This window comes from Lutjanus erythropterus, chromosome 12, assembly GCF_056507025.1.
Source record: "Lutjanus erythropterus isolate fLutEry1 chromosome 12, fLutEry1.hap2, whole genome shotgun sequence".
Taxonomy (NCBI): domain Eukaryota; kingdom Metazoa; phylum Chordata; class Actinopteri; order Lutjaniformes; family Lutjanidae; genus Lutjanus; species Lutjanus erythropterus.
The window spans coordinates 1,964,615-2,108,793 of NC_139328.1; the positions used below are offsets into that span (position 1 = coordinate 1,964,615).

At 39.4% G+C, this 144,179-nt stretch overlaps 7 protein-coding genes and 1 long non-coding RNA gene across 10 annotated transcripts; 4 read left to right on the plus strand and 4 right to left on the minus strand.

Moving 5' to 3' along the window:
- Positions 1-7,644: 7,644 nt before the first annotated feature.
- Positions 7,645-17,143, plus strand: ift57 (intraflagellar transport 57 homolog (Chlamydomonas)). The gene is made up of 11 exons (XM_084732118.1): positions 7,645-8,188; positions 8,802-8,976; positions 9,495-9,613; positions 10,303-10,393; positions 12,227-12,295; positions 12,456-12,578; positions 14,881-14,952; positions 15,944-16,075; positions 16,237-16,299; positions 16,532-16,598; positions 16,690-17,143. Exons 1-11 carry the CDS (start codon positions 8,034-8,036, stop codon positions 16,869-16,871), a joined length of 1,248 nt encoding a protein of 415 aa, XP_084588244.1. The 5' UTR covers positions 7,645-8,033; the 3' UTR covers positions 16,872-17,143.
- Positions 17,144-17,950: 807 nt separating this feature from the next.
- Positions 17,951-21,138, plus strand: LOC146317286 (tripartite motif-containing protein 16-like). Its single transcript, XM_084732117.1, has one exon. It carries the CDS (start codon positions 17,992-17,994, stop codon positions 19,660-19,662), a length of 1,671 nt encoding a protein of 556 aa, XP_084588243.1. The 5' UTR covers positions 17,951-17,991; the 3' UTR covers positions 19,663-21,138.
- A 1,213-nt stretch (positions 21,139-22,351) lies between these two features.
- Positions 22,352-27,289, minus strand: LOC146317287 (uncharacterized). The gene is made up of 3 exons (XR_014771640.1): positions 27,157-27,289; positions 25,180-25,273; positions 22,352-23,250 (listed from the first exon to the last, which is right to left on the minus strand). It is a non-coding gene; the product is annotated as an uncharacterized LOC146317287 (long non-coding RNA).
- On the plus strand, positions 27,284-36,024 carry tmem71 (transmembrane protein 71). The gene is made up of 10 exons (XM_084732120.1): positions 27,284-27,418; positions 29,502-29,563; positions 30,916-30,958; positions 31,253-31,462; positions 32,825-33,111; positions 33,386-33,580; positions 33,870-33,936; positions 34,225-34,286; positions 34,749-34,798; positions 34,889-36,024. Exons 2-10 carry the CDS (start codon positions 29,533-29,535, stop codon positions 34,910-34,912), a joined length of 969 nt encoding a protein of 322 aa, XP_084588246.1. The 5' UTR covers positions 27,284-27,418; positions 29,502-29,532; the 3' UTR covers positions 34,913-36,024.
- A 7,751-nt stretch (positions 36,025-43,775) lies between these two features.
- LOC146317289 (uncharacterized) lies at positions 43,776-47,662 on the minus strand. 3 transcript variants are annotated; one of them, XM_084733173.1, is made up of 5 exons: positions 47,305-47,661; positions 46,865-47,199; positions 45,766-45,860; positions 45,595-45,682; positions 43,776-44,970 (listed from the first exon to the last, which is right to left on the minus strand). In XM_084733173.1, exons 2-5 carry the CDS (start codon positions 47,181-47,183, stop codon positions 44,060-44,062), a joined length of 1,413 nt encoding a protein of 470 aa, XP_084589299.1. In that variant the 5' UTR covers positions 47,184-47,199; positions 47,305-47,661; the 3' UTR covers positions 43,776-44,059. The 3 variants fall into 3 exon arrangements, with proteins under 3 accessions (XP_084589299.1, XP_084589300.1, XP_084589298.1); XM_084733174.1 differs by having other exon boundaries at positions 43,776-44,967; positions 46,865-47,662; XM_084733172.1 differs by having other exon boundaries at positions 46,865-47,660.
- Positions 47,663-50,366: 2,704 nt separating this feature from the next.
- LOC146317290 (uncharacterized) lies at positions 50,367-60,042 on the minus strand. Its single transcript, XM_084733175.1, has 3 exons — positions 59,428-60,042; positions 57,036-57,096; positions 50,367-52,862 (listed from the first exon to the last, which is right to left on the minus strand). The coding sequence occupies exons 1-3, from the start codon at positions 59,764-59,766 to the stop codon at positions 51,931-51,933; spliced, it is 1,332 nt and encodes a 443-aa protein (XP_084589301.1). The 5' UTR covers positions 59,767-60,042; the 3' UTR covers positions 50,367-51,930.
- A 3,745-nt stretch (positions 60,043-63,787) lies between these two features.
- On the minus strand, positions 63,788-70,702 carry LOC146317291 (uncharacterized). The gene is made up of 4 exons (XM_084733176.1): positions 70,197-70,702; positions 68,337-68,449; positions 67,774-67,900; positions 63,788-65,052 (listed from the first exon to the last, which is right to left on the minus strand). The coding sequence occupies exons 1-4, from the start codon at positions 70,468-70,470 to the stop codon at positions 64,241-64,243; spliced, it is 1,326 nt and encodes a 441-aa protein (XP_084589302.1). The 5' UTR covers positions 70,471-70,702; the 3' UTR covers positions 63,788-64,240.
- Positions 70,547-116,835, plus strand: dnaaf11 (dynein axonemal assembly factor 11). The gene is made up of 13 exons (XM_084733171.1): positions 70,547-70,640; positions 72,951-73,035; positions 74,106-74,273; positions 74,662-74,739; positions 75,436-75,608; positions 76,963-77,183; positions 77,372-77,557; positions 90,648-90,725; positions 93,352-93,417; positions 93,780-93,849; positions 99,083-99,178; positions 101,626-101,717; positions 116,618-116,835. Exons 2-13 carry the CDS (start codon positions 73,026-73,028, stop codon positions 116,811-116,813), a joined length of 1,434 nt encoding a protein of 477 aa, XP_084589297.1. The 5' UTR covers positions 70,547-70,640; positions 72,951-73,025; the 3' UTR covers positions 116,814-116,835.
- Positions 116,836-144,179: the final 27,344 nt, after the last annotated feature.

The following is a 144,179-nucleotide window of genomic DNA, read 5'->3' on the forward strand; positions in this document are numbered from 1 at the left end:
TGTCTGTTTGTCTGACCTGTCAGGTTTGTTTCCAGGCTGTCTCACTGACATACTCACCAACTTTGAGATCTCAAAATTAGGGAGGATTTGATACCAAAAAAATAGAGTTTGAGAGACTTTGTTTTCCTGCATTTCTGGTGACTTTTAAAGAATGAAATTAACAAAATAATAAGTACACTGCAACAGCATTATTTATAAATATTCATCGGTTTTCTTTCTTTCACTTATTATTTGCCCTGCCCCTAAAAGAAAACTGAGGCAGCAGTTTTTACAAAATGCATGACCCTTTCTGTTGAAACTTTCATTTAGAAACAGGAATGTGTCTTAGTAAGTCTGGTTTGATGTTGTCGTATCATTGTCTGGGTGGAAACAGTTGACTTTTAGAGCTGTACAGGGCTCAGAAACAGGTTTTGATGATGGAAACAGGAAAAAAAAAGATGTGAAAACTGGTCAGAAATCAGGAGAAATGCAGGGGAATTGTGATCCCAGGAGGAAACAGGGAGAGGGAAAAGAAAAATGAGGCTCTACTTGGAAAATCTGGAGGGTTGGTAAGTATGTTGGCTGCTCATGTTTTTTTCTTTTTAGTTGAGTCACCTTGTTCACAGAGCTGAGATATTAAAGCTAGAATATGCAGGATTGGTCAGTTCATGTTTTGCACCATTTAGAGATAAGTCTCATTTCCTGGTCATCCAATACCGATGCTTTGGGTTGAGGTTGATTATGTTTCATCCAAGCTTCCAACATGTTCTCATCCCGATGATTTGTCACTGACAGTGAAGCACAAGGTCCCCTTCAGAAGCTGCAGCTGACGTGACCAGAGAGCCTTTTAAATGTGATTAACGTTATGAAACTGTTGCAGCTGGGTTTAAGCACAAAAACTACTTGGTTAGTTTTAGATAAGACCATGTTTGTGGTTTCAATAACTACATTACCTTACATGCATCATGTGATGTCACTGAATATTCATATTGGCAAAAATTGGCTTTGGCCTTTCTTTAACCTTGCAATTTTGTCCAACCAACGCAAGTTTCCTGCTAATTTGACCAGTCATTTTCATAATTTTGTGCTGTTTTGAGTTCGAGCTCTAAATACCGTGGAAGAAATATTTTATTAGAATTTATAATGCAATTTTAATGCAAAAACTCCTAAAAACATTGCAACATGCATCACATTTGTTTATAGGAAAGCTGCTGAACATGTGTCTAATATCTGTGTGTTGTGGTTTCCTGCTCAGAAACATCACAGCACAACATCTCCAGACCTGTAAACTGTACCAGTGTAGAAATCTTGCCAATGTAGTGTGTGCGTGTGTGTGTGTGTGTGTGTGTGTGTGTGTGTGTGTGTGTGTGTGTGTGTGTGTGTGTGTGTGTGTGTGTGAATGGAGCTCTCAGTGTGTGGGATCTAATCACTTCGCCTGCCAGTCAGTTTTCGGGGAACATAATGACTCATCAAGCTGTGAAAAAGAGATTTTTTTCTTTCCAAATTGACAAATCCAGCGTTTGAAAGGAGTGACACCTTCTGTTAGGGAGATGAGCGCCGACACGACGACAGATAGACAAAGTGGAATACTGATGAATCTGTGAGCCAGACTCACATCTGGGCCGCCACAACTGTAACAGAGGTAATGTTTGACCTTAACTGACCTCAGCCATCAGGCAGAACTGCACTGTGATCAGGACTAGTTCACCAAAATCATGAACGTCTCCCTGAAACAGCTAACAGCTACACATATTTATGTGTTAACTGTCCTATCAGTTCACACTTCCTGGACTAGGAGTTCCCAGTAACAAGGCCAGACCAGGAGCAGGCACAGCTGCCTCTGAACCGTCGTCACAAGATCTCGTTTTAAGCTATTTTGACTTATTTTGACTTCTGGAAAAATTTGTTTGATGTATAATTAGATTTTTTTTAGTTTGGCCCGTGTCCTGCCTGTTAACACCGGAGAGGCAGGAGTTATGACCTGTACTGCAGCCCGCCACCAGGGGGCAATCAAGATGGTCTCCAGACAGACCACACTCATCTTGATCTCAACTACACTCCTGTAAAGTTTTGTGACTGCATCCTGCACAGTTGTGACACATCAAGGAAGTTTGTCCACACAGTGTCTCTGGTAATAAACTTGATCCTTGGTGAAAAAGCTGCCTGCTGCTGCTGGAAACACTGAGACTGAAGCAGACAAGAAATTTGCTGCTAAACCAAAACTTGAAACTACAAGAGGCGAAAAAAAAAGCCCAGTAGAGCTGTAGAGTTGGTGACCAGAGCCACCTTTCACTTTACACATTAATCATTAAATTCATTCTTAAAGGGACAGTTCACGCCAAAATCAGAAATACATATTTCCCCTGGCCTGTAGTGCTACTTATCCATCGAGTCTAAAGGGACAAAGTGACACTCAGCTTGTGGCGCTCAGAACATCAAAAACACTGAAAAATTCATGACCAGTGTCTCTTACAGAAATCACGACCCAGCGACTGAAGATAATCCACAGACCTTGTTGTGGGCAGTTTCATGGAAAAGAGAGAAAGTAGTTCTGGAAGATTCTCCTGCAAAAAGAAAGTACTTCCTAAATGATTTCTGTTTTATTTTATTTTATTTTATTTACTTGTAGTGCTTTGAGCTCCAGGGCACTAGTGTTATCTAGTTCAATTATTTTGCAGAGAAGGCAAAAATCTCTACCGCTTATATCTCTAAAACTTGGCAACTCTCACCAAAACAGTACAGAATGATAAACAGCACCACAGGCCAGAGGAAAAGTATGTATTTATGACTCCAGGGTGAACTGTTCATTTAATATAGAAATATTTATAGTGGAGTGTTAAATGTAGGTCGGTAAAAGTACACCACAAAGTAAACGCCAAAGAGATAAAAGAAACTTTTAGGTCTTTGTTATTTTTTTTTATTGTCAAATGTATGTATAATATGATAGGTCCAGATATATCCTCCTCATTACTTTGACAACCATATCAACCCCCACATGGTCATTTAACGCTGCAGAACAGTAAAAACGTCACCTATCACCTCTTTTAGAAAATATCCAGTGAAATAATGACTCTCAGATAATAGTTATTTTGAGCAAAAAGGCATAAATAGGATTTCTGAATGACGCCCAGCGGGCTGATAAGCTTCCTGCTGGCCCTGAGGCGAGGCCTCCCGGCAGCCGGCACTCATTACCGCCTCGCTCAGGTTAAGCCGTGGATCCACCTCTGCCTCTCATCCCAATTACCTCTCCATCGAACACTGGCAAGCCAAGAAAAGGAGGCCAGGCCACAGGCTGACACGCTGTCTGGCTGCAGCGAGCCTGTAATCACACCAGAGCAGAGACGAAGCCAGGTTTCCTTTCTCCACAGGTTGTGTAAAGACTCGCTCAGGTCTGAGTTTGATTTGTAGAAGTCTGCAGGAGATTCATTAACAGCTGCTGCAGCACACGTCCTGTGTGGCGGCTGACAATTAGGCGAGACTTTTCATCTTAACAATGAAGCAAATGGCTCGCTGTGACGTGGAAGGCATGAGCCAATGTGTACGTTTTATTGTACATTTATCTTGGTCAAATTATCTCAGTGAAAACTTAATCTATCTTTGATTTTTTGATTTTTAAATTTGTAGGAAGTTGGATTTTTATTCCTCCACACTGGCGACACCCATGGCCGGCTGTCAAATACAGTATTTTAATAGCACTTTGACCGAATTTCCTCAAAATCAGTAAATTTGTTCATTTTGTCTCAAGGATGACCTGATAAAATTTTGGGGTCAAATGTCACTGTGATCACACAAAACATGTTTGTTGCCAAAATGCACCAATTCATACTGTTGCACGGTGAGGTGCAGGGAAGCATGATGAGACAAGAGGAGGACAAAAACATGACGCTGGCAGGGAGTTTTGCTGCAAAATTCAATAAAGAAAATAAAGAAGTTGTGTGAGTGAATCTGTCCACCTTGCTTAACAAAAACAAAGGCTTAGCAAATACAAAAGGGAGTTGAGGCTTCCTCACACATACATTGATTACGTCACAATTACACAATGTAAACATCATTAAAATGCAAATATCGCAAAAAAGGCAAATGTATGCCTCTAAAAACACTAAAATGACCATAGTAAGACAGACACAATTAAAGTATTTTAAAGTAAAAAGCAGAAAGTCCCTCGAGGATTTCATGAGCTGCTTTTGGGATTGTTGTGGCCTAAAATGCCTGATTTCACTGCAGCTTTTTTTAAAGAAATGCATGTTTTTTTTGCAATGAAATTTCAGGAGCAAATGAAAATCGCAAAAGATAGTTGTGATTTTTTTGTATGATTTATTAAAATCAAAAGCAACTTCAGAGAGAACAAAACCACACTCAAAAAGACACAGAATTACAAAAACTCTAACAAAATATGTTTTATTTGTAAATGAAGAGGTGCTCCTGGGGAGTTTCCACAAAGAATCAAAATCCTTTTGGAGCTCAAACTCAGTCAAAACAGGAAACACAAAATGAGAAAATATAAAAGTGCACAGCACACTGATGAACAGTGAACAATGACAAATGGAAAAAATATATAAATGCAAAAAAGAGTGAATTATAAAACACTGAGTCGGTTCATTGAGACGTCTGATGCTATGATTGGTAGAACTTGCGGGAAGCAACAACGATTTGTCAAATTTGCTGAATTGCAAGGCCGTGCAGAATTACCTGAGATTAGTTGAATTTGCGTGAAACGGTTGCAATCGCAGCGTTGCAACTTCCTTCATTAGTTGCAGCTCTAATGCAGCCAAAATGTTAATGAACACCACGATCCTCCCACACATCACGTTCTGCATGACAAGTTTATGACATGTCACACTAACCTGACAGAATCCCTGCACAACAAAGAAAACCCTGAACGAGGAACCACAGGGACATGATCACGGCAATATTTTCAAAAAGTGCAGCTTACTGAGCAAGAAAAATGATATGGTTCCTCCACCACGCTGTGCATACATCACATTTAAAACATACCAGAGCAACAACTGGAGACCGTTTTAATCTTAGAAGAAGAAAAAGTTCCTGCCAGTCTGTTTTTTCTGTCAGAGCCTCCCAGGACTGGATGAACTTACTAGAAACCTTGCCAACCATCACTCGTTCTCGAGCCCAGTTTGTTAGAAATCAGACCTGTGAACACTAAACCAGTGAGGTGCTCCCATGTGTTTTATTTTGTTTGTCATTATTAAGTGTAAGAGCTGCTGCTGCTGCTTATCATCAGCACTGTGTTGGCATGCTGTTTGTTGATTTGTTGATGGTTGTCTTGTCTTTCTAACAGACTACCTCATGTTAAATACCTGTTTTTGTGTCTCAGGTAGTGTGTCTTCTCAGATTTGCCAGATGATTCGTCTGTGAAGTCCCACCTTTGTTTGTACCTGCATATTTTTTGCTGCTTTCATCGTTGAGTTGCCAATGCTTTTATTCTCGATGTCTGAGTTTTCAGCTTTTGCCTTTCTCCTTCAGATATGTTGTTAATCTGTGCTGTCCCTGCCAAAAAAAGTAATAAACTAAACTAAATTACAGGGTATGAAAGGTTCTATATAGAACTATTTATTCTTGGTGTAGAGGTGAAACGTCCTGGACGTCTCTCACAGAGATGAAACTGATGTCCATTTTGACCCATCTGACTCTGAGGAGGATGGCAAACAAACAAACATGTCCTCTAAATGTCTGAATATTCCTTTAATATGTCTGACTCACGCCATGTTGTTTCCATGATTGCAGCCTTCAGTTCAGCTGAGTGGATGCTGTCGGTGCAGCAGCTCTGCGGCTCGCTGAGCGTCATCAGCGATGCAGCAGGCAGTCAGCAGGCCTGTCAGTCAAAACACAGTCACCAGGGAGCTCCACCTGTGTGCTCACAGACAGGCAGGGAGCAGCATGCAGATTAAACAAACACCCCCTCCCTTCACTGCCTGCTGCACCACGGGGGGGGTGGAGATATGAATTATTCACTAATACACACACACACACACACACATACACACACACACACACACACACACACACACACACACACACACACACACACACACACACACACACACACAGTGTGAGTCAGTGGTGGAAGAAGTATTCAGATCCTTGAATTTGAGTATGAAGAGTACAGAGGTGCAAAAATATTCACACACATTCTTTACTCAAGTAGAAGTATAGATACTAGAAGTATAGCCTCTGAAATGTACTCAAAGTATAAAAGTAAAAAGTCGTCCAAAGTCAATTATTATAGTCAAAGTTTCATATTCATAAGTATTTTATGTTTTGTTACATAGTTTTTTGTCTTGTTATATCTTTTTCATTTTTTACGTCTTTTTCTTCTTCTTACATGGTTTTTAGTTTTGTTACATTTGCATGTTCTTTTCATCTTGTTACATAATTCTTTTACTGGTTATTTTTTGTCTTGTTATACTGTTTTGTGCCTTGTTACATAATTTTTCAACTTGTTTCTTCTTTTTCATCTTGCTACATCTGAAACATATCTCTACTCTACAAAACAAAAAATTGCCTGTGAAGCATTATTATACATGGAGGATGAGTCAAGATATACTGATGCTGCACGACAATGTATTCTGTGAAGTTCTGTAATTTTGTAAACTGTATTTTATTAATATCAACTATAACTCGATTGACGAATATATATTATTGTATCTTTTGTCAAGTGTCTGCTTTGCTCTTTTTCATTCTGGCCTCTGACACTTTATAGTCAAAATGTTCATATATTAAATGGAAAGCAAGAACAGGCTGAAAGAAAATCTGTACTCCAGTACAAATACAGTTACATTACTGAAATATTATTAAATTACAACTTAAACTACTGGTGTTAAAAAACTATGTAAGTAAAAGTACAAATATTAAACTACTCTAACTACTTACTGTTTAACCGTTGATGGAGGTTAAGATTATTGATAGCGGGCATTCAAATGGAAGGGCTTTCTGTTTCTCCAAATCTTCACTTTAATCTTCGGTCTAATGCATACTTAAGAGTAAAATTACAGACTTGACAAAATACTCATCTAAGCCTCTTATTAGCCTTTTATTCAGCCTTAACAAGCCTCTTATTGGTCTTTTCCCTCCCTGAATCACTTCATGTCTCTTTGTGTAGGCCCTTATCAAACTCACTCAAGTGATTGGATTGCACTGCAGGTGCTGGCTTCTTTTTACTGAGCCTGGAAAATCCAGCTTTTCACACTGTGCATCTGCAGCATGCTGAACAATTTATTAAGCTTTCCTCATTTTTATCGAGTTAAATTTTTAACTGGAACACATTTCTTTTCCAGAGCTTCTAGTTTTAGTTGATTCAGTCATTTAAAAATGTATCTTTATTTATTCATTTAGGTTTTTAATTTATTTATTCATAATGTTTTAAGTGGCTTTTATTGTTTTTACCTTTTATTGTTTTACTTTTTATGTAAGTTTCTTGTTGTGTCTAAGAGTTTTTATTTTATCTTTTACTAGTGTGAATGAATAAGAAAAAAAGACTTTAAAAAAGGACTTAATTACCAGTAATTTCAGTAGTTATTATTATTGGTTACTTCCACCCTTGATGGCTCCAGAAATAATGACACTTTTGATAGCCACCTCTTTGAAAATTTAATTTTGTTCATGAGCTTTTATTTTGAAGGCTTCGGCAGCAAAGCAACCGCAGAAAAGCTTTTATTTCCGAAGGGCACAACAGGAAGTTCTGACGCTGAGAGTTTAGCCAACGGTGCTAACAGCTAGTCGAGTTACAGGATTTAACTACTGCAAACTCAGCAGTCATGTTCCATTTTTGTTTTATTTCCCATAGACGTCATTTAAACTGATAAAAACTCAGCCTCGATTCAGACGAGTCTGAATCGAAATGCGTTTTCGCCCTCAGCTAACGTTAGCCACCTAGCCAGCTAGCGTTAGCGCCCGGTTGCCTGACAACAGAGAGGAAGCCAAACAAACCTCGGCTCACAGCTAACGGGCTAGTCGGCTAAAGGGGTCCATGAACTGGTTTTGTCTCGTATTGTTTTAAACACTGAGCTGTGTAAGTGGCAGCTGGTGGACGACAAGTAATGGCGGATGACGGGAGACGAGGAGATGAAGATGAGCGCGGTCCCGGAGCAGCTCATCAGGTGTTTGTGGTGATGGAGAGTCTGCTGGACAAGCTGAAGATGTTAAACTATGAGGAGGAAGTTCTCTCCAAACACAACATGAAAAACCTGTCCAGGTGAGAATGAACTTCTCATTACCAACTAAATAACACTAGCTAGCTGTAGCTTTGACTCTCACTTGTGTATAATTGATATTTTTTATATAAATATGATGTTATTAATTAAACCAGATCCCTTTGAATTGAACTAGAAATGATAACTAGCACTTGTTATCAAAATTCAGGGGTAAAAATAAAAATGGCTTAATCATAATTGTGATTATGTTACGAATGCTATGGACATATTTGGATTCCCTAAACATCGTTGTCTATATGTTTAAAATGTTTTTTTTTCAATAAAGTGTGAAATGAAATGAAATGAAATACATTTGGTCAATTCACTAGGAGTATTATTATTTTTTAAAAAAGATGGTTAAACTTTAAAACACAAAACTGTGTTCCTTTTTACGGAATGTAATAGATAAATAAGATAATTAAATACTATTATTTTAAGATTATTTGACACCACAGAAATTAGTCTTAGAAAGAAGAGAAAGAAAGAAGTGAAACTACCACCCAACTACTGCATATCGTAGTTAACTCCATCCTAACACTGATAATGACCACTTGATGTAGAATTTTAGGTGTAGAAGAAAAAGAATCTGATCTCCCCTCTGTTTTCCCGGAGCAGACATTACTTTGTCTCCAGTCCATATCTGGCTGTCAACCCTGGCGAGCAGTTCTACATGTTCACCATCATCGCAGCGTGGCTCATCAACATGGCGGGGAGGCCGTTCACAGAGCCCCAGGAGCACGACGAACCCAACGCCACCGTGTCCAATATCTTGGCCGAGCTCCGGGCTTTCGTGAGTGACCCCCTCAGAGTGTCTGCAGTTAAAATCTCAATATTTACAATCAAGTTTTTGAGATGCTGGATTCTGATTTGGAGTTAAAACAATACAGGAAAAAAACAACTTAAGGAAGAAAACATGTAACTTTATTGATCATGTGTCAAACAGACAAAAAAAAAAATCAATGCAGCCACACAGACTCTTTCTAACAGCTTACACTTGATTTTCATTTTCCACTTGCAGCATTGAGTGTCTGCTTCATGTAACTCTGAATAAAAAAGTTCTTGAAAAGTTCAGAGGTCTCACATTTATCCTTGATGAAACCTGCAGACACTCTGTAACTCGACAGATGAATAGCGAATAAAACAGATGAATGAAATATGTAACAATGAATAAAATATTTCAGTGCTTTTGATCCTCACTTCAGACTCAGTCGACTCAGACTCCTCATTGTTATCTGCTGTTGCACAGTGAGAACTGTAGAGATTTGAGAGTTTAGGGGACTTAATTTGACTTCTTGCTGTGTCTGTCAGGGTGTTAAGGTGGACTTCCCGCCCTCCAAATTGAAATCAGGTTCAGGCGAACACGTCTGCTTCGTGTTGGACCGACTGGCTGCAGAGGCTCTAAAGAGGAGGGGCTTCTCCTTCAGAAGGTAATCAGTCATTTCTCCTCTCTGAAACAAATCTAATCTTTTCTGTCTTACTCTTTAGGTCTCATTAATTTTATATTTTGTGCTTCTGCCTCTGCTTCTTTCTTTTGATCACCTGCTGGGTTCCTTCTCAGGTCTGTAAAGTTTGAATATGGACAGTTTAGGGATTTCATGATACCAGATAATAGAACAGAAAGTACTTTTACACATGTCAACTGTTTACTATTTTTCATATCGACAAGTTGAAGCAGAGCTGTTTCTGTTCAGAACTGTTTTACATGAGAAGTTGTTGTGATTAGTGATATATTTGTCCCCTCCTTTTTCTTCTTCTTCACTGTCTTTGCAGGTGCACTGCAGCACATCTGCATTACCACCAGCTGTAGATCAGTGGAATAGTGTGACACTATTGCTAGAACCGTGTATCACTTCATCCACACCTCAGGCATGACATAAACAAAACAGAGACCCGCTTATACGAAAACAGTTCCATAAAGCTACGAGTGGTTTAAAACACTACAGGGAGTCTTAAATCTACAGGGTCACATAGTGAAGACAGCAGGGGCGTGCAGAGCATACATCATACTGAACAGTGAATTTTCTTGCACTGTTAATCTGCTCCTCTTTTCTCTAGGTGAAATTGATGGTGCCCATGTCTTTTTTGACTTCATGTGCTTTTTCTGTCTTTTTTCCAGACCAAACTACCCAACAGAAACCACAGAAGAAGAGTCTGTGATAGAGGACGATGCAGAGCTCACACTCAGCAAAGTAGAGGAGGAGATGATCGTACGTGTCCCAGTTTTATTTAACTAAATGTTAATTTGTTACTTCCAAGTGTTTAAATGTTTAAATCCACTTGAATTAGCCTATTTTATTATTAGTAATGAAGCTTTTAACATAATGACCTGTGTTACTTTTATGCTGCTCTTACATTGAAATTTTTGACCTGTCAGATTCTGTTAATCTACAGGAACAACTTAGGAAAAAATGATTTCTTGTCACCAGGTTCAGAAGAACCTGTCAAAATGCAACCTGTAAAATACTTTATAATAGGTACAAGCTGTAAAAGAAAGCCAATATGAAGGAGCGGATGACAAACTTTGGTAACAACTATTAAGTTATGTGACCAGCTTTGCATAATGGTTGAATTTACAGATCAGAGTCACAGAAGTAACTCTTGTTAAGGTTACTCTGTTGTTTACCATGTGAGAAAAAATATGTTGGATTAAGAGAATTGCTGCTTTGAAATAAAACATCACAAAGCTGCTCTTAATGTCATAAACTACAGAAACTCAAAGGTACATAAATTACAAACAAGCACTTGCACTTAATCTGAAGGCCTCCCCACCTTTCTGTCTGTCCTCCAGGAGTTTCCCATTTAATCAGTTTTTTAATCAGTTTAACTTACAGAGGGACAGAGCGATTGTTCTTACACAAGTGGACCCTGCACCTCCTTCCAGGGTTCACTGGCTCATGACCGAGTTCAACACATAAGAAAGGTCAGATTAAATCCCAGCCAGGGAACCAGAGGAGTGTTTGAGCTCATGTTTCATTTGCTCTGGCAGATCCGTCTGCCATCCCTGTTCAGAGAGATTTCCAACCATCCGTCCTGTTTATTTACTATTGGGCTGCTTTGATACGATGACCGACAGAGGAGTGTCACCGGTCCAAATGTGTAAAGTCACATGTCAGTGATGTCACATGTGTGAAAAGCAACACACCAGGCAGTGATCAAATATGAATCATGATTCTGTTTCTGATTGTCTTATTTCTCACCTCAGATGTTTCTAGAAACACAGTTTGTGTTTTGCACAGGTTTGTCACCAGGCTGCCATTTTTTTTTCCTGTGTGAAACCGGACCGATTGCTGCCCCAACTTGCATGTGTCACTCAGCGCTATGTCGCACCTTTTTGTTGCTCTGATTGGCTTTTTTTTTAGCAAAAAGCAAAATTATATGGAAATGAATAACAGTTATTTTTTTAACATTTTAAATTTCATTTATCATTGTTAGTCTGTGAAATAGTTCAGCTCACTGTGACCAAATTTTAAAACACAATTTTTTGGAGTTCCTAAAACTCAAAGATTCAAGTTTATCTAAAGAAGAAAAGTAAAAATCTCAACTAAAGATTATAGGTCAGCAAAACTTGTCAAAGTTTATTTCAAAGCATAAGAGTTTGTGTTGGGCACAAAAATCAAAAATCTCGATGATGATATATTGGCTGATATTCTTTATTTATATAGGGTTGGTAGTGACATTAAGGCGTGAAACAGTAAAATTTCACTGGTATTTTTAATAATTATAAATCTCTATTTAAAAAAACACAAAGAACGACTTGAATGATGAAACACTGATACTGTTACAGGCTGATACAGCTGTGCCAGGCCGATATCGTGCCAATATATCTGTTTGGCTCTATAACAGAGATCCAGACTATGTCATGTTTGTGAATTAGTCTGACGACGCCAGGCTGATACGATCCTGGTGACCTGTCTTCTGTCAGACAAAATATTTGGTCCTTAAATTTGACACTGAAAACTCCTGAGGAAATGAAACACTGATGGATTCTTGTACAGACACAAGAGTGAAAGAACTTTGAACTTTTGCGTGTGTGTTCTCAGGAGGAGCCTGACGATGAGGAGGAGAACGTGATGGACCTGGAAGCTCTGAAGTTACGAACCACTCACACTGTGAGTTCACCTGGAAACATGATGCGTTTAAAGACTCAAACTACTTGATGAATTTTACCCATTTTTAACTCACTGACTGATCCAACCTAAACAAGGACTTTGAACCCCTTCAAGTGTGTGAATTAGATTTTTTAATGATGTGTTGTCGGTTGTCTGACAGGAAGCAGAACCGTCCTCCAAACCAGATGAGATTCTGGAGTCGACAGTTGATGCAGCGGAGTGGAACCTGGAGGTGGAGCGAGTCCTGCCACAACTCAAAGTCACCATCAGGACAGACAACAAGGTACACACTCACCTGACCCCGCCTTTATCTGAAAGGTTGGAGCTAATAGAGCAACAGTTTTAGTCAGTTTGTGGCTAATAAGATCCTGATAGGTGGACACTTTTCCCTGGCTTTCCTCATCCTCACGACTGTAAATTTGTCTAAATGTTTGTTTTGCAGCCCAAAAAGCCTATTTCAGATTACTGGCTGGCCTCAGTTGGCTTCTATTCTAATGTCATTTATAAGAAGGTGAGAAGACAGAAGGAGAGACAGGATGTGATCATCGACTCAAGTCAAAATGAACAAACTGTTAGCAGGTTATCAGGAGCTAAATCTGAGCTTCATTTATGTGTTTTCATGGTGTCAAAGTCAACACTTTGAACTTGTACTTTTTTGCATAAACCACCTGAGGTTTCAAACTTAAATGTACAGTTCACCCCAAAATCAAACATGCATATTTTTCTTCTGGCCTCTAGTGTTATTTATTCTGTCTAGACGGCCGCAGACACATCAGCCTGATCTCCAACGTAATGCAACTCAAAGAGCCAAAGAAATACATTTTAAAAAATTAAAACCAGTGTCTCTTTCCAGAAATCATGACCCGGATAATCCACAGACTTTGTCATACTTTGTAGTTTCATGTAGGAACTAGCTTCTTTCTGTTAGACAAACAAAGTAGTTCCATTAGATTGTATTGCAGTAGGAAAGTAGTTCCAAGAAGAAACTGCTGACAACAAGGTCTGTGGATCATCTTTGGGTAAAATTGCTTCAGATGTGTTTTTTCGGCTCTTTGAGCACCACAGAACTAGTGCCATTTACTTCACCTCACACTGAAACAGTACAGACCAGCAGGAAAATATGTCTTTTTGATTTTGGGGTGAACTGTCCCTTTAAGTGTGTCTCTTCTGCAAAATAAGCTGATGGGTTTATTTAGGAGCGTTAATAAAGCCTCTTCGGTTATCTCCTTGCCTAAGGGTTACTATCATAATTCAGCACATTTGTACTCCGTTACCATGGTTACACTTCATTCGCATCTTCATTCTTTACTTGACGACATTATTGTCGGTCAGCTAGCTTCTCCAAAATGGACAACAACGAGAAAACAATAAGAAGAATGTTGTCTTGACGAAAATGCTGCTGACAAATGAGCTCTAAATAAAGTAATGAGGAAATATTATTGTGAGAGCAGGACAGGATGAAAACTGCTGAGTTTCAATAAAACCTTTAGTATAGCTGCATTAATATACATTAATGTTTGGTTAGATAGCTATAATTGCTGCTGCTAATGTCACATCTATAACAGTTTCTCATAGCTCATGGGTTTTCCTTACCCTGAAAAATATATTTTTCTATCTCCTCCTCTTCTTTAATTACCAGAAATTCAGCCATTGTCTGATGTTCCACAAATTATTTCACTTTTATGGGGAAAAAAAGTCACTCAGGACCTTTTAATAACACATAAGGGAATGGAAACATTTAGAGATCAAAGGATTTTCCCTCACAGCATCATAAAGAAATCTTTACAGTGATTTTATACAACTGTTTTTTTCCTAAGGGATCCTTAGATAAAGTTTAACGTCAGCCTTAGCCGGGCACTGGTCCCGACTGTTAACTGGACGTCACTCTGACTGTCTGTGAGTCAGATATCTGCTTGTTTCTGATCATGTCTGTGTTTGTTTCCTGTGAATCGAGTATCAAACCATTTTGAACAGTCTGCTGTATTAACTGTAGCTTCACTTTCAAAGGTGAGAACAAAGCAAAGCACTCTGGGCCGTCGCTCCGCATTTACATTCGGCACCGAGGGAGTTTGTTCGATGGAAAAAAGTCAATTTTAATTTAAAGTCTGAGCAGGTGTGAGGCGGATGAACTGCTTTTCTGAGTGGAAGTGAAGCTGCAGCTAACTGAGGGGGAAAACTGAGACTCTTGTGAGGATAAAAAGCAGCAGGCAGGTGTATCTGTGCTGATTTTACACTTTCATGTCTCAGTGGTCCCTGAAGGCAACAGTCTGAAGTCTTGTCTGTTTTATCACAAAGCAGAATGTGTTAATAAAATGTTTTATAAATCAGCTCAGGTTATGAAAACATTTCTTCTAACTGCTGTATTACTGTAGATTATTCTCATTACTGTAATAAAGATAAATATTATGTATCTGTTAATTTTACCAATGAAAGAATAACAAACAAATAAATGTAATCAAGATTTAAAGGACAGCCTTCGAGGACGTGTTGACACACTGACATAGTTGCTGTGGTTTCCCAGCATGCTCTCTGTTGCTGCTGTTTCGGTTGCGTTTGACTGATCTCTGGTCTGTGTCGGTCTGCAGGACTGGAGGATCCACGTGGACCAGATGCATCAACACAGAGACGGGATCAAATCCTCGCTCAAAGAAGCCAAGGTGCGTTCACTGACCCCATTCAGTAATAACAACAGTGGTGACAGTTTAAGTGATGTCTGTCTGTGTGCGTGTGGCTCCACCTGCTGTTTCTTATTTTCTTTTTGAAGACACTGAGCTGTGAACCTGATTTGTCCCTATTTTGGTGCCTGAAAATGAAATGGTCTCGTTTGTTTTTGCCACCGACAGGCTCAGGTTGTTATTCTACATGTCTGACAAAATAATGGAAACACAAATGTGAAGATTTGCTGCTTTTCCTTTGGATGATTTTAATGTAAAGATGCAGAAAAATATCTGCACGTCATCAGTGTTGGCCGATAAATGCTTTAAAATGGGGGTGGGGTTTGGAAAATATGGACACATTGGATATCTGCAAAAATCTAATATTGTGCAACCCTCTTTTTAATGTTTTTATAGTGATGCTGAGGTTTGGACTGCTGGTTCAACAAAGCAAACATTGTGAAGGTGTCACTTTGGTCTCTGGCATTTCTCACTGTTTACATAATGTTTACAAACCAAATAACCAATGACTAATGGAGAAAATAATCAGCAGGTTGAACCATAATGAAAATAATCATCAGTTCTTTGTAGTTCTATATGAAAAAGTTCAAAGTTAGCTCCACCTCAACAACTACAACAGTAAAGTATTTTTACAGAGCGGTATCAGTACTTTTACTTCACTAAAGAATCTGAATGCTTCCTCCAGCATGACTGATTTGTTGTTGAATTGAGTGTTATATAAGTTCTTTTTTATATCACACTGGGCCTCCTGTCAATCATCTGACACCCACAGAAAAAAAAAAGTCTTTAGTCTCTTGCAGGATATAATCCCTCAGAGAAGGACACTTCTGTCATCTGAGTACAGTAGAAATGAACACATGGAAAGAAGTTCATGGACTGAAACTGACAGCAGGAAACACACTGAGAACGTCCTTAATAATATGAGTTCTGTGTCTTCACGATGTCCTGGCATGTCCTCTTCCTGTCTTTGCAGAGCTACCTGGACAAACTGCAGGAGGACATCGGTAAGACTCTTGAGAAGGTGAGCAGCAGAGAGAAATACATCAACAACCAGCTGGAGCATCTGATCCAGGAGTACCGCAGCGCTCAGGCCAAACTCAGTGAGGTAAAGTACAGAAACAAACTGGACTGGAGGTTTCAGCAATGAGTGCAAACACAGGAAAAGTTTGAATAAATGTTGTTCTGTCCTGTTTAATGTCTAGATTTCAAACTGTAGTATTTAAGGAACAAACGGAAACCTTTTAACAAACCTGTGTTCTCCATCAGGCAAAGGAGCGCTACCAGCAGGCCAGTGGAGGAGTGACTGGGAAGACCAGAGTCCTGGCAGAGGTCAGTGAACACATCGTGTGTTTTCAGATGCTCCATTTGCCACTTTGTGAGAAAAAAAAGATTAAGGAATTAAGGCAGAAAAAATGCTGTTTAAGAATCAGATTCATGAGCAGCAGAATGTGTCTTTAGGCAAATTTAAGAGCAGAATAACTTGCTGAATTTCTCAGATGCAGTGACGCACTGAATTATAAATAGACAGTCTGTGACATTTTCATTGTTTTCTGTGTTTCAGATCAGTGAGGAGCTGGAGAAGGTGAAGCAGGAGATGGAGGAGAAAGGCAGCAGCATGTCTGATGGAGGTGAATCTCTGTCGAACTTGGTTTGAAGTTTGTTTGAATGAACCGTCTGTATTTGACACTGACCGTCTGTCTGTCTGTGTTCGTCCTTCAGCTCCGGTGGTGAAGATCAAGCAGAGTTTGACCAAGCTGAAGCAGGAGATCGTTCAGATGGACGTGAGGATCGGCGTCGTCGAGCACACGCTGCTGCAGGCCAAACTCAAAGAGAAGTCCAACATGACGCGCGACATGCACGCCACAAACATCCCCGAAGCCGCCGCCGGGCCTTTTGTTTAGGTTAGGTTGACCTCCATGATGGGCTCCTAAGCTTCTCCTGCATTTCTCGCTCGAACTGACAGTGGAAAAACTTCCCTGAATTTTATTTGAAAACAGGGAAAATAAACTCTGTTTATACTTAAAGAACCTTCTGTTTGTATTTTCACTCATAAAAACATTTCCAGATGTCCTGAATACCACTTATTTATTTTTTGCTAAAAATTTTTATAATAGTATCTGATATCATTTTCTGTATATATGAACATGAAATAAATTTTGATGCATATAATAAATTGTTGTCTCATGAATTCTTTAAAGTCAGATTTCTTATTTAAATATCTACTCAGTTGGTCACTAGATTTGTCAGCAGAAAAAATCCTGAACTTGATGAGGCCTCAGTTTAATTTTAGAATTTTAATTTTAACCATGAATAGTCTGTTTATACGACAGAATTAATAAGTGTATAACGGTCTAAGCAGGCAGCACTTGACTCGGTCATGTCATCGCTTTAATATATTTAATTTTATTCTTTTATTTTTACTTATTTATATTGACATGACGTGATGTTGTCTTATTTCATTCCTTTTATTTATTTATATTGTTTGGACAACAGCATGAAATGTCTCTCTAGTGTCTCCCCTCTACTTTTATTTATTCTTGTCATGTGTTTCTTGTTTTTCTGCTCTCATCTCTTTGACTGTTGTCTTATTTTTTACTATGATTTAGTGTCTTTGCAAGTATTTGCACATCGATGTATTTTGTTTAAATGCATGTTTTTCACAGCACCCAATTTCTGGGGAATTGGTGTTTGTATTTTTTAACTACAAACTATAATGTTTTCAAATGGGAATCAAGAATTTATTTTGAGGTAACAAAGATCAAATTCACAGTGCTGTAAATCTTCCTGGAAAGAATGAAAGCTTGATAACCCCTCCCTCTTCATAAACTACAGTCATGTCATTTCCTGGTCCCTCCCCTCCAGATCTAAAGTTGGAGGATTGGTGTAATCAGTCTGGTGGTGAAGTGCAGGAACTGACAGGCCACATTAACTGCAAAATCACATGCTGTGTAGATCAGAGACAAAACTAGTTTCAGTTTTAAGAAAGTGAAAGTCAGACTGTTGCTGCCACTGAGAGCTGAAATGGCGCAGAAAGGAGTTCAGCTGGACAAAGAAAAATTCTGTTGTTCCATCTGTCTGGATCTACTGAAGGATCCGGTGACTATTCCCTGTGGACACAGCTACTGCATGAACTGTATTAAAGGCTTCTGGGATGAAGAGGATCTGAAACACATCCACAGCTGCCCTCAGTGTAGGCGGACCTTCACACCGAGGCCTGTCCTGGTGAAAAGCACCATGTTAGCAGATTTAGTGGAGGAACTGAAGAAGACTGGAGTCCAAGCTGCTCCTGCTGATCACTGCTATGCTGGACCTGAAGATGTGGCCTGTGATTTCTGCACTGGAAGAAAACTGAAAGCTCTCAAGTCCTGTCTGGTCTGTATGATCTCTTACTGTGAGAAACACCTGCAGCCTCATTATGATGTAGCTCCATTAAAGAGACACAAGCTGGTGGAGCCCTCCAAGAAGCTCCAGGAGAACATCTGCTCTCGACATAATGAGGTGATGAAGATGTTCTGTCGTACTGATCAGCAGTGTATCTGTTATCTCTGCTCTGTGGATGAACATAAAGGCCACGACACAGTGTCAGCAGCAGCAGAAAGGACTGAGAGGCAGAGAGAGCTGGAGGTGAGTCGACAAAACATCCAGCAGAGAATCCAGGACAGACAGAAAGATGTGAAGGTGCTTCAACAGGAGGTGGAGGCTATCAATCGCTCTGCTGATAAAGCAGTGGAGGACAGTGAGAAGATCTTCACTGAGCTGATCCGTCTCATGGAGAAAAGACGCTCTGATGTGAAGCAGCAGGTCAGATCCCAGCAGGAAACTGAAGTGAGTCGAGTCAAAGAGCTTCAGGAGAAGCTGGAGCAGGAGATCACTGAGCTGAAGAGGAAAGACGCTGAGCTGGAGCAGCTCTCACACACAGAGGATCACAACCAGTTTCTACACAACTATCCCTCACTGTCACCACTCAGTGAATCTACAGACTCATCCAGCATCAATATCTGTCCTCTGAGGTACTTTGAGGACGTGACAGCTGCTGTGTCAGAGCTCAGAGACAAACTACAGGACGTTCTGTGTAAAAAATGGACAAACATCTCACTGACAGTGACTAAAGTGGATGTTTTACTGTCACAACCAGAACCCAAGACCAGAGCTGAGTTCTTAAAATATTCACGTGAAATCACACTGGATCCAAACACAGCAAACACACTGCTGTTATTATCTGAAGGCAACAGAAAAGTAACAAGAATGAGTCAACATCAGTTTTATTTTAGTCACCCAGATAGATTCACTGTGTGGTATCAGGTCCTGAGTAGAGAGAGTCTGACTGGACGTTGTTACTGGGAGATGGAGTGGAGAGGGGAAGAAGTTTATGTAGCAGTCGCATACAAGAATATCAGCAGAGCAGGGAGCTCAGATAAATGTGGATTTGGACACAACGACAAATCTTGGGCATTAGAGTGTAACAAAAACAGTTACGACTTTTGGTGCAACAATGTCCAAACTCCCATCTCAGGTCCTCAGTCCTCCAGAGTTGGAGTGTACCTGGATCACAGTGCAGGTATTCTGTCCTTCTACAGCGTCTCTAAAACGATGACTCTCCTCCACAGAGTCCAGACCACATTCACTAAGCCTCTCTATGCTGGACTTTGGATTTCTTCTGGAGTCACTGCTGAATTCTGTAAACTGAAATAGTAAGGTGAAATCCTGTGACTTAATTCTCAAGCTTATTTGTGGTGTTTTTCTTTTACTGCTCAGGATGACTTTTGTTTACCTGAATTAATTTTGTATGAAAATGTAAATGTGTTTTAAATGTCTGTGGAACATTTGTGTTGATGTATTTGTATATTGTTGTTCCTCTTCCACCGAGAGAAAGCCTCAGACCTTCTTTCATCATAGATAGATTTGCTCTCACACACAATAATTAAAGGTTGGTGGAGATTTTCTGAGAAACAAATGAGTGTTTGCATTTCGTAAAAAGTATTTCCACAATGTTTAATCAGAATTCAAGACATCAGAGAAATATTAGACTGTAGCCTCAAATCTCACACTCACAAATGCTATTTACAACCTGAGAGCTGATTTGTGAAGTGGAAAGTCTTCTCTCCCATCTTTCCCATGTGACCTGAATGCAGCATCAGTGTTTACAGGCTGTGACTGATGTGAACAAACTGAAACAGTGTGACATTACAGATATTTAAATGTCTCTGTACTGACGTTGTTTGAAGATGCCAAAGGATCAGTGAAGTTATTTCGTGTCTTCCTGAAGGAAGTCTTGTCCTCAAACTGAAAACTGACGTACAACACAGGAGGGCGCTGTCACCCTGGAAACGATGGAGGGAGAGGAGACTGTACCTCAACTCAGTTTCTCTGAAACCATGACTCTCCTCCAGAGTCCAGATGTACATTGTTTTACTGATGAGAAGAATAAAATAATAGCCTGTTAATTCCATCTAAACTTCTTATGTCTTATTCAACTAAAATGTTTTATGTTGTTTTCCTGATAAGAGTAAATAAAACAATGAAATGACCTGTTAACTCAGCCTGAATACATTTATTTCTCATTTCTAAAGTTCTAACATGTGTTTATGTTTTCAATAAATCATCAAGAACATCAAAAACACACCACTTCTTTCCTGTTCAGTCTTATGATGTTAGATCTTAAGAACTCACTGAAATTTCATTTAAAACCTTTTTTATTCTTCATGAACATTATTTTTTGTGTATTCTCAGTGTCAGTCCATCAGCATTACAATTCATGTTAAACAGTTCACTGATTTGACTCAAATGTCACTTATTAATTTCTTGGCTTCATGTTTTAAATAGTGTTTGGTATCATTTCTTTGTGTATATGAACATTAAATAAATGTTGATGCAGATAAAAAAAATTCTGTCTTGAGTAGTAAAGTGTGAAATTTGTTATTTAACCAGCAGAATTGGATGAGGTCTCATTTTAATCATAAAACTTTCATTTTAAACAGGCATTATATCTTTGTTAGACTGAATTAATTTTGGGGGAAGTCTCATTTGTTCAAAGCTGCATCAAGAACGTCAAGCTCATACAGGAAGTTGTGGTATTTCCCTATCAAAATAAATGCAACACACTTTACAGTAGAATCAGTGTTATGAACAATTAAAACACTACAAAGATGAGATAAAATCTGAATGTTTTCTTGTTTGCTGGTGAAAGTCCAGGTGAGAGAGACTGTAATATTTACTGATGGGTAGGGATCGATTTTGAAGGTCACACACATTTTTCTTATTATATAAGTTTATTTTATTTTGTCAGTATCTGTGTTCAGTCATTCCTTCATTTTATTTTTCTAGTACTAGTACTTTAGTAATTCCATTTTATGTTAATTTATTACTTTAGAAAATGGGAAATCTTTTAGATTTTTTTGTTGTTATTATATATATTATATATTAAAATAACCAGAATGCACATTTTATTTTTGTGTATGCACTAAGAGTAAAACACATGCAAATATCATTAATACACGTCTAATATCCTTCTAATATCTCTGTCTCATGTTGGTCTTTCACATTACTAAATACACCAGTAAAAACATAAACTGTGTTAAAATATAATTAAACTATTAATTAAGGTACAAACCTCTGAATTAAGATAAGTAATAGAGCAATATATAAAATATAATAAAGATATATATAAAGTAAAATTAGCTGCACCTTTACCAGCTGCAACATGAAGGTAATTCATACATTAATATTTCATTAATGGTCCATTCCTCATTTTAGTGATTTTAATTTTTTCCCTTTACATTTAAGTATATTTTGATGCTAGTATATTTGTTAGTCTTCTTTCTCCGCTGACAAACACTGTGTCGTAGAGAGATATTCAAAACTTGCCTTTTGACATCTTGTTGCTCATGCTTTTACTCTGGAAGTCCTGACCGGAACCTGTATTGTTTGTGTTTTAATTTGACAGCTGCTGGTGCTTCCTGTGTGTGGGCGAGGCTCAGTGACAGCTGCGGGGCTCCGAGCTGCTGAGCTTCACTTTGTTTTCATCCTGCCGAAGAAAAAAAAATAAACCAGGATTTCAAACGAAAGTCCAGAAAAAAAGACGAAAAAAGGAGCAGAAGAAGAAGAAGAAGAAGTTGAATCAGTCAGAAGAAGAGAAGAAGAGTTTTTCTTCTTCACGTCACGTAGAGGAAACAGTGAGTTCAGCTCAGTCCCGTTATTTTTCTTTGTCTGGGTTTGTACAGAAGATTCTGCTAAGATCAACAGCAAAATATGAAAAAAAAAAAAAAAAAAAAAAAAAAAAAAAAAAGTAAAAACAAGACAGTCTTTCAAGTCGTCGGAAATTTTGAAAGATGTTTAAAATAAATTTGGCTGCACGCAAAAATAAAAAAGATGGAAAAAAAAAAGAAAAAAAATAGTTATTTGGTTAGAAATATTGAAGTTACTGAATTTAACTGCACCGTTTCAAATGCAATAATTACAATTAGAAAATGTCTAACAATTATTTACATAATTTCTGATAAGAGTGTGTTCTTACAGGATACCAGACCTTCTTTATCATGGAAATATTACAGGAATGTTGCAGCTAAAAATAGATTGAAGATATGAAGCCAAGGTGTAACATGTACTATAGGCTGTGATAATATAGATAAATATATGATATATGATTATAATAAACTAAATTTGACAGCATAGTAAAAAGAAAAGAAAGAAAAAAACATTTATTTGGTTAGAAACTGGAAAGAATACCTCATTTAACTGCATTGTTACAAATGCAAGCTTCATAATTATAAAAAATAAAAGTTTATATTATTTCTTAAATTACAGAAATATTGGTGCAGATGTGAAGGAACAATGTAACATATAGTCTCTGAGTGATACAGTAGAAATGTAAGGATTATTAATAAGAAAAGAAAAATACTGTAGGATGGTTATTTGAAAATAAAAAGCAATAATGTAATATTAGAACAATGGGAACACTGTGAACTCAAAATAGAGCATCACACATTCAGTAAAGTCACTAAAGCCACATTATGGGGGAGAATAATGAAGAAAAAAAACACAAATTACAATAAGTTCTATAAAGATTAAATATATAAGAAACTGGAGGCTCCAGTAGAAATGTGATCAGAGTTCAGACGGAGACGCTGCAGGCAGGTGGAGGTGAAGGTTCCTGGTCTGTTGGTGAAATGGTTTGATCCGTCTTTGTGTTTCCTGCTACGCGTTTTCCTCCAACATCAGCAGCTCCAACAGAGACGAGAGGCTGCTGTATCTGCTGCTGCAAGGCATGCTGGGAAACACAGACTGGGAAGAGTCCAATAAGATCCATATGAAGGGGGGATTAAATAAATTAATAAATGTCTCCAACCATTGTTTACTCTGAGTAAATTTACAGAGGATGAACATCTTTTACAGCAGTGCTCTGAGTTCACATTCATACAATAACATCAGTAATAATTACAAAAAATGATTTTAAAAAAAGTCAAATAAAACTAAGAACAGCCAAGAATGAAAGAAAAACAGACAAAAATATATCAGAATAAATAACAAACAGTTCTGCCAAGAAGGATAAAGACCAACAGCAACAATCAAAACAGTAAAATGCAGAAAAAGTTCATTATAAACAACGAATAACAATCCTGTCATCATTTTATGAAGCTTTGAAGGTACTGAGATTAAATTCTTACAGAAACATGAAGGTTAGGAAGCCAACAGGACTCTTATTTTGAAATATTATAGATAAATGATGAGAATAGATAAATAGAAAAGTATATTACTCCCAATTATTATGCAACATTTTATAGTGCTTCATTGTGTTTTCTTTACATTGTGAAGTATGAGGTTTTTCCATAAACTCTTACATTCTTTAGATTTCCATCTTTGTTATCCTTTAATCTGAATTTCTGAAGGTCATGTTGCATGAAGAAAAAACAAGGTAGACTCGTTTGCAAAACGTTTGTTAAATTAATTAAAAAAAATGTTTTATTGTTTTCCTGTATGTTTAGATTCAGAAGAGTCACCAAACCACATCTCTAATCTTTTTTTATGACTGAACACAAAGCTGCGGTTTCCTGGTTTTCATAAATCTTTGTGGTTGTTATTTTTATCCGAATCCTTCCTGAACACAGAAGAGGAACTTCAGTTTGCTTTTTGTCAGGAAATGTAGATGTTTGTTTTTTTAGCCTCCAAACACTTCAGACTGTTCTGCTCTCACAGACACAAGATGAGGCCCGAATATGTGAAAAATAGATTTTATTGTTTTAAAGAATGACAGTTTAAAGTCTGATATTTATCGACCCGGTTTGCACATAAAGTGATTTGACTTGTTGTTATAAAAGAGACCAGAGCACAGATCTGATCTGTCTCACTGCAGGGACCACATCCTGGAAAAACCTGGAAAACCTGGGATTCTTTTGGCTATGGAACAAGTGCTGAGATTTTCTACTTAAAGGGATAGTTCACCCTAAAATGTAAATTCAGTCACCCTTATGCTGACTGAAGGTCGGGTTTAGTTTTTCAGTCCATAAAATCTGACAGTCAGATTGTCTTGATCTGATTCCTGGTCTCCAGAGGACGAACCCTTTATTAGATTTTAACGACCTCGTGACCTTTGGTTTTAGCGCCACTCTTAGGACGAATCATCAGGATGTGGAGGTTTGTGCTGCTCAGCCTCTGGAGGGCGCTACCAGGGCTGTAGACCGTTAGTGTTGTTTAAAATCACGAGGAGCATTTTTCAGTTGAAACAGAGGAAGATGAGATGAGAACACCCCCCCCACACACACATACACACACACACACACCCCTCCCTCAGCCCGCAGCATTCACTGTAACACACAGACAGTCTCTGTCTACAGCCCACCAACAGTCACTGACCCACTTCATCTGTCCGTTTGTCTTTTATTCAACAGAACTGAACAATAGAGGACAGAGTCCCGTTTCTGACTGACTGTAGGTGAATGTGCTCAGAAATATATGATATTTAACTGAATCATCTTCAAGTCAAGACTTCAGTACAAAATGTTCTGATCAAAACATTAAAGATCGGCCTGTTGGAATAATCTGCTTCAAGATATTCATCATGAAGTGTTTTATTTCTTTCACTGGACTCCAGTTAGTTTGTCTGTGCAGTGAACTGAGCGCAGTTCATTTGTTGTCGAGCAGGAATCTGATAAACTGAGGTTTTACATGTCAGACTATAGAGAATGTAAACATGTTTTTTTTCTGATATCTTACCTCATCCTGGAGAGAGTCTCACAAAACGAGTTGGTCTGCTTCTCTTCCTGCTCCACGTGATCCTGGATAACATGAGGCTGGTTCTGAACTGGTTCTGTTAACGAGACGGAGGTGAAGCTGTTAATTACAAGTGACATCATCAGAACTGGTTGTGTCATGATTCTCAAAGTCCACGATCTGATTTTAAGTTCACATTTGATCTTTAATTTTCCAGTGTGTGCAAGAAGGTGGCAGAAAGATAAAAAACATGCAGGGAGAATCACTGATCCTGCTTTTGATTTGAATTGATTTTCAATTTAGAATTTAAACTGTGACACCACTGATCAGAATCGTGGACGAACTTGTTAACCCTCCCAGTTTTCCCAGGAGAATCCTGTTTTTCATTGCCCTCTTCCGGTTTCCTCCCAGGGTCACATTTCTCCAGTATTTCCAGTATTTCTTTTGACAACTTTTAACAACACTTTAATTCTTGTTATCAGAGTCTGTTTCTGGCTCTGCAGCTTGTAGAAGTCCACTGTTTCCAGGAGGATGATGATACAGCTGCTCCTCATCTTCCTCAGTGAGTCAGAGACAGAAACAGAAAAGGGAAGCACTCCTAAGCTCCTGAAGCCCCGACACGCCAAGTTGACTTGAAAGACGTTGTTTACATCATGTTTTTATGCTGAATCTTCACTGTAGATCCTTCACTTGGAGCCTCGTTCACGTGCACACACACTGTCTGAGCTGGGTGTGTGTTGTGACGGTGTGCGCATGCAAGTGAACGGCATGTTGGGGCTTTAGGAGACTTTGATTGCACCAGATGAACAGTATGGAGGCCTTTTATGTTTCTTTTCCTGGTTGAAAACTGGTCACCATTCACTCATTCTACACTGCAGTTTCCCTTTGTGGACTGAAAAACTAAACCTGACCTTAGATCAGCATTAGGGTGAGTGGGAGTGAATTTTCAGTTTTGGGTGAACTATCCCTTATAACAATCCGCCTAACAACATATAAATGATGCGGCTGCCCAAGAAGCCGTAGGAACTCTAGAAATAATTTCTGAATATTTGTTTTTATTAGTTATTTTATGTATAAGTGTGTGATTATTTTATATAGATCTGTTGTGATGAGCAAATTAATTTGATGCACATAAAAACACCAAAAATGCTCCTCCACATGAGCTTTATTATTTATTTATTTGGTCATTTGTTTATTTATTTATTGATGATTATGCAAAGTAACTGCATTCAGCTCAAATTATCATGAGCTGCACAATTTATCTAAATTTAATCAAAATCGCAGTATGGCTTTCTGCAGTTTTCAAATTGCAGGATGTGCAAAATGTGTGTCAAAAAACTAATTCCTGCAAAAAAAAAACATCACACCATAGTAATTTTAACGTGTTTAATAAGAATAATGATGTAAAAATGATCATCACCTCTAATATCGCAAGTCAAAAAAATCACAGTTCAATCTTTTTTCAAAATTGTTCAGTTCTAATCAGGAGATTATGTAATAATTATGACAGACCTGATCACAAACTCTCCTCATGTTACTGTGAGCCGATGTAAATGAATAAGAGTGTAACATCATCAACGCTGTCAGGAGTAAATGAATCTTAGAGCTCCTAAATGCAGCAGTTATCATTGTGATGTTTTATTGTCATAAACTGTATCTTTATTTGTTTGGTTCAAGGTTCATTTATTTATCATTATACAACACAGGTTTGTATCAGATCATGGGGGCTGAAGTCCCTTTATGATACTCAAAACAAAAGTAAAAGTAGAGGAATAAATAATAAGCTATAAAAATAAAAGATAAGCTGTTTAAAACAGGAGCAGACTTGTGGAACAGCAAAACAATCACTTTAATTTAAATGTACCCATCAGGATACTGATGACACAATAATTCCAGGGATCTGATTGGTCAGTGATTGAGTTATTGGCATGTTTTGATTGTCTTAATTCAACAAAAGGAAACAACAACATGTGACTTCACCTCTGCAACAAGTCAAACTGAGGCTCTGGGCTTTTCTCAGCGTGACCGTCAGAGTTAAAGTTCCTCCCAGCAGACACGGGGTTAACAGGAAACATGAGCTCAGAGTCACAGCCCCTCTGTTTTTCTTTTCTTCTGCTTTTTTTCTCAGGCTGCTGTCGCTGCTGCTGCTGCTGCGTCCCTGCAGGATGTGAGAGAACCACAAAAACACTTCGCACTGAACGCCGAAGACCACGAGCAGATCTGAGCAGCAACAAGTTTAAAGGTAAGACTTTTAAAAAAACTCCTCACAGTGTGTGTCTTTATAAATATATCCTGCACTTATTTTGGAGTCTGATCAGTTTAGGATTAGATTTATATTAGCCTGAGGAGTCAATAGATTTAAGTTAATCCCTGGAGAGCTCAGACAGGAGAGAATAACTCCTGTGATCAGGATTAACTGAACTGACTGAGCTTTAATGAGTCACTGAGGAGCAGATCAGGGACGAGGGATAATCACTCAGAGCTGAAGTCAAAAAAAGTTTTTGTGTCTGTAAAAAACAGACTTCACTCCTTCTCTGTCCTGCCTGCTGGGTTTTATTTTATATTTTTCTTCTTGACCCAAACTAACAGTGAAGTAACAAGTATTGTGTGTTTCACGGTCTGATTTATCTGTTTCTGGTCTCAGGTTTCTTTCACATGTAGATGAAACATGCCTCTAGATTGCACAAACCAATTATGACCAATTATGTAGGAACAGTTTGTTAAAATACAACGCCTGGAAATGGCAAAATGGTGCAAAACAGTAAATTCAAAATCCAGTGGCTTTTTTCTATATCTGGACGTGATACCTACTGATTTTCATACCTATAGGTGAAACATACTGGCAGGTTCCTTTGTTTAAATTTTGTTTAAATTTTGTAGAGGGCTGTTTTCCATATTCCTGTGCAAGAACCATAAAACATGTCATTTTCCTCCACGACTGATGCAAGTTTCATGTGCTGTTTAGCACGTTTAGTTCTTCAAATAGGTGTTGTTTTTGGGGGGAGAAAAAGATTTTCAAAAAAATGCAAAAAAAAGAAGAAAAAGTCCTTGAAACTGAATAGAAGTTTTTTTGTTTTGTTTTTTTAACAAAAAAGAGAAAGAATTCCTAAAAAAGCAATAGAATCATCTCCTTCTGTGACATGGAGCTCCATGGTTAAAAACATTTAGAACCGTATCTGTGATCCACCGTTGCACCAGCTGACGTGTTTCTTCGTTATCATGAACACACACTCTTCTTTATTTGGCCTCAGTCCGACACACACACCGTGCTGCTGCCCCAAATGCTCACCAGAGCACCAAATGTGGATTAATCCGCCGCTGAAAATAGTCCCTGGTAAATGCACTATTTCCTCCTGTTTGTTTGATGAAAACTACAACGAGCTGCTGTTTGAGAAAATGTGAGGAAATTTGTTTTTAAAGAGTCTTCAGAAGCATCCAATGGGCTTTGAGCCGAGACAGACAGGAAGTCAGACAGCCAACAATCTTACCCAGAGCAGATAATGAAGTTTCACCTCTGTGTGCTCAGTACAGAGATAGATTCAGGGTGTGTTTAGCTTAGCTTAGCATGAGTTTTATTTTATTTTAACTTTATTTAAGCAGGAAGTCCCACTGAGAATGAAAATCCCTTTAACACTCTGGTTCCCTCCACATAGAGCCAATGGGAGTTTGGATCAGTGCAGAAAATAAACTCTGTAACAAAGAAATGTTCATGATGCTTGGAGGTTTCATTCAGCAAGATTATCTTCACAATCGCAGCCAGTAAGCTGATGTTGGCAGCTGCCTCAGGTCATGAAAGCTTCAATTCTTTTTATGTCATGAAACTACTTTCCTTCTTCACTAGAATCTACTGGAGCTACTTTCTTTTCACTAGAAAGAAAGTAGTTCCAACATGAAACTGCTCACAACAAGGTCTGTGGATTATCCTGAGTAACCGGGTCATGATTTCTGTAAAGAGACACGGGTTTAGAGTTTTTCAAATGCATTTTTCTGGCGCTTTGAGGACAACAAGCTGAGTGTCATCTCGTCCCATTATACAGAAGAGAAGACAGATAAATGTCACTACAGGCCAGAGGGGGTCATTAAAGGAAGTTGATTAAATAACAAGAGATTAACTAATTTAATCCAGTGACGGTATGACGGTAGATTTTTTTGGTTTTATTTATTTTTGACAGATGTTCAAACCTCAATAGAAGCCAGACAGGAAGTCAGAGCTGAGATGCACTAATATTTGGATGGTTTGGTTCTTTTCATGGAGTTTGTTGACTGTCAGAATAACGTCTGCATGTTTCTGACTGCTGGTGTCGGGTTTCTGATGTCTTTCACAGATTGACAGAAGACGCTCAGCCGCAGACGAACATGGCTCTGTTCTTCTCTGGAGCTGTTACAAGTACGTCACCATCAACTTCCACACACACACACACACACACACACACACACACACACACACACACACACACACACACACACACACACATACATCTGCGTCCACATATTCCTCAACAGTTACTGATCCTTACTGTTGTTTCTGTCTTTGTCCCCGACAACAACAGCAGCAGCATGTCTGCAAACATTTGATGGATTTTCAGGACGCGCAGCATCGACCCAAACGAGCAAAATCTTTCACAGCTTGAAATAATGGCACAATAATTTTTTTAATATCTGAACATGGCGTCTGCAGGTCCTCAAAAAGTCTTAAAATGTCCCGTGTTGGACAAATTCCATGTCTTCAGTCTAAAAATTGTCTTAAAATTGAGTTTATGGGAATATAATTTGAAACAGCAACAGTTAATCGATTATTTATCTACAACTAAATTATTCACCAGCTATTTTGATAATCAGTTAATTGTTTTCTCTGATGGTAAACTGAATATCTTTGAGTTGTGGACAAAACAAGACATATGAGGACGTCGTCTTGAGTCTGAAAATGAACTAGCTACTATAAGTTTAGCAGATTATATTGTCTCACCTTCCTGAATTCATCAGCTGTTTTTTTAACCGTTAGTTGCTGAACATGTAGAGTGACCGAGGCTTGTTCAACAAGTTATTTATCAGCATTAACCCTGAGAGATGGAAGCCCATTTCTGCCGGAGAAAGAAAAAAAATATCCCAATGGTAAGTCATAAATATGAGATAGAAAAGTCAAAATTATGAGATAAAAAGTCATAATGATATAATAATGATTTCAACGTTTTATCTCAGAAGTGTGACTTACTATGGGGATGTTTTTTTTCTTTTCCTGGCGGTAAATAACCAGTCAGGTAAAACATTATTTTAGTGTTTTGAGGGATTGTATTGATGCAGCGTCTGTGTTGTTCCCACATCACAACCTAAAAGTTGATGAACACGCTGAGGTCAGAGGAGCAACGTCCCAGCTCACATGAACGCAGCATTATTTAAATATTCTCCTCCATTCATGACTCTGCTGCTGTGAAGTTAAATGAATGAAGTTACAAACAGCTGAACAATGAGCTCCCTGTCTGTCTCACTGGATTTATCAGCATCTCGTCTCCTCTGTTCAGAGGAGCAGATTTACTCAAGTGGTTTCCACGCCGACCTCAGGAATGTCCTCTGGCTCTTCATGCTGATAACAGACAAGTCGTCTTTATTTAGACACCGAGGCACAGAACGGCACAGGACACACATAATTCATACGTCTGTGTGTGTGTGTGTGTGTGTGTGTGTGTAGCCCTTCACCTGTTTGTCTAACTCTGATCATCTGTTCTGATGTGTGTCGTTCAGGTTCACCGATTAAACGGAGGCTGCGGGGCAGTCAGTGTCAGGGGTAAGAACGTCTGAGTCTTTTACCTTCTGATTCATCTAACAGCAACAAACTGACACGACTTTGTCCAGGTTTAAGGAACATTAACACAAGAAATCACACAACAACAACAACAACAACAATAATAATAATAATAATAATAACTTGATACATCTTTTCAAAGTGCTTTAACAGGCAAAGCAGGAAAGTCTCCACGGCCAGTATTTCCAAATCTCTGCAGCTCACAGGCCGTAACTGTGGCCGGTTATAAACTGGTGTCCCTCATGCTGTCCTCCCTGCTGTCTGTGTCTCCCTCAGCCCCGACCTGTCTCTCCTCTCTCCCGACTCCTCGTATGTCTGTTACTCGTCCATGGACGGCGGCGATCCGTGCTGCTGCCGCCGCTCGCCGCGCCTCCTCACCAACGGATACTACAGCGTCACCGACGACAGCTTCACCTGGGACGACGAAGGCAACGTGTCTCTGACGCCCTGCAAAACCAACGTGTCCTACAAGGAGAACCTGGTCAGGTGAGAGCGGCGTAAAAAAAAAGTGATAATAAACTTTATTTGTACAGTTGCACAGAATCTTTAGAGTCCAAGTGGAACCTGTTTAACAGACAGAACGGTTAAAAACTTTTAAAAATGTAAAAAAAAACGTAAAGTGCAGGCTTGGGAAGTACAAGTAAACAAAGTTGAGTAGTCTGGTTTGGTTTTTTCCACAAAAAGTGCAGTACATTTGTTAAAAATACTGTAAAATATATTTCCTCCTCCACCATGTGAAAAATTTAACCAAACACGTGTTTTTTAGTCACATCAGCAGCCATGACATAACATGTTGTCATGAAACACACACACACACACACACACACACACACACAGACACACACACACACACACACACACACCCTCTTCTTCAAACACCTCTAATAGTGATGAGGTCATTCTCAGCAGCCAATCAGAGCGAGCCGTTCAGCACATGTCGAGCAAGTTTAAAAGCTGTAAAATTCTTCATGCCTGACATCTGCTGCGTTCAGGCGCCAGAGTGTGATGTCATCTGTCACGGTTGCTGGGAGACCATCATGTTATTGAAACCTTCATCGTCAACATGAGAAGAGTTTCTTTGCTCTCTGATAAAACTGATGAAGTCTGCAGTTACACACCTGCAGAGTTTTTACCTGCAGGTGTTAAACTGATTTTTCATTTCTTCAGTTATTGTTGAACTTTTCAGGTTGTTTTGAAAAATCAATTTCTTGACTGTGATGTTTATCGTCGCACTTGTTAAACAAGTAGAATCATGTGAAAAACTTTTACTGTGAAGCTCCACTAAAAAGAGAGTAAGTTCAGTAATAAGACACAACAATATTAAAATATAACAATAAGATAAAATATACAGTAATAGAATAAAATATGTATTTATAAAGTCAAGGTAACGCTTTAATTTTCATTTGTATGTTCTCTGCAGTAGTCGCAAAGCAACATGTTTGAAATTTCTATGAATTTACCCACAACAACATAAAAAAAAGATTTCATTTTTCACTTTCAACCAACTCAAAACCAAAAAAGACGACTGGCACAACCGTTTTTTCAATGTGATTATGTTATTTGAATTTTGGGTTCTTCCCTTATTTTTCTGTATTTATTCACACCTTTTTTTAATTTAATGTCACTAAATAAATGTAAATTTATGTACTTTCACAAAGTATATGTGATTACCTAGTGAACTAATGTAGATGTGGTATTTTCGTATGTAATATGTCCTCCATAATGAATTAAAAAATGAAAAAAACATTTGGTCAGAAAAAAAGAAAAATCAGCATTAATATCAGTAAAAACAGAAACGTGTCACAGATGAACATCAGGATTATTTCCATCTCATTTTTCGTCTCTCAGGGTTTTCCGGCGCAGACGGCGGCCTCGCAGCTCTCTGGCTCGCCTGCTGAGCGACGTGACGGAGAGCTGCCAGTCCTGGCTGGATGAGAAAGTCTTCAGAGGCGTCTTCGGGACGGGGCAGAACCAAAACCAGACCTGGGACGAGGACAAGGACCAGGACAGGGAACTGGACAAGGACCTGGACTGGGCCAGGCCCAGCCAGCAGGAGGGCCTGACCTCGTTGGACGAGACGGCCTGGTCCGTGTTCAACAGCACGGAGCTGGACGACAGCCGCAGCTTCACTTACGGTGCGTGAAGGACGCTTCAGTTGAGACGAGTAGATGATCCAAAAACAGACTTTGTTTCTGGAAAGATATTTTTCTGCTGGTTTCTCCCCCTAACTGTCATTTCCTTTCTTACTTAATGAAATTATTATTTTAAAGGTTTAGATTATTTAAGGTTTAAAACAAAAAAGTCTGACACCAAACTTTTCTAAAGTTTTCTAAACAGCTGAACTTTCATGTTACTGTCTGGTTGCTTCTCCACTGCACTGAATATTCAGATTTCTTTTGTTGATTTCAGACCACACTGAGATCCCGCCCCCTCCCGACAAAGTGGCGCCGCCCCCGAAGGTCCTCATCCAGGAGGAGATTTGCTCTGAGATCTGTCAATCAAAGGAGCGGTTCACCCAATCACTGGGCGGCCTCTCTGAAGTCCCGCCTCCCTCAGCCTTCTACACGAACAGCTGCTGCTGCCAGGCTGCACCTGAGCACACAGGTGAGTTTATTCAGTCATTCCTTCATGTGTTTGTTGTTGTTTGTCTGGTCTGAATAGTGTTTCACAAGTTTCTCTAGTTCTGTTTTTCATCAGTAAAGATTCTAATAAAAATATTACTGCTGGTTCATAAAAATATTTTTTTTAAAAACAAATGCTGGTAAATTCACAGATGTTTCAGTCACTGATGTCACAGAGGATGTCTGAGATTTTACTTTCACAACTGAAGAAATTGTATTTAATCAGAAGTTGTTCTCTTGAGATTTCTTTCTGACACGTCTTTGTGTTTCAGGGTTAACGATGAAGGCCCTGCTCCTCTTCATCTTCGCCATCTTCATCTTCACTGCTCTTTACTCAGGGTAAAACTCTACTTCAATTCTTAGTCAGTCAGTGCTCAGAAACTGCCATCCACAGAAAAGTCTGGTCTCATCTTAAACTGGAGCATCTGCAGATTAATTCAATATCTGATATTTTCTGATCAGCTAAAGTTAGAAACCGAATATTCTGACTGACACTAAAACCAGTCAGGTGGTCAGGTTCCAAACTAAAGTGTGTCTTGAATGCTCAGTCTTAAAAACTGGATCTTTTGTTCCATGTTTTTTTTTTGTTCACGTATTCAAGCGAGACTCACTTTTTTGTCCCTGCAGGTGTCTCTTGTGGAGCGCGACTGTAGCATCGACCGTGTTTGCAATGATCACAGCATTTATGAGTAAGTATCACAGAATTACAGGATCAACATTATGCATCTGTTGATGGAACAGAAAACGTTTGTACATTACATTTTTTTAAACTAGTTTTAAATTTAAATTTTAAACCGATGATATTGACTCGACCTCTAGTGGTCCATGATGGTCTAAATGGTTTCAGAGAGTTTTTGTTCCCAAACACGACCAAATTCAGGAAAAAACACTTACTTGTGATGTTGAAATTATAAAGTTTGGTCTTAAAACATGCAGGTATAATTTAAAGGTATAGTTCAGGTTTTTTGAAGCTGGGTTGTGTGAGAAAGACGGTTGACACATGGATTGAGTCTGTCCACAGATTTAAGACAGGAAATTTCAGTATTGAAAGGGTTTTTGCAAACTACTGCAGATCAGCAGAATGTACTTTTTCTAAAGTTTAAAAAGATGTTTTCTTGTTAAAACATTTCTGACCATCCTGTCTCTTTCAGTCCTGACGAAGTCGGGGCCGATGGGCGAGTGGCGGAAGGCGAAGACGGAGGTGAGTCCAAAATCCAAAGAGTTTCACTTCAGTTTGTCAACCGGCAGCAAAGAAACAACAATAACAGTCTGTGTCGATTCTGTTTTTCAGGATATCACATCAAGAAACGAGTAAAAGAGTCGGGAGACAGTTTCCAACGTTTGCAATGTGAAACTGGAAGAGTGACAGAAAAGATGTGGTAGAATTATTTTACATTTCACTAAATGTCTGCATGTAAGTTGCACTTAGACTAAATTATGCTGAGCTCTGGAAAACATTTTACACAGAAACACCAGATTGATGCTTTGACTGCAAAAATGACCACTTTTTGAATGTAAATCTTTATTTAAATCGACTGTTAGATGTGTCGAACAGAAGGGCTAAAGTTTTTAAACTGTTTTAGATGAAACTGAACATTAAACTTTTAAATCCAAAGCAAAACGCCGGGAAAATCAGCGTGATGACGCAGCACTCGCTTTGTAAATATTAAAGTCACAGTTTTTCCTGATGTCTGCTCGCTGTGCAGGTGGAAAAAGTCAGTTTGAAGTTGAAAATGAGACTAAACTTTATGTTTAATTCATGTTTCTGTATTTAAAGTTGGAACCATGAATCTTCTCAGCGGCATCATGTCTGGATTTTTTCCCGGAGTATAAAAGTTGAATCAGACGGTGTTTCTGTTAAAAAGCTGAAGGAGCTCATTAACATGGTGACACAAGTTACTGTAGTTTAGCAGCTATAAATCATAAAAAATAACAAATATAAAACATCAAAATGTACCTGATGTATTTTTAAATAAGTGTATCTATTGTGGATAGTTGAACTTGGCTTTTTTGGGCTGTCCAAAGTGACCAAACGTCAGACTTCACCTGTCTGGAGAACAAATTCAGGTCCAACAGAAAAAACAAAACAAAAACATAACTAAGGTGTGAGCGTCGCTGTGAAGCCTCACTTCTGTTAAAGACAAGAGCTGTGACTTTTTCTAAGAAAACCAACGCACAAAAACACCCGATGTTCTTCTGATCTACCTGGAGGTTTTACCACAGGAGATAAGTGCCATTTCTTTCCTGAGGAAACCGAATGAAGAGTTTTATTACAAAATGAAAGAGCCACAGTAAAAAAAAGAGTCTTATAATAGCACAAAATCAAACATGGTGGTCTTGAGACATTAAAGCTGCACCGACTCTGATTTTATTTCCTCTGATCACTGCATAACTGACACTAAAACAATCCGATGTTGTTAACCTCAATGATGATTAAAGTCAGAGAATGAGATGAATCTAGATATAATGTTCTCTTGTGCAGCTTTAAGAGTAGCAGGTGATAAACCTCATGATTTTTCTGTATTTTAAATATTAAATGATCATATTGTTCTCGGCAGCGTTTTGTAATAAAACTCTTTAGCTGTTAAGTGCCTTCATATCAGCCAGCAGTGCAGAAATAATAATAAAAATAATAATAATAATAATAATTATACAGGGAAGTGAATCTAAAATGCTGCTGAAACATTAATCAGACCTGCTCCGGTGGTACATGGAGATAATTCTCAGTGTTTGATTTCACCTGTGAGGCGGAACAGACGGGTGGAGTTTCCTGCATTAGAAAACTATTCAGATCCAAAGTATATATATTTTCTAATACAGCCATTTCCCAATAATAAGAATCTGTTGAATCTGAAAATCTTCTGCGGCTCACACAAACCTTTAATCACAACTCTGATCGACACATCAGACTAATCAGCCAGTGATGAGATATGAGATACATGTCAGTGTTAATGTGACGGGTCACCAAATATGGTGTAACACCTGTTAATCTTGTAATTTCAAACTTAAAATTTAAACTTAAAAAAGTCTGATATGTTTATTTTTCATGACTTCTCTTTTTTGCCTTCCACATGGACTGTTTACATGCACGTAAAAAAAAGCATGCTCAAACGTGATTGGTCAATACTGCTCGGACTACAAATGGAAACCAGATTGCTCTTGCCTTCAGATTCTGTGTTCATGTGCTGATATCTGTTTATAGAGATTAGTTCATTCTGAATTTCTCCAAAAAGTTTTACAAAGCTCAGCTTCTATATTAAGATGAAACCACCGTCTCCTTCACTGACCGGCTGGGAAAAAGCCACTTCACATCCACTGATGCTTTTCTGAAAAGTTGAAACTTTTTCCGACGCTCCAAAAGGAAAGTCCGCTCTGCCAGATGTACGGTTTTACTATCAGCTTGATGTCATGTTTCAGCAGTGCGTCAGTGGCAGTTTTAAAGTCCATGTGTGAACACAGCCGCTCTTGTTTTCTGTGGGATAAACTCCACCCAGCTGGCATCACAGGCAGGAAAATCTAAACCTCTTCACAGCTCCGGTGTGAGTCAGGTCTGCTTCTGTGTGAAGGTTCAAAACCTCTTCACGCGTATTTCACTCTGAGGGAGCAATAACTCCAGAAAATGGAAGAAACTCAGCTATGAGCTGTGTTCAGTTTTAAAACCTCCACAGTGTGCAGGGAGGAACATTCTGGGATCAGGGAGAGAAACTTTATGTATTTGTGTACATTTTGAAGCATCACATTACAGAAGGTTGACAGAAACGGCAAAATTCACCAAAAATTATTTTGCAGAAAAGTTTTTACGTTTGCTTGAGGTGGTTTTTGCCTTTTTTGAAAGAGTTTATGCTCTTAATGGGGGATAGAAAAACTTTTTCCAAATAAGTTTTGATGTAAAGAACATTTAACTCATGGATCTGTAATTCATCCATGATGGTTCCACACAGATCTGATTTAACATTCCTCTCATTTATACAAGAATCTAACAGAAATGTCTGATTTAAATCCTGTTTTCTACATTAATTTTCACCATTTGAGGTTCCGCTGCCGTTCTTTAATCACATTATTCCGAGGCGTCCTCTTCCTCTGTGATGGTTTGGTTTTTACCAGTTTACTTAAAATTCAGTTGAAATTTTTGAAGCGTTTGGGTTGAAACATGGCTAATTAAAGGCAAGAAATCTTTTGTTATTCATCCATCTATTTTAGTTTATGTTAAAATGAAACCACAACCAGTCATACAATCACACTGATCACATTTAAAATATCATATCAACATAAACAGCCTGTATTGATCAGTTATTGCTCTGATTCCTGTTGGAGGAAAAGGGAATTAAATGTTTTCATCAGGAAAAGATGTGTGTCAGGAAGCTTGGACAAAGAAATGTAAAGAAAACTAAGTACTGTATGGCTTTATAAGGTTTTGACTTTATAAAGTTTTATAAATCCAATCATGTTTGGGGCTCAAATTACGCCAAGAAGAGGGAAGAGATGAGCTGTGCTTTGTTTTCAGCAGCAGCACAAATCAACTCTTTCTGAGAGGAATTCTCATGTTTTCGTGTGTGTTTTTGTGGAGTGAACTTCTGTTGATTGACTTGAGGAGCAGAGATGTTTTATCGTTAGCCCTTCATGTTCCTGATCGTCTGAATGGATCAGACTTAAAAAAAGAAAAAAAAAAAATCTGTTCTAAGAGTTGTAATAATCGTGCCACGTTCATGTCAGTTTCTGCCTTGAAAGTGTTGTTCACGTCAAACAACCAAGTTGTAATTCTGGTCAGTAAACTGCAATTTTTGTTCACATTTACAACTTGGAGCTAAATAATACGTAAGCGCCTGAATGCCTCACACTAACCAGTCTGTCGTTTGAGGTAATTAACCCCACATTTAATGGCTATAGTGCTATAATGTTGCTGCACTGTATATTTAACCCTTATGCTCATTCAACTGTGAATTTTCTGTTGGTGTGAACATTCACAAGTCGTAAACCTGGAAATCTACCGTCCATTTTATCCGACATGAACGTGGCATCAGATCTGTGACATGAAGGGTTAACGTCCGGTCACACCAGACAGCGATTCAGCGAAATTAAAGGCTCGATGACGTAGTGACTATTCACAGGGCTAGTTGGTGAACTATTGTACCTACAGATAGGATAGAGTTGTTCTGACAGTGGAACTAACATCAGAAACGCCTCTGATACAACCTAAAATGTCGGACTAGGTATCAGCGAGCCGACAAGGTGAATTAGGAAAATGAAACCACGGTGCTAAGAGAATCTGACCAGGCTGTGAAATTCTACAGTGGCGCCTGTTGTCTGCCATGATAAAACCACGGCGTCCTGAAGATGGACGGGATGTTGATCGTTAGTTTTTGTGAATTCACCAGTGGTTGATTGCTTTAAATGTTGTTTCTGCAAGAAACTGTGGGCATTAGCAGTTTTCCGTAGCTTTTAGAGAGTTCAACCAGCTCTTATCTTGGCTGCCACTGAGATGCATCCAGGTCATTTCACCCAGCTGGGCTCTCTGTTCACTCAGAGGTTACCTCTGTCAAGATGGTTAAATTCACCAAAGTTGAATTTGATTCCACTAAAAAGAACTGATGATAAAATTTCGCCTGTTCAGTGCTGGTGTGAGCGAGACTTTAAGGGTCAAATGTCTCTCTTTCTGTGTAATTTCTGAATCGTCTGATGTGTTTTTATTCACTCAAAGTGCCAAAATTTCTATAAATCTGACAGTTCAGGAAACATCACCAATACTTTATCAATGAACAAAAATCTGAATCTATATTACTAATATTTTTAATAAACCTCTGCATGACTTATTACTTTGCATTTAAAGCTGCACTTCTTGATATTTTTTATATAAACAATGGATCAAGTGACACTGGAAAGGTGTCGATCGTACGCTGAACTCTGCAGCTGTAAGAAACCTTTAGCCTCTTTTAGTTCCTCGTTTTGGTTTCATGGCTGAAAAATATGAGCCAAGATTTTTCTCAGGAGTCGGTGGAGACCAAAACAGAGCTACAAGTTATGAATATTGGACTTGGATTCATCAGGTGGACACGAACACCACTACAAGGTGATGATCATGTAGCTGGATGCTAACATGGCTGTTCTTCTGCCCCCTGGTGGCCAAAAACATTTTCATGCAGCTTTAAATGACCAAAGTTTGTCCATTTTTTTCCTTTTATATAATAGACTTTTATCAGTTGTAAAATACTGAATTTACTGCAAAAGATGGAAAGTTTCTGTGACTAAAACACATTTAATAAGAATTTTCTTGTATGAATCAAACCTGTAGATAAGCTCTTGTTTGTAGCCTAATGCAGCTGCTGTACATGATGTTGTACATAGTTTGTGTTTTGTTTTTTTTCACCGACTGCACTTGTTTCCAAAGGTGGAACTGTGATACTCTGCTTGTGACGGCACTTATATATCATATTTCTTCATGTTTTATTCCACATGACCGTACTGTATTCATGTTATGAACGTCTCTGATAGTTAATCGTTCTGAAAACTGTAAAATTAAAACCTGAAACGATGCACAAAGTAGATTTTGATGTGAAACTGAGACAGGAAGAAGACTGATGGCCTAAATGAACAAATTCTGTTGAATTAGCTTCCAAAATGACAGTGTTGATCACTGTTTGAATCAGTAAATTGTTTAAGTTAACAAACAGTAGTCGTAGTGATTTGGACGTGAGTAGTTGCCCTTTTTGGCCCGTTGATGGCGCTGCGTTTTAAGATTTAATTTTTACAGTATTGTGTATATTGTCAGATATTTTTGAGTGTAAGTGAAAATGTTTTGTTTTATCTAAAATTTAAATGAATGTTTATCATCTATTAAAGTCTGTTATAAAGACAAACAGTGCATTTGTGTTTGGTGTAACTGTAACCTGCATTTTTCTGTTTATTTCTGTCTGTTTTTCTCCAAAACAAATGAAAATCAGTTTACAGGAGTAGCTGACTGAAGAGGAAAATGAGTAATAAGGAATTATGTGTTAACTTTTTCATATTATAGTTTTGTTCTCAATGCTGGAGCTCAGATATCAAAACTTTTTCATTTCAGTAATACTGTCTGTGTGGTAGAAACTAGTGTGTGGATTATTCAGAGTAACTGCTCCCATAAATATTTGTTACTTTTGAAGTTTTTATCTCTTTGCAAAGTTTAATGCTTGGGGCTGAAATATCGAACACAAAAAAAGACCTTTATGGCTTCTTGTAATTTGGATAATCAAATCCAAAAGAGGAGGCAGACAATAAAGTTAAATTAACCATTTAAATAAGGAAGTTTTAGTTGACTTTGAAATGGTAAAATAAACTACAACACTCAGTAATGTGCAAACCTTCAGACAATTCTGCAAAGGACGCTGCATTCATTTTCTGATTTGCAGCTGAACCAAAAATGTTCTCTGAGATTCTGTTTAAAAAAAACAAAAACAGAAGCGACTGTTCTGCTCACAGTTGGTTATTATTGTTCATGAATTTTCCACGTGAGACTCAACAAACTGCTTTTATTACAAAATGACACAATGATCATAAAAAAGTCAAAGACAGCATCACAAAATGTAAACATGACAGTTGATCGTCTTCAGGTCCCGTTTACAGCTGCTGTTAACACGCGTCCTGGGTGATCCGATAACAAGCAGACAGCTCTGAGTACAGGTGTGAACGCACCCATGATGCATTGAGGACACACTGAGATTCTTCTCAGTGAGCAGAAACTTGATAAACTTTGTGAAATGCTGTCTGCAAGAAATTCTTAATTATTTGGACCTTCTTGTAAATTCGGGAAATATTCTACATTAAATCATTTCTTGCTTTGTGTAAAAAGCATTGTGGCTGTTTGGGCTGCTGTTAAAAACAACAACGCATTTGGACTTTGCAAAAAGAAAGTGATGTAACTACGTGTTTTGTTTTGTCACTCAACACACATGTGGAGATACATACAGAGAGCCGTCCACTTGTGATCGGGTCACTGAAGACGCATGTTAATGTCAAGTGTAAACAGGCTCCACAAGCACATGCAGATTTTTCTTCAAACATGGAGTCAGCAAAAACACCCGCTGACAGAGAATTCAGTTTGTGGATTGAACATGTTCTGATTTCAACTGTAACATTTTCTGCAAATACAAGTTTTTTTTTTGTCTTATTTCATTTTTGAACCGTTGACCAAAGAATGTCAATGTAATTATTGTTCTATAATTTCACTGTCTGGTGAAATTATGTTCTCAGTCAGTTCACACTGACTACAGACTCCGCCCACTGACGGAGAGGTGATCAGTGAAATCACCTGCTCAGCTGATCAGTTCAAATGAAAACCTGCAGACACTCCTGATGAGGTGAGTTCTCAACTCAACTACAGCAGCACAACCTTTCAACTCATCTGAAAACATTTTAACAGATAAACTATATTTAGCAGCCTGATCTCTGAACTATAAAGTCTGTGTGTCCAACAGAGCTGCAACTATTATTAAAAATATATATATTGAAAGGAAATTAGTTGTCAAACATTTGCTGGTTTCAGCTTTTTGAATGTGAGGATTTGCTGCTTTTCTTGGTTATTTATTTAAGAGCCTTTGAGTTTTAGATCCAACTTCAACATGTTTTTTTTGACATTTTATAGACTAAATGATTAACCATGAAAATAACCAGTATATTACTCGATAATGAAAATCAGCCCTCACGTCCAAAAACACCAGGAGGAACCTGAAATTCGCCCCGGAGTGAGAATGATGTAATGAGGCAGGAAAAAAAAAAAGTCTCACATCATGATTTCATATGGAAAACTGCATTAGCAAAGAGACGGTGGGTGAAATACGCTGCACAGGATATTTCTTCAACGACAAAAACAACAAAGTACGTCCTCAAAAACTTCTGCTGAGCCAAATAAACACCTCAACAACAACTGCTGCTCATTTTCACCAATGTGATGAAAAAAATGATTCTCTAAGTCATTATAATGGAAAAACTTTCTCTAAATAATGACTTGGTTTTATTAAAATGATGAGAAACAGTCTCAATCCTCAGTCATTATGTTGATGAACTTTCTCATTATACTGACTTACAGGGTTCTCTTTTGGAAACAGGCTTCTATAGTTTTCCCTAAAGTTGAGTTAGGAAAAAAAGGCAAAACTCCAAGAGTGATGAAACAGTCACGTCATGTCTTCACGGCTGGATCGACCTGTTAAGAGGCCTCAGAGCACAAATTTGACACCACTGCCGCTTTCTGTGCATTGATTTATAACTGAAACAGCTGGCTGACTGATGATTGTTGGAGTAGTTGTTGGTGTCATACGTGAAAATAAATATTTTGGACTGTTGCTGGGACAAAACAAGTTCTCTCAGAATGTGTAAGTCACTTTTTGGACAATTTTAAGCCTCCATTTAATCAATGACATGAAAAACTAATCAACAGAACAGAGAATCAATCAATAGTTTGGATTATTTGAAGTTTGAGTGTATGAGGTTCCTCTCCACACTCAGTGTGTCACCTACAGCAGATGGAGGTCGACACGCCCCCAGGTTAGAGAAGCAGCAGCAGGAGTCCTGCTGTAAGAAGCTCAGCAATGTGCTGCTGTGGACAGAGTCAGCAGCAAACATTTTAGACATCTAAAAAAATCTATTTCACCCGAGGAAACTAAAAACGAAGGGTCATTACATCACTATAGAACTGCTTGGTCCCAGACTGTGGCGCCAGCTCTAGTTGAAGTGTATGGGACACGCATGGAGAAGCACAATAAAACCTAACACCTCTACACTGTATAAGCTAAAACACACACACTTCATAGAAAAGCACTGACTGATTTTTTCCATATGTGTGCATTTGTTCATTTGTTGTTGGTCTCCAACTAGCATGACTGACGCTGCATCTCCCATAAGCTTCAACAGAACTGACTCACATTATTATTATTATTATTATTATTATTATATATTTATTCTAGTATTGAACAGGTTCAATAGTGATGTAATGACCCCGCCCTCTTTTTTGGTTTACTTGTGTCGACTGTCATCTACTGTTGGTGACACACTGCCTGTGGATAAGTAACTCATACAAACAATCTGAACTATCTGTTTAAAGCTAGATGTTGACACAGAGCCCCTCTGACATTTTAGTTGATATTATTTTATTTGTTCAGATTTCTTCAAAATTTGCACATCATCTGGTCTAGAGGCCCTGGGACAGTTGACTCGATCTTTTTGGTGACTAACAAAAGCCTCACGAAGGAAGAATATCTTTCAGCTGATTTGTTAGAACTTAAATCACCGAGATGGCGAGACATGAGGTGATTTTTTTTTACTTTTTTTTGCTGGGAAACAAAAACTTTCAGAAATGTTTTAGGGGCAGAGCTGTAAAGTTTCTGTTTGAATAATGAGCTGTTCACAGCCAGACTGCATTCACTGTCACCACATGTGGCTCCTGTAGGATTTGACCTCTGATCACGCCATCCTCCATATTTCAATCCCACCTCTGTCACTGAAGCGTTGGAGCGTATCGTTTCTCTCCGGCGTGCACGGTGATGTGGCGGCGCAGGTGGCTGCCGGAGATGAAGGTCTTGCCGCAGTACGAGCACCTGAACTGTTTGCAGTCCGTGTGGACGGTCATGTGGACCTTCAGGGAGCCTGATTGGGCGAAGCGTTTCCCGCAGTGGACACAGCCGTAGCGTTTCTCTCCCGTGTGGACGCTCTGGTGGCGTTTGAGGTTGCTGGAGTCGGAGAAGCGTTTGCCGCAGAGCGCGCAGACGAACGGCTTCTCCCCTGTGTGGACCCTCATGTGGGTCTTGAGGTTCTTCAGGCAGGCCAGAGTTTTACCGCAGCAGTTGCACACAAACGTCTTCCCCCCGCTGTCCTCCCGGCTCTGACTGGACGCCCTGTTGACACCATCCTGATGTCTCCACCTGTCCCTTCTCATGAACACATTTTGCCTCGCTGTCAGGTCTTTCCTGACAGGCTGCTGTGGCTCATCTGCAGGTAACGGCGCCCTCTGCTGGCCGCTCTGGAACCCTGCAGGCTGCTGTCGCTCTGCTACAGACTGAGTCACCTCAGTGACAGTAAAAGGGAAGCTGCTGCCGCCTGAATCAGACGCATCTGAAACACTCACACTGGTGTTCAATGCGTATGAGCAGCCGGGGTCCTCACCCAGAGGATTCTGGGTACCGAGGGAGCCATGCTGGAGCTGTGGCTCAAACATCAGACAGTCATAACTGCTGGTTTCTAACCTCGGGCTCGTGGTCAGAGGTTTTTGGACGGACATGGAGGTGGAGCTGACCTCCCCGCTCATCCATGACGGAGCTGAACCGCCACCTTCATCTGCTACTTCCTGTTTGGTCAGTGGGGGCGGAGCTTCTGTCTCTGGCTGCTCATCAACAACACAACAAAACTCTTCTGGAGAGAAAAGAGAAGCAGGAGATCACATACTTTGTCACACTGTTTTTTAAACGTACAAACTTACAGATCATATCAGAAATTTGGCCTGAAGTTGAAACTTTATAATACTTTGATTGAATCTGGACTTTTAAGATGACCAGAAAACTGCCTCCACCTTCACCGAACACTTCAAAATTTTTAAATTAAACTTATGTCAAATGCACTAATCTTTATAGCAATGTGAGTTTTGCCTCCAATAAACTCAAAACTTTGAGCCACATTCAAATAAACCTGACTTCCACCGCAGGATACAATTAATCTACAAGGACTTTTATCTACATAGAAGATGCACTGACATTTTGCTGCCAGGTTTCCTGTGCAGGTAGCAGAGTAGATATTCAACATGTAAAGTGTTTATATTTCACAGGCTCAAACTTTGGGACCCGATCAGAAATGATCCAGTGCCGAACAGTGAAAATGAGTTTCTCTAGCTGGTTTTGTCTGATCAACAGTCTGCTGATATTCAGGTCAGTGTTACAGAAGACTTAACAACAAGCAAGTCACATTAAAGAAGCTGAAACCAGGGAAGTTTTGCCATATTTGCTTGTTTGTGCTTTGTGTATTTAATGACACTGTACTCACTGTCCTGCTCAGACTGGGACCAGGACCCGTCATCGTCCTCCACCTTGATCACTGCAGTCGTCAGTTGGGCCGACTCACCTGCAGCAGGCTGTAATCAGAGCAGTCAGAGGGAGTGAGAACAGAGTGACGGAGTGAGAACAGAGTGACGGACGATATTCCTCCTCTACTCACCGTCTGAGAGGTCTCTTGTCCAGAGTCTGAGGGCGGATCAGTGTCTCCACGCCTCACAGTCTCCTGGTTTGACACTCGGGACAGCGCCGCCTCACCTGGAGGACAAAAGTCATCGAGATGCTTTAAAGTTATGGATCATCTGCAATGAGGTAAAATACAAAAAAGCTGTTTGCCTATTTATTTTTAAAGCTCTTGATGGATATTATTTTCTCATGCTTCTGAACATCACACTACACTCTCTCGCAACTTCAAACCTTAAAAACTTAGAGCTTAAATTGTTTTATGGCTTCATCACTTTTTGTGCTGATTGGACAAGGTGCAGAATGTAAATATGGGAAATCTGCTGAAAAAAAAAAAAAAAACATATTGTGCACCCCGAATCATTATATCATCAAAAATCCACGTGAAAGTTTCAGTGTTTCAGTTAGTGATATTATTACATCGTAGCTGATTATTTTCTCTGTTAATCAATTATTAGTTGTTTGGTCTATGAAGTCCAAGATGGTGTCCTAAAATGTTTTGTTTTGTCCACAACTTAAAGATTTTTATTGTCGGAGAAAGAAACCAAAAAATATTCACATTTAAGAAAGTGGAATCTGAGATTTTTTTTAAAAGAAAAAATAACTCAAAATGATTAATCAATCGTTAAACTAGTTGCCAGTTCGTTAAATAATATATGATACTCCTTGATTAGTCTTACAACAGGGAAATTTTCATTGATTAATCAATCGTTGCAGCTCTAGTGTATGTAGGCATATTCTGTATATCGTATTGAGTATAAATAATGTAACAAATATATCGTTACCAGTTTTTTTTTCTTCACATCTGTATCAGCATAACTCCCAGAAACCCAGCATCGGTCGGGCCCTACTTGTAACTAAAGCTGTGAGGCAAACGTAATAGAGTAAAAAGTTCTATATTTGCCTCTGAGATGTAGCGGAGTAGAAACATAAAGTAGTAATAGTAGTAATACTCGAGTGTGCGGTAAAGTACTTGAGTAAATGTAGTCTACTTAGTTACGTTCCACACCTGCTAGTTAGAAAACACATGTCCACGCTCTCACGTTACAAACTGTCTTAAATCAAATTTAATCGATTACCTCGAGGTGTTCCGTTCCTCCTCGGCTCGTTGCCAGGGTGATGAGCAGGCAGCTGGGCTCGTGCGCGGCCGCTTGCGACCAGCAGCGCGGTGCCGCTCGCGGTGGCCGCGGCTCTCAGCGCGGTCGCTCGGGCGGCTCGGAGCTCCATGAGCCGCAGTTTTCTCCGCAGCACTTCGTTCTCTTTGCGGCTCCGCGAGATCTCCAGCTGCAGCACCGAGTAGCCGCTGTCCACCAGCTCGCAAATCTCCGCCACCGCCGTGTTAGCTAGCACCTCCATGATGGAGGCGAGCTGCGTGTGGAAGGCAGCGGCCGGCGACATGTTTGTAATCCACCGCCTGCGTGTGTTGAAACAGAACAGTCCAGATTACTCTACCTCTACAGAACACCGGCTCGTTACAGGTGATAGAAACAGAAACGTTTGCTTGAATGTGAAGTCCCACCTGATGTAAACAGTCCCGAGAAAAACCAGGAAGTGATGCGGGGTTAAAAACGAGGTCGTGTCTCGAAGGAAACCTCAGTCCTGTGTAAGATCTCGCGAGATTTATACGCGTCATTTTAACAGCGTGCACGTTGTACAAATTGTTTATTTTTATAGTGTACCAACGCTGTGGTTAAAATCTGAGTAGGTTTGGAGGCAAAAACACTTGGTTATGGTCAGAGAAAGATCACGGTTTCGGTTGCAATGATCATTCTCGCGAGATCTTTTGCGTGTCTGGGGTTCCCTTCTTGATATGACCTTAAAGCGACTACAGACAACCCAGAATGCGCATGTGCGAAGTATCAGTTTACAGTATTTACTGTTAAAGAAAAAGTATTTTTATTTTAGATTTTTTTTTTTAAACTGAAGCTCTTGAATCAAATGTGATCTGAAACACACTACACTACACACTAAGTCCTAAAACATAAAACACAGAAAGAATATTATTCAAAAAAAACAAAAAAAAACACATTATGGGATGTTATACAGAGAAAAAAAGTGCATTTAAATAAATACATACATAGATAAAATATTTATCTGATAAATAATTATATCAACCTAAAAAAGATATCCACTGAAAAAAGTACAGCGCATTTAAATAAATAAGCAGCTTTACATAACATATATATATAATCTTTCACTCATTCATCCAAAAAGTTGGCTAACTGAATGGTAAAATCAGTTTGTTGTAGATTCTGGTTCATCATTGTGAAATGTGTTTTCAATTTCTAAAAATTTGGACAGTTGTAGATTTGTTGGATATAAATTGTGTAAAAGTTTAAGGTCTTTATGGAATTTGATAGCAATGCCCTCTACATGCCAGTTGTCCACCTCGTTCTCAACAGTACAAGACAATGTGCTATTAACAATATTTACAGATATTCTCATTACTTGAGAATATCAGCGGATCTGGTATATTTTTACTTTTCCTGTCTAATCCACTAATCAGTTAATCGACTAATTGAATTAAAAGCATTTTTTTCTTTTTGCTTCTCTTTGTGGTTGTTTGATTTTTCTAATGGTAATCATTAAAGGAACAGTTCACCCCAAAATTGAAAAATCATATTTTTTCTCTTGCCTGTAGTATTAATTAATTAATTAGTGTTAATTAATCCATGTAGATAGTTTTGGTCAGTGTTGCTGCATTTTAGAGATATCTGCCATAGAGATGTCTGCCTTCTCTCTAATATGATGAGACTAGATGGCGCTCAAAAAATACATTTGAACTCGACATTAATGTCTGTTTTCAGAAATCAGGACCTTGTTACTGTGTGCCAGTTTCATGAAAGATCTATTTTCTTTCTGTCTCATAACTTGTTTGCTGCAGTTACGTCATTATAGAGCAGAGAGTCTTGTTTTGTAGAAGCCAAAGATGAAAGGTTGACCGACTCTGCTTCAGCCAGCAGCTGCTCAAATAAAGCCTGTTATACTGGCAGAAGTAAAGACATTATTAAGGCCATCTAGTTTGCACTGAGACTCAAGCTTGTCCCGCTGTGCGTCGTGGACCCCCACAGCATCTCCACGTCTCAAATCTGATCTCTGATAAATTTTATAAGACGAAACACCCTTTTGTGTCTTCATTACCTCAAGATAAAGTTTGTTTTCTGAAAATAACAGCATTAAAAAATAACTGTAAGCCGTTCTCTGCTTCTATACCTCGACCTCTTTTTCTCCCTCATTGAAAATAACGCTTGGAAACAGTGAGGAGGTTTTGTCTTTTTGTTCTGTTATTTGACCAGTTTTAAGTCCCCTGGGTTCATAAATTCTTAAGGATTATTGATTCATAGATAATGGCTTGGTTGTCATTAAAGTTGGCCTTACTGACCAGTTATTAATGCCCTGTTTCACAGTATAAAGATGGTTTTGTAAGTATTTGTACATACTTCCATACAGTATGTAATGTAAGGAAGTATTAGTGAGCAGTATAGCATAAATTGTGAGTTGTAATTTATGATGTCCTTAGTTTTAATACAAATCTGTTGGTGCAAAGGTAATAACTGATACAAAATCAATTCAGAATTTGTTTTATTAACAAAGAATGACAGATAAACAAACTGTATGTGACTCATACAGTGTCTTTTTACATAACTTTTGTTTTTTATAAAAAGGTTTTTTGAACTGTACAATGTTACATTAATGCTTTTTAACAGCAGGCGCAGAACTGATTAGTGATTTAACAAATTTTCGGTTTCCTTCCAGGATCACACATCTCCTGTTTGAGATGCTCCAATCTGCCAGTTATCTTCTCCATTTATTATTTGTTCTACAGTGCAAAGCAGAGAGGATGAAAAATGCCCATTAAAAGTTCCTTGAGATGAAAAAGGTAATGAGTTTATAATGTCAGGAAAAGGAAAAACAGAAAATCATCAAATTTGAGAAGCTAGCTAGTTTCATTTTTGCTTGAAAAAGAATTTAAATGATTAATTATCATAGTTTCTGTTAATCAGTTAGCTAAATGAAAGACTCACTGGGCCTCGTGCATGAATGCTTCGTTTTCATTTATCTGTTATTGCACTACAAAAAGAGGAAAATAAGAAAATCCTAAGTGGGATTGATAAAACGTGCACTGACAACCAAGTCTGATGATGAATTAGGTTTGATCTTAAATTGGAAATTTACAATTAGCTTGTTATAATACTCCAATTAATCCATGTAAGGGCTGCAGATTTAGGTGCAAGTCACAAACCAACAAGTCACTGACAGTTGGCAGGTAATGTTAAACAAAGATTAAACACAAAATGAAATGAGAAGGAAAAGAAATGCCACCTAAAAGCAGACATGGATGAGCACACTGCTGCCATCATTGGCGAGGCTTCTCTGCTGCAGTCACGTGCAGCATGTCGTGTCAGTAAAAATGAAAACTGTAATGCAAAAATAATCATGTAACATATCACAATTGCAATCTCAGTCAAAATAATCACAAAATGTTTTTTTAACCATACAATGCAACCCTAGTTACTTAAATAACTGTACCCTGCTCTCCCTTAAATACCAGGCATGTTCTGAAGTCTACAGCATAATCAGATGTGTTTTTTTTACTTTATTAATTAATAAAAAAAGCATTTAAAACATCAAGTTACTGGCTATAATAACCATGTACACTGGATTGTGGTAGAGATGAAACAGTATGAAATTTTCACATCACGTTTGAAGTCACCAAAATCCCAAAATGATCAAAGTTAGAAGTATTATCTGTATTGTTAAAATGTGCTTAAAATATTCAAAAGTACTGATACACACATTCAAATCATGTCTTTTGAAATGATAATGTTGTCATTAACGGGAAACAAAACCCACGTTGCTGCGTCTGCGTCTGGGAGACTCCTGCTAACTTTGTCTGATGCTGGACAGTATTTACTGAATGTTTTTTAAAGCACAGTAAAACCTGTGAATGTTTCATCTCTTTTGCAGACGAGGTGGACTAGATGGTTTTTGTTTGGTTTGATCTAAGTTGAGGCTGAAGGACGACTCACAGGTTTTGAAGAATCTGTCTCTGGAGCCTCATCATCTTAAAGTGTGAACTTTATTATTAAAAGATAAATAGGTGTATAAAATTTTTCTCCTGTGTTTTTATAAATAACTTTTTCTTCATCAGTATTAATATTTCACAGCACAAATCACAAGCTGGCTTCTGCACATGTTGGTTTGCATGTGGCCTCTTAAAGGGACAGTTCACTCCAAAATCAAAAATGCATACTTTTCCTCTGGCCTCTAATGCTATTTATCTACTGATTATTTTAGTGTGAGATGCTGATTTTTGGAGATAGTAAACTGGAATTAGATGGCCCTCAGCTGGTGGTTCTCAAGGCACAAAAAATACATTTGAAAAGCTCAACAGCAATGTCTCTTTTTAGATTATCATGGCCTGATTACTCAAGATAATCAGCACGCCTTTTTGTGAGTAGTTTCATATGGGAACTACTTTCTTTCTATGGTAGAATCTGCCAGAACTACTTTCACTCTGCAGTAGAACCTACCAGAAGTACATTATTTCTATTAATAAATAAAGTAAACCCTAAATGAAACTGCTCACAACAAGGCCTGTGGATTATCTTGAGTATCTGGGTCATGATTATCCAGAAAGAGATACTGTTGTTGAGTTTTTCAAATGTATTTTTGGTGCTTTGCGCATCACAAGCTGAGTGCCATCTAGTTGCATTATATTCAAGAGACGGCGCAGCAGACATCTCTGCAGCCAACATCTGCGCCTCACACCAAACCAGTTTAGAGGAATAAACAGCACTACAGGTAAGAGGAAAAATATAAAATTTTGATTTTGGGGTGAACTAGCCGTTTAAATTTTGATCTTACCTGAGAACAAAGTAAAAGTACACAAGAACTGATCAATGCCACAAATATCCTTAAATTTTTAAGATCAAATCTGTGCGTACGAACGTTTCATGCACGAGGCCCACTGCTGCAGCTGTAACTCAAAATAAAACTTGTTTTTAAAATAACATGCATTCAGTTATTTTAAAATCTTGGAACTCAATTTGCTTTCTGCACCTTTAAAGAAATAATTATTCCAGAATTTTAATTCTCTTTCAAACTGGATATTTACAGAACAGAACTTGAAAGGTGCACACGCTCAGTCATTCGTCGGGACGTTGGGATGACATTTCTTCATGTGTAACTTGAGGCTGTATTTGACGATGAAGCTCCTGGAGCAGAGCGTGCAGGCGTACGGTCGCTCTCCGGAGTGAACGCTCAGGTGCGACTTCAGGTGAGCCGACTGCGTGAACTTCTTGCCGCACTGGTTGCAGCTAAACGGCCTCTCGCCCGTGTGGATCCGCATGTGAACATCCAGGTTCTGAGACGTGGCGTACGTCCTGTTGCAGATGGAGCACATGAAGCGCTTCCCTCGGGCGCCACTGCTCTGCTGCGAATGGCCCGATTGGTCCCTGTAGAGGGCGAAGTTCATCATGTCGGCGTCGTCGTACTCGAGCGCCGAGTTGCTGCTTTCAGACAGCTGACAGTCCGTGGACGTTGAGCCGGAGACGCTGATCAGTTTGATCCCAAACGCATCGCCGTCCATGTTTTCGCTTTGGTGAAACGGCGCGAAAGTCATGTGACTCTTGGAGTGTTTGGTCCACGTCAGGCTGAGGTCCAGTTCTGCTCGGTTTGTAGGAGACTGAGACTCCATCAGACCGCTGTTACCAAAATATGCCGTTTGTCTGTTGGCACTCGGAGGGACCAGCGAGCACTCCTGGTGGACCAGCTGGACGCCAGGGTCCATCTGCGACGAGTAGGAACAAACGGACTCACCGGCCTCCATATCATCGCCGCCGAGCTGTCCCGAGTGGCCCGGCTCGCTGCGAGGAGAGTCCAGGGCATAGACGGAGACACTCTTCTGTGTCCCTGCTGCCACTTTGGATGTTTTCAGCGCAAGCTGCTCGGAGGACAACTTCCTGTCACCCGTCTCGCCGCCTGGCCAGTGTCTCTTCATGCTCCGGCTGATTGGAGTCGATGTGACGGCGTCTCTGGCAGCAGCCGTCCCTCCATCAGTTGCTGTCTTGTTATCTGGAAGACAAAATACATCACCAGGCTGAAAAAAGAAACACTGCTTTACAGTAACACCCTGCAGGCTGCGTTTTAGAGATGCTCCGATATCATTATTTCCTTCCTGATTATGAAACCCGTCATAATATAAATAACACAACATCATCTGCATAAAATCTGAGGGGGTTTTGCACTAAAACAGTGAAGCAAGATAACAGCACCGCTATCTGGTGATCGGAGGTTTAAACACAACACAAAATAAACCACTGCCATGAATTTTGAGAATCAGTCCAACATCACAAAACTTAACAGCCCAATATTCTATATTTTCTTACACCTGTAGTGTGTAATTATTCAGCAAAGGTGAAGATGGTGTTGAATACAGGTTCGTTCCTGTTTATGTACAGCTTTTACAGGTTCTGATCGATGTAAACATCAAGGAAGGAAACTGAGAAAGGCTGTGTTTGCAATTATTCATTTTTATCTTGCAAAAAATTAATGTTTTTTCAGTCTCATAATAACAAGGTAATCACCCTGTGATCATGAGAAAACAAAATGTTGTTACTCTTATATGCGATGTTTATCAGAGAGCAGGAGTGTCGTGCCAGTGTAGCAGTCACTCTGTCTTGTGTTGTGTGATGACTCAGGCTGAACCCGCCTCTTTGTGACTCCAACCAGATGTTCATTCTGAAAACAACAGATTCATATCAGGTCTCTCGCAGCCGGTCTTGTTGTCAGAAACTCCTGAAACTGCACAGAGGCACGATACAGCAGACTGACAACTAGGGCTTGACACTTTTGAAAAATTATCTAATTGCAATTAGTTCGACTGATATTGCAATTGACCCTTCTCTAAGCACCGCCCTCCTTAGTTACTGTCGACTAAAATAATGACTCACATGTCGAGTTAGCAGTAGTGTACATCAGCCAGCTAGTTATGAAATCTACTTGAGTCAGTTGAGAGTCTCCAGCTGATGTTTTAATGTTTCCATCTGACACGTTTTAAAACAAGAACCCTGTGAAACTGTAAATGTAAAGTTAGCTAACAGCTGCGTATATGATATAACATTAATGCTAACAGACTGAGGCTAAAGCTAGCTTACATCTCAGTACACATTGGTCAGATGGTGAAATACAGCAGGTATATCTACATGATAGATGACAGAAATACACTGATTAACGTGGGAAAAGGAAGAGCAGGGACTCGATTAGTGCAGTGGACCTTGAGACGGGTCACCCAGCTGGACCACGATCACATTAGACAGCCAGGTTCAGAGCTAAGATAACCCAGCTTAGACTTAAAACAGCCAGCCAGAGATGCATAGTCGTCAACCCCACTTTGATTCTTCATCAGCCCTCATCCTCCTCCTCAAACCCGCAGATGCAGTGAGATCTACCAAGTTTGTCTGGAGGTAAAGTTACTGCAGCCAGTAAGCTAGCATTAGTTAGCCAGACATGCTAATGCTCACAGCTGATGTTAGAGGAGATGAAGAGAGATTTTCACGTTTTTGAGAGACGACAAAAAAGACACCACCGTTCAGACTCATGAAACTGCAGAAAGCCATATTGCGATTTTGTGCAGCCCTACTGGTAACAACCCTAAAGTCTGTAGTGACTCAGCAGTGCACATGGCGTCTCGACAACTGTAGCAACTGATTTAAGCTTAAAATGTCAGGCGTACACATTACTGATGCATGCATCAGATTGTACTTCAGTCGAGGTCCGACACTGGTAGAAACTGTTTTGTGTCTTTATGTTTGAGACGACATTCAGATCAGTCCTCCTCATTTAAGGAGAAGCAGAGTCCTGCTGCAGCTCCACAGGCCGGTGCACTTCACTCTTCTTCTTCTCGGAAAAAAAATGATCTCTTTACCTTTCAGAAATCTGCCTTCTGTTTTCAAGATAATGAGATGAATTTACCCATCATCGTGACAAAATGAGTTTTGTTAACAAGATAACGAAATAATTAGCTTGTGATCTCGGGGTTACCGCATTTAATTAAAACAAACATGGCTGTTCTCTGCTTCTGAATTTGGGTCAAAATCCAAATCATGTATGAACAGCTTTTTACCGTCTGTAATGTTTTGTCACATCTTCATCATTGTAAAGAGGAAACTCTCTAACAAAACAGTTACTCTTTGCAGATTGCTGACTTTCTTCTTGGTACAGCTGCAATTTAATTATTTATTTAATTAATCGACAGCTATTGATAATTGATTAATTGGTTTGAGTAATTTTTCCAGAAAAAAAGCCACAATTCTCTGATTTCAGCTTCTCAAATGTGAGTATTTTTTTTGTTTCTTTCCTCCTCTCTGACAGTAAACTGAATATCTGTGGGTTGTGAGTAAAACAAGACATTTGAGGACGTCATCTTTGACTTTGGGAAACACTGAACAACATTTAATACAACTATTAATCAAGAAAATTCTCAACAGATTATTCGGCTATGAAAATAATCATTAGTTGCAACTCTACTTCTCAGAACGCAGGTGTGGCTGGAGTCTATATCTTCATGGTTTTTTTCCCAGTAAATACTTAAGTCGTGGAAAGTAACTAAACTTTGTCGTAAACTTTTTTTTGGCTTCTGAAAGCATGCTTGAAAAAGTTTGGGAATAACTGGATTAAGATAAGAATTTAATGATCACTTGGTGACGTTCATGAGCTGTTCGTCAGTATATAAAGTAATTAAAATCAGCTTCATATTTACCAGCTGCAACATTAAAGCGATGAAACACATGAATGCATCAACAATTATAATCCTAAAATATATACGATTCTGAAATGGGCCATTCTGCATTATGGGTACTCTGACTTTTTGTACTTTAAGTATATTTTGATGCTAATACTTTGCTAATAAAGTAAGATTTTGAAGGTCTATTACTTGTAAGACAGTATTTTCACACTGTGCTGTGTTTTACTGAAGTAAAAGATCAGAGTACTTCTAACACTGAGAATATCACAAAGCTTCGTTTAAATGCCTTTAAAAAAAATGTTTAATCAAACTCTGCAAAAGAAATCTTTTCAACATTATCTTCCATGAACATCTGTGCTTGCAATTATTTCTTTGAACGGTGTTACTCTGAGATCACGAGTTAATTATTTTGTTATCTTGAGATAACAAAGCTGATTTTCTCCTGATTGTATCTCAAAAAGAAAAGTCTGATTTCATGAGATAATTAGATCATTGATCAGGAGAAAACGACTTTAAAATTCAGAGGAGTGGACCGTGACAAAACACACACGGGATGTCAAACACCGTTTCAAACCAAAACATATGAACTTTTGCCACATGCTGTAAGAACGTTTTTCCTGGTGATGACATAGTCCAGAGGACTATAACCAAAGGGGGAAACAGAAAAGAAACTGCCCACATTTGATTGGCTTACAGTCTGATGCACTGATCAGTAATGGGTACTCATTGATCTGACATTTTCTGAACCACAATAAGAGGTGACAACCGTCATTATCTCCATAATAAAACTTGTTTTTCCTGAGATAACAAAATAATTAACTTGTGATTTCGAGATAACAGTATTAAAAAAACATAACTGCCAGTACGGCTGTTCTTGGCTTCAGTATTTTGAATGCAGGACTTTTACACTGTCATATTATTTACTTTGGTAAAAGACCGGATGATCTCTTATAAATCTCATCATGGGTTTAATCAGGAAGACCGTCTCCTTCCTCTCCCCGCCGTCAACGTGGCCTCGTGCATCAGGTATTTTCATTGTGCTCGTCAGACCTTGTTTGTCACGGCTGACCTTCATTTCTGTTTGGTCTTCGGACCATAAATTTCTTTTTGCCATTTTATTCGGGTTGGTCTTTGCTGACCTTAATTTCTGTTTGGTCTCACGACCTTTAATTTCAGTTTGGTCCTGCTGACCTTTAATTTTGATGGACAGGTTGACCTTAATTATTATTTTTTGGTGGTTTGATCTCATTTTGTTCTGGTATTCAGCTCACATTTTCTCTGTGAAAACTTGAGAACTTGTTAGAATTACAGAAACACAAAGTAACTGCTAAACGTTGACTGCTGTTAGTTATTGTCAGTTTGATTATTGGTTTACAGCCTAATAATGCATGCATTCGTTACTGACGGTGGCTGATCAGGCTAAATATCTGTTTCTAATATTCTCAAATTTTATCACTTATTGTTATCGATCCGTCGGTTTTGGCCTTGATGTTCACACTCACCTTCATCAAAGCTGTCGTTACTGTCCGAGTCTTCATCTTTGATCAACACCACGTCTGGAAGCTGGAAAAGATTTAATTTAAAGATGAATAACAGTGGTACAACAGCAACAAGAGTAAGAACACTAATGTTCCATCCAATAAATGTCTAATTAAATGATTCACATGTAAACAAGCAGGCAAGTAATGAGATATTGATTTTACATCTCTGAAACTGAGATAAAGTCGATAATGTGCAAACTAATCAAGATAAAATCCCCTGATGTCCTGATTGGCTGACTTATCTTTAAGATGAACTGAAAATTTAATGAGAAAATAATTAAAAGTAAGGAATTCAACTTCCAACAGTTGCTCAGGACAAGATGAAGTTACAGCCAAGTGATTTACTAAAAGTGTGAACATGTTAGTCAGACTTGTGTGTGACTGAGTTCACCTTCACACCTTCACACCTGTGCTTTTGTTTGGAAACGTGAGAGCAGCCAGTGATTGTTTTAATCCCATTACCTCAAAATCTCAGTTTAATTATCACATTATCTTTAAAAATAAAAAAGACCATTTGGTTTTTCAAGATAACAAGAAAATGAACATGTTATCATGAAAACACGACTTCCAGCCCGAGGTAACGAGAGATTCTTGAGATAAAGGATCGACACTGGCCTGTCAGCGTGCAGATGAGGAGATAATTAACTTCTGATCTGGAGATTATATGAAACTAAATCCACATCTGGTCTCAGCTGTATTTGATGTAAACCCTTAAGGCTTAATAGCACTAAATGAAAAGATACAAAGACTTATATCCACTTTAAATGTTACTAAAGTAGAAGTTAAAAATACAGAGACCATTAAGTCCAAAAACACTTTTTATGTTGTGAAAATAAATTCTAACAGAATAAATCCGATCTTGCTCCCACAGGATACTTTGATCTCTTAATATTAAGGCTATTAGAGGTTAAATTTCACTTTCAATTTCACAATAACCATTTTCTTTGTAACTTTAACTGACGGCCTGATTATCCCAAGCAGAATACTGAATATAATAACAGTTTCTCTCAAACTCATAATGTCTCAGTCTTCCACTTAACAATTAAGGCAAATTTATCAATTTATTATTAACAGTCAGAACCCCAAAGATACTCAGTTACGAACTGAAATGACTGGTTGACTGACTGACCAATCAGAAGTTCATTACTGTTTCACAACTTGTTTGCCTCAACGACTAATTACCTCAAGAATATTTAAGAATTAATTCCCACTACTGCTTTGAATTCTTATTAAAAAACCACAACGTTTCTGCTTATGGACTGAACAGCAGCGAATTTCTGCCACACCAGAAAACCAGATGAGTGTCGCATTCTGACATGAAAAGTTTGTTTTAACAAGATATTTTCATCTTATAACAGAGACAACAAAATCTTTTCATGTTATAACAAGATAGTTCATATTATAACAAGATATTTTAATACTGTAACAGACATATGACAACACATTTTCACATTATAATGCAGCACCTATCAGTTTTTGTGGCGTGGCGAAAACAAGCTGCTGCAGCATCACTGTCCCTGAAAATAGAGCTCAGCAGATATTATCGGCCCGATATCGGCCTACCACAGCTCTATCAGTCTTCATTGGAATCAGCACATATGTTGTCCAATATGAAAACAGAACATAAGATTAATTATTCATAACTAATAAAAATATTAGGGCTGCAACTAATATTTTTTCCAGTGTCGGTGAATCAATTAAAGTGAGTTATTTTCTTGATTCATGGCTTAGTTGTGAAATGTCAGAAAATGGTTAAAAGTGTTGATCAGTGTGTCCTGAAGCCCAAGATGACGTACTCAAATGTCTTGTTTTGTCCAAAATCCAAAAATATTCAGTTTACTATCAGAGAGAAGTGAAGAAAACAGAAAATATTCATCTTTCAGAAGCTGAATTCAGAGAATTTTCGCTTTTTTCCTCAAAAAAATTACTCACACTGATTAATATATTAACACAGTAGATGCCAATAAATGTAATAATTGATTAATCACTGCAGCTATGAAAATATCTATCAAACTGTACAGCACACTGATATCATTTAGGACAATACAGTTTACTGTAATATGTAATATTCCGTGCCTCTGTCATATACGCTTATCACAAGTGTTATTGAAAAAAAAGTGTTTTCTGAATATTACATTCCATGTAAAAATATTAGCCATTATATCTTTTTTTAAAAACTCATTATCGGCATCAGTTCTCAACATCCAGTATCTTTCGATCCCTACTGTAAAATAACCCAACAAATAACTTGATGATCGATTAGTTTCAGATCTAAAATGAAGTGATAATAAGAATTAGCGGTGAATCAGTGTTAGCGGAAGTAAAGGTGAGAGCAGGCCGGCTGAGTGTTTACCTCCTCCCGCAGCAGCACGGCAGCCTCTCCGTCTCCTCCGGGAGCAGCAGCGGCGTCTCCTCCGTCGCTGTCCCGCTGCTGCTGCGATGCGTCCGCCTGCTGCGAGCCCTCCGCGGCCGCCGTCTTCCCGCCGCTGCTGCCCCGGAGCACGATGGACTCGATGAGGTGCAGCTTCTTCTTCAGGTCCTCGTTCTCCTTGTGGCTCCGGGTGATCTCCATCTGTAGCACCGCGTAGCCTTCGTCCACCACCTCGCAGATCTCCGCCACCGCCGCTTTGGTCAGCGCGCCCATGATGATGGACAGCTGCTCGTGAAGAGCTTTGCTGCTTAAAACGGCCATGAGAGCGAACCGGATCCGGACTGAAAGAACCTCCTACCGGACAACACGGAGCTCCAACAGCCTCTGAAACACTCACTGGAGTCTGTGACGGAGTTTCTCAGTCAAATGTGTTCGGACATTAAAGCTGCCTGTCGATGATTACAAAGAGAAGGAGGAGGAATGATTTCTACTTCCGGCCGACCCGCACTTCCGGAAAAACACTGTGGAATTCAAAATAAGAGCATGTTGTTATTGTTGTGACAACCTCGCGTTTAGAAATGGAGGAGCAAAAACAATAACGATATAATAAAGAAGCCAATTTCTACATCAGATATAATTAAAAAAAAAGAATAGGTATAATTTTCCGTACACACAACTTTATTGAAGTGTATGAAAAGTACATTAATTCAAATCTCAAAGCGTTTTACTGTAACAGTTAAAAGATTGTTTTTTCAAATGCCTCCCACTCTGAATACCACTGGACAATGAAACATCTATATAAAAAGTATTTTTAAAAAAATAAAAAAATACCTATATAAAAATTAGAAGTACAAGAGGCATAAACAAAGACATCAGGAGATATAATGAATATAAATGTAGTTGTGGTCAAAAGTTTGCATGCACTTGTGAAGAGCATGTATATCATGACAGTTTTGAGTTTCCAATGATTCCTATAACTCTTAATTTTCTATGATGGAATGACTGAAACACGTTTGTCTTTGTTACAAAAACAATCATGCATTTTGGTTCTTTCATAAATCTATTATAGATCTTCTGAGAATATGACAAAAATCTGCTTTATAAAGTAGCAGAGAATAAAGATAAATACAAAATAGAATAAACCTGTTAAAGTGCTGCACAGTTTGAACAGATAAAGATTCACACACTGAACATCATTATTCCTCACCCCAAATATCTTATTATTCATGATCTGAGTGAAGACTTTGAGTAGTTGAAGGTTATTCAGGGAGTCAGTATGTTATCCTGCAGCAACATTTTTAAAAAAAAAAAAATCATTATTTGATTTTTATTATTTATTCTGATCAAAACTACAGACTCCTTCAGAGTCAGAAACACTTGTGATTCAACAAAGTTTAACTATCACAGCTTCAGGTCTCACTGTGAGAACGATGATTTCCTGCACCTGACTCCACCCTGCTGGCCTGTGTGTGTGTGTGTGTGTGTGTGTGTGTGTGTGTGTGTGTGTGTGTGTGTGTGTGTGTGTGTGTGAATGGTTTCTTTTGTGAACACGCTGAAAAGCTGTTTATGTAGCGTGTGAATGGTGAGCAGTGTTCATGTGTGCAGCTATTGTTCAGACTGAAAACAAACGGCAAAAACAAGTTTGACCAATGTACTGGCTTGTTGATAAATGGGTCATTTATTAAATCTCTTTTCCCCGGCAACAGAAAATCTTCACTTCTGATTGGCTGGCAGGTCCTTGTTAAAAAGTAAATCTTGTAATCTTCAAATTTAAAAACAGAAAACAAACTAAGGCAGTTTCTTAATCCTGGATGTTGTGAATTTTGTGATTTGCCTGAAATATATGAAAGATATGAAAGTGTCTTGGCCGGTTTATAGTTTGAATAAAGTTTCTGTGTATGAATGAGGTAGTGGAGGTTAAAGATGAGGAAGTTTGAAGATTTCTCTCATTCAACTTGTTGGACGTGAATCTTTTCAAAAAGTATAACTGGGATTTAGAAATGTATGAAAGATGTGAAACAGTGAATGTAGTTTGTAGCTGAAATAATGAGTAGATAAGACTTCAAAAAAGTGTGAAAATGTCCTGTGTGTGTTTGTGCGCCTGCTTGGAGATATACTCAGGTTTGGGTAGTAACAGATTATATGTAATCATGATTACATTTAGAATGTGTAATTCTAATTATATTGTCAGTGATTACATTTTTGATTACATCTTTAAAATTAATTTTAGCATTATGGCACTTTTAATGATAACTAAAGATTTATTAACTCTCTCTTAAAGGGCCGCATGAGGCTCCGGAGCCGCAGGTTGGAGACCCCTGTACTAACTGACTCATCAGCTAATTATTTTAAAACTAACTCAATGAAAACTTTAATTTGACTCGTTTCTTGCAGAGAGTTTCACTCAATCATGGTTTATTCTAGTCTGTAAAAACAAATCACACAGTGAAAGAAAAAAGATTGCACACTTTTTAATTCCAGATATACACCAACCAATGAACATTCACATGCTTCTTACAGGTGCTGCTCCCTACAGGAGCCGTTTTCAGCAGGCAGTTGTCGCTGGAGCCCGAAGCACTGAAGTGGACCCTAAACCGGCCCAAAACGTTCTCAGTGAGGTAAGAATTGATCTGGATCAGGTCGCAGTCTGATTTCACTTTGTCTCAGGTTTCTACCAAGGCAGTTAGAAATATGTAAGGCCTGACAGAATGAAAACAGTCGTACTTATTGATTTTTTTTTTTATGTAAAAGCACTCGTTTGTCTAAAAGATCTGTTTTAAATAAGAAGTTCAGTAACAGCAGTAAGGTTCTGGTCTATCACAGTTTAGATCTCCTCAGTGTCTCACAGTACCACAAGTCCATCTACACTCAACAAAAATAGAAATAAAAACACTTTGGTTTTTGCTCTTTTTTTCATGAGTTTAGGCAAAATATGTCAGACTTTTTCTGTGCACACTGAAGGTTTATTTCTCAGGTTCAGAGATGCAGGATTATTGCACAGGCACGCTTTGGACTGGTCACTAAACCTGCAACAATTAATCAATTAATCAGTTAGTAAATTAACTGCCAAATATTTTGATCAGTTAGTTTTTAAGAATTTTTTTTGAGAAGAAAAACAAATCTCCCTGATTTCAGCTTCGCAAATGTGAATATTTTTTGGTTTCTTTACTGGAAAACACTCAACACTATTTTCTGATGTTTTATAGACCAAACAACTAATTGATTAATCTTGGAACAATCACTAGATTAATTGAGAATGAATAAAATTTGTTAGTTGCAGCCCTCCTGGTCATAATAAAAGGTGCAGGTTGATCTTGAAAACTTTTATTAGGCACTGAACTATTTCACACAGAACTATAGATACATTTTTCCCATGAGGACTGACTGGTTAGGGTCAAGGTAAGAATATCAGGAGAAGCCAAACAGAGGTAGAGAAGAGGTCGTGGCTGCATAAATATTGGCATCTGTCACCTAATGTGAAGTCGCAATAGTTCAGTGTTGGATTGGGTGATTGGACAAATCTATGATCTATCAGGGTCCATCATCAGTTGAGTTTTTTTTGTCATTTTGTTTCACTGATTTAATGGTTTGCAGAGTGAGAGCCGCTGCTCAGCGATGCACTCCCAGTCAGTGGCAGAGTACAGTGAGAGGAAAACAGACTGTAGAGCCAGAATATTTCCACATGTATCTGAGTAAATTCAGGGTTTAGTTCAACCAAACCAGAGCTGAGGTGATTGTTGGAATGTTTGAGAGACAAACCAAGATGGTTTTAATGAGTTTCATTTTGTTTTTCTGTCAAGTTTGAATGAAGTGTGTTTTACAATGAATTAACAAGGTGTCTTAGTTCAGTAAAAGGGGTAAACTTGGACTCAGAATGTTGTATTTTTCTGTTGAATGCTTCCTGTCTTGACATTTTGTGAGTTTATTTCGTTCATTTTAATGTAGCACATGCACACAGAGTCTGTAAAATAGCGATCTTGCCACCTTGAAATACTTCTCTGACGATACTCCAGCCATGGTGTCCCCCTTTCAAATTTCTCTTCTAGGCTGGAATAACTTTTAGTTTGCGTTTATCAGAGTCCAAATTAATGCAGAATGTTCACCAAATGTGTCTCTATATGAGTTGTAAGAAATCACTGATAATCTTCTAGAAGGAGTAGATGTTTATAACTGTTAAAATTAGCAAAATGTTAGTGGAGTTTGGCAGGCAGTGAGACGGACACTGACTGAATTCCAGCTCCAGAGTGTGTATTTTCAGAGCAGCTTGCTTTTGTTTTCAGAATAACAGACTGAACTTTACATTGACAGACAACTGACAGTCGTAAACAGTTGATCAGCTTGTCATCGCTTGTTATTGTCAGTTTATGATGTTGTGTGCAGTCAGCCATGGCTTCCTCGAGTCTGGGGAGGACGAGGTGGGACAAGCAACTGTCTTCAACCATAGATCGTATATTAAACAGGATTACAACCCATTTAATATACAGTTTATGGCTTCAACTGGCTATCTGGACTGCAGTACTCATTTTTGCACACATAATTGCTACATATTTCACCTTTAATGTACTTTCTGTGTCTTTGTTGTGGTCACTACACCTGCCCAGGGACTACAGTTGGTGATTAGCCACGATGGCTAATACAGCTGTTGGTTGATTTTAACAAAATTTGAGAGAGGTAAACCTTCAGTGTGCACAGAAGAAGTCTGAGATCTTTAACTTCAACTCATGAAAAATGGGAGCAAAAACAAAACTGTTAATATTTTTGTTGAGTGCGTTTCACCGCAATGTTCAGCGTTGAGTTAAACGGGAGCGGCGCCCTGCTCAGCCGGGTGGTGTTTCTGCTGATGGATCCTCAGGTTCTGCTTCCCGGCGAATCTTTTCCCACAATGCTCGCAGGCGAACGGCCGCTCTCCGGTGTGGACGCTCTGGTGCGTCTTCAGGTGTCCCGACTGCGTGAAGCGCTTCCCGCACTGAGCGCAGCTGTAAGGCCGCTCGCCCGTGTGGACCCGCACGTGCGTCTCCAGGCTGCGGGACGACGTGAAGCACTTCCCGCAGTAGCTGCAGACGAAGCGGCGGTCCCTGCAGTACCGGTTCAGCTCCAGCGGGTCCAGTCTGGAACCGCCGAGGCCGAGCGCCAAAGGGAAACCTGCGGCGTTCAGGTCTGACACTTTGTCCAGGAGAGTGGGCCGGTGAGGGACGGGCACCATGCTCGGCAGGCCCTGATTGGTCCACGAGGAGCACAGGTCCAGCTCCGCATCGAAGGGGAGGGAGCTGATCAGAGACACGCCCCTCTTCAGCTCAGAGGTACCTGGCAAGGAGGCGGGGCTTCCTCCTGACCCGAGAAGAAACGACTTCCTCGTCTGGGCCGCGGATGGAGCATCGCAGTCCGACTCCGACGCCAAGTCAAACACCACATCTGAAGAGTTGTTCTCAGCGCCCCCTGCTGGACCCGGAGAGCCCGGTGCACTGTGGGATTGTTGACGCTCGAGTCGCTCTGACGGTCCGTTACTGTTCTGATCCCACGGCCTCATGTCGGCCGCCGAGGTGGAGATCATCATCCCAGAGGGCCCTTCTTCACTGTCGTCTGCATCCGACGGCTGCACCTCCGTCCCTTCAAACACACACACACACACACGCACACGCACACGCACACACACGCACACACACACACACACACACACACACACACACACACACACACACACACACACACAGTTTAAAACACAGCAGCAGAGACTTCAAGGAGATTTTAACAAAGACAAAAGAGCAGCGTGACAAACACGCCTGTCAAAATGTCTATTTTTAAATAAAAACACAGCATGAACTAAATACAGAAACACTGGCTGCAGTCTGCCTCGGATGTTTGATGTGAAAATGTTCACGCTTCAATATAGATGAACTTTTATTTAACTTAAACTTACTTCACTGAAATAAAAAGAAAAACTAGACTTCAGAAAACAATGAAAATTAACTGCAACAACATTGTGTAATTACAAAATGGCATTAGTGCATCTGATTATTGAGACTGGAACGACTGTGTTTGTGTTGTAAAACCTTTCTGAACTGAAACTAAAACTGAAACGGATCAAAACCGAACTAAAACTAAACACGAGGATAAGGAATAAGGAAACCTCAACTTAAAAAATGAGGGGAAAAAAATTAAAATAAGAACTGAATGAAAAAAAAGGTGCAGTTTGTATCCTGTTCAGTACTAATGATCAATCAGTTGTTCGTATTTTCAACTATTGATTAAGGAAAATGGACAAAAATTGCAAACCTGGTGTTAATATTTTGTGAAAGCACCGATAATATTGTTGCAATATCAATATTAAGGTACTTGGTAAAAAATATTGTGGCGTGTGATTCTATTTTGTCCAGTGAAAATATTAACACATTTATTTTATTACCTCAGCCACTTTCACCCTCTGGAGTACAGAACATGTCACAACCTATATGATTAATAATTATTAATACTGACTGACATGATAGACTTTTCAGCCTTTGAAATATGGAGATATCATATGATAATGAATATCATGTGACTTGGAGAAACTGTTATTTGATGTTTTTCATTATTTCCTGACATTTTATAGACATAGCAGCCTTAATTAAACATGACAATTAACTTTAATCTTTGTTGTTATTTTATAACTGCTAATAAATAAAACAGTTTGTAGAGTTCTTAGAGGAGCGAGTAAAAACTGACTTCGGGCAAGGAGATTTCTGAAAACATAACGTTGAACAGTAAAGTAAGTGGCGTTAACAAAACGTGTCTACTGAAGCGTTGGATGTGTCAGACTCTCATGGCTGCATGTGTTTCTCTCTCGGTGTTCATGTGTTGTGGTCAGCTCTTCTGGTTTAACACAAGTCTGTGAGAAACGAACTGCCGTTTCCTCCTGCGTTCACCACAGACAGACAGACAGACAGGCAGGCAGACAGACAGACAGGCAGGCAGACAGACAGACAGACAGCACCAGGGGATGTATCTGAAACTACAGAGTGTAACTGTGAGGGGTGTAACCGTACGAGCACTTCCTCAGTTCAGTGTGACCTGTGACCCAAACTATCAAGGTGATCTATCGGTTTTACCTGGAGCTTTTAGCACTGCACCAGTTGTGCATCAGCTGCAGCATGTTAGCTGGTTTAGCCCTGATAGTCGGGCTCATGTACTGTCACTGTTGTAATAAGAATTATGGACAATGAGACGCTGCTTTAGGTTAATTATTTTACTTTATTATTTTTACATTTCTGTTGTTTTCCCTGCTGTACTGAACCGTGACCCTAACACTGAGGTACATACTGAAGCCCTTGAATCTAAAGGGACCCGTTATTTTTTATTGTCACTTGTTTGTTTCTCTACTGATGAAGCCGCTTTAAATCAAACCCTCAATAAAGCGAACACTAACTATCCCCCTGGACTGAAGTTCACGGTCTCAAGGTGCAGAACAAAGACGTACAGGTGAACAAGTCGTAGAACAAAGCAGTACAGATGTCATAAATGTTTGTTTATTGATTGATCAGTTAATTGATTTTAGCCTGCATTTACTTCGGTGTATCAGATTTATTCTTGGGGTTATTTGTTTGGGTGGATTTCATTGTTATGTCTCAATTTTATTAAAGAGATAGTTCACCCAAAAATGAAAATTTCACTCATTATCTAATCACCTTCACGTCGACTGAAGGTCAGATTTATTTTGTTCGTCCATAAAACTCTGCTGGAGTTTCACAGAAAACCAGCAGCACGGAGGCATTTTATGTTTTAACATTTTAACACTGGTCACCATTCACCATTTGGAAAATTTGAAAGTCATATTGTGAGTTTGATAAAATTGTGATTAATTGTGTGGCGCTACTAGGGCAGTTCAAGACCCCTCTGTGCCCGCATCACTCCGTCAGGGTTTATTTCACAATAATGACCTGCTCTCTGTCCGTTATCCCTTACTGATAAGCCGATAAATCTGACTCTGATCTGTCTGATCCTCATAAAGAAAGACAGCCTCATTTTGTCTTCAGGGGAAAAAAACTTAAGACAAACTAACTAAAATCATCAACAGTCACTTTTTCATGTGTTTGAACGCAGCTGACAGGGTAACTGTGTGGCGTTAGAGTCTTTAAAAAGGTTTGTGTGAATGAGGACACAGTTGGTGTAAAAGCTACCTCAAACCTACTTTCATCTCGTCTCCTGTCGTCTTCCTGCTTCGTGGTCACCTGTGGTGGTAGTTTTGCTTTGCCGCCTGATTTACGACCACATTATCACTGAGCATATGGCAGTAAATTCAGTTTTGGTTCCTGGATTTATTAACGTTAACAGTCAGCGTGTTTCCTCTCTCACCGTCCTCGTTGAGAAGAAGCTCGTCCGCGGCGTCGCTGTCGTTCACCTCCTCTTTTGCAGTTTCCTCCTTTATTAAAACAACATCCTGATCGTTGGGCTCCTCTGCAGCAACAACTGTCGAAGAGTCCTGAGACAAAAAAACAAAACAATCATGGCATAAACCACTATGATTTAATTCAGTCTTAGATGTTAACTTTGTTTATGAGTACAAATGTGCTAAAACAGGCTGTTCCTGTGCAGCCGTAATACTTTATTTTATTCATTTTCAAGCAAAATGTCTCTAAGCCCCCAACTCTTTGACTAAAGGCAGCAGAGGTGATGCATTTAAACAAGTGGGAAAGAATAAACTGAATTATAATAAGGTTAAGGTTAGTTTATTGTCTCCCTCAGCAGAAAACTGTCTCAGATAAAGATCAAATGCTGCATCAACAGTAGAGTTTGTGCAGTTTTACTTAAAGATAGCATCCAATCTGTGTTATCTGCATATAAGTATAATTGCATTTCCCGGGTCTTAAAGGCTTTGTTACTGTGAGCTGATTGTTTTTAAGTCTTTATCGTCTCACGTCTTTGGTTGCAGCGGTCGGCTCCGTCGTCACCTCCAGCACAGGGACCCTGCTGCTTCTTTTGAGGTTTGCTTTTGTCTGTTTGATCCCCGCTCCAGTCGGTAAGGCACGTTCTGGATGAAAAACAAAAAGACGGTTACAATATTGGATCCACATGTGGAGTGTGAAGGAGACCAACAAGGGTCTGTGAAGTGGGTCTTCAGTGATCTTCACTGCTTTACATCAGGGCTTCAGTGTTCTCCATGAAGCTGTTTGGTCCATAAAATGTCACTGTTCCCCAAAGCCTGGAAAATATTCACATTTTAGGTGCTAAGACCACAGAATCTGAACTTTTTTTCTCTTAAAAAAACTCTCAAAACATGGTGGGCAATTAATTTAATAGATGACAACTGACTGATTAATCGACCAGTTGTTGCAGCTCTATAAGTACACATATTTTCTTATATAGTAACTTCACAAAGAGTTTTTTGTTGTAATGTTTAGAAAAGTTGTTTGAGTACAGCTTCTGTTTTTAAAATAGTAGAAAATGACAGGAACTCGATCCAGAAACTTTTTCATTTTATAGTTGTTTCATGTGCTCTGAATTATGTGACTCGATGCCTGGTCAACATTTTTTTATATCTAGTCTTCAATTCAGGATGAAAAAAAGTTTATTTAAATAAGATGGCAAGTTTTAGTCGAGTCCCTCTCTGATCGCTAGGTGTGAATGTTAACGTTTGACAGCTACTTTTTTTGGATTCTGTGCAGGACAATAATACAAACTTTATTTCAGACTCATGGTTCAGATAGAAGACAACAGAATAGGTGTAGAATAAATTGCATTGTACAAACAGGACAGTGTGAGTGAACAGTTGAAACAGGTGAAAAGTTGACTTAAAGCTGCAACAATTAGTTGAATAATCGATTAATCGATTAGACAGAAAAGTAATCGCCAGCTATTTTGATAATCTAACAATTGTTTAAGTATTTTTTGCAAAAAGGCAACTTCTCAACCTTTCAACCTCTCAAATATGGACATTTTGCACTTTTCTCTATTTTACACCATATTAAACTTTGTTCGCTGTGTTTTGGACTCACAAAACAAGACAATGACATCAGCTTGGACCAAACAAACTGGGATGGACATTTTTAACTATTTTCTGACATTTTACAAACCAAACAATTAATTGATAATCAAGAAAATAGCTGACAGATTAATCCATAATAGGACCAGACAGATACAGAATTTTTTAACTGGCACTGATATTAGCGAGTAGCAACAAATTCTGATATCGATATAGTTATATTTTAAATTAATATATATATAAAATTTAGAATGACATTGGGACATTTAAAAAGCAGACTTTCACTGGTATGATTATTTTGACAAATGCAAATAAAAAAACACACACAAGTAGAACTTGGATTAAGAAAAAGGATCATATGCATAAAATACTGCCTATAAAAAAAGTAAAATAGAAAACAATCTGTACCATGTTCTGGTAAAAAAAAATAGACAACATACTGGATATGATAAAGACTGATGGTCGGATCGATAATGGAAATAATCATTAGTTGCAGCGCTGGTTGTGTGCAGTTTGGAGTTTTATACGAATGCCGAATTTACAAATGATACTGAGACAAATAAAAATCAGATTTACTGGACACCTGTGTGTACAGATACAGTATTTGATTAGTTGTATAGAAAAGTTTTCAGTTTTTCTAATGAAGTTTGGTGTGTGTTTGGTGGTGCTGTCAGGTATCGGAGCCATGAGAAGTTCACCGCGGCTCGCATCCTGCGGCCACCATCGTCGGTGTCACCGAAATACAAATGACGGACAGACTGTTGACTGTTTGGATCATCAGGCCCCGAAAACTCACCGATAGTGAAATCCATTAGTCCCCCGCCGCCGGCCGCCTCCTGCCCGCCGTAATCCAACATCGCGACGCTCCCGCGGTGTCCCCGCGCGATGATGGTCTCGATGAGCTCCAGCTTCCTCCTCAGTGCCTCGTTCTCCTTGTGGCTGCGGCTGATCTCCAGCTGCAGCACGGCGTAGCTGTCGTCCACCAGCTCGCAGATCTCCGCCACCGCCGCTTTGGTCAGCGCCTCCATGATGGACGTCAGCTGGGAGTGAAACGCCTTGTAACTCGTCATCTTCAAACGACAACAGACGCCGAAACGTGAATTAAAATGAACATGAGAAACCAGCACGGAGCGTCCAGGAGGACAGAGCGGCGTCCCGAGAGCTCCTGGCAGTGAACCCGTCCTTCTTTAACCCGAGCACAGAGTCACCTGGCGGGGAGAGACGGAGGGATGCTGCGGCGGTTAGTCGTTGTTGTTTGTTGTCAGTCGGTTTTCTCCTCCTCAGCGTGTCGTTCAACAACTTCCGTAATGCCACTTTCAAAATAAAAGATCAGCGTGAATCACGAGGTGCTGCTTTCGGGTGCGCTCTGTAAACTCTAAGACTGAGTTGCACAAACAAGGTTGATTTTCAAATCTCATAAAATCATGGTGTAACTTTAAATTATTTTACAGCAAACTCTTAAACTACTATAATATAACCATAACACTATAAAACTTTTTTTATTTTTTAATATAGCTTTTAGATTTAACTGCTGCATTTGACACAGTGGACCATGAACTTTTAATCTCTCGTTTGGAACAGTGGGTGGGTATCAGGGGTGTAGCACTGGAGTGGTTCAGGTCATACTTGGCTGATCGAACTTTTTGTGTCAGCCTTGGTGACTCTGTGTCCTCCTCTGCTCATCTCTCATGTGGGGTCCCACAGGGCTCAGTTTTAGGGCCTCTTCTCTTCTCTCTCTACTTGCTTCCACTTGGTTCCATACTGAGAAATCATGGTATCTCATTCCACTGTTACGCAGATGACAGTCAGATTTATGTCCCTCTCAAAAAGAAAGACTCCTATTCTGTCAAACCGCTACTCAGGTGTCTTGATGACATAAAGGCCTGGATGGCTTTAAACTTTTTAAATTTTAATGAGAAAAAGACAGAGGTGATGGTTTTTGGTGGCACCTCTGGGGCTCCCCCTGTAGATCTGGGTTCCCTGGCCCAGTTCATTAAGCCAACTGTCACTAATCTTGGGGTTAAAGTAGATGCTGATCTCAAGCTCGACTGTCAAATCAGGTCAGTTGTTAAGTCAAGCTTTTTCCAATTGAGGCAACTTGCCAAAATTAAACCGATTCTTTCAAAACAGCACTTTGAAACAGTAATCCACGCCTTTGTGACCACTAGGCTGGATTACTGTAATGCACTTTATGTGGGGGTTAGTGGGTCCTCTGTCGCTCGTCTTCAGATGGTGCAAAATGCTGCGGCACGTCTTTTAACTGGCACACATAAGCACGAGCACATTTCCCCCATTTTAGCCTCACTTCACTGGTTGCCCATCCATTTTAGGATCAATTTTAAAATTCTTTTATTTACTTTTAAATCCCTAAATGGTCTCGCCCCGCCCTACCTCTCCGAACTGCTGCAGCCTTATACACCCCTCCGCTCTCTCAGGTCAGCTGATCAGCTGCTCCTGAGTGTACCTAAAACTAAGCGAAAGCTCAGAGGTGACCGTGCCTTTGCTGTAGCAGCTCCTAAACTGTGGAATGATCTGCCTCTCCACATCAGACAGGCCTCCTCGCTGCCTGTTTTTAAATCACATCTTAAAACCCATCTCTTCTCCCTGGCTTTTAACATCATGTGAGATGTTGAATGTATTGTATGTATGTGCATATGTATGTGTGTATGTATATGTATATATATATATATTTGTTTTAAATTTTATTTTTCTATTGCTTTAAATTGTATAGTTGTTTTATGTCATTTAATCTCTTCTTGTATTTTATTTCTGTACAGCACTTTGGTCCACTGCGGTTGCTTATAAAGTGCTTTACAAATAAAGTTGGATTGGATTGGATTGGATATAGCTAGCAAATAATGACATTTTTAGCTAACTTTTTATTACTTCATAGCTAGCAAACAAACAGTGCAGCAAGCAGCAAACAGTTATAGGTCCCAGCAGGTAGCACTCAAATTTATTTATCTTAATTTGAGTAAGCAAGCATCTCCATATTGATTAAACTCTGTTTAATTTCGTTTTACATAAATTAACTTGGCTTTACTAAGCTAAGATTAATTTTAAATTGGGTCACAGAGTTCTGCTTAATTTTAAATCTGGATTCACAGATTCAATATTGAGGTATTTGGTCAAAAATATTGTGAGATTTGATTTTGTCCAGATCACCTACCCTTTATACAAGATTGTCATATATTTGAGAGTTAATATGTTATTTGAGAAAAGAAGAAGAGCCTAAAAATATTTAAATATTATTATAAGCCATATCAACCCAGCCCTATTTGGTACATTTTGCTGATACTTACACACATTTACTTAAGTTTTCAAATGCAGTATTTTTACTTTAGATGGAGTATTTTCAGTGTGGTATTAGAACTTTTGCTTTAAGAATAAGCAGACACCAAAAGAAATAAACGTCTCTTAAATGCTTAATTGTTTGTATCTTTCATATTTTATTTGTCAAAGCGTTTTTTGTCATATTTATTTCAGCCATTTAATGCCCAAATACCTTTTTAAATTCTTTTTCACATTTATTTCTTCGACCTGGTTGTAGTTGCGATATTTCCCACAGTTATCGAATGCAGCACCAGGTTGGTTTCTACAGCAACGCCCGACAACAGAGAAGAAGATGGTTTACAGTGAGTTAAAAAAGATAACCAACATCCCCAAATTACTCCACTTTAAACTGTAGAACATTTATCGTCATATTTACTGTTGTTACTAGTCACTGTTTTTGTGATTTTTTTCGTTTTACTGAATATTTTGTCTCAGCGGTGCAGTTTGTCGTTTTGGTGGTCGGTTAACATCAGTCACGTTCTTGAATTTATGTCAGTTAGGCTAAAGTTAACTAGCTAATCGAAATATTTGTTTAATTTTGCTTCAAGATAACGGTCAGTTTAATGTTAACGATGAAGAATGCACTCACTAATTAACGTCATATTAACGTAAATTATTTTTGTTGGTTAACATTAGCCTTAACAGCCTCATGTTTTATATATATATGTCAGTGATATATATCACTGTTAGCTTTTCAGTGCTACTACTGGCTGTGTGTAGCTAGCGCCGTATAATGTGATATATAATAACAATATAATATAATGAAATAATAAAATATAATATCATATAATACGGCGCTGGGTGTAGCTTCAACACGGGGTAGTGGTGGAATGTAGCCTTAATTATATTTACTCAAGTACTCAAATATTACTTAAATACTTAAATACTCAGATTACTGTCATTAACATACAATACATTCAAACTGCAGTTTTGTAGCCGATAGGCTTATCTGATCACAAACAGGCCAATGAAAACATGACATGAATAAATAAATAATGGCTCCAGGGGGCGGGACCACTGAGACTGACGTGATTGAATGCTGCTATTGATAACGCATTAATCATCAGCAGTTAAAAAGTAACTAATATTCTCAGTACATCTCTGAACATCTCTGCCTCATGACATTCATTCATTTAACAGTTTTCTGACACGCATTTTAACAAATGTTGCATCTGAAATTCGCAGAAAGCCAAATTACAATTTCTATAAAATTTTGATTGATTGTGCAGCCCTGCTTTTTATTATAGTTTGGAAGGGGCTTCAAGAGTTAACTGTCAGCAGAGATCACAACATACTGAGTACAAGAGGTTCATCCTTAAACACGTTTGACGTGTGTGTGTGTGTGTGTGTGTGTGTGTGTGTTTTGTCACAGTCACAGAGGAGATGGTCCGCAGCCGGGCCGAGCACAACGAGTGTGAGATCTTCTCCCTGGAGGAAGTTTCTCTGCATCAGCAGGACATCGAGAGGATCGAACACATCGACAGGTGGTGCAGGGACCTGAGGATCCTCTACCTGCAAAACAACCTCATCCCCAGGATAGGTGAGACATCAGTCGGTCAACTGTGATGGTTTACAAGTTTAAAGGAGAAAAGAAGACATATGGGTCAAAAGTTTGATAAAATGGTTGAAGAGTCAAAGTGTTCGGGTCACATAACTGTTGTATTAATGTCATTTAAAGCTGCTGTGATCAACTTTAATAGTTTGTTTTGTCCCCTTGTGGACAAAAGCAGTAGTGTTTTCACTGTAATAACCTCAAAATACATAGTGGGGTTGTATGGCAGTCGGCACATGCCCACTTTGGAGAAGATGTGGGAGTACTGGTGTAGGAAGCTAAGCAATGTGCTGCTGTGGACAGGGTCAGCAGGAAAATGTATTTTAGACACCTAAAAATGCAGTGTTTTGTGTTTTGGTTGTTGTTTGATCTGCAGAGAACGTTGGCCGCCTGAAGAAGCTGGAGTATCTGAATCTGGCCTTGAACAACATTGAAGTCATTGAAAACCTTGAAGGTCAGTGTGCAGAACAAAGTGTTTTTCACTTGTTATTAAAATTTATCTGAATGAATCTTGTGCTTCATTTTCTTTAAGTTATATTTATTTGAAGTATTCAAATTAATTTACTGATCTGTTTATTTCTTTGGATTATTCAGCTAATACTTTTTATAATAAACAAACAAATATTGTTTGTTTGCTTTTTTCTTGCTTGTCTCAAACAAAAAAAAAAGGTGAAGGTGAAACCTGCAAAGGTTTAATAGAAACAAATGATTGGCAGGTTACCAGATTAGTCAACAATGACCATAATATTCTGTTGGACTGACTGTTTCAGTAGTAATAATCATTATTGTCTGAAACTACTGATCATTTTCATTGTTGATTAATGGTTTATGATGATATATTTGTCTAAAACCCAAAGATATTAAATTTACTATAGTGTCTTAATGATGAGGAACAGCAGCAAAACTTCTGAGAAGCTGGAACCATAAAATATTTGTCATAAAAGATTATTAAAATATTGCTGATTAATTTTCTGTCAATTCACTAATTAACTCTCAAGTTTTTAGGGGTAAAATTTATTGCCAAAGTCCTCCTGTGTCTTACGGGTAACATCACTGTTGAATCAATAAACACACACCAGATGAAATAATTTGTTTATGTTGCAGTTTTCCCTGTAAACATATTTACAGCGCATTGTTTGTGTGTCTCCAGGCTGTGAGAGCCTGCAGAAGTTGGATCTGACGGTGAACTTTGTGGGCCGTCTGAGCAGCGTGGAGTCTCTGAAACACAACATCCACCTCACAGAGCTGTTCCTGGTGGGGAACCCCTGCACTGCGTTCGACGGCTACAGACAGTACGTGGTGGCCTCTCTGCCTCAGCTCAAGGTAACTCGACCTGCCCTCCCCTCAGCCTTGGGGCAGATTGCACCTGAGGGACCAATGTTTATATTCTAAAATGAAGCTGACCACTCCTTACTCTTTTAGCGCGGGTATTTCATTGAATTTCATGAGAGAACCCTGCAAACTGGGCTAATCTGACTCCAGAGCAGAGCCAGCAAGCCCTTGGCTAAAGTCGGGGTTAGCCAACTTTGGATTGTGCCAGGTTAAAAGCTTTTTTAGCCTGGAGCTAATACGGTCTGACAATACTTTGAGCTCCAGGCTCAGTTCACTGTCACTGTGAAAAGCCCCCAACCTGAGCCCTGGGGGGGGGGGGCAGGGCTCCAACACCACCTGCCTGGAGTTTAAGCTGGTAGAATCAACTTTTCAAACATTTATAAAAATGCAAATTCAAAGACAACATAGTTGCTGGTTTTTATTCATTTTCGCTTCCTCAGTTTAACTTGACTAACTTCATAACTCAAGTTTTGAACCTTTGACATGAACATCCAACAGCGTAACAAAGGGAAAATATCAAAATGCATCATATATCTCCTCTAACAATGATGCCAAATGTTTTTTTATGAATCTCTTGCAAGCTAAGATGTTGTTTCTGCTGGCTGAAAATCACAAAGCAGAGATGGAGGTGTTCACAGACTTTAATCCACAGATATATGGACTTCTTTACCCAGAATGAAGACCTGTGGGCAGAATCTGGGATCATTTGTAAATATAGAACAAAGGAAACACTTCGCACATCTATTAAACAAGACAGGTGTGTTGGAGAGAAAAGACCAAAAAGTTCCAAAAGGACTCCCGCACACTGTCTAACTTGCAATATATCATTTATTTGTGACATTTCGGTACGAGACCTTCATCAGGCCTGATAAATGATATATTGCAAGTTAGACAGTTTGTGGGAGTCCTTTTCCATCATTTATAAATATGAAAATAAAGTAAATAATAGTGATTTTATTTAAATAACCTACTAACATTATAGGTTTATTGGTTTTTAAAGTTTACGGTACAGAGATTTGTAATCTGGCCTGTCTAAAAAGTATTTGAATAGGCCTGATTTAAACCAAACACAGTCTTTTTAAAGGATTGGTTTGTTTGCAACCTGGATTAAATTTAATTAATTTTAGACAATTTTTGTCAGTAGCAATCACAAAGTTACAAGAAAATGAAATGAAAGTTGTGGTCATACAAGTAGATTATCATTATAATTATTATTATTATTATTGCTAAGTAATAGAAAGATTAAAAGTCTGTTTAAAGAAATAAATCAGCAAGATTGTATTTTGATTTTTGTACGAAAATCTGATTCAGAGTTCAGGTCCCTGCTGTTTGTCTCCGTCCTCAGTGGCTGGACGGGACGGAGATCAGCCGGTCGGAGAGGATTCAAGCCTCGCAGGGACTGGAGGAGGTCAAGAGGCAAGTGTGGGAGCAGCAGAAGGAATACCTGAAGAAGAGAGCCAGGGAGAAGGAGGAGGCGCAGAAGAAGGAAGCAGGAGAGGAGAAAGGAAAGAAGGAGAGGAAGCCAGGCAGTGATGGAAGCTGGTACACTGACATCAACAACACAGCGTGAGTGCAAACACCACAACTCCCTGTCAGCTAACCAGTCAGCAGCTTCTGAAAATGGCTGGGAGTTTGAAAGGCAGTTGCAATCTGGGAAATGTAGGATCCAGTGTTTTTTTTTTTTTTAGCAGTTTAACCATACTGTAGACTTAAAGTCTGGAGATCACTGATCACAGTGAATCTTTTCTCTGCAGTCCAGTGTTGGAGGAGAATAAGGAGAACCAGCAGGTGGAGGAGAACATGAAGCCGAACACGACGAGCCCTGACCTGGATGATGAGCAGCGGGAGAAGGAGTTCTGGCACACGCCGTGCGCGTTCACCCCTGAATCTCGTCTGGAGGCTCACCGCCACCTGGAGGAGAAGAGAAAGGTGGAAGAGAAGTGAGTGCATCCATTTAAGATGAAGAAGATGTTTTTTTTTATGTTTTGTACTTTAAAATTAATTTGAGTGATCATTAAAGCCCCTCCCACACCATGTTTCACACACACTACACCATAAAAATAATAAGAAATAAAAAATACCATCAAATAAGAAGAATAAGATTCTTTAACATTAAAAAAGTAACATTATCATACAGAAATCCAACAAAAACTATGACCTTGAAAATTGAATGGTTTGACAGAACACAGTTTAACTTGTCTGTTTACAACCAAAACTCTACCAATATCATATAAATCAGTGCTCCCAGTGTCTGCGGGTCTGACTGCAGTTCATGGTTTTGGCCACTGGATGTCGCCATAACATCAACCATCACCAGGCTGCCGTCCACAGTGACTCACCATGAGTGGACCGGCTCAGTTTGAGCTGATCATGATCTGCTGACACATACACCTCATGGCCAGAAGTATGTGGACATCCAAACAGTAGATGAGGGAGATTGAGGGAATTCACGCCGTCCGTCTGGGCTGAAGGTGAGGGAGAGGCAGGTGTTGCCTGTTTGCCGTCTTCTGTGGAAAATGCGTTCTCAAACTACCATTCACCAGAAAATCCCTGAATAAGATTATCTTTAAAAACAGTTGAAGAGATTCCTGATGTGTCATAGGATGTTTTCACACCTGTAGTTCTGTTCATTTGGTTCGGACCAAGAGAAAAAAACATGGAACACTGATGCATTTTAGCGCTGGTCTGGTTCAAGTTCACATTGACTTTTTACAAATGAACCAAGAGGAGTAAACAAGAAGTTTTACAGACTGACAGGTAACTCGTTGATTGGACAGTTTTGTGATTGTCATCCTGCATCATCAGGACCCACGTGGGAAAATCAAATTTTGATGACAGACAGAGGTTTCTGCAGCACGTTAATACCTCTGATGTGTCTATCTAAGAGCTCCCAAAGAAACCACCAATTCTAAGTATTATTTAGCAAAACTCGGCATGTTATGAATAATGACTAACATGTAGAGACAGGATGAAAAGGAGGCGTGTTGTAGCCACAACAACTACACAAGGCGTTTTTGGTGTCTGTGTGTTTAGCTCTCAATAGTTTTGTAGCTTCTCACTGAATGTCTGTGGTGTGAAGTAATATTTCAACTTAGTGTGTTTCCTTAATCTCTGATGACATATCATGGTCATTTTACGATTTATTACAGTAAATATATAACATATTACTCCTTTAGTTTCTCTCCTGCACCCCTGTTTGTACTGTCAGATGTCTGCTCTATGTTTACGCTCATCTGTGTAGGAGTTGTGTTCAGTTACTGCTGATGAAAACCCAACATTTCCTGATTTTGCTGCTTCATAATAACAGCTTTCATATGACAAAAATCAGGGGACTTCTGTTGTGAAGAAATTATAGGAAATGAAAGGTGGCACCGTTTTTATAGCTGCTCAGCTGGAGACGTCATCAGTTCAGTTCACTCAAATCCCACTCGTGTTGGGTTGATGCGCTGAATCAAACTAAGCCAGCAAGAGTCAGAGAAGTTACTGGCAGTAATAGGGTGAAAATTTGCTCATCCATGTGGGAGTCAAGTTTTCATCTCTGCTGGAGCTGGAGATGATAAATTCCTGTGACCAACACAGAGTCATTTGACCCGGGAACGAACGTCAGTTCTACCCTTTGTTATTGAAGACAAAAGCCAGATGTTAATGGGTTTTTTTGTCCAATGTAAAAGGGGTATTAGTGAGGTCCATCACAGTCTGTGTTTCAGTTCATCTCAGAGGTGTTGGATGGGGTTGAGGTCAGGGCTCTGTGTCACCAGACACCAGATAAGTAAAACTGTCTGTATGGAGCTGGTTTTGTGCTCGGGGGCTTTGTCATGTTGAAACAGGAAGGAGACAAACACGAACTGTTGACACAAAGTTTGAAGAACACATATTCTCGTGCTGCAGCAGCACGAAGAACAGACAACCAGACCAAAAGTGCAGTAGTGTCCACATACTTTTGGTCATAAACAGTTATATACCTCAGTACCTCAGTTTACTGTTGGTGTTAAACCATTTTTCATGAATATTGACGCTGAAATGTGCTGAGGCTACAGGTAATTTGGTGCAACGTGTCCTGCCTTCTCAACCAATCATTAGGGGAGTAGATCAATCAATCAGTCTCTGTATCGACCACACGGCTGAGGTTAAAGTGATTTGTTTTCCGCACAGGGTGGAAGGAAACAGCAAAAATCTCCCTCATAAATATAACGTTTTGACACGACAATTAGCAGGACAGATGAGGCTGCGTTCACAGGTGCTTCAGTCCAGGTTCATCTGTCGGGTTAATTAGAAGTTTTCAGGGTCGTTCGTTTCTGCAGCAGAGAACAAACTGTACTGCGACTGCAGGAGACGTGAGCAGGTTCAGAAGGTCCAAGAGGATTTCGTTCTGACGTTTTGTTTATGGTATTGTGACTAATGAATCAGCTGGTGAGCTGGAAGATGCCAATTATCCTGAATGATTTACTGATGGTGCGTTTAGGGAAGCTGACTGTCAGAACTGGACTGTCAGTGACCACTGTACAAGACTAGAGGAGGAATCCTACTTTAATTTAATCTGAAACTACTCGATCTAAAGCCCCTGGAATCTCAGCAGCCTGGTCAGTGGTAATTTCTTCAAACTACAATCTCTATACACATATCTGCGTATGAATGTGCAGAATCTGTAGGCATGGGGAAAGATTTTGGTATTGGAAGAATTCTGGTTTGCATTGTCCAAGTACAGACTACAGCATGACCGGGCTTTGGCTGCATGCAAGTAACAAACAGTTTGTATGGAAAGCAAAAGAGGAGGAATTTATTGGCTAAAATGCAGTCTTGGCGGTGGGCGGCGTCATACTGTATGGTTCTTGCAGCTTTTCAAGCAGCTGTTTTGCATTTAGAAATCTTCAAACAACCAGTAGGAGGTGATGATCTCCGATCATCTGCTATCATAAGACTTGCTACTACTAACTTCTTCCACCTGTTTCAGTTCATATGTCAGCTAAATATAAAAACAAACTACAGTGTAAAAACGCCAAAGATACATTTTAGAAACAAAAAAGTATCTCCTTTCTTATATAGCTTGTGGACCAGAGAGCACTGTCGCATCCGTTACACATCTGAGTCTCATTTGACCCTTCCGAAGTCCCACCCCCTTTCACTCTGTGCTCCAATGATACTTGAGTAAGGTAGGGACCTCGGTCAGCTTTCTATTTCTTGTTTCCTGGAGGTAGATATATTATGAGCTGGATTCGTCTATGTTTGAAGATAGTTAAAAGAAGTGGCTGGAGAAAAAGCAGTATTCATATTTTAAGCTAGCTAATTGCAGACAGCAAAACACTAGCAAACTAGTGAGCTAATTTACAATCATTAGCTAGTGTTTTGCAAGCAAAAAGGGGCGGGACTTAGAAAGGGGTCACTTCTTTAAACACACAAATTTTAGGGATCCTTATCTAAAGTGTTTTCTATGTTATATGTCAAATATCAAAATCAGTATTGGCTTAAAAAAGCACAGTGTCATTGTAGCTGTAGTGAGGATAGTTCATACAAACTGTGTCATAAAATCATGAATGTACACTAGAAGATGTGGGCATGACACTGGTCACAAGGTTAAACTGTGTCTGGCTGACACAGACCCCCAGCTCACTTGTAATGACGCTCAAGAAAGAGACATAAATGGAGCATTTTCAGCAGAAGTGTTTCAGGGCAGAAGAGTTGCTGACATTCAGTTTTCAACGTTGTTGAGGACTGCTGTTGCACAGAGTGACTGGTTAGTTTGTTGTCATGTAAATTCTCCTTAAACAGTGTTGGCAGAGGTAGTCAGGGAACATTATTACTGATTCACATACAGTGGAAATGAAACTGTACATTTTCTTTTGTGTTTGTTTCTGCACTCGTCGGTGAGTGAAATGACAGCAGTTTTGTCTGAGCTGACAGGACAGAGGAGGTTCACTATGTGAACTGAATGTTTCTGTCTTTGTAATTTCTTTACAGTCATTTCATATGCATGCATAGAAACCCCACCTCTGACCTGCATCTATAACCTCTTCTTCACCGGCACTGTGCATCTGGAGGTTCAGTCCAGGACCTGACTGTGTAATGAGCTGCTGTCAGGTGCTGAAACCAGAGCACACAGACCACTACCTGCCCAAAACCACACAGGCACAGTTAGAGATGAGCAGTATTCAGGGTTAGCAAGTTAACTTTGAAAATGAAAAAATGTATTTACTGCTACTTTAACCATTTTTACTGACCAGAGCCAATTGCATGTCAGTCACGTGTGCACCAATCAAACGGCAGCATGTTTCAGACTGATCAGCACTGACTCTGTAAAGAATTTGTTCAAGTCTAATTAATTTTCCCGCCATGCTGCTAATTAGTACTCACCCTTAAGGTGACCCTCTTGCCGGGGTGTTAATTGGGTGTGTGTGTTGCACATCCTCTTCTCACTGTGCTTCCTTTCTCTCTCTGACACACTGACACTCACACACACTTCCTGCCTCTGTGTGTCAGTGCAGTGATATCAGTTGGCAGCTGTGAGGTTTCACTCAGCGAGAGCAGCCAGTGGACTGATGAGGACACATCAACAGTTAGAGTCAACACACTGATTTTGTGTTATTAGTCAGCAGACAGGTACAGCTGACACACACACGGGATGTGACTTTAAGGGGCTCTTTGTTGTTGAAAATTGTAGTATTCATTATTTGTATTAGAAACTGCTCAGCTCATTTCAGTGAACAAGCCTCTTGTGAGTGACAAATCTGCTTCCATGCATTAAAATCATGAAGATAAAATGGAAGAAAATGCTTAAAAATTGCTGATGAGGCTGCAGATTGGCTGCCTCTTAAAACTATATATATCTCTGTGTGTGTGTGTGTGTGTGTGTGTGTGTGTGTGTGTGTGTGTGTGTGTGTGTGTGTGTGTGTGTGTGCATGACCAACAGTGCTGGAGCTTCTGTCTGCAGATAATCTCATACACTACTAGACCCATCAGTCTAATATTTTTTGTGCATGTTTATGATTCTATACTCAAGGACCTGTCATGGTTGTAGTGATTTACAATTTTTGCAAAATGTTGAAAAAACAATTTTATCAAATTCTCTGTTTTATGCCATCTCCTGACTTGTCACTCCTCTTAATTAGGTGGTAGGAGCCACAAGTCATCAACAACTGCTGGACTATAAAAAAAAAGGCTTATCTTGTGTGATTCAGGTCACATTTTGGAAGGAACTTAGTCTCATCTTAAACATCTGCAGATAAATTCCACATGAATAAATCCCCATTTTCCTAACTTTGCTGCCATCGAAGCTATACGTCTGCAGGTTCACCATCTTGGAACATTCAAAGTCTGCTAGTAAACAAATGAGAGATGTAGACTTTACTACAGAATTGACTGTAACTTGCTTAATTCTGAAACAGTTTTTATGAAATTTGATTTGTTATAAATGTGACAAATTGAACATTATACTTGTAGGAATCAAATTTGGTCTAATCATCTGAATGCCAAAACACAAACCTTCTGAATAGACACAGCTTCCACTGGCACATGCAGACTCAGACCTATGTACAGGCAGCATCAAGTGTAAATTATTTAGAATTATAGCTTTTGTTTCCAAAAATGTACATTCTATATGTATGTTATAAAGCCACCCGATTGCTTGTGATGTTCTGAATAAATAAAAAGATTTTGCTGGGATGTTTAAATTGAAAAGTTTGGACATCACACTATCTTAACACATCTTTAAGAAACTGTACATACTATACAAAAACACTTGTATTAAAAAAAGATATTCAAAACTTTGCAAATCTTTGCTGGTTGCTTCTGGCTGTTGTGATGGCATTGCAGTAGGTGCTTCACTGTCTGTTGCCTGGAGATCTGCACTCTAATGAATTTATTTCACTTAAATGCATTAATAAATGGATGACTGGTCGATTGTCTCCACTAACCACTGTGTCTAGTTGTGTCTAGTTCATAGAGTAAAAGTCATATAAAGTTACACCAGTTGGAACTTTTGTCATGTTAACAGCAACAGTCTTAAATAGTCAAAAACAGACTGAACACATGTTCAGTATACTTCCATACAGGAATTTTCTCTGTGGCTTTTTTGAGTTGTTAATCTCTTTCAGTCCACTGCAGTGTCCTTGAGGCGGGGTTTGCTCTCCGTGATGGTTTCCTTCTCTTTTGTCTAGAACTTCTTGTCATTTTCAGTTTGCAGCTGTTGTCATTAAATGTAAGTTTGCCATCGGTCTGAGGTGGACATTGTGAAGCCAGGACTGTAACCGTGATTAAAGACCATACAAATAAAGCTGACATGTAATACATCTCTGGAATAATTTCTGAAGCCTCATCCTGCTCCTCTGAGACTCCAGGGTCAGTCCATGGTTCAGCTTTGTCCAAGGGCACTATGACGGTGGAAGTGGGCTTCATGAAGCCAACATTCAGCCTCCAGTTCACAGGGGGATAAACCCTCCTGCTGGGCCTGATTATTAAACTACTGGCCCTCTTGTTACTGGACAGACTGTCCACTTCTACTGTAGCTCAGTGTACTGGAGGGGAGAGAAGAAATTCATAAACAGAGTTTCGTCTTAGCTCATTTTTGTCATTTTGCAAAAGCGGAAGAAGTAGCATGTAAAAAAGAGGATATGCAATAAAATAACACAACCTTGATGTTGCAAAACCTGTTTTTTCTTCTACTGCAGACATTCATGTACTTGGTGAGTGGCATCTACCATCTGCTACACTACTGCCAAGGACAAGGGCAGACTGCAGCAAATCATTTGCTCTGCTGAGAAGGTGATTGACTGACTGATATTTGTTATCACCCTTACACCACTTCCTAACAGGAAGCAGTGAGAGAGGGAGCAAACATCAGACTGTTTCAGTTTTTCCCAAAGAAGATGCCCTAACTTGCTCTATGTGTCAGCGAACAGTCAAAGCAACGCGTCACTTTGCAAAGTTTCTGAAATCAGCAGTGTTTCTAATTGTTCCAGACAGTCGAAGAACACACTCAGTGGTAGATCGGTAGGTTCTGGAACCGTCTCAGACACTGTATTTGGTCCCAGTTAAGCGAGAGGCTGCTGAGCCTGGTTCAGTTTCCCGCAGTGTGAACTTAAACACTCCTCTGGTGTTCTGAGCTGCAGTTTCCAGCCAGTCTCAAGTCATAATGAGGCCTTTAGCTGCACAGCTAACTGAGCTAATGGTAGCTAGGAGGAGCTAGCTACAGCCAAAGAGAGTTACACCAGAGAGTATAATGCTGAACATTTAACAGTTACTCTGGTGATATGCTGCCCCCTGTTTGTTTGGAGTTACCCCCGACAGGTGGTCATATTTTACATGCATTCACCCCATGTACTGAGGCTGTCAGTCCTCTGCAGCAGCCGAGGGTTTGACTTCTGGCCCTTTGCTCCATGTCATTCCCTCCTCTCTCTCCACCCCTTTCCTGTAATATCTTCAGCTGTCCTATCATTTAAGGTTTAAAAAAGCCAACTTGGCACAAACGTCCACTGGGAGACAAAGATAAACTGATTTGATTTTGGTGGTCAAAGTTTAAGGTCAGTGTGACCTCAAGTTCATCCCGTTCTTGTGAATGCGACATCTCAGGGATGCCTGGAGTCTGTAAAAAGTCTGTCTCTGTAAAGATAGTCTCTGTGTTATTAAATTCTTCCTTTATTCAGTCTATACTACACATGTCATATGAGTCTACACAGACATGAGTGTAAACTCCACGAGGCAGTACTTCTACTTTCGCTGCTCAACAAAAAGTTGTGATCATTGCAGAATTAGTTCTTTTCTGTTGTTTCTTTTTTTGTTTTGTGTAGTTTATACTCCATGTTTGTAGATCGAGGTATGACAGATCTGTTTCACTTGTTCATCTTTCTGAAAAGCTTTTGTATTCACCCTCCCCTCACCCTGCTGACCCATCGATACAGCGCTGACTCACTGCGATAAGTGTTCGTAACGCCTGGAGCCACACAGTTGCGAATAGCTGAGATGCGTATGACGAATGCTGTTGCAGTATGCTGCTGTGTTGTTGCTCTCACCGCTGCTTAATCTCCTGCCTACAGGAAAGTCTTTACGTTAGCCTACTTCAGTGTTTGTCTCCTGGCTGCACTAATATTGTTTTTGTCAGATTCGTTTTATCAGCCCTCGCTCTCCTCAGAGGGATCTGTCATTTGTAACAACAGTACGTCTTTTTTAACCTGCATGGGAGCGATTTGCTGAATGTACACAGAATAAACCTGTTTTTGATATTTTATTCATTTCAGGTCCTTACTTGAAATGAAAATGGCAGAAAAACCTCACTAAAGACAGGTAATACTCCCAAGACGAGCTCTATTTGAAGAAACCCGGTGTGATGGCTAAGAAGCCAACCGGTGACAGTCTGCTTCCTAATGCATATCACAAAACATCCCAGGCCTGCATGCTGTCCAAGCATAAAATCAGGGTGATATGGTGTTGCCGTTTTTATCGTCTCCCCGCGCGTGGCTGTCAGAGCGCCATGACTTGATGCATGCAGTCGTGCCGTCACTGGATTGTCAGGAAAGATGAATTTCCTGCTCCTGAGGTGGATTCTGTGATAAGGTCAGCCAGGAGACGCTTCTGTGTTTAATGGCTGCTCTGTTCCTCTGAGAGGAAGGATAACACCAGACGACCAGCACATCCAACCTGCAGTCTGTAGAACTGAAGCTAGAAACACAGCGGAGCTTTAAGGTTGAGGAAAGCTGACAGGCTGATGAATGGCTGTAGTTAGTTGATGTGGATGGACGGGTGGAGATTTGCATAAAGGCTTCTCTGCATGAGATACTGTGTGGTATGTTTTTTTTTTTTAAAGTGACACTGGTTATTAAAACATGATTGATAACACAAAATTAACACTAAATCTAAGCAATTTCCTGGAATTGTAGATAATATAAGGTCTTTATATTATCTACACAGTTTCAGGGAAAATCAAATCCATGGTGGACATTAAAGGGACAGTTCACCTTTAGTGGTACTTATCCTGCTAGATAGTTTTGGAGTAAGTTGCAAGTTTTGGAGATATGGGATGTGGACATGTCTGCCTTCTCTCCAATATAAAGGAACCAGGCGGTACTCAGTATGTGGTCCAGAAAGCACCAAAAAATACATGGAAATACAAAAAATACTAGAAATCAGCACCCAATAATCTACCTGCATTGGTGCTTGGTTGTTGATTTCAGACCCTGTTGCTTCATCTGATTGCCTCATCTGACTCCACTGAGACCACTGGCCAAACTATTTGGAAGTAATATTTGCTGATAATGATCGGTGGTTAGTTGATTGCAGCACCCTTGGTTCTGCGACCTGAAAGTCGTCTGTGCAGTGACTGTAGCTCTGAAGATGAATCCAGTGCTGATTAAGACTTCTCTGCAGACAGAGTTGTACAGGGCTAACTGAAAGCTGTCTAAACAGATCGCCCTCAGCTCTTGACTCCACAGAAACCAGCAGTGGAGCTGTCACCACTGATGTCTCCATGACTCAGCTGTTTGATAGATGCCCTGTCACACCCCCTTTGAGAAAAAAAAAGTTATAGAACAGAAATTTATAGTGCAGAGAGTCACACTGTGACTTTGACAAGTCAGCAGTAAATGGCTTAGGATGCAGATGGAGGCGGGAGGAAAGCTGCTGTTTGAAGAGTGATGGAGATGCTCTTCTTGGTTTGATATTTGCCCCCTGTCTCACCCCAACACACACGCATGCACACACTATGGCTGACAGTCTTCATGTGTTTGTTACAGACTGAAGCCACACCTGGGAAATGACCACAAATTATCAGGCAAATGGTTATAATTTTTTTAAGTAGAAATGTATTCTAGTAGATGACTTGTGTTCATCCGATGTCCTGATCCATTAAACTCATTTGGCTAAAGTATTCAATCACAGATGGTTGAAAAAACAAAGGAAAACCCGACATAAAATGTGCTGTTCTGCTCGAGCCTCTCTGAGTGTGTTGACTTCTATTGGAGGGATCGATTGATCGATTGATTGAACAGCACTCTTCCTAATGATATTCCCTGTTTTGATGATAATGGTAGAGAACTACAAAATCTCCCATAGGTGTTCAGCTGGGCTGAGATCTGGAGACTCTGAAGGCCATACAGTAGCATATGATCTACCTCATTTTCAGTTTCTTCAAACCATTGAGAGAACCCTTTGGTTGCGTACAGAAGCAATTTCCTTTCATTTTTAAATTGTCTGTAGAGCTTGAATTGTCATCAGCCACAGTTTGTTGTACACAAAATGTTTCCAGTTTAATCCAATAACTGCTACGATAGTAGCTCCCAACCTGGGTGTCGATAAATCTTAAATGGACTGTGTACACCACAGGTTGCAGGTTATTGTGAAACACTGGATGATTTCAGGCTTCTAAACAAATAATCGAATAAAACAATCTGAGAAGAACTGCTCACAACTCCTAAATCTACTTTTGCACCTGTTAAAGCCTAACTTCCTGTATCAGAAATTATTTACTAGAATCACACATATATAGTGAGAACTATAGTTGTACGTTTCATTTTAAATTCCTTCAAAGTCTTCACTACAGACATTATATGAGTCTTAGAACAATGAGCCAACTGCATCAGTTTGAAATCTTGTTTCAGCTCAGGACAGCGTATGTGGAGGTCATGTTAATGCTGGAAGAACTTTAAAAATCTCTGTTGGTTGCATCTGGTAGTTGTGGTGGCACTGCAGTAGGTGCTTCACCATCTGTTGCCTGGTGGGGACCTGCACTTGATTGACTGAGTGATCTCTGATAGTTCCTCATACATTCATACAGGAGGTCGGCCAGTTCAACCACAGACTGCTGCTGTCAGCCGGTGCAGGTCCTTGCTCAGGGGCACTGCAGCAGTCGTTGGCAAGGAAACATTTTGTTTGTGTTTCCTCTAAATTGCCCTAATTTACTCAATAATCACAGAAATACTTTTTTTTCTTACAGTCCTCAAAGTATACGTTAATACATTACAAAAAGACAAAAAAAAAAACATAAACCTTGCAGAACAGCACCTTTAAAAGGATAATGCATTAATTAATACATTAATATACATTACATAATACATAATACATTAATTAATTAATGTAACTTATATTTAATGAAAAAAGGAAAGCATGATGAAATGCCAGTCTCAACCTAAACCTAAATAGTAACATAACGTAAGATATGTTAAAATAATAATAATAATAATAATAATAATAATAATAATAATAATAATAATAATAATAATAAATAATTCTTTTTACCGTGGTTCACATTTATATGAGTTATTCAATTTCAACATGTAAAGGTCTAATTTATTCATTAGTCTGAATGTCAGCTTTTCCAATGCTGTCAGATGATCAAGCTGACTAAAGCAGGAACTGTCAGACGGAGCATCGGAGGCCTTCCATCCACACATAATTAGTTTGTCCCAGCATTAGGACTGTCTGTGTCCACTCTGTATCTGAGGGACTGAGATCTCTGAGGAGTGAAGGATCAATAAATGAGGAGAAAAGGCTCTGAATGTGTTCAATCTGGGTGCTAATTCACATCCCAGTCACCAAAATACAAAATCTCCTTTGCTAACTGGTATATTTCCAGGAAAATAAAAATCTTCAGATACACTAAAGATGCTGTGTTCTGTTTTTATGGTTCTTTGGGAATAAATAGGTGTTGGTGTTGTTAGCATAAAACAGTGAAAGCCAGCAGATCTTAATAGAGTGCTTAACACACATTCTGCTCCACCTCTACTGCAGCATGCAAAGAAAATGTGAGGAAGAAGACATAGCAGCCCTGTTTCCCCTCATTGGTTAAGTGACTGTGTAACTCTAACACGGATGACCACTGTGATAATGGAACTATTAACCCAGGAAGTGTTAGTGCCTCGTCTAACCACTCGTCTCCACAGCACCACTTAAACTCATTACTGGTCTCTGTGCAGCCCACCGCTCCAATAAAAACAGAGTTAACATCCCAGAGTTCAGCAGATTGAGGGTTCTCCGAACACGCTGTCACGCTCCTCCTCCTCTCTGTGGCTGATGTACGGTGGCCGAGGTCCTGATGGCCGACCCTCCGCAGAGCACTAAACACTCCCCCGCCTCAACCGCCGACTCCTTCATCTGCTGCTCAGTGGGCTTAATAGACGGACGGATGTGAAGTGTGTTCTGTCACAGCCTGTTGCATGTGGCTAATGGAGGGGCTGGCTGTACAGCAGATGGTGACGAGAATACAGTAAATCATTCGTCTCAGAGGTGGTGGCCTGAAGGAAAATACTCAAAATCTGAGTAATGAATTACATCAAGAAGAGTTTTATGAATAGTTAGTGATTCTTTTCTTGTAGCCATTCATTAGAGTTTAAAGTTATGTTCAGTGACACTACAATATATTGAATATCACAACATGACAACAAAAAAGTCTCAATATTGTACTGAGCTGTGACGATATCTACTGTGAAATTAAAGGGTTAGTTATTTATTTTATCATGCTGACTTTATCTTAAAAAATACTTATTTTATTCATTTATTTATTTCTCAGGGATAGTGAATATTAATAAATGTTACTATAAATATGTCAGAATTAGCCAAAAGGCTCGTTTTCAGTGGGGGATGAATATTTTTTAGTTTCTTTACTCCTCTCTGACAGTAAACTGAAAATCTTTGAGTTGTGAGTAAAACAAGACATTTGACGACGACATCGTAGGCTTTTTTTGACATTAACTGAGAAAATAATCAACCGATTAGTTGTCTATGAAAACAGTTGTTAGTTGGAGCCCTAGAATAAATTTTTGACACATGGGGACTGAGCTGGACACGCTGTAGTTTCTTTTTTCTTGATTTTCAGAAAACTTTGACCCTTTTCAGATTTTCCAAACTGTAAAATGTGGCAACCCTCTCTTGCACATTTTTTGTTGTGTCTCCCTTTATAGACGCCCCTGGAGGAGAGGTGGCTCTCTCCTTCACCTCAAAGACCTCATAAATCTCTGACTGTCATCTGTCAGTCCAACCTTTACACTCACACACACACACACACACACACTACAGTTTGCACTCTACTCATATTTTGCTGTGTCTCTGCAGGGCCAAAGAGAAGAAGACGAAGGCTCCGAGGACGCTGATCACTGCTGATGGACGAGTGATGAACGTCAACGAGCCAAAGTAAACACACTTTTTCTTACTTTATAAAATATTGCATATTATGCAATATGTGCACATATGCAATATATTTTCATACATGCATGCATGTTATAAAGTAAACTGCCCAAGCAGCTGAAATGATTAATTGATTGACAGAAATTAATTAGCAATCATTACAGTGGCAGCATCAATTGATTGATGGAGAAAATAACCGTCAGATTAATCCATAATGAAATGAGTCATTAGTTGCAGTCCGATACAAAATATTTCAAAATGAGCTCCACCTCAGCTTTTTTTTTACAGCAGTAAAATCTTGCTTTTAAATTAATAAATGAGTCACATTCCTCTAATGAGATCAGACAGAACAGTACAACAGTCGCACGGGATATTTTTTTCTTTATTGAGAACTTTTACTTTTAATGCTTCAGATACTTTTTCATGATTATACTGCAATGCAGTTTTTACTGTACTGGTAACAGTAATACTTTTACTGAAGTAAGAGATCTGAGTACTTCCTCCACCTCTGTCCAGGTCTCATCTCAGCAGCTTTGTTATGTTGCAGTGGTACAGTATTACCAGCTATGATTGGTTGTGAGGGAAATCAACCAATGCACTCAGCTACAGCAGCAAGCGCAGCAGAAAGCAACATAATTGGTTTTGGTTCTCTTCATCCAGAGCAACAAAACACATCCAATCAACTGCTTCAATTTTGTTTCGGCTCACAGCTCCACTTTCACACAGTTTCCTGTCACAGTTCTTCATAACCGTAATGTTTTTTTTTCTTTGAGACCCTCGATAACCTCGTTCAAACTGCTCAGACAGCGGGGCAGGTGAAAAGCTACCAGGTGCCATGTGATTGCTTTATTTGTGGTCTTTGATGTTTTGATCTCTGGTGCTGGATTGGTTCACCTGCCATCCGAGAGCTGCAGCGGCGTGCTGGGGGGGGGGCAACCTGATAGCTGCGGGCCACCCCGGTCACCCTCCATTAGCCAGAGGTTTATATCCAGAGCAAGGCCACGAGGGTCAAGGCCTTAAAACACGGCTGATTTAATTTGTAATCTGAGCTGAGGACACACTCAGGTCAGGAATGTATCCTTTATATGATGTATCACTTTACATCAGCAGGCAGACGGGACAGCATGGTTCACTGCAGCCTGGGCGATAACAGTCAAAACATCATGTCAGTAACGTTAACAGTTTTTGTCGTCCTTTCATGGATGGCTTGTAAAGTCATGTTGTATAGATTGATGCTACTCAAACAAAATATTTCACACAAGAAAAAGTATTTACTGAAAGAATAAACTGACCAAGAATTTGGTCGATCTGTCAGAAATCACATGACATGTCTGGAAATGTAATTGTATTGCAGCATCCTAGCCAGGTGATCATGTGATTGCTCCTGTGTGTTTATACGTGGAGGGACCTGAATCTTGTCTGGAGCTGATCTCACACACTACTGACTGTTTTTGGAGCACATTCATGACTGTGTGCTAAAGGATTCAGATTTTTGAAAAACCTTGAAAAGCCTTTTTTATGGCTCCACACCAGCAACAGCTGTTGCCACAGGAACATGTTTTCAGGTCTTCTCATTCTTGTGAATGCAAAATCTCAAGAACACCTTGAATTTCTTCAAACTTGGCACAAATGTGCACTTGGACTCAAACATGAACTGATTAGATTTTGGTGGTCGAAGGTCACTCATCTCCGTAAAACATTTCACACAAATAAATAATCAGGTAAAATTATGAAGAGTTGATTTTACAGACAAAATCTTGTTTTGTTCATGTTAATGTTGGCAGAACAAATCTCAGCTGGTTGCATCTCGCTGTTGTGGCATTGCAGTAGGTGCTTCACCTTCTGTTGCCTTGAGATCTGCTCTCTGACCTCTTCTAGTTTATATACAGTATATTTTAGAGCAGGAAAAAGTTACCACTTGTCGTATGTGAGCACTAAAAGCTGTCGAAATGTCAGTTGAACAGACAAAGTCAACCTGAGGCTCTCAGATCCTGTGATTTTTTTCATCACAGCATCACTGAATTTGTCATCAACTATTAACCTGAACACTTTATGATGTTGTATATATTACTGTATCATTACTATTGACCATCAGTATATCATCTTTTCTGTGGTACTGTGTTTGGTTCAGGAGATATGATGCAAAATACCTGATTCATCAGAAAGTAAAATGGCCACCATGGGAACCATAAGGGCATTTTTGCGATGGCTCCATTTTTGAAAAAGTCTCTAACAATTTCATTCTTTTATGAAAACGTGAATGTCATGTTCACATGTCACCTGGACTTCTACATTTATTCTTTGGATCAACAGTGACTGAAGGTTGATAAGGTTGAGTGTTACCAGTTAATAAAACTTGTGGCCTGAGCCCATGGACCAATAGGTTTACTTGCTGCACAGCTAACTGTTTAACAGCAGCTACAGTTAGCATCACTTAGCTATCACTTTGCTGTTCCCTATTTTTTATTTTATTTTGTTTATTTATTTATTTATTTATTTATTTATTTGAGTATGAATTCAACAGGTGTCCAGTTCCTACGTACTTTAGCTCCTTTAAAGAACATGTTCGCAGCTCTGCAGTCGGGTCAGTTTGTTTTTTTATGGCTGTATTCTTCCTCTGTGTGAATTACAGGCTGGATTTCTCGCTGACTGAAGATGAAGAAAACAACACGATCGTCTTAGACCTTGCAGTTTACAGGTAGGAACAACAAGCCCAAACTCTCAACAGCTTCATTTATGAAAATATAATTGGATTAAATCTTCATTGGGACTATAACATTACAGATATTTTGCTCTTAATGAAACACCTGACAAAATTTTTTGAAGGATTCATTTAGTTGTTCTTTCTTTCTTTGGCCTCATGTTAGAAACAACCATGATGTTGTTTGTTTCTAACTTTTAAAGTCCTTGTTCAGTTCTCTGCAGCACAACTTTGTGGTTAATCAAGTTTCAAATATTTGTGACCGAAGCTCTCCACCAGCACAACTGATCCATGTGGACGACCACTGACCCTGTCTTTATTTAACCTGACCTGGACCTCCACCTCCTCTCCCCTCACAGACACATGGACACCTCGTTGATAGATGTGGACGTTCAGCCGACGTACGCCAGAGTCGGCGTCAAAGGAAAGGTACGCTGTGGGGATTTTCATTTGAAGATTTTCCGCTCACTGTTTTGGCTGCACACTCTGAACTTTCCAAAAGGGCAGCAGCAGAGATTTAGACCCACGTCTTAAATCTCTTTCAACTTATTAAGTTTATAGGTCAGACCTTTACTCAGCAACTTTTCCATCATAGAGATGTTCGGAGTTGGCCTGTGCTCATTCATTTCTGATGTTAACCTCTGCAGAATGTAAGAATATATATAAAATTCTTAAAAACAAACAAAACATGTTGTTCCTCGGGCCACAATTCAGCCTGTGGAGAACTGAATTATGACTTTGATTTCATTAATCATGCATCACATCACGCATCCTTAGCGCTGCTACATGTGAACATACAACATGTCCACATACAAACACAATATCCTTTGGTGTCCTCATCACTTAAATTTCTCAAACAAATCCCGCCTTGAAGTAATGTAAGACCGAGTGTCCAGTCTTTTGTACACCTTCTTGGCTTTGCGTATTTACCTGGCGTCAAACCTGATTCCTGGTCAAATGTCAATGTCTATGAACCACTGTGTCTAAGGATCCAGCTGCCTTTAATTTATGCCGATAATTTTTTTGTTTTACTATACTTTAGTTTCCCTATTATAGGCAGCCATGTTGAAGGATGTTATGCCGCTCAGTCCAACTGAAGGTGCATACCCTCTATAAAGACACAAAAGTAACACCATTCAGGCTCAGTTTCCCCATACATTCATACTGGAGATCGGCCAGTTTAACCACAGACTGCTGATGTCAGCCCGTGGAGGTCCTCGCTCAAGGGCACTGCGACAGCAGTTGGCAAGGAAACATTTCTTAATCCAGCCAGTTTGGGGATTCAAACCAATGATCCTCGAACCTTCATCAGCTCAGGCATTAATGAGTTAAACTCATGTTTCTTCTACCTTACTGAGTAAAGGTGTCTAATGTGTTTAGGCGAAGGGGTTTTGTTGATGTATGGGTTCCAGAAACATCAGCATGAGCTCTTATTTCTTACTGTAAGGTGTTGATGCAGCTGACAAGTCAAAGATCTTCTCCTTCAGACTGCAGGAGGAGAAGCAGCAGGCGCTCAGCCAGACCACTGCAGGCTTGCAGCCCACTGTTAACATTACACTCTGCAAAGTAACAGCTGCAGTATTTACCGGCTGCTTTAACTTTGTATATGCAACAAGGCATTTTTCCCTTCACCCTACCTGCTCCTTTAACAATCCTTAAACTGAAATGACTGGAGGTACAAGGCACACCATTTTCTCTGGTGTTGTTGTCACATGCATTTTTTATAAACCAGTTCCATTCAAGACTCTTTGAACCTTGGTGGTATCTCATGAACCAGCCTATGTTCCCACCAAGTTGGTGTGGAACCATTGTAATCAAGGATGTCATCAGCAGAAGGTGCTGGACAACAACCTGTAGAATGTGACACATCCACTTTGGTTCCTAAGGAAAAACTGCTATTTTGGTATCCAGTCAAGAACCAACTTTTCAGGTTCCAAACCCATTTAATTTGGGTGGAAATGCTCCGTCCACATGGCTCAAAATTAGGTGCTTGAACTCTAACGGGTCTGGTTCCATGTTGATAGAAAAGGCCTATATTTTTTGCAACGATGTTGTACTACTTCTCCTGATCTTTTTGAGAGGAGACTGTCATTATGCACCGAATCCAAGAGTCTGACAGGAAAAATATGCATTTCAAGTGTTTGTACAAATGACCAGTGCTGTCGTTGGAATGAACAAACAGCAAAAAGCTCTCCTATGGCATGTTCCTGCACAGAGGAATGTCTTTATTGATTATGAACAGCCAGTGCACTTACAGAAGCGTGCTGCAACTAAAATACACATCGACAGTCGCTGTGTTTCCATTAAAAAGGTTTTGCATTAGAAAAGGTTGATGGATATGGCAGAATAAAAGTTTTCATGCTTCCCTGAGATGAACCTTTATCCTCTTGTCTCTGCACTTTAATGAACAAGCTGCTTCAGGATAAGGCTGAATATTTTCTTAAAACATATTTATGTCATTATGGTGCGTTCAGCTCTATTCTTGCTGGCAGATTTTCCGTCTGCACACATTAACTTGTGTCCTTTTATTGTCTGTATATATAATCATGCTGGCTCCCAAAGTATCTCCCCGTTCAGTCTTAACACATGTCGCTAGATATTTGAATAGGTGGTAGAAAATCAGAACTTTTGGCTAAAACCTCACTGTTCATGTTGCACCTTCATGTTTTCACACACTGCCTGCTAACATACTAATTTGTCAACAGTATGGAATGATTCATATGATTACAGGCTGCTGTGAATTCATGAGGATGATGCTTGTTGCTGAGTCGGGGGCAGAGAGAAGTGTGATGGATGAAGACTCAGATTTAGAGCAAATAAAAGGCTGTCACAAGCTGCTGCATCATCAAACCCGGTTCTGACTCTGACATTCCTCTGATTCGTTTACGGAGAGAGTTTATTACACCTGCTGAGAAGTCATTTCCCAGCTGTGAACTTTAGACAGTTTTTTTCCCAAATGGCAGCTCTCCAGTGCGAGACTTTTTCTCCAGTAAATCCAAAATTGATCAGCCAGCGTGTTGGTGTAAATAAAATATGACCTGTAATCACCTGAGCTACCTGCCAGCAGCAGAGGATTCAGTATCAGCAGGAGCTGAGCAGTATTTTTCTTGTGTCAGGTGTTTGTTTCCCACACTGCGTGAGATTTGCTCAAGTTTATTGTGGAGGGAGGCTCAGTTCTGCATGTCACCGTAACCACTGAGTTCACCTCCAAGGACCAGATACATAAAACTCTGCAGATTCACGACTCAAACTGTGGGACGCACAGAGACAGAAATATGCAGACAGTTTTTCATCAGATTTATAAAGCTGTGTGCTCGCCTCATTCTGGTTTATAAATCTTATTTCTACTCCTACATTTCCATAAAGCAAAGCTGTGCAAAATACAGCAGGACCTGTTCCACTGAAAGGTTCCATGTGGCCATCATGAGGTCTTGAAAATATTGCAATTCATTGCATTATCTGAGTCCACATGCGTGAGACTTGTAAATTAGCATGATTAACACCCTAATAATACCATATAAGGCAATGCTTCCTGCCTCATATGTCGGGAAGTGTTCATTCATGAAAATGACACAAAAGAGTAAAAAGAAGAAGTTTATGAGTTCAGAGTTTGTAGTTCTGCCCTCAGAGATCCATAAAGAAGATCATTTTAACAGCGTCAGCAGTGGAATGAAAAGACCTGCTAAAGCAAAGAAACGGGAGAAGCGAGTGCTGTTAATGCCATGTTACCTGAGGGTCGGGCTGTCGCTGAAATAAAGAGGAAATGTCTTGATATGAAAATGACTGAAGAGACAGAGGACAGAGTAAGTGAGGATGTTCCTGTGGACAGAGACTTAATAAACCTGCATGTGCAGATATGCAGCCAATACACCTGTCAGCAGGTAATAATCATTAAATTAATGATGAGAGGGTTTATGAGGAATTTTACAATTATATTATAATTTGAACTGTAGTCAAACAGGATAATGTCAACATAATTATGAAGTCTAATTTATTTCAAAATGTCTTCAAACTAATGAAACATACAGTTATTAGTGAAAAACTTCAGTAGCAGATACCAGCAGACTGACTCTGACTCTACAACAGGTCTGAAACACTCGGAAACTGTGTTCATCTTTCTCCTTGCTTTGGCGAGGCTTTTTTTTTTCCATATTGAGCCATTTCATCTTCATTTCAGTAACGGTACGTACCTCAGGTGCCATTAACAGCACTCATTTCTCCCATTCGTCTGCGTTAGCAGGTCCTTTAATTCCACTGCTGACGCTGTTAAAATGAAAGACTTCCCTTTATGGATCTCTGAAAGCAGCACTTCAATCTCCAAACTCATAAAATTCTTCTTTTAATTATTTGCTGCCATTTTTATGAATGAACACTTCCTGGCATATGGGGCAGGAAGCGCAGCCTTATATGGTATCACCGGGGCGTTAATTATGCTGGTGTACAAGTCTCATGCACGAGCACTCAAATACGAACAGGTGGATCATTTACAGTTATCTGAAGTTCAGAGCATTTGCTCAATCTGGTGTGATGATGCTTGTATGAGCCCTTTGTACAAAAAAGTCAGAGAAAGTTAGGATAAGATAAAAAAATGTTCTCTTCTTCTGCAATAATATTATGGTCTTCTGACTGGCAAATTTGGCGCCACCTACTGATTATCTTGATGAACCAGTTCCAAATAATCACATAATGATTCTTTTGCAGATTTACTCCAAATTCAATTAAAACTTGTCATACATTTAGACTGAAACTTATGTGAGCTGCTACACTCTCAGCACTCATTCTTCTTTTTTTAATACCAGTTGATTTGTGGGAAATGGTGTACGTGTGGTTTTGGCCCCTGGTGTCCACTCCATCATATTTCCTTCAACAGCATCGAGGAAATGTGTGGAGGATTTTAATCTCCCTCAAACAGACCACAGCAGCCTTTAAGCCTGATTAAACAGCTGTTTGGCCACACATAAATCCAAGAGGTGTAATTTTTTTTTGTTTCCACCCTCCAGCTGACAAATTATAAATATGGAACCCTGCAGGTTTGGAGTTTTTCAGCCCTCGCTGCCAGATTCCTGAATATCACGGCTCCACTTCAAGCTGTTCGTGTATTTATGGATGGTTGTTTTATGCCAGGGGTCAGCCTGATTGGACGGGTGGTGTGATTTACACAGTGATACATCAACTCGGGCCTTTAAAATTCATTCTAAATATGAACTCATTTGGAGGAGCAGGGAGGAATTGACTGGAGGAGTCATCATGTGAGGTGTGTATATCAAGTCAGCAGCATCCAACACAGCAGGACCTGCAGAGGAGTTAGAGGACGGCTGGAGTTTTGGAGATTTCCTTCCCCTCTGCCTGCCGTTATGACGGTTTCCCCTGAATTCCCCCTCAGAGTGAAACAAAAGTAGATTGAAAAATGAAAAAGTCTAATTTTATGTCCATTTTTCCTCCCACATGGATCACTGAGGTTTTCACAGGATTTCACTCCAGTGATTGATTGCCACTGTTCTCAGCTGGAGCTATTCTGGTCACTCTTCCAAGTCTTTTCTGGAAAGTGTACCTATAAAAAGGCCCACTAATGATTAAAGTCATTTGACACACTGGGACAGCGACGGTGCCAGATCAGCGCATTAATCTTGCTAATTAAACTTATGAATAATTTACTCTGCAGATATTTCAGATAGTTCTGCCCGCTGAAGTGAAGCCCGACAGCTCGACAGCTCGGAGGTCCCAAACCACCGGACACCTGGTCCTCACCATGCCCAGGGTACGTACAGTGACACATCAGACCGGAACACATGTACACCAGAGCCAGGGACGGTGAAGTATAATTGAAGAAGTTAAAAAGGCTGCTGGCTGCGCACATGTCCAACTTTCAGGAGCTGCTGTACTGTACTCTTTTCAGGATGTGTTTGTGAGTTACACCTTCCCAAGCTTCATCATCATTTAACATTAAATCTTCGGACAGCAGTACAATATTTGCCAATACCACAATGATATATTTTTGAATTGATTGAGTTGAGATGCCAGTTTAAAACATCATTTAAAGAAGAGGCTGCCACCCCTTTCTTTTCTTCTTTTGTTTACTAAAGCAAAAACAATGCATAAATAATTGTAAGTAATTGTAACTGGTGACGTTCAGTAAATTGATGCATAAACACACATAAAACTCAACAACAAGAGCATTTAAACAGAAGTGTAAAATCTGGCTCAGCAGTAACCGTCATCATTAATCTGGACAGGTTTTCCTTGTCATTATTATTAGCTTAAGCCTATGGTATTTTATACTGCATAAATTAGCCTAGCGCTAGCAGATTGTTCCCCTGTTCACAGCTTAACAAATTACATGAACTTTTTCTTACTCACCACTGGTTTAAGTCACTGCATCTCCTGACAGGAAACCACAGTTGAATTTCAGTCTGCATGTGCATTTTTTCAGCCTAACATTGATTGAAAGAAGAGCGGCTAATATCTCCGTAGTGAGAGCAACAAGTTAGCAGACTCCAGAGTCAGATGCCCAGCTGGGTTCATCATGTTTCTTGGGTATTTCATCTCATACAGTGTCGTTTGTATATATTTACACGCTGATGATTTATTCTTCAGGTGGGAGTAAATATCCTCATTGTCTTTGTCAGGCCTGCTTGCCGTCATCTGCGTGGTGTTTGCACTGTTTGAATGTTTAGGAAGGCGGTGTGTTTCAACAGAAATGGTGACACAGACGTGCCATGGGAATTTCAAAATAAAGGCGTATCTAAAAGCTGATGATACAGATTGATGTTTCTACTTTGCATCACTGGTACTGAATAGTTGATCATTGAATTGATACATCAAACAGATCAGATCAATGTATTGTTATTGTTCTACCAATGAGAACTTAAAGCTGGTAATGTAAATCTGGTGCTCCAACAGTATAGTTTTATTGCTGTGAAATTTGGTGCAGACATTCATGTTCCACAGATATTTCTGTCTGAAGTTTCTTCATGCACCCCCATCTCATCAATTTTTAACTTGATCAGTACAGTTTATGGCGTAGAGGTTAAAATGCCGACCACCCACTGCATTGTCTCCGGTTTGAGTCCTGCTGGAACAACGTTTTTTCACTCCCAACATATCCAGTACGGTGGTATCCCTCTGGCAGGATTTGTGGAGGTGCCCTTCTTATGTTATGTTTGATGTGCCATTGACATCAGATAGAATGAAGAGGGAGAAAGTCTGTGTATGGAGGAGCTGAGGTGGATGGATGGTTCAAGCAAACACAGAGACTTCAGTTATCTAACTTGTGCACAATACATATGTTAACTTACGTAACTGTCATACTTATTTCAACCCAAACGGTGATCTTTTCCTAAAGCTAACAAAATTATTGTTGCCCCTTTATTTTGAAAGTCTGCCCAGACGCTGCATATTTATTATTGATAACTTACACTTGTAACCATCATAGTTTGAAGCCCTGGGCCTCTGACCAAGCTGCCAGTCTCATCGTATATCTCATTTCCTATCCAATGGTACGTACAGCAGGAGATTATTTCCAGACTCTTAGATCTGTGTGTCACTTCTTCCCTTCTAAACTCCACAGACTGGTTTAAAATATGTAGGGCTGTAGTTAACAATTATTTTCATTATTGAATAATCTATTGATCTTTTTTTATGATGAATCGATTTGTTGTTTGGTCCAAAAAATGTCAGACAAAAGTGAAAAAAGGTGACGTCCTCAAGCCTTTTTATATTCTAATATGTTGTGTATTTATTCAGGAAAAGAACTTACTGTGTGTTCAGTTTCACAACTTTAGAGCTTTTGGGAGGTTTATGTTTTGTCTGTAATTTGGATCCTGCAGGGGGCGATGTTAGAAAAGAAATAAGACCCAAAATCTAATAATTCTCTTTGAAGGGAAACTTCAAAGATCTCATTAACACTGTTAAATTATGCCTTTACTGATGAACTTCAGGCTGGTGGCTGTTTTCTGTGATTGTTCTGCTCCAGCCAATGAGGATCAGGCATCTCATACTCTGAGGTGTAATGAAGGAACTCTTTATAGTGTCTATAAAGACAGACAGGCGCTGATACTGCAGAATCAGAGCTGCTACTATTAATCCTCCATATGGCTCCTGGTACATCCTGCACCAGAGCGCCAGTAAACAGCTCAGAAATGAAAGTGTGGAAGCTGTTTGCAGAGACTACGAGTAAACACGCTTTTTACTCTGATGTCTTTTTAGGCTGAAGGTGAAATCAAAGTGACAAAGACCGTCCCACGTCCGCCCAGAGCCTGTCAAAGCAGACGCAGCGACTCGTCTGAGGACAATAAAAGGTAAAGATGTTCTCTACAGCCTCTGAAGCTGCAAACCTCATGATACAGACGTCCCTGTAATGTGTGGACAGGAAGGAAAATGAACATGTTGGCTTCATAACACACACACTCATCCTCAAAAGAGCCAAACAAGTGTTTTACTGTAGATTTTGTCCTCAGCCTGTTAGAGTTAGTCATGTCTCTCTTCTGTCTTTATTCTTGATGTTGATGTCTTTATAATTTTATAATGCAATATGTTTGACAGCGTAAGGATGCATATATAAAAAGAAAATATATATTACAATAAAAAACTGACAGGAAGACAGAAGATAATGTGAATATAAAGACCTAAACCTAAAAATAACAAACAATAATGTCCAAGAAAATAGAAGAAAAACACACCAATAAAACGGTAAACAAGCTATTTCCATGAAACAAACTATAAAACCCTTTACATAATTCCTGAAATTAAATTATAGTTGCCACCTGTAGGAAGGACAAGAGGTTACAGCTCAGCAGAAGAGAACGCCATTAATGTTTAATATCACAAACAAGAGCCTCTCATTCATGAGTAGATGCACGCTTCCATCCTTTTTTTTATATAAAATTTTGCTTAAAAAAAAGTAGTCAAACCCACAACCTGCAGAGAACTGTTCTGTGACAAAACATCATTAAAATGAAGTACTGTAGTTCTGCAGAGACGTCCTGACCTACAAATCTCCTTGTCCAGATGTGAGAAAACATGTTTCTCTGGTGCAAACCGCAATATCACATGATCCTGATTTTAATCATTTATAGTGAAAATGGAAATTGTGATGCAAAAATTATCATTTCTTCTAATTGTGAATCATATTATCATCACAATATCTGTCAAATAATTGCAATATGACTTTTTTTTTTTTACCGTATCGTGCAGCCGTAACTTAAAGCAAATCTATCTATATGGATAATAAAATAAAAATCAGAATATGTGTTTTTATTTGGGGGTATTTCTGTGGTTCTCCCAATATTTTTTTTTTCTCTCCATCCCTGACAACTTGCAGTGTCTGAATTAAAAAACAACACCTCAAACATGTTATCTCATACTTGATACCACATAGACTGGAGTCATCAGGACATAAAACCATTGATCTTTCGATTTTAACCAATCAAGACTTGATGGTCTGATCATAGCATACTTGTTCATATTTAAATCCAAAAATCAAATCGTGGGTCTGGAGAATTGTGCCACTATAACTGAATGGCATCAAGTGATGGAATACTGTTTGGTCAGTATTTATGTTACAATGAAATTTTGATTACCAGCCAATAATTCTCCTGATAAATAATTTCTTAGTGACGTCTTTGTAATAGCAGAGGAATTAAATAAACAGGAGGTTCAGTAACGTGCTGCCTGCTGTCAGTCACCACATTTTTATTTCCCCATGATGACATCACCAGAACTGTCCAGTGAGCTTCTAGTCACTCCATATTACATGTTCACTCCTCTTAATCAGTGTGCATACAAATCTAACCAAAACTAAAAGGTGACATTGGATGAATGGAAGGTTTTCCCTTGATTTGGACACACTGAACTATACTACAGGTGTAAACAAGACTGTAAAACTCCTGGTAAAGACTCAAAAACTGAGCTCTGTTTGAATTTTGCTAAGTAATTCTATTTATATGTCTGTTTCTGCTGGTAAAAGAAGATAAAATAGTAAGAAATGGAGAGTTTGTAATATTAACGAGGCATAAAGAGTGAGTAGCAGCAGAGCCGTGTCCTGCAGGCAGCTGCGTGTTTGCATGAATTTATCTGAGTCAAGTGTTGGTCTCAGTTGGCCAAGGTGTTAGTCTCTGCTTGGCCTTGAGTTGAATACGCACATATTCAGATGCCCTGGGCTTATCAGGTCCCTGTTGTCCTAATTACAGATGCCTGTTGTATTTTAAACGCTCTGCATGATTCATTTTATCAGCCATGTTGATGATAGCACTCTCCCTGCTAATGACCACGTAGCGGCCACAGATAACCTTGACCAGAGCTGCACAGTGTCTCACATACAGTAAAATACCTTTACTGCGGGGTTCAGTCTTTGCTTCAGGCATTCAGGCTCTTGCTGCCGTTATTTGATAGTTTTTGGACGAGGATTCAGATCTATTCTTGAATGTGATCCAGCCTGAGATCTCATCCTGGGATATGGGATAGTTCTGCATCACTGATACAGACAGAACAAAAGAACAACTGTAACCTCAGTGTAACATCTTTCCTCTTCTGTAACCACATTTCAGTTATGATGTGAGACTTTTCAGAGTCAGAAGCAGCTTTATTGGCCATGTATGTGAACACATACAAGGAATTTGAGTTTAAAGGGACAGTTCAGATTGTTTGATGTGTGGTTGTATGACATACTTGTCCAGTCAGTGTACTACCAACAGTAGATGGAGGTCGACATGTCTCCAGTTTGGAGTAGCAGCAGGAGTACCGGTGGAGGAAGTAAAGCAGTGTACTGCCTGTTGACAGGATCAGCAGAAACAAATACTTTAGATTCAAATCGTCATCAGTTTTAGTATACGCTATATTTAGAATACTTTCATGTTTTATCTTTCTGTCAGGCAGCCTTTTCTGATGGGAATCCGTATGTGAGCCAAATATCTCTCTCCAAACCAACCAAACTCCTTTGGCAAAAACAGACATTCTGGTGTGAATTGAATTGAAGAAGATCGTCACACTAGTAGCTTTCAGTCTTCTGACGACTGTGAATTATTTAAAATGAATTTTGCATCATGGCTAAGAGTGCAACTATCTTCTTTCATAGTCTGCAGCTGTCTGACACTGGTGTGTATTTAATGCCTTCAACCTCTCTACTCATCCAAAAACATGACTTTGATGAATCCAAACTGGCCTTTTTAAGAACAGAAGTCACACAGTAACACAAACACTCTGTAAGGTTGTGCAATGTGACCAAAATGTCACATCCTGATATTTGTCATTTTATATCCAGATAACAGTACATATCATGATATAGCACATTATCTATAAATTCACTCAATAAATAGCTTAGCTTAGCTAAAATGGTCACATGGAAAAAAACTATTTCTTATTACATTTGTGTTATATACCCTAACAACACTGATTGTTTTTCTCTTTTTATTTAGAAATTTCTGCAAATTTTCAATTGAACGTGTAACAATATTACTGTATTAAGTATGAAAAAGGTAAACAGAATAATACTTTTTGGTGCCTGTCAGGACCACATTAATGTGACAGGAATAGCTCCTCTTTTAGGTATGAGCTCCACATTTTGTCTTGTCTGGTTGGAGTCCTTCTCCTGAACTACACGGCTCTGAGTCACATTCGCTTCATGTTTGTTTGTGTTGCCTCCGTGTAGATTTCCTGCCTGCATCCGAGACGTGAAAGAACACAAAGCATCATCCTAATGACAAAAAATATTGTTGTAAAGAATGTGATTGGCAGCATAATGGAATAGTGCATGGAATGAAATGTTTTCTATCATCAGACAGTGTATGTATATATCATCAAATTGCACTGCCCTGTTTGTGAGCCTGTTAGCATGCTGACGTTACAATTCAGCTCAAAGCAACACTGAACCTCAGAACAGCCTCACTGAGCTGCTTGCATAGCTGTAGAGTCTTTGTCTTGTTTTTGACTATGAAAATACATTTTCCTTTGTTCCAGGGAGCTGTCGGTTTCCATTGTTTTCCATACAGTATAAAAATCAATGTGCACAGACTTGAAACTTGCTTGCCTTACATTAGTGGTGGAGGGAAAAACATTGTAGACTTTTCAAATCAATCTGCACTTACACCTGCATTATTACACAACTTTAATGTCACTTTGATAGAAATAAAAGCGGACATGATGTTTACTATGATCGATTAGTTCTGTAGATGCTACAGCGTGTTTTGGAAAATGGTCAGCACTATTCTGAAGTACTGTAAGTTCTCAGAGCGGGTATTGAGATAATGGCAAAGTCTCAAATAATAGCCGTGTCTGGCTCGAATACATGAGGGCCAGTCCCAAACAAGTCTACTTTTCTGTTCTTTTGTTTAATTTAAAGTTAATGTCACAATGTCTTTTTGAGGAATGCATGGAGGCCCGTGTCCAAAACTGTGTCCTTTACACATCCATGTGCAGAAGGAAGGAATCCCAACATCACCACCATCTTTTACAAAGTTACTGGATCAATATCTACAGTTACAGTTAGCATGGTCTAAATACATGAAGCCAGAATTGTTCCCTTTTTTATATCATTGATGATAACAGTGGATATTTTAATGATATATTTACAGCAGAACTGGAAATGTTTGTATTTCAGAAGGAGTTACTTTTATGTACGTTTGCCTCATTATTGGAAACTTTGGCCATATTTAATATGAACATCTGACATTTTGATATTTTACATATGACAAAAATAAGGGAAACCATAATCAAATTAAAAGTAAGATTTAGTGATTCAACACTGACATAAATTATTCACAGTCGTCTTCCTCTGTGGGGCAGACAGAACCCTGACTGGCTCGGTGAGGTTTAGTTTAGTTTAGCTCAGAGCTCAGCAGCTTCACCTCTTAATGATCACATTAGTTCGCAGTGCTGTTTGACTGAGCTCTGTTTCGTCTCCTTGCCTGGAGGCCCACTCATCACCGCACCATCATCATTACCATTTTATGACCAGGAGCCGCTTCTTGTCCTTCGTGTGGCCCCATCAAACACAGTAAAGAGCCCCAGTGCAATCCTGTGTCCTCAAATTAAACATTCGATAAAAATGCTAAGCTGCTCCCGCACCGTGGCAAGGTGACAGGTGAGCAGCACGGCCGACTGCTGAGTTATTGCATCATATGGACATGATTAGGAGTGACCTTTGACCTCAGGCTTACCCACAGATTCTGTATTCAGCCTCCAGCATGGATGGAAATGGATCTGAAGGCCATGATTGGTTTGGAAATGAACTTGCTTGATGACACAAGGCAGGGCGACGTGTGAATTGTATCATGAAATGGAAAATCAAACATTCTCTAAAGCCCACAGCTCATGTCGGCTGAGATGATGTCTCAAGTGGAATTGAGAGGTCAGAGGTCAGGGTCAACTGCAAAGCAAAGTCTGTGTTATTGTTCTGAAGACAGAGGGGGTAGCTTTTCCTCCAGCACTGTGAAGTACTCAGCAGCTCAAGGTTGAAAGTAGGGCTGCACGATTAATCAAAAAATTATCAAAATCGCAGTATGGTCAAGTGCAATAACCAAATCACAGAACCAGAACCAAACTGGAATTTTTCCATGTGAGTAAACAGTGTTATAATGAAATACTGTTGTGCTGCAGTCAAAATTTTCAGTCAAAATGAAAATTGTAATGCAAAAATCATCATTCATACTAATCGTATCGCATATCGCATCACAACGTCCGTCAAATAATCACAACATGAGTTTTTTTACCATGTCCTGCAGCCCTCATTTAAAGACTTTGAAACTAGGTCTGCAACTAACCTTTAATTTGGTTATAAATTAATAAAAATTTTTTCTTTTTTCATGAAAGCAATTAACCAGTGAATCATCAGTGAAGTCAATCATCTATAAATTATCAGAGAATATTGAAAATATTGTTGAAGATGTCAGTCATTCAAAGCAGAAAAAAAACAGCAACTTCTGACATTTGAGAGGCTGGAACTCGACAATGTTTCACAAGACGGCTGTTAGTGATTCATTTTCTAGTGATTCATTTTCTATTGATCAACCAGTCAATTAATCAATTGAGAAGAATCTTTTCAGCACCGTTCACAACTATCAGCGAATTAAATGAAAACAATTGAAGCTCAGAGTTAGTATTGATCTTTAAATGAACTGAACAAATTAACTTTATGTTATACACAGTTTTATAGATAGTTTCAGAGAAATTACTCGGCTCTTATTCACAGTTATGGACCGTCCTGGTGTTTCAAATTATATATGATGATAATTAAAAAAAACAACAAAAACAAGCCAAAATAAAAATCAGCTGGCAAATTTGCAAGTTGCACTGGTGCTTCTAGTTACAAAAATAGTGTCTCCAATATTGCAAATTCTCATATTTGAGATATTAGAACCAACATTTTTGATAAATGACTGAAATGATTAATTAATTTCCTGTCGATAAACTCATTGATTTAATGACAAAAAATTCTTTCAGATCTGCTTCTTTTTATTAATTTCACAGTTTTCTATTGTGGTGAATAGAGTGTAGTTTTAACTGATAAAAATAATGGCCAAAACTACAAATATAAGTATGTTTTAAATACTGTGTTTGCATTTAATTGCACATTTACTGTAGCATGTTTGGGGGTCTGTCACAGCTTCTTTGGGGCTCCACAAAGGTCCGGCTCGGCCCTGCAACCTCTCATAATAAAGCATGAGTCAACTCTCCCTATAATGAATCGACCCAGTGATCGTGTCCCTCAGGGCTGATTTGATTATCTTTGTATACAAAAGAATAACTGCTGCGTTCAGCCCCTGACCCCCCCGCCGCCCCGCCTCCTGACCCCTGCATCAGCCAGCCTGCAAACTTTACAACAAATGACTTTATCAATATTGCACCGTCCACAGTCTCCAGGTCTCTCATTATAGCACGCTCTCTGTCTGATAATAAGGTGTGAATGGCAGACACTTTGCTGCTCTCTTGACAGTCCACAGACCTCATTACCTGTGAGATATGATGACCAGCGGGCCTTTGCCTTGGGTGACCCGTTACAGGGAGCCATTTTGGACTCCCTAACCAGGGGGGGGGCATTAGTAGAAGAGCCCAAGACTAATGACTCCATCCATCTCCCATAGAGAAGTGCTGACGATCAGGTTTACCAAGATGAGTGTTGGAGCTAAACTTAGACCAGCCTCCAAGATGTCGTAAATCTTTAACCCCCTCTCTGATACACCTCCTCATTTTAATTAATAAACTGTAGAATCATTTAGATCGCTCATAAGGTTATCAGCTGAAGGCAGAATCAGTCGGACTTGTCCGAGCTGTTCGTAAACGCACCACAGAGACTCTCATTCCCAGGATGTCAGATACAGACATTCTGGGTTGGTAAAGCATCCAGAGCACAGCAAAATAATGAGAAATACAAGAAGAGGGCAGAGTTTCTGCAAATACAGCTGCCACCACCACACACTTCAGTCTATACATTTTCCATGCATTGTTTATTTTTTATTAAAATGTTGTATATGCCTTTATTGGGAACTTTTATGAACAGAATACATTTGCATCTATTTTCAGGCTATAAGAAAAAAAAAATCATCCTGACTACATGACAAGGACAGGAGCAGCCAGATAATGTTCCACGATTAGCAAAATTAAAATAAACCACAATAAAATGCAACTTTTTTGATACTTTGTTTTGATAGACATGATTCTTCAGTGTTTTTCCAGAAAACCTTTTTTCTTTAATAAAAAAAGAAGCCAAACTTTGAAAAACACATTAACCAAAAAGGCTCAGATGTTCACGTGAAACAGTGAAGTGCAGGGAAAATAAAGACCAACCTGCTATTTGCTGGAGACTATTTTGAATTTTGAACATCACCATCGCCATTTTTGACAAATTATCTGCTTACAGTGACTTTTGTCTTTTTGCCTCCATGCCAGAAACAGCCGGAGTCGGACGCATTATGTTTTCAGGCTGTCCGTCTCATTCTCAGGAGGACTTTGAGGGAGTTTCTTCAAATTTGTCACAAACATCCACTTGGACTCAAGGATGAACTGACTAGAATTTGAAGCTCAAAAGTATAGTATAGCACATACTATAGGTAAAATTTCCATTTAAATAGTGTTAAAGTACAGTGACAGTAGCGTGGTGGAAGCTCAGTGGACAATCAGGAAGGACGACTGATAAAGACGAGTATCATCATGTCACATCTCTCCATCAGGGCATGCAGAACATGACATCAACCTTTTCTGAGTGCATGTGACTTGTTTAGCCTGGTTCTTATCTAAATGTGAATCACTTCCACTCCAGAGCTAATCCTCTGTGGATCGGTGGGCGCAGACACTGAACAGAACCTGCTGATGTTGTTACTGCAGCCGATTACAACTCAATTACTGCAGGTCCTCCGTCACTGAACTGAGAGTGATAACCTCACTGGAGCTTAGTCGTGATAAAAGCTTAGTCACAGTTTCCTTCCTGCAGTCATTCATGAGAACTACTCTTACGTTAGCGTTGAGTTTACTCAGGGATGTCTCAGCCATTGAGGATGCTCAGGTTATGTTCTCTGGATGTTTTCTGGGAGTTTGGTGGGTGTAGGGAGTTCAGTCCTCTTCCCTCTGGTGGCTGACAGTTGGGGCACTTGTTTCATCAACACAAATGAAAAGACAAGACTTGGGCTAAGGTCAGTTGACAGAATTGAAAAATAATTCCTGCAAAATTCAGACCCACTCCAAAATTTAATGGGTACTTCCTTATCCCACGCTGCACCCTTCCACCAGGTTTCATGAAAAAAGGGCCTGTCGCCAGACAAACAAATGACAGCAAAGACATTATCTCCTTGGCGGAGATAATAAAAAGTCAAAACTGTGTTCATGAAAATGTAAGATGAGGTTTTGTTTTGTTTTTTACACCAACAGTAGCACATATATATGCTTTTTTTTTTTTTTTTTTTTTTATAATGCAGCTGAACTCCCTGAAATTAGCCAGCTGACTCTGTGGATGACCACAGCCACCTCAGGCATGTTCAGAGAAGCCATAAGACTTTGATGATGTAATATCAAGTGGCAGCACATCTAATTTTGACATCTTGCCATGAAACAGGAAGTTGTTGTCACTTGAGTGTTCATGGTCAAACCTGCTCCAAACGTCACAGATTTGATAAAATGACCTGCATGTCAATGTTCAGTCATAGTCGTAGTGCCACCTGCTGGCAACAGGAAATGACATGTTTCATACATTATTGCAAACGTTGACGAGGCTTGACTTTTTGTTGAATGGTGTGTCTGTGGCATAGCGGCAAATTTCAATGTTTTGCCATGAAACAGGAAGTTGTCGTCCATGGTGCCCAACATGTTGTAACATGTTTGATGAGAGTCCCGCCCTGATATCTACATGCCAATTACCAGTCATTGCACCACCTACTGTAAGCCTTGTGTGTCCATCATTTGATTTGTATTATATTTTTATTACTGGAATGTAACATATAATTACTGGGTGTTCTCTAGCGCCATATAGTGGACACAGGAAGTGACAGTAAAGTTACCTAAAAATCTGGCTGTGCTCTGAATATTGCTTAAGGAGAATTTTCACTCGCTGTCCTGTTTTTCACCTGTTTTTTCTCTCGTACAAGCTGCAGCAGCAGTTAAAACGCTGTTTGGACACTGTGTCTGTTATACTAAACATATCCATTCTAAAAATAGACCCTCGCTTCCTTCTCTCTCTGCAGAAAAATGGTCTGAATTACTTTCTCATTTTCTCTTGGCGAGCTGGTAATTTTCCTGCTGCAGAGTGAATTCACTGCAGTGAATTAAGACGGGACCGAAAGTACCAGTGTGCTTACATATACAGTATATGTCCTCTGGCAGCTTTATTCCCCTCTCAATAAACAAGTGGCAGAATGCACAGAGTAATGAAGTGGCTCCTCCTCCTCCTCCTCCTCCTCCTCCTCCTGCGTCCTGCTGCTGTTTATTGTCAGCTGCTGTGCAGGAGATTATATTATAATTGCCACACGCTTCCTGGAAAATCAGCACATTTCATTAATATCATCTCGCCTTTGGTCCTGACATGTAGTCTGATACCTGAAGCATATTTACACTGGAGCCTTTATACTTAAACCTGATTTAAATACCTGCTGAACAGGCAAACTAACTTTTCAGGTTTTGGATAGTGAGACAGTGATTTTACATCTAAAAAAACAGACTGACAGAAATCTGTTGTTGAAATGTTGCTGCAGCAGCTGTGACTGTCGCGGTCCATCATATATGATTACTGCATAAGAAGTAAGTAAGGAGAGTCAGTTCAGATAAACATGGAATAGCATCAGCATGTTTCTGTGTGTTTGCATGTTCAGATAATTTGGACTGAGCTTCAGGCGCTGCCTCGTGCTGCTGCTTCATGCTCTGTAATTACTCTGTTTGGATTATTTAATTAGAGCTTAAACTGTTTAAACTGTTAAGACTCTCGATGCACTTATTCCAACTGTCTCCTTTATTCTCTCATCTGTTTGACCTCCAGTTCTTTATCATGCATCATTTAATATCATATACAGTCACTGCTAACACTTTATTTGAAGGGGTGTGCATAAGATGCGTCATAACCATGTCATGAACATATATGAATGTTTATAACTGAGGTCATTCAGTGTCTTTTGGTTAATTATGTCATTTTTATTGCAAAGTTGACATTGTTTGAGATGTCTTTGTTTTGACAACTTGACATTAACCAAGTCAACATAACCTGTTATAACTTGACATTAGAAAACTGTTCAGCACAGTAGAGAACAGCCTGTGGCCTGCAACAACAACTGTTAACGTCTTTTTTGTCTTGTTATGTCTTCTATGATGGTTTTCATCTCGTTAAGTCGTTTTATGTCCTGTTACGTCTTTTGTGTTGTTCTGCGTCCTGTTATGTCTTTTTGTCTTGTTACATTTTTTGTCCTGTTATGTCTTCTTTGTCTTGTTGTGTCATATGTTGGTTTTTGTCTTGTTATGTTTTTCGTTTGTTACGTCTTCTTTGTCCTATTTCTGTTTTTTGTATTGCTATGGCATATTTTGACTTGTTATGTTTTTCATCTTGTTACGTCTTATTTGTCTTGTTACGTCTTTTACATTGGTTATCATCTTGTTAAGTAATTTTTGTCTCATTAAATCTGTCATGCTTGATATGCAGTGATGGATACACCAAGAATTAGTCTTTGTGTGTTATTGTCCCATTAATTTAATGTATGTTGAAACTGGTAATGGCACAAAATAAAATTAATCAATAATTTCACTCCAATAAATTAAAACTTAAGTAACAAGACTGTTTTGAGAATGTCGGGAGTAGAGAGTACAGATATTTGTGTTCCGATTTAGTGAGGAAAAGTAAGACGTTGTCAGAAAAATAAATACAGATACAGATTTTACAGTACAGATACCTGTAAAATCTAGTTACATACAGTAGCAAAATATTTGTACTTTATTATTTTCCTCTGTTTATCTCGTTATCTCCTGCACTCCAGCTCTTCTCTCATCTAACCTTTAAAATTAAAAGGCTGTTATCTCAGTCTATATGCACACACATACACACACACACACACACACACACACACACACACACACACACAGTAATCAGACAAATCAAAGATTTTGAAATCATTCACCACTCACAGCTCATCTGACTCGGTCCATGTGCTTTTATAAATTGATTAACTGGTAAATGGAATGACTTCATTGTTGTGGGATGGAAATGATGAGTTCAGAGGAGAAATGGGATCAGTTTGTTTTAATGGTAACATGTTGTGTAGTAAAATGGAGATGAATTAATGGATGTCATTCTGCTCAGGAACAGGTCACTCTGAACTCAACTGCAAAAAGTGCCTGCATTAAGTTTAAGGTTTTAAAATCACATTATTGTTAAAACAAGTCACTGATTTAGAGACAGGTAAAGGAAAACTACTTTTTAAAGGCCATTGATTGTTTCTGTTTAATTGGTTCGTCAGCAGCAGAAGAAGGCAGACAGACGACACTCAGTCATCACATAATGAAGATCAGCAGCATCATCATCACTTACAAAAATAAAATGACCACACTTAAACAGGCTGCAGTAGAGCTCAGTTACAGTTAATATTTTTTAATATTTGCGTCAATACATTTTTTGATACTTTACTTTGAGAAACATCATTTAAAAAAAAGTTTTGTAATGTAACAAAAGACGTTGACTGTTAAAAGTTCTTGAAACACAAGCAGCCGTACAAGACCTTTATTCAAAATACGCTCTAAAACTGGCAAAATTAGGCTGCTTCCTAACATAGTGAGTGAAAAAACTTGCACTGCTGCTAACTGCGCTGTAGTTGCCATTAGCAAGTTAGCTCAGTTAGCAGTCCTACGGGATCCTCTGAGATGAAGGGAGGCTGGTTGACAGGGAAAACAGCACCTGAGGGGATTGAACGTTACAGCGGCTCCGACCAGACTCTCGCTGTTGCAGGTTCAGATGGGGACAGGAGACGTGAAGCAGTCGAGGAGCAAATTTATAACTTGGAACTTTGCAATTTAATTGAGTTAAGTACACAGTACTGATGTATCGAGATACATATTAAATCGGCCTCAGGTAGTGAGATGCACACCCCTAATAACTAAAGTAATTTTCTTAAGTCAGCCTTGTTTATTTACTAATCCTAACTTCAGATTTCATTCAAAACCTCATCCTCTTTGAGGATATCCCAAAAACAAAAGGCTCCTGCGGATCTTCTTGTAAATTAGCTTCTTGCTGTCATGTTGACTGCTGACTGGAAGGAAAAACATTTGACATTTGACGAATGAAAATACATTTGAGGTGGATTTGTTGTATGGAACTTAATGCACAGAGCAGGTTCAGACATCTTTACTGGGAAAAACTGAAACCAAACAAAACAAAAAAAAAAACCTGACCTGTTAGGAACATAAATCAGAAAAAATAAATCAGATAATTTATTTGATCAAATGTTTGATGTTTCAGTTGGTAGGTTACCAATAAAAGTAATTAACCCTGAGTGGAAATTTTTGTCTGAACTTAAATAAAATCAAACTCTGCATCTGTTTGCAGTCTGTTCTCATCAGGTATTCATAACATCACAAACAATGTGCAAAGGGAACCCAGAGACAATTTATGCCCTTCTGAGATATTAAACATGCTGTATTTGACATCTGGTAATTTGTTATTTCACAGCTCTGCAGGAGCCCAATACACAACTGACATATGAGGCTTCATCCAATATAACTCCTAAACTGGAATGAATATATGCAGAGTCATTTTTATAGTCTGTGCGGTGAATTTCTACCATATATCACACCTGTATATCAGGACCCATATTGACTTTGTAGGCTCATATTAAATCTGAAAAGTTTGACGTCTCTGCAGCAGCATTACTAAGACACACAACCAGTGATTTATTATACTTGGACAGTCGGGTAATTTGGTGTCTGTTAATCCTTTTATGTTTAATCTCTGTGTCACTTCAATGACAGTCAGGTGTTCATTAAATTAGGGTAGATGAAGTATTCCTGGGGGTAATTAAAAAGGTACATGATGTGAATTGTCTTTATGGTGGCTTCTGTAACCAGTTTGTGTATTTTTATACCAAGGTCCCTGAAACTACTTGTTTCTGATGTTTACACCTGGTATTAATATATTATCTGTATCTGGATATGATATAACAAACTATCTGATCTTGCCTCTGCATTTACACCTGATATTTCTAATGTATTCTCATCATCCTCTTTGAGATGAGATATCTGTCCTCCAGAGAAAAAGCTGTGAGTGTAATTTGAGTTGGTAGCAAATCAGCCTCAGCATCCCTTAAAAAAATCATAGTTTTGAGACTTTGAGACTTTTTTATTTCATTACGATTGCTTTAATTTTTCACACAGTTCTGTTGCATGTTGTGTGTTGATCCACACAGTGTGAGCCAGACTACCTCCAGATGTGGTCAGGCAGATCTGATCATATTCTGATCATGACACATTTTCATTTGCATTAAATCTAGAATCAGTGGGATTTGTCCAAGCTGTTCGTAAACTGACCGGGATGCCAAATACAGACATTTTGGGCTGGTAAAACATCCCGAACAGCAAAGTAATGAGGAAGAAATCAGGAGGTACAGACAGAGGGCTGCAGGGTCTTTCCAGATACAGCCACCACCTCACACCTCTGGTGGGTCAAAGGGATTATGTGATATGAGTGTGTGCTTTTTTTTTTTTTTGAAAATGTTTCAGATTTATGCATGCAATTTTTTCCTTATCCGGATAACATGATCAGATACAGACCTGATCAGTCTGAGTGTCTTGTGTACTGTAGCACAAGTCACATTTTTAATCTTTGCTCTGAATCAGAGCTCATGGTACCTGGTGGCATTTTCTTGTCAACAAACAGATAAATGGAGCATGAAAGCACATTAGACCTTGGGAATTTTACTTTTAACTTTGTCCAGGACTTTCAACTGAATCTGAAAGTACTAATCAGGGGACAAACTTTTTCAAATGTTATCTGCAGAGACAAGCTTAAAAGCTCGGGAAAAAGACACAGTTCACGTTCCGTGTTTCTCACCAAACACACTGTAGTTATCATCAGACATGTTAAATGTATTTATGCGCTCGTGCAAAAGAAACAATCAAATTAAAGCTGCAGGCAACATTGGACGGGCCCTCGCACCTCCGCACCTACCAGCTGACAAGGCTCTGAATTTTCACGCGTTTTGGACAACACAGGAAGGAGTTCGATGTTACTTCCTCAAGCTGGGACTCTTATCAAACGTGAAATTTGGGGTTGATTGGACAATGTACTCTGAAGTTACAGCAACTTCCTGTGTTATGGTGAATCATCAAAGTTCAGGGTTTTTCTGACTTCATTTGATTTGGCTATGGTGAACCTCTTATGAGGAGCACATCAAAGTCTAAAATAAGTCATTTCCTGTTGCCAGTAGGCGGTGCTATGATTATAACTGAATATTTTCATGTAGATGTGTTCAGCCAAGCCATTTAGCGTGTGTGCCAGGTTTCATGCACCACTGAGTGCATTCAGTCCCTCAAAAATGCAATTGAAGAGGATGAAAAAGAAAAAGAATCTGAGCAAATCCATGTAACCATAGCAACAATACCAAGGCTTTAGGGTACATTACCATTTATTTCACACAATTGGTTAAACTGACTAGAATTTTAAAACCGTCCTTTTTTTTGGGTGTACAGACTGAAGGAGGTGTAATTTGCATCTGACTTATTTCTCTTCATGATGTTTTTTATTCTACAGAAAAAATACTGTTCCTGAGAGGCTGGAGGTGGACCCCAGTAAACACAGAGCCATCGACCTCGCCAACATCGTTCCACGCCAAAGCACCAAAGAAGGTCCTCTAGAAACATCCAGGGCGGCTCCGCCGACCACCAGCGGTCACAGCAGCTCCTCTGAAGGGTTTGTGGACGACCCTGATGTCCCCCCACTTATATAAGACTTTAAGAAATAACACTGACTAAGGATGTATCTTCAGGTTTTTATGGGAGTAAAAAGACTGAATTAGAATTAGAGTTCCTTCCCCACCAAAAATCAGTCAAAATAGAGTGAGAACACTGAAACAACAGAGGTAGAAATTTTCTGTCAGAGGTGAAAGATCATACCAGCTTCTTCTGTAATGATACAATCCGGTAAGGCTTGTAGAATTAATTGGCCTTTTAGATAATTTTGTGTTTCCTGTCACGGCTCATTAAAAGAGTCAATAAACCTACAAACCACTGAGGACATTTGCCAACATTTAGTTTCCTCTCATTTCCCAGCCCGATACTCCTCAAGATGCACAATCAGTTTACTTATTCTCAGCTCCAGAAAATATATTTAAGTCCTCACAAAGAAACAGCTGTGTAAATATTAATATTAAATCCTTAAATCCTCATGTTTTTGGACAGTTTTCAGTATTTGCATATTTTAATCAGCAGGGTTGGAAGGGTTACTTTAAACAAGTCAGCAACAAGTAACAACTGTTTGTTGTAGGTTTCTGACTTGCTTGCTCACCTACTCCTGAAAATGCACATTTAGAGTGGTACACCTTTAAATATACTTTTGTTAAGTATGTTGTTAACACTTCACACTCAGACTGTCATAAAATTATTCTTGGATGTCTGTTTTTACCCACACACCATCCTGGTCACCAGCTTCACCACCCACTGTCCCAGAACATTTTTTCAGGAGTGGTATTGACAGGTGAGCTCGCTAACTGGATATCTGTTTGTGTCCGCACCAAAAGTGATGAAGCCAATCAGCGTCATATAAGGAGGAATACTGGCAGCTACAGGTGTGGTTTTAGGTGTGACGACTGCGAGAACTGCCCATGGAAACAATTTGTTTCAAACAAACAGTGGCCGCTCCTGAAGATGTTAGCATAGATACTGTGATAGCATCAGTTACATCAGAACTGGAGAGTATTTCTTCATTGAAAGAAGAGCAAAGAACGACACTGAAAAAGATGGAAACACATGGAAGAGATGCTTTGGCTCTTCTCCCAAGCCAATAGTTTGATCTGATTGGTTGAAGTTAGACTTGATAGACAAATGGTTCATCCAGTCACTTTCCAGGTTTTTTTTTTTTTTTAAGTGCCTGCCCTTTTCCAAACAGTTTCTAAGGACGACTCCCCGGATGGTTCTGTGTAACAAACTACTTGACATGTCAGTTCACTCAGATTCAGCCCTTCAGGGAATCGGAGGAGAAATTTGGGTCAGACCTCGGGTCGGCCTCCGATCCACTCTTCACCCCTACGACTTGCTCTTAGAATCACTATTTCAAACATGTTTGATATTTACAGTTTAAAATCTGGATGATTATGTTTGTACAGAAGTGACAGAGAGATGCTGCCAAGCAACGGTAAACTCCAGAAATGATGATGCAGCAGTGTTGCATATTATATCTTTAAGGTCTGCATCTTTCACTGGATATTCATGAGAACCTTGTATAAATATACAATAAATAAATATACAGTACATATTCTTGATATTCTTTCGTCATGTTGTGTAGCACTACTGTTACAGAAAACAAAAACTGAAGTTATTCTTGATGAGCTGAAAGTTTGCACAGTCGTTTCAATGAGTTTATGACCCTTTCGACCTTGATGTTGGTTTTAAAGAAAAATAAACGCTTCAGGGAGAAAATAAAAGTTGTTTTCGTTTTTTCCCCGTGTTACTTTTTACAGATGTTTGGTTCTTGCAGCTGGAAGAGCAGCACTGCAGAAAGCTGCAGAATCAATGATCCCAGTTTGGGCTGCTTTGCCTGTGGCCCATTTGTTTGTTTTGGAAGGCGTTGTACTTTGCCCCATTGTGTTTTCTGTTTTCTTGTGATGCTCCTCCCGAGCGCCCTCCTCAGAGCTCAGCAGCCAATATTTCTGCCAGACTTTGATCAGAGCAGCTCCTCTTTGTGCCCAGAGGACACGGGTCCAAACATTTTCTGAAGCTTGTTCATCTCTCCTTGAAACTCCACTCCAGTCTCCTTGCTCTTTACTTCACTCTGAGTTGTCACCCGAAAAGCCTGGAGGTCACGACTCCATCTTCTCCTGCCTCCTCCCCAAGCAGCTCTGAGTGCCGTTCCAGCCACAGCGCCTTGAGAGACCATTTTGGCTTTGGATCATTTTTCCTCCTGACAGCTACACTCTTCTCTTATCATCCCAGCGTTCTATATTTAAGCTGCGCGGCTCGGATCATCCAGGAGATTTTGATGTTTGTGGTTGTGTGCTGCATGGAACAGCTTGTTCAGAAATAGTGTCTACACTAGTCTTTGTTTGTGGATCCAGTTTTATTGCTATAGATTTGAATCTGCAGATGGACTGTTTTTCTAAGATATTTTGAATGTACATATTTTAAATGTAAATAGTATTTAGCAGCGAGAACCAGGTACATCCAGCATGGGTCCATATATTACCAGCACACACTGAGTGTCATTCAGGATGAAGTTAAGTAGAAAGGTGGTTGGACAGTTTTTGAGGAACTACAGTGCAACACACACACATCAGTAAACTTTGATTTAGTAGTTGCAATCAATATGCAGATTCTTGCTTACCCAAATTGAAATAAATAAATGAATAAAAAGTAAATTTGATTGGTAGTTAGTCCAAAAGATGGGCTGTTGGGGAGTTGGGCTAAAAGTTGATAATGTGTTACATAGTTTGCTAGTGAGCTAGAAGTTAACTATACATTACATTGTTTGTTGGCTAGCTAAGAGTTAACCAAATATTATATTGTTTGCTAGTTAGCTAAAAGTTAACAGAATGCAACAGTGTTTACTAGCCAGCTAAAATCATTGGTGTGGTCTAATGAACTACAGGACACAATGTTGCAGCAGTTTCAGTCTAGTAAGAATTGCCCTTTTGGTGCAAACTCCCAAAAACTTTTCTAGCCTCCAGGTTTACTTCCTGATCGTAGTGTGTGTAATGTTTCTTCCTTTGCCCCTTCTTCCCCCTCTGCCCACAGGCTTTACATCATGATGACATCACAGATTATTAAATGGCTTTTCTTTCCTTGAGGAAAGGAAAAACTCTCCATGGATCAAGTTCATAAACATCTATAGCTACAAGTTAACAAAACATTACATAGTTTGCCAACTAGCTAGAAAGTTACTTAGCCTAATTTGCGTGCTCATTATGGCAGAGAAGCTATAATTTCTCCTCCTGTGAGGAGAATGTGGCTGAATTAATGGAACAATATGCTACGGCCAAATAATATAAGATTACAAAACAGACAACAGCACAGTAAAAAAAAAAAAAAAAGACTGTCAGAAAGCAACTGGCAGACTGTTTCAACGGATCAACTGCAGTCAAAGGGAGAAAAGACGCATCATAAAACTTAACCAGGTTTAGTCTGCCACCTAACTTTCTTCAAGAAACTTGATTATTTTGTTCAACTGATCTAAAAAAAAATCAGCTATTCTATAAGTTATGCCTCAAGCATAAATTTAAAGTTAATACTGGATCACATTTTAAATTGGAGATTTTGTGCAACAGGATTAAATTCAATATAGGTCAAGTTTAAAGAAAGATCAGCATTACTGCAAATAAACCATGTTTAAGTTGTTGTTGTCATGGATACCAGACAGCTTCTGATGTCCATCAGTTGACACCTGTAGCATCAACCAGATACACATTTAACAGACGAACCAATCAAGCTACAGTATCCAGAATGTACCAGTCTGGAGAGAAAGTGTAGTGAAATGCCAACTCTGGGAAATAGGTCACGTGATCAGCTTTTATAGCTGCATAGAGAAAAAAACAACTTTGATTTTATTGATGATGGACTTTTAGCTTAATCTTTTGGGTTTTAAAATGGATTCAACAAATTTTATTCTCTGTGAAGAGAAAACTTGAATATTGGAGTTATGTGGGTTCCATCGCCTGTCTGTTAACATCTGTAGTTTCAATGTTGGTGTTCAAACACTGAAATATGACAGTTTTAAACTTTTCCAGAACTCACAGAGAACAACAGTCATTTTCCAGTACTACTTCGACCCAGATCAGCTCAGTAAGTTGGCAGTAGAAGCTGATCAGAGGTCTGTTGGCAGCAAACACTTCCGCTCTGCTTCATTAATAATTGATAAATAATCTGCTCCGTCATGTGCGGTGCCGCTCTGCAGATAACACATTGTTGTTGTGCTCGTGTACATGTAACTGAAATCCTTTCACTTTAACGAGAACGATCAAACATCAACGTTGGCATTTGAAATATGCAGACATGCTCAATTTGTTATCACTGGGAAAGGCTTCATTAGTGATATTTAATACTTTATTAAACTGTTTTTATTGTCACTCTAGAACCATCATGTCAGTGTGGTTTAATGGCACCGTGGTCTTTTGAAAAGAGAAGGCCGTCCCAGCATCACTGTGGCTCTGCTCGGCTGATTCCTGCTGCTGGTTAGATGTAACCTTATCAGTCTTTCAGTGTGACAGCTGTACAGATGTTTGAGCGATGATTTAAGTTAAGATCGATGAGTTGTGTTTAAAGTTTAGAGCAGCGGTTTTCAAATTTTTTGAGCCCAAGACACAACAAAGTGCACAACAATGTCAGTCTCCAAAATAACACAGTCCTGCAACGCTGCTAAAGTTCGCCTTGGAAAATGCAGCGCTGTCAGGTTAGCCACCCAGCAAGAGCGTCCGTCTCGACTGCTTCATCTGGAGTAAGATACTGCTAACCTAAGGGGGATTTTTTGGTCCCGCCCACTGTAAATCAAGATGTGATATTATAAAGGAGATAATAACAGTAATACTGACAGGGTCACTTATCAGTAGCAGACAACAGTGAGTGAACTTTGTTTTTATCCTACTATTATATCAGCTGCTTTTTATCAGAGAAATCCAGATTTAACAAGTTAGGTCACTGTAAGACTTTTCATTTCACGATGTCTGTTCTGAAGATGCACCTGGTCCTTTCAGCGATCAATTAATCAAACTGTAACTGCTTAAAAATGAGACCTCTGACTTCTTTTTCTGGGTAAAACATTTTCCTTTATTGTCTTTTGTCATATTTGGGACCTTCCTTCTCTCACACCAGCCACAGCCTCCTGCTTCTCTCTCTGTAAACAGAGAAAAAATCTCACTAAACAGGGAAGAAAAAAACTCTTGCTGTTTAATCAGAGCGGAGGAGATCAGAACCAGACGGCGAAGAATCCAGCGTCAGATTCTTGTTTTCTGTGTGATTAAATCCAGAGACACAAAGAAAACCCTGAACCACCTGCCGCCTCTCCACTCACTTATCTGTTCCTTATCTGTCCGGGCTCCATCGCTGCCTCATTGATTTTTGTCTGTTGCCATGACAGCAGATGGTCCCACCAGTTTTGAATACGCAACGCCGACTCAATGTGTCGACCTGGGTCAGACAGACCTGACACGTAACTCCTCTCTTCCTCTTTTATTTCACTCTCGCTCGGGCCCACCTGACACTGCTGAACAGAAAAATGAGCCTCAGGTCTCTCCAGCCAACTTGTTTCTTTTCATGTCCTGTTTTTTGCAGTTTTACAATTGAATCCACAGAGTACAGAGGTGGGAAGTAACTGAGTACAAATACTTGATACCGTACTGTTTGTCAGGTACTTGAGTGAGACAACTTTTGACTTTTACTCCTTACATTCTGTACTTTTTCCTCCTTACATTTTTGAAACAGGCTTGTTACTTTAGTTTTGATGCATTTGAGGAGAATTATTAATTATCTTCATTTTGCATCATTGAGCACCGCTTCCCGGACACCGGATTCCTTGTGTATCCATCAGTGCATGTCATCCATGACACAATTAGATGGAAACTATGTAAATCTTCCTGTGTTCTCCTGTGTTCAGGTACCTCCTGCACCTCCTCTCCATGCAGCTGCAGCGATTGGCAGCAGCAGCAAAAGTAGGCACAGAGCAACAAGATGGAATCAGAGGGCCATTCAGCAGGCGACAGTCTACATGTGTGCAGTCTAGGTCTGTGGTGGCAGCTAGACTGCATTTGGCTAGTGTAGTACTGGCATAGTGCTTCATGTGGCTAGTGTAATGCTAGCATGTGACTAGCATGGGCAGAGTTGGGCCGCCTTAGTCCCTTTACAGAAGGAGGGTGTTGTGTGTTTCCTAATTTGTTCAGTTAGTATCTTGTAGTGCATTTGCCTGATGTAGTATTTTAAGTACTCTTCATTCTTCATTGTAAAGCATTTACTTTGAACTTAATTTATTAATAAGTTACTTTTAAATTATGGTTATATCCCTCATCCCCTCGCCAATCCTTGGGGTCGTAAAAACATAAACGACATAAAAGACTTAACGAGATATAACAATACAAAAATACAATTTCTTGTGTATCCATCAGTGTATATCACAAACAATACAATGAGAGGAAAACGATGGATGTAAAGGACGTAAGAAGACAAAAAATGACGTAACATGCTGAAAAAGATGTAACAAGACGTCAGCGATGAAAACAACATAAAAGACTTAACAAGGTGAGAACCGTGTAACAAGACGACAAACACGTAACAACGTAAATTACATTGCAGGATGAAAACAACACAGTGAAACAAAACAGTGTAACCAGATGTGAAACCAGAGGGTGAAACAGACAGAGAGGGAAACTCGACCACAGAGAAAAGCTGAGATTCAGTTAGTTTTGCACAGAAACTGGCGGTAGAAATGTCCTTCAGAGGACTACTTTTTTACTTTTATACTTGAGTACATTTCAAAGCATGTACTTTTTCACTTTTATTGCAGTAAAGAAGTTGAATCAGTATTACTACTTGAGTAACAAATATGTGCACTTTTTGCCGACAAATAATTATAAAAGCAATAACATTAGCAGATTTAATAAGTATACTTGTTACACTTGTTTATTTGATCATTTTAAGATGTTTTTTCTTTAATAACCATCAAACAGAAAAAGGAACGCATGGAGGGAAGCAGCAGTGAGGCTCTATCATTTCTCCTCTTCTGTCGACTCGCTGGTTTCTTTTGGTTTAAAGCATCACGGACCAGACAGGGTGGTAAACACGAGCCCGCTGTCTGCAGTTTACTGTCGTCACTTTACAGGCTTTCTGGGTTCTGAAGTTCAAACAGTGTTGGTGATCTGTGAAGCCGCCTGAGTTGCTCAGTGAAGGTTTAAAAGAAAGAAACTTTTCCACAGGCTGAGCGGGTATTTCTGGCCAATCATTCCTGTCCGTAATGAAATGTTTTCTCGGCAGCTTTGTTGCTGAGATCACATTCAGGGGCATTTTGCCGGTGATAGACAACAGAGCCAGAACATCAGCAGTCACATGCTCAGAAATAAATCCACTGTTGTAAACTTACAGTTTTACATTTTCTTTTAGCAGATGCTGTTATCCAAAGCAACTGAACGCTAATATGACACAAGCAAGGATTGATTCAGGAAAGAACATGATTAAGTGCCATAAAGCGAAGTTCAAGTTTGGTAAGACGTTGATGCAAAGGATGCATCAGATTTTTTTACTAATTTTTTGCCCTCCTTAATGTTTTTTTGCAGTCTATCAAAGGCTGATGGTCTCAAAAAAGCTGGGTTTTTAGTCATTTATTTTTAAAATATTTTGGGGGGTTTTGTACCTTTAATTTTGAGGACAGCTGAAGATCTGACAGGAAAGGGGGAGAGAGAGAGTAGGAGTCGAACCCCTGACCGGTGCAGAGGACTCACAGCCTCAGTACAAGGGTGGAACGCTCTACAAACTGAACTACCAGGCCACCATCTTTTGTCGTTTTCTTAAAAACTTGAACATACATGCAGGGAGGTCCAACAACAGTTGCACTAGTCAATGTGTGATATTACAGGAACCTGATCTTCCTGGTGTTGTACAGGGAAAATCGCCACGACCGAGCAATTTAGGCCACGTGGACACACGTCTGTAAAGCCTGGTAACAACAGTGGATGGATGTTTCCATTTGGTTTACAGCTGATGGAAATGATCCACTGAACTGTGGATTTCTTTATAATGTTATAACTGCTCATCTTTCTTCTTGATGTCCCAGTTTTTCAGAAATGGAATTTTCTCAATAAGTTGATTAATATTTTTGGCCTTGATGAAGAGGGATGGCAACATCAGGTTGGTTGGTCCAACACTTCGGACATTCATATTCCCCTCAGGATGAACTGTAATAATACTGGTGATCCTCTAATTTCTCATCCATCCATTAAATTTCTTCCTCTTATCTGGGGTCAGGTCACAGTGGCAGCAGGCTAAGTAGGGTATTCCCCAGCAACTCTTTCCATCTTATCCTAGGGGATCCTGAGGCATTCCCAGGCCAGATTAGATATGTAATCCCTCCCATGAGTCATGACTCACTGGGTCTACTCCAGGGTCTCCTCCCAGTTGGATGTGCCCAGAAAACCTCAAAAAGGAGTCGTCGAGGAGGAGCCTAATGGGACCTCAGCTGTCTTCTTTCAACCCAAAGCTCCTGTCGGATGTCCAAGCTCCTCATCATAACTCTAAGGCTGAACTCAGACACCTCACAAAGGAAACTCATTTTGGCCGCCATCACCATCACTTGTGAACAAGACCTTGAGATACTTGAACTCCTTTGTTTGGGACGGCAACTCATTCCCCTCCAAGAGGGAGCAATCCACATGGAGAGAACCATGACCCTAGACTTGGAGATGCTGATTCTCATCCCAGCCGTATCACACTCAGTCAAGCTCTGAAGCCAACGGAACATCATCTGCAAACAGCAGAGACACAATTCTGAAGTTCCTTAATTTAACAGCCTCCTCACCCAAGCTGCAAGTTGAAGACCTCACGGACTCCACCAGATGTTCACCCTCACAACGCGTTCAGGTTTAAAAGGTCTACTTGGCAGCTTCCCCTGCAACCTGATCCAACTCACCTCCAGGCTGTGATCAACTGACAGCTCTGCTCCCCTCTGTGTCCAGGACACAGGCCACAAAGTTGATCATTGACCTTTAGCCGAAGGTGTCCATCTATACTGTTTTGGTGTGAGTTGCAGAGTTTTGGAGATCTCGTCTGTAGAGATGTCTGCCTTCTCTCCAACATAATAGAACTAGATGGCGCTAGTCCTGTGGTGCTCAAAGAGCCAAAAGAAATACATCTGAAAAACTCAACAGTAATGTCAGTTGCTCAAGATAATCCACAGACTCTGTTGTGAGCAGTTTCATATAGGAACTACTTTATTTCTGTGGTAGAATATACAGAACCTACTTTAAAATCTACTGGAACTACTTTCTTTCTAGTAGAAAGAAAGTATGAAACTGCTCACAACGAGGTCTGTGGATTATCTTTAGCAACCAGGTCATGATTTTTGGAACAACTTGACATTAATTAAGAATGAAATGTCTTTGTTGTGTCAACTTCATTGTCAAACTTAAAGAAACTGTTTAGCTTAATGTTTTTACATGGCATCATACTATAATATGTGGTTGGTTTTGACACTGGCCATATTTTCATTAACTTCAGGCGAAGTGGTACATTTTGTCATAAAGATGTCATCAAGTTTTATTACACCGCTGAATGCTTTTGAAACGGTGTCATGAATAATTTCTTGGACTTCAACTAAAGTAGTACCATTTGGACTTGTCATAAAGAGGCCATTAAATGTTATAAGGTCGGTTTGAGAACAGAGTTTAGTACCAAGAAGATTTAACTGCTATCTGCTGTTTGCTGTTATTTGTAGCTGGCGTTAGCTAGTTAGCTTAATTAGCCATTGAGCTAGGTGCCTAATTAGCTGACTAATTGCTAGTAGCCAAACCCAGCAAAAAAAAAAAACACCTTGGTACTGTATTCCCTGTTGTGTGCTGGTCCACAGAACTATGATTCACTGAGGACCACAAAAGTGTGAGTCTCTATGGCTGATATCTCCAAAACTCTGCAACTCACACCAAAACTATCTACAGATAAACAGAACTATAGGTCAGGGGCAAAATAAGTGTTTTTGATTTGGGGGTGAACTGCACGTTTACACTAACTATCAGCTGGAAATGTTATTAATTTTCATTCAGTTAACTTTAACTCATGATCATAAGATCTGAAATGGCTCTAAATGTGATAACAGGACTATTTATTGTAAATTTAGGCATTAAAGAATGAGATTTTGAAGCAAAGACTGTAAAAATGTAAAAACCTTGAAGGATTTTTCTGTGTAACTCTACTGATTTTAAAACACATCAGAAGATTCACTCAGGTTTTGTTTATCTGACCTGTGACCTCTGAAGCGTGGCCTCCACAGTGGCATTAGCAGGTCTGTCTGTGTGATGAATAGGATGGCTGCTCTGTGATTCCTGTACATGTGGCTCTGCCCCAGGGGCTGATGGGAGGTTTTTCGAGCCTCTGTGGCCTGGTATCAATGTCAGCATGTGTTGTGCTGTTCAGCCTAATGACAAACAGTAAAACCTGCGAGTCCTGCCGGTGTTAAATCTGAGGTAGCTGCGGCTCGGCTTAATTAACGCCATACCGACACTCTGCAGGGTTACGTCCTCCGAGGACGCCGCACGGCTGCACGCAGAGCTCAGAAATTATGTTGACAAGATTGGATCCCTGCTGGGGATGAAAATTCAGATTGGATGTTTGATTCTCACTCCGAAGTATAAAACAGAATCAAAGGGACACTTCAAGGATTCATGGGAAGGAAATCCAAAGACATTTTGTTTCCTGAGTGGTCTTTCCTTTTTTTTTTTTTTTTTTTTCTCCGGACTCTCCATCTTCCCCCTCTCCCTCCTTTCCACTCTGGGATGAATTATTTAACCGTTCTCCTCAGAGTAAACCCCCCCCCCCCCCTCTCCTCCTCTCCATCTCTCTGTGTATCTCTGCTGGGCCAGGCGTCCTGTGCTGCAGCCAAGGACAGATGCAGAGCTGTGATGGGAGGCTCGCTCTGCACCACCGCGGGAAAAAAAAAAGAACCAGTAAGAAACATTTTATTAGTGTGAACGTTAAAGCTGAAGAGAAGAAAGCTGCTGTACGGCTTTGATATTTTTAAAAGCATTAAATTAAACTCCTCAGGTTGGAAAATGTTGAAAAGAGTTCCTCAGATGGATATTTTGGGGGTCCACAGGTCTCTGGCAGTGCTCATGTTTCTAAACACTTTTTTGACAGTTGAACTGTTCTTTGAGTGACTGATGAATCTCCGGGGTGTCCGTCTGTCAAGAGGAAGAATGTTGAAAACTCAAAAAATGATTTCATTACGAGCTGTGTCCATACATGGTCTGTAAGCAAAGTCTGACACTGTGGTCCATCCTCAGACAAACTTGAGACATATTGGAGGCATAATGGATTTTGCCACTCCTATCGTTTTTCATTGTCTTGATAGTCACGCTCTCAATTTTTAGAACTACAGTTCCCACAATGCTTTGAGGGGTGTAAACAGGAAGTACCATTTAAAGTGATGTTCCATTTACCTTGGACACCAGAGCTGGGAATGGTCATACCCAAGTTGACCACCTTCCAGTACGTGAGATTTTTTTCCCCCCAGGATGGCAAAGTCTTGACCCGCCCTACTCTACCTTTGATTGGCTTATCCCGATTAACTTACCCAACCCCTAGGGCAACGAGTACTAGTTATTACTAGAGATTAGATCCCAGGTGTTTCAGACTTTGCTCATCAAAACCAGCCACCCTGTGGTCACAAATGTGCTCTTTCAATCAAAACAATCAATCGGTGTGTTCAAACCACACTGACGTCCAATCAAAACCAAAAGCATCGGAAACATCATAAAAGCTGCTTGCTGAGCGACCTTTTCACGTGACCCTTCGTAGCTGAGTCAGTTACATCTCTACGTCTGTGTAAAGCTGCTCACCAAATCAATAATCAATGCTGCAGCTGCCCCAGAAGTGCCTGCATTTGCACAATGTGAGGATGAAAACATTGCTATTAGGGCAAAAATTCATCTGAAGCTTTCACCATCATGCAGGTGCTGTGAACCTCCTGGTTTCATCATCGGCAGGCCTCAGGGCCCCTCTGGTTGAAACAGTCCACCAGACGTTGCGGCACATTGGGTGCCTGCCTCCGCTCAGAGAGGTCACATGGTGATTTATGCCGATCGGTGAGATTGATATGTTTATTTTAGCATTTATGCTGAACTGTTGTATTTGGTGAACTGTGAGTGTCAGTTCAGCAGCAGCTCGATCCTCCGGGAGCCGACAGCTGGAGTCATTTTTCATGCGGCTGGAGACACGAGCAGCTTGATTCATGACGGCTTTAAGTCAGCGAGCGTCTCCAGAGGCCGAATCACAGAACGGCCTCACGTATTCATCTCATGAAGGTTAACCAGCACAATGATACCTTCACCTTCAGTTGCACACTGGGACTCTTCATGAAAATGTAGTTCAGTCTTTGATGCTTAAAGGGACAGTTCACATAATTTGAAGTGTGGTTGTATGAGGTATTTCTCCATACTCAGTGTATTACGCTCCCAGTTTGGAGAAGCAGGAGGGGTACCAGTGAAGGAAGCTAATCAAAGTGGACAAGGTCAGCAGCAAAATGTCTTTTGGAATATGTTTGCAACTTTACTTAGCTGTCAGACAGACTTTTCCATCTAAACTCAAGCTGTTATATCCATTCATGCTCACTTCAGAACCACCAGACTGCTCTCACAGACCCGAGGCAGCCTGTCCTCACCAGAAACACAAACATCAAGAGTGTCGAACAAACACAGGACTTTCATCCAGAAGACTGATGGTCGAGTCCTGTGTGACAGAAAAATCAACCTGGAGTTAATTAAAGTTTTAAGTCATTTAAGTTTCATTATGTATGTGAGTTACATCACTCCTGTCATGTGTCATACATCATGTACTTATTTTAACCACAACCATGCCTAAACCTAACTAAACTGACCGTTTTATAATTTTAACCATGTGTTCAGTGACCTGCTCTGTAGTGCTGGAATGAGAATTTTGTTGCCTCGATTACTTAGTTCATTTGTATTATTGTGGGACTTTGGTGTTTCAACATATTAGTTTAGATCTGTATTAAACAAAGTAACACAAACTAGTTGATTGAGGCAGTGGTTGACCAACAACTCCTGTGTTAAACTGATTCATACAAATATTACATGCAAAGCTATTAAAACAATATTTAATTGATACCAAAAACAAAGACTAAAGAATTGAAAAGGCAAAAAAGAAAAAAAACAACAACATATATATCAGTAAATAAGTTCATAATTAAAAATCAATACTCTACAACAATCCTCTGTTTTTACGCTACCAGTTACAGACATAATGTGTTATTTCATGTAATGTAGACATTATCATAGGAAGTTCAGGAATGGTCAGCATTTCCGAACTATCCCTTTAAACCATTCAAAACATAGATAGAGAAATCTTTAGCCAAATAATCACAAATTTACCACAGGGGCATCATATATTTGAAAGTTAACTATTTGTTATCATTATTTATTTATTTATTTATTTATTTATCTATTTATATGTGTGAAACTGTTTATGAATCAGTATCTTTTTATAAGAATGTGTATACAGTTTGTCATCATCATCGACTCCTCCTGTGGGATGGTGACTGTGTTGGAGGAGCGTGGCGTCATTGAATAGCCAGCTGAGGTTTCAAACAGCTACAGCACTTTGTCTGACAGATTATGCTCATAATATGCATCTGCAGCCAACATGAGGCCATGTCTAATGTATAGAGCAGAGCTGAGGGTCTGCAGTTTGGTTTTCATCGCACTCATCTGACTGAACAGCTTCTTGACTTCAGTGTTTGAAGTGTTGGAGGGAGCGGACAGAGGACTGCAGCAGGGGCCGGCTCCTCAGATGGGTTTAGACCAGCTGCATCCCTGTACCTCTTAACCTCCTGAGTCCCATTGTGTTTACTGTTTCTTCCCGCTTAAGCAGGTGGATGTCGATGTCTCCTACTGCTGGAGGACTTAGTGGTCAATGATGGATAGGTAGTGTCCCAAAAAGTGGTAATTTAAGACATACATGCTACAGTGTCTCCCATAGACTAAAGGGCAACTTTGTTCAACCTGGAGCCTATTTTCCCCACATTTTTGTGTCTAGGTGATTAACAGGGACAGCAATTTTTGAAACTGGTCCAGTATCAAGGGAGACAGCTGCAGCTGTCAGCTGTGAAACAGGCTGCAATGTAAACTGCGCCTGTCAAAGTGCTTGTTTTGCCACCGACAGGCTCAGATTGTTATTCTAAGTGTCTGACAACATTTTGGAAAGGATCCCCGCAGAGAGAGAGAGAGCTTTTTGTTTCACAGTAAGATCATTTTTGTTTGACTAGAAACAGCTGATTTTTCACCGTTGCCAAATTGACCAAACTCCTTTTACAGAAACAGTAATTTTATCATTGTCAAACACACTTGGTTCAAACTCAACAGAAACAAAATAAAACTCACCAAAAACATCTTGGTTCAGCTTTCCACTGTCCCAACAACCACTGTCTCTGTTTTAGTCTAAATGAACTCTTAATTCACAGAGGTAGGTGTGAAAATATCAGAAGAGGAGCGAGAAGAAAGTCAGAGAGAAACAGTGTGTAGAGCCGGAATATTTTCCCATCTAATGCTGTGAATTCAGAGTTTATTCTGACCAAACCAGAGCTGATGATTATTTAAACAGTGGAAAGACAAACAAAGATAAGTTTTGTGAGTTTTATTTTGTTTCACTTCAGTTTATGTGTTTTACGATGATAAAATCACTGTTTCTGTGAATGGAGTCTGGTGAGTTTGGTGACAGAAATAAATCAGCTGTTTCTGGCTGTTTCTTGTGTTTTAAAAAGGTCTGTCTCTGTAGAAATCCTTTTCATAATGTTGCCATACACTTAGAAAAACAATCCTAGCCTGTCAGTGGGAAAACAAGCACTTTTAGTGGACACACTTTGATGGTTTACCTTTCATCAGCTGCAGCAGTCTCCCTCAGTAAAGGACCAGATTTCAAAAACTGTCCCCATTAGTCACTTTGACACAAAAACAGGAGAAAATGGGGTCCAGGTTGAAAAATGTCACCCTGTAATGAGACATTTGTTGCAATGCCTCCATGTTATTGAGGAGCCTTGCCTTCAGCTCATTTGCTAAGAATATGGTCTAGCTCACTCTGCTCTGCTCTGCTACTTTTGGCTTTGGGCTTTGGGTTGATGTGCCTTTCAATGGGGACATCATTTCCAACCAACAGGTTAATGGCTGTGTTGCAGACTGACCTGGTTAGATGAATGAGACAGTCAAGCAGCTACAGAGGGTCAGTCTGGTCCCATTCAAAAGCCTTGACAGCAGACTGTACCTCAGATATATATATATATATATATATATATATATATATATATATATATATATATATATATATATATATATATATATATACATATACATATATATATATATATATATATATATATATATATATATATATATATATATATATATATAAAGAACAGGATGTTTTGAGGGTCAGTGTACGTGGAGTGCAGAACATCTGCCATGTAACAGTGCTCACATGCCCCGGTGAGACTGAAGTGTAATCTCAGCTCATCACATTGGTCCAGGATCCGGGACACAGCGGGCTCAAACGTGCAGCACACACTTTTGTGATCTGCAAACACTTCTGACCACAGCTGCCACCTCATTTGCCTCTTTGGCTTTGGAGAAATACAGAAGCAGTTTTAAGTTTCTCTCATCATGTCCTTCACACTTGGTGAGATTGTGTCCTCTGAGGCAGAAATCATCGTTAACTGTCGAGAGTGACAACAGTGCAACTTTTTCTCGTGCTTTTAAAAGTTCCAATCCAGAATTTCAGGTCGAGAGAGTCAGTGTTACCATAGAAACTCACTACAACTGCGGCGAGTGGCATCCTTCCGTCTGCTGCACACACCACACCTACTGACTGCCTGCAAGCAGCATGAGGAGACTGCTCCAGGTCCAGTTTGGCAAACTCGCCCTGTGCCTGCACCCGTGAATTTATATAAATACATTTTTCACCCGTTAAACAGCATTTTGGCCATGAGTTCCTGACCCGGTGCAGGACTCCTGCAATTATTCTTAGCAGCATGCATTGGAATGATTAATAATATGATATATTTGAACATATTTCCTGCCTTATCCCCGATAGTCTAACAACTCGCCAAATTTGTCACTAGCTGAAAACAGAGTGAATCTTTTTTTTCAACAATACATGCACAAATGCGAGGCTGGTACCCACTGAAAGGGCACTGAAAACATTTACTTCTTGAACTTGTTCTGCAGTGTTTTCCACATTGAACTGTACATTTACTGCCACTAAAATGCAGCCACTGGCACTGTCTTTTTTTCTTCATCTCTTCTGCTCAACCACACCCAAACACACACACATACACACTACAGTGCTTATGCATCATGTTGATGGAAAATAGATGAGGGATATTCACATATATCGACAGGAAACTGCATATTGCAGAGGGAGTTTGGCTGCTCATTTGCTGCAGCGTGCTTTGAAACGTGCAGACCATGCAGAGCCTATACAGACAGTGTGGCGTAAACGCTGTGGTCACAGTGTGATGCCGACATGATGTTTGCAGTCTAGACAAGAGGTAATGCTGCATTCACATGGATTTAGGCAGATGGTCGACAGCAAACCAGACAGAATTTACAATCAGATGTTACGCAGGTCCTTCCAACAAGAAGAGAAAACAGAGGATCTGGACAAAGAGAAGATAAAGAGGAGTTATTTCATGTAATTTATTAAACCATAGCAACATGAATTCATACTTGTTTCATTTACCATCCTGCCATTACGTTGGAATGTTTGTTTATTTTTCCCATACTGTCCAGAAGGTGTGGTCCATCTGCTGTCTGCCTGAATCCATGTGAATGCAGCTTAAATAAAAACGTTTCCTCAGCAGTGATCGTGTTTCTGACGGGCCGGACTGAGCCATCGGCTGGCCTCTTACTCGCAGCTCTCATGTTCAGTGTCATGTTTACTAGGATTCATCTCAGGGAAAGTGCTGAGCTCTGAAGGCTGAGGAGGAAATGTCATGTAACAGGAACCACGCTGCGTCTGAGAACGCTTTCACTAAAATTAAGTGCTGATGTCGGGCTTCTGTTTTCTGCTCGTCTTTCCATTTTGTTGAAACTTGAATCTGTTTTCTTCAAGAACTGAGCCTGAGTTTTGTCAGAAATAGAAGACTAGGAAAATCTGTCTAGTTGTTTTCTTGCTCAAATTACAACTAAATTATGTCCAGGTGATTGTCCTGCTTTTCTAAAATATACCTATAACATCCTTTAAGGGTAAAAATAGGCCTAATCTATCAATTTTTCAGTCACAAAACAGTTTGCTGTAAAATTTTTGTTCCTCCAGTTGATCCAGTGATCCCACCAGTAGCCACCACATCAGACAGCTGTTTGAAGCTCCCAGCTGTGTGAATGAATAACTGTATGAAGGTGAAGATGAAAAAAAAGAGAAAAACTGTAGAAAATAAAAGCAGCTGCGCTCAGCAACAGTTGCAGGATTAATAAAAATTGTGATTGTTATTTGTCTCATTTTCTTCATTACGTTCCGTGTACCCTCTCTGCCACCGTAGTCACTTCCATTTGTGTCTTTTAACCTTGTCTGATGAAAGTTGAATGAAGCTGATGAATAAAACATGTTTGCTGTGCTGCTGAAGAGTTGGCCACATCATGCAGATATAACACAAGTCCTGTAACGCCTTCAATTATTCACCAGCTGGAACTCTGACAAAGACATTTCTACTCCACAGGAAACCAAATCACTCACTGGGTCGAACCGTCTGTCTGTCGGAATAAACAGGAAACTTTCTCAAATATCTGTAATCCAAAATGGTACAGATGTTAAGATGTTCAGAATTTTATTCCAGCCTCATAACTCATCAGAAATCAGTCTGAAAACAGTTTTCTTTCAGATTCAGGTGTTTCGTTTTAAGTTATATGACACTTTTTAGCCAGATTGTTTAACTTTTTCCTCTGATCCATGTACATTTAGGATTTTTTTTTGCTAAAGATGAAAGATGATGAAACTGACGCTTTTTGAGTTGTGCAGTTGCTTGTTTGTGAAATACAAATTTACCAAGGGTGACAAGAACACCTCTGCTTTGATAAAAGCACTTCATAAATGCACACATTCGAGAGGGGAGAAGGAGAGAAAATTGAGAAGAATTACAGAAAGACTAAAGAAATCATAGACAATGGAATTAGAGGTGTCGATTGGAGACCAACAGAAAATAAACAAACGCATACATTTGGAAAAATCAATCAGTATGTTGTAAAGTTGTGTTTTCAGCATTTTGTGGCCTTCATCAAAGGTCATAAAACATATGTTGGATTTCATTGTGCTTCTCTAAGCTCCTCCTCCTATAGGCTTCAACAGGACCAGCACAAGAGTCTGGCAACAAGCAAAGCACAGAGTTGTCTGTAGTGATGTCATTACCCCTCCTGCTTTTTTAGTTTCCTTGTCCAAATTGCAGCGGCCCACTTCATGTTAGAACAGCCCATCTGATTTGGGGATACATGGTCCCAAACCTGTCAATAGGCGAGGCAGGTGCAGGAAGCGTTGCCGTCCGTCACTAAAATCAAAACACAGATATAAGCAGAACACAGGCAATGGCAGAAAAAAAAGCAGAGTAAATCACAGTTCAACAATCAAAACCCAAACAGCACAACAACAACACAAACAAGGACAGACACAAGAAAGAGAACAAAGTTAAGAAGAGCTTTGTGAAATAAGACTGAGAAGACATGCGGACAAATAACAGATGAACAGGACACACATTTGCCAAAAATCTGCAGATGAATCTAATATTGTTGTGCTGTTAGCTGCAAGTCAGGGAACCAGCACTGAGCCCTTTACAACCCCCCCCCCCAACCTCACAAAATAGTTCCCTGCTGTGAAACTAAATTAAAGCTCATACAAATACACATTCCTACTTCCAAGTAATCCAGTGTTTGTGTGTGATGACGCAGCTCTGGTGGAAGCTGGCCTGAAATCAGACGTGATTTACAGACTGCGTGGAAGGCTGCTGCTGGTGTAAATCACCCAAAAAAACCAAAGACGCCTCGATTGGGAGTCACGAATGGGCTCGTGTGCAGCCTCCTGCAGGCAGAGGCTCATTTATTTTCATAGTCAGGGTTGACAAAATGTGATGTTGTTGAATGTGGAGCAGCAGTGTGTGCAAGCACTCAGAACAAATAGAGAAGAGAGATTGTTTTTCCTAAAACAGTGGTGACCTTCAGGATTCTGTCAGTAAAACAATGTGAGAAAGACTAAAGACTTAGATTCTGGTTTATTTCATTGTTAGCATTTCTTCTACTTTAGGATAAACAGTAACAGTATTTCTTTATAATCAGGACATTGTAGTTTTCACTCAGTGAAAAACGGCTGCACTCTTAATTTATGCCTCTGATTTTTTTTAAAGCATCCAGTCCAGCAAAAACTAAATGCCTTAGGTTATAAAAACTGACATGTAAGAATATGCATGCACATTTGTTGATCCTCAACTTCTGCTGCTTGAATTCAGAGAGTCATGATCATTATGAAATTAACTTGAGCCACAGAAGAGGTGCAGATTTTACAGATCAGATCAGACTAAAGGGTGAGACAAATAATTATGCTTTGTGAGCGAAATATTCTTTATTCCTTAGTCCATCCATGCATGAAAACTGGACAGCTACTCTCTGACCTTGCAAGCAGTCTATGGGACCGGATAGTTTAAGTCAGAGTGGGCCAGAAGTAACATTAATATTACAGGCTTAATGTATACGAGACTGAAGATGAGGGAAAAATGGCTTTTCAGTCAGGAGATTAATTTATTTATCAGGTGATATTTTTTTTCCTAGGATGCTAAAGCGAAGGCATGACCCACCCAAGTCTGTGTCTGATTGGCTTATCCTGATATTCTAACCCTGACCAATCATTGCTCCTCATGCAATGATGTGGAGTGATATTTAATAAATGGCTCCTGCTTAAATTCAAACCAGGGGTTTTGTGGTTTTCTCGTTAGCGCATTAATCCCAACACTGGGATTAAAGGCTGGATTAAATACATACTAAATAAATGAAGGTCTGTGAGAATGAATGAACTGCAAATATGAAAAAAAAATTCAAATGTCCCAGCAAAAACTCTAAAGTTAGAAGCAAAAAAGTTTTTTTTTGCCAAATTTGGGGTTTCTGAGACCCAGACACTTTTTCATATCTCTGTCATCCATCCCATATGATGCTATGTTGTCTGCACTTTGTATTGAAGAGAACTGGGTTTTACATTTTCTCGCCTTTTTGTGGTGCTTCATCAATTTAAGTAAAGAAACAAGAGCTTTGATCTATGCTTGCTCATATAGCTTTGCCAATGCAGCCTGAAATTCTGGATGAACCGATTTAATATCATGTAAATAATTACCTCGAAACAGGACCCTGCTACTTCCCAGCAGTGTACTGTGCACCAACTTTGTGTCACCTGAGACAGGCCATACGGCAGTGATGGCAATACTCTCACATCTATACAAGTTTAGGAGAATACAGCTGTTAAAACTGTTAAAACACTAGAATCAGACCAGTACTCCAGTATGAAAAGCTCAGGCATCGATCATGTCTTACAGTCTTCATCAACATGTGAAGTTTACTTATTTCTCACAGATGAGAAGTTCACAGAAGTGCTCAGAATTATGGCGACTGTGTCTCTATGATGACTGAGCAGATTTCATCTCCAGGACAAGTAAGTATAAATAAGCGGAATAAGTGGAGTTTCTGGTTTTCAAGACCAAGAATCAAGTGTCAACCTCGAAAGCCTCATAGTTAAAGGAGCAATCTGTAACAACAGCATGTCCAAAAATGAGCACTGCAGTTCAAATAGTAAGTTGGAGCTACAGACGATATATGAAATAGGCTGAATCCCTATTTAATATACAGTCTATGGGTGAAACAAGTTATTTCTCCTGCCCCCTCCTCCCCAGACCGAAGCTCAGGCAATCTGCAGGAATGCAAGACAAGAGTCACGTTGTAATGTATCAATAACAAAGACGAGTCCTCCCCTGTCAGTTGACCACCTGTTTATAACTCTGTCAGTTGTCTGTCAATGTAAAGTTCAGTCTGTTATCCTGAAAACAAAAGCTCACTGCTCTGAAAATACACAATCTGGAGTTCAGTGACTTCCTGCCAGACTCTATTAACAATTTGCTCAACTGAACCGTTATAAACATCTTCTCCTTCTGAAAGATTATTTTATGATTTCTTATGAGTCATAAACAGTCACTTACTCATTCAGTGAACATTCTGCATTAATTTAAACTTTAATTAACATGGAATGGAAGTAGAGTAGTAAAAAATTTGAAGCTGTAGTGTTGTCATCAGAGAAGCAGGAATTTCAGTTTAGCATATTTCCTTAATCTCTGATGACATATCATGGTCATTTCATGATTTATTACAGTAAATATATTACAGATTTCTCCTTTAACACACCAGTGTTATTCAGGCAAAAGTGTATTTTATTGTATGTAATTATTAGGGAGGATAGGTGAGGATGACCTGCAGGAAAGCAGATGGTGTAAATGTTCTCGGATTAGTTATGGACGGCTTGATATCGATGCCTTGAGAGAAGCATCTTTTATTTATATGCAGCTGTGGGTGAAATGTTTCAGAAATTTCCCCGTGAGCATAAAAAAGTGCAGACTCTGAAAGCCCTTGATACATTTTTGGCATATAATATATTTGAGACTTTTATTGTGAGCAGGTGGAGGTTTGATGCTTTGCCTCAGGACACTTCAGGAGGCCGTGCCCCACTGTGGGCATTGAACCCGTGACCGCGGTGTTAGAGGCCTGGTGTGTCCTGTCAGCTGCCTGCAGGACGGATGGTCTCTGCTGGGGGACGGCGTGTTCCTCTCAGCCAGAAAAATTACATGGATGATGAATTTGGTGCCATTCATGGACACGAGCATTGATCGCTGCCTCGTCCATCACCAATCACTTTACACCCACATATTGACACGCGGAGCGCTCTGAAGTGTTCTGCCGAGCTCCATCAATCTACTGCTGCCTAAATATCTCACACCGCCTGTGTGTCAGACAGGCAGGACTGTGACTCAGGAGGTTGCAAGTTTGAAACCCTGCACCCTGCAGAGTAACAGTGAAAGCACTCTAGTTTTCATTTTCTACTTTATTTCAGTTGGTCAGATCCCAATTTTGATTGTGATCAATTTTAGTTTTCCCAGTTGCATGTGAATCAGGGTCGGCTCTCTCCCAAAGAGAGAGGTGGTGATGCATCTGGTGCTGTTTTGACAACAGGCTGTATATAAAAATGAACAACGCGTCTAAACACTCATCTCTCAAAAATTAAGCCAAAATACCCAGGATACGCTGCCATCTTGCGCTGGTCACATCATTTGGAGTCAGAGTCTGTGCAGTAGTGATCAGGGTTGGGGCCGCGGTATCCATGCCCCGCCCACACAGCCAGCTGACTCAGTCATGAGCATAGCTCAGCTGTCAATCATGACATGAAACCTACTTTTTATGCATAAAAATAACTTATTAAAACCAAACTGAAAATGAACACATGAACAAACATCAGTAAAAAGAGGAACTTCAAGGAATAGTTCACTCAAAAATGACAATTCAGTCATTTTCTACTCAGCCTCATGCTGATTGAAGGTCGGCTTTATTTTGTTAGTCTGCAAAACACTGCTGGAGTTTCACAGGGAAACTGTTGCAGAATCTCACTAACAATGGAAATGAATGGTGACCAGTTTTCAAACGTAACAGAATGAAAACATAAAACGCCTCCATACTGCTCGTCTGGTGTAATCCAAGTCTCCTAAAGCCCCAACATGCCGTTCGCGCACCGTCACACCACACACACACACACACACACACACACACACACACACACACACACACACACACACACACACACAGAGTTCAGACAGTGTGCACGTGATCATGGCTCCAAGTTAAAGATCTACAGTGAAGATTCAGGATAAAAACATGGTGTAAAGAAGAGCAGACTGACTGCCTGACTCTACGACAGGTCTGGACCTCGTAAATTGTGTTCGTATCTGAAGGAAAATTCACAATACAATAAAACTGGTGAATGCAACCAGTTCACCTAAATCACTCGTACACACCACAAATCTAGTCGTACGAGTGGTTCTTGCATGAGGCCCAGTGTTTCTGTAAGCAAGAAAATTGCTTTCAGTTGCTGAAACCCGAACCACAGAGGAAGAAACAGTTATATGAATCATTTTTATTAGCCTTCACATTATGAAAAGACAGGTCAACGTTTTGTAATCTGGAGGATCTGCTGTTGTTTTTCCTAACAAAGAAAGTCAAACGGTCAGAAGAGATGAGCTAAACAGCAAAACTGAGAAAGAAAAGAAAAAGACACAATTGATCAGATGTTGTTTGTCCCTGAGCTCTGATCACTGTTTTCTGTGACCATCCTGTTTAAAGTCAGTTCATCAAAGGATTTAATGGATTTTTAAAAACCAGCATCAGCAGGAAAGATGCATTTTATCAGAAAATCTTAACAAGCAGCTCATTCCTGCTCGTCCCTGTGAACTGAGTCAGAGCAGCTGAGAAGCAGAGGACAGTCCTGCACAGCTGCAGACAGCTGGAGTCAAATTATTGCTTTTTCAATTAGACTGCTTCTGCCGTTTTTCATCCAGATAATTAGTCAAATCCTCCGACCGCCAACGATTAAGTAGAAATACTAAAGGCCACAGAGACACGCAATCAATCTATTTTAAGATTGCTCTGTTCTGTTCCTCAAATCCTGTTAGGCCGCAGGCGCGTGTGCTTCTGACTTAGCCTGCTTCCTGGGGCACGTCTCAGACTGAAGACCGGTTAATTGGGGACGGCTTGTACAGTTGGGGACAAAAACAGAGCACCCAATTGGGAAAAGGCTGATTTTTGGATCGGTGGTCAAGACCAGGGTTTGGGTAAGCCTCCTGGAAATTAATGCAAGTCTATGTAATGATCTCAAAAGTGATCTAAGTCAGGGGTTCCCAAACTTTTTCATGTCAGGGACCCCCACATTAGATGCACATTAGACCATAAACCTCTGGCTTGAGAGGACTTTATCTTAAGGAATCCATTCTGAGTAATTTTTAAAAAATCTTTAGTTTTGAAGATAATAAAGTCCTCAAAGTTAATCAATGATCAAACTAGGATCACTATAATGACAATCCATTGAAACGGTTAACCCTGTTTCTTCCCTTGTTGTTTCAGCCTCCAAAAACATGATAAAAGCAAAAGACAGAATCAGTGGGATTTGTCCAAACTGTTTGTAAATGCACCAAAACAATTAACAGTTTCATGGCAGCAACTTTTTTCCTTTATAAATCTCATTAATCTAAAATGCATAATAAAGTATCCCACAAATTAGAAGCACTTTACATGAATGAGAATGAAAAATGTCTCTTAAACAAATTGTCTCAAACCATCCAGTTATTGAAAGTCAAAAACAGACTCATCTGGCCTCTGTAGAGCCTGTTAGTCTTTGTTTAGATCAGGGCTGCCCAAACTGGGGCACATGGACTAAAGTTGGCCCCCCATAACATTTAATTCAGCCCACCAGATGTTTCTAGCTTTAATTAAGAATGAATATATAAATTGTTATTGATGCTGTTTTATTTTTGTCTGTCGTCTCTTTTGTCTCTCTCACCTTTCCAGTCCACCTTCACCTGTCTTGTTCAATAGAGGCAAAACCCCCAAAATAATATAAAAAACTCTTTAAATAGGATCCTTTATTATGAATTATTTTTCATAATCTGAGCAGACGGATAGAGTGACTCTTTGCACAGGAAGTTAACTTGGGATCTCAGTATCATTTTGTATCTGTTCAACACATCAGGTTTGTGCTTTTGTCTCATGGCCCAACAGGAAGTTTCAGTTTTGGCCCTTGAAGGGAAAAAGTTTGTCCAGCCCTGATTTACATTTTACAAACAGTCCATGTTCCCTCACAAACAGCAGTGAGGACAAGTTAAAGCTGCCTGTTGGACGTCCTGGAGCAGCTTTAATCCTCCATCTAATCATCTACAACAAGGTCTATATCAGTACTGTCAAATAAAAATCAAACTGTGCAAGACATTTTCAATTAAAAACAGTTTAAAACAGTGTTTTAGTTTAGAACTAGTTATAGGCCTTTTCATGTTTACTTATTTTTCCTGGTAAATAAAGTAATTATTAATACTTGTTTATTAACTGGCTCCTAAAATATGAAAATAAAAAATTTACAAGTGAAAAAGAATAATAAAGAATAAAATAATACAACAGAATGATAAAGAAAAAGAAATACAGAAATTAAGGAGAATAAAATATTACTAAAATTTAAAAGAAATTCAGATATGTGATATCTGATGTTTGCTTTATTTAAATTCTTTATTTTATTCATTTTCAGTTCATGAGTTCATAAAATTTCTATGAATTATAAACATTTTTCTGATCCAGTTTTCTTTTCTTGTCATTTCTTCATAATGTCTCTGTAAAGTTGCTGATATTGAGTTTGACATGTGAATCAAAGGTCTTTTTAATCAGCAACATTTCAAAGTGACTCGTCTCAGATTATCAGACAGATTTCTTTCATTCATTTACTTCTTTCTTTATTTTCAGATTGATTTTAGGTCGACAACTTTACATCTGTCCAATAAAAACGAGCCTTTAAGCTAATTCTGTTAAATTTATAGTAATGTTTAATAATATGTTCTGTCCCCGGAACATTAATTAATGTTAATGAATGAAGGCCACACCCCTGTGTCACCTGTCCATCCTGACAACCAATCACTGACCGTTTTTTCGAATAGTCAGCCCATGTCTCTTCCTTCATAACGGAAGTAAAAGGGAAGTGACGGTGTCTGAAAGACGGCGTGGGAAAAAACACCACGTGAGTCTCCGAAAAGACCGAATATCTCCGGAACCAGCCGATCAATAATGTCCCTTCACAGCAGGTGAGTTAGTGAACGCCAGGTTTTCATTTCTCCTTTTCTCCGTTTATTTTCTTCTTTCACAAACTTTTTCTGTTTGATTTTCTGTTTGATCATGAAGCAGACAGCTGACACCTGACCACAGATCTGTGATGAACTTTGTTGGCGAGTTGATTTAATAAACTGAACCGCTGAAACTTTTCCACAGATCCTCATTTGATTTGTTTCAGTGAAGATGGTTTACTCGGACTGAATTTTGAGATCCTGAACTGAACAAACTGAGTTCTTTTTGCTGTTTATTTCTGCAGACCTGAAAAGTTGTGTTTTTATGTTGAACTCTGAAGAGTTTCAAGGAATATTTAGATAATAGACTTGACTTTTCTCTTTTGTCTCTCTGGTTAAATATGTTTTTTCATCATCCCGTCATTTACACTGATTTATACTGAACTGACTTGTGCTTCATTGTCACCCTGATTATTTGTGTTCTGTTGTTCTGCTGGTTCATTTCTGATGAAAAGTGGGTTTATGAATGTATTCATGCATCCAGGTGGAGGAATGACCTTTTAAAATTTCAAACAGGAAATTGTCAGATGAACTCTGGCTGCACCATAAATACAGTGATGAAATATTTTGCTGATGATCAGTGCATCATGATTTTTGCAAAATGTTGAGCAAAGTAAAGTAATGAATGACAGCTGCTCAAACTACCATCATCTAAACCTCTTTTCATTCAGCAGTTTTTCCCTCAGTTTTAAATGGAGTTACCTTCATCCATCTTTTTAGACGTTTTCTTACAAAAGGTTATGAGACATCTCTGAAAATAATTAATTTTATTGTGATTGCCATTATTTTCAAACTCTTATATGCATTCTGTGTATAGTTGATCCTTATTTCTTAATTCAGGTTTATTATATACATGTTCACTCTATTTTCATTTTTTTTAATGCATAGTTATCAAAAATACTGGTTAAAATTTATGGTTTCATCACCTTTTCATTTGGGACAATAGAGTAAAATATAATGCTTCCTTTAGTTGTCACAAACTTTAACCACTTTTGAGGGATTATTGTGTGTGTACATACATACACACATGCAGTACTGTGCAAAGGTTTTAGGCAGGTGTGAAGAAATGCTTCCTGGCATAAAACCTTTGTTCTCCAGATGAATGTTTGTTCACATAGTTTATGTATTTTCCAGTAAAAATTATCATTCCCACTATGATCATATTGCAAATTGCACTCTCAGTTTCAGTCCAACTAATCATAGTATGACTTTTTACTATATGGTGCAGCTCTGACTGTGGGTTCATGTGAGGTGAGTCCACTCTGTTACCGCTTCGATTTGATCTCATTGATATTCAGTGCTGACGCCTGCCTTTCCTTTCAAACAAGCATCAGAGACGCTGCTGATTCTCAGCAAAGAATCAAACAACCAATGATTTTATTTTTGTTCTTGTTTTTCTTTTACATTTTAAATATAAAAACCTCATAAGGTGAAAGTCAGCAGCTTCACTGTGTCGATAATGTGCAGTCTG

Coding starts and splice junctions, on each gene's coding strand:
- LOC146317291 (XM_084733176.1), bottom strand. CDS start 70,470: ATGACGAGTTACAAGGCGTTTCACTCCCAGCTGACGTCCATCATGGAG. Junction 68,450..70,196: donor ACTAATGGATTTCACTATCG/GTGAGTTTTCGG, acceptor TTTTTCATCCAG/AACGTGCCTTACCGACTGGA. Junction 65,053..67,773: donor GCTTCTTCTCAACGAGGACG/GTGAGAGAGGAA, acceptor GTGTGTTTGAAG/GGACGGAGGTGCAGCCGTCG.
- LOC146317286 (XM_084732117.1), top strand. CDS start 17,992: ATGGCGCAGAAAGGAGTTCAGCTGGACAAAGAAAAATTCTGTTGTTCC.
- tmem71 (XM_084732120.1), top strand. CDS start 29,533: ATGGCTCTGTTCTTCTCTGGAGCTGTTACAA. Junction 30,959..31,252: donor CGGGGCAGTCAGTGTCAGGG/GTAAGAACGTCT, acceptor TGTCTCCCTCAG/CCCCGACCTGTCTCTCCTCT. Junction 33,581..33,869: donor GGCTGCACCTGAGCACACAG/GTGAGTTTATTC, acceptor TTTGTGTTTCAG/GGTTAACGATGAAGGCCCTG.
- LOC146317290 (XM_084733175.1), bottom strand. CDS start 59,766: ATGGCCGTTTTAAGCAGCAAAGCTCTTCACGAGCAGCTGTCCATCATC. Junction 57,097..59,427: donor CCGTGCTGCTGCGGGAGGAG/GTAAACACTCAG, acceptor AATCTTTTCCAG/CTTCCAGACGTGGTGTTGAT. Junction 52,863..57,035: donor TAACGACAGCTTTGATGAAG/GTGAGTGTGAAC, acceptor TTTGTCTTCCAG/ATAACAAGACAGCAACTGAT.
- ift57 (XM_084732118.1), top strand. CDS start 8,034: ATGGCGGATGACGGGAGACGAGGAGATGAAGATGAGCGCGGTCCCGGA. Junction 12,296..12,455: donor AGTTACGAACCACTCACACT/GTGAGTTCACCT, acceptor GTTGTCTGACAG/GAAGCAGAACCGTCCTCCAA. Junction 16,599..16,689: donor CAGCAGCATGTCTGATGGAG/GTGAATCTCTGT, acceptor TTCGTCCTTCAG/CTCCGGTGGTGAAGATCAAG.
- LOC146317289 (XM_084733173.1), bottom strand. CDS start 47,183: ATGTCGCCGGCCGCTGCCTTCCACACGCAGCTCGCCTCCATCATGGAG. Junction 45,861..46,864: donor GAGGAACGGAACACCTCGAG/GTAATCGATTAA, acceptor TTTGTCCTCCAG/GTGAGGCGGCGCTGTCCCGA. Junction 45,683..45,765: donor GACAAGAGACCTCTCAGACG/GTGAGTAGAGGA, acceptor CTCTGATTACAG/CCTGCTGCAGGTGAGTCGGC.
- dnaaf11 (XM_084733171.1), top strand. Junction 90,726..93,351: donor ATGAACGTCAACGAGCCAAA/GTAAACACACTT, acceptor TGTGAATTACAG/GCTGGATTTCTCGCTGACTG. Junction 101,718..116,617: donor TCGTCTGAGGACAATAAAAG/GTAAAGATGTTC, acceptor TTTATTCTACAG/AAAAAATACTGTTCCTGAGA.